At 36.1% G+C, this 144179-nt stretch overlaps 5 protein-coding genes across 7 annotated transcripts; 3 read left to right on the top strand and 2 right to left on the bottom strand.

Annotated features, from left to right (window-relative positions):
- Positions 1–73670: 73670 nt before the first annotated feature.
- LOC116168883 lies at positions 73671–74641 on the top strand. Its single transcript, XM_031484878.1, has 2 exons — positions 73671–74286; positions 74335–74641. Exons 1-2 carry the CDS (start codon positions 73912–73914, stop codon positions 74605–74607), a joined length of 648 nt encoding a protein of 215 aa, XP_031340738.1. The 5' UTR covers positions 73671–73911; the 3' UTR covers positions 74608–74641.
- On the bottom strand, positions 74610–77272 carry LOC116168882 (histone acetyltransferase Tip60). Of its 2 annotated transcripts, XM_031484877.1 has the most exons (9): positions 77078–77272; positions 76961–77018; positions 76836–76910; positions 76633–76786; positions 76182–76461; positions 76022–76133; positions 75725–75976; positions 75515–75677; positions 74610–74877 (listed from the first exon to the last, which is right to left on the bottom strand). In XM_031484877.1, the coding sequence occupies exons 1-9, from the start codon at positions 77126–77128 to the stop codon at positions 74661–74663; spliced, it is 1362 nt and encodes a 453-aa protein (XP_031340737.1). In that variant the 5' UTR covers positions 77129–77272; the 3' UTR covers positions 74610–74660. The 2 variants fall into 2 exon arrangements, with proteins under 2 accessions (XP_031340737.1, XP_031340736.1); XM_031484876.1 differs by having other exon boundaries at positions 75725–76133; positions 77078–77269.
- Positions 77273–78501: 1229 nt separating this feature from the next.
- On the bottom strand, positions 78502–109927 carry LOC116168808 (transmembrane protein 131-like). Of its 2 annotated transcripts, XM_031484796.1 has the most exons (16): positions 109658–109927; positions 109515–109573; positions 109367–109461; positions 109197–109320; positions 109034–109147; positions 108751–108873; positions 108543–108706; positions 99452–99753; positions 98517–98776; positions 98289–98465; positions 98015–98239; positions 97776–97967; positions 92598–92814; positions 90229–92550; positions 78878–79101; positions 78502–78825 (listed from the first exon to the last, which is right to left on the bottom strand). In XM_031484796.1, the coding sequence occupies exons 1-16, from the start codon at positions 109749–109751 to the stop codon at positions 78730–78732; spliced, it is 4788 nt and encodes a 1595-aa protein (XP_031340656.1). In that variant the 5' UTR covers positions 109752–109927; the 3' UTR covers positions 78502–78729. The 2 variants fall into 2 exon arrangements, with proteins under 2 accessions (XP_031340656.1, XP_031340657.1); XM_031484797.1 differs by lacking the exons at positions 108543–108706; positions 108751–108873; positions 109034–109147; ... (2 more) ...; positions 109515–109573; positions 109658–109927 and adding an exon at positions 105407–105905.
- Positions 109928–114619: 4692 nt separating this feature from the next.
- Positions 114620–115920, top strand: LOC116168807 (signal peptidase complex catalytic subunit SEC11A-like). The gene is made up of 4 exons (XM_031484795.1): positions 114620–114794; positions 114850–115109; positions 115576–115753; positions 115801–115920. The coding sequence occupies exons 1-4, from the start codon at positions 114744–114746 to the stop codon at positions 115849–115851; spliced, it is 540 nt and encodes a 179-aa protein (XP_031340655.1). The 5' UTR covers positions 114620–114743; the 3' UTR covers positions 115852–115920.
- A 10989-nt stretch (positions 115921–126909) lies between these two features.
- LOC116168641 (signal peptidase complex catalytic subunit SEC11A-like) lies at positions 126910–128079 on the top strand. The gene is made up of 4 exons (XM_031484572.1): positions 126910–127239; positions 127289–127548; positions 127711–127888; positions 127957–128079. Exons 1-4 carry the CDS (start codon positions 127189–127191, stop codon positions 128005–128007), a joined length of 540 nt encoding a protein of 179 aa, XP_031340432.1. The 5' UTR covers positions 126910–127188; the 3' UTR covers positions 128008–128079.
- Positions 128080–144179: the final 16100 nt, after the last annotated feature.

The following is a 144179-nucleotide window of genomic DNA, read 5'->3' as shown; positions in this document are numbered from 1 at the left end:
AAGGACAGCTTCTGCCGCTTACCCTTATTGCCAAGTCCACACCAACTTGATCTGTTATCCCCGACTGTCAATGTACCTGCTGCCCGATGTGCAACTTGTTGTTAAGCCTTTTATCCTTCCAATCTGCCCCTTTTTCTTTTAAAGTGTCCATCAAGTTTTTCCCACAGAACGACAGAACACAATCAAATGCCTTTACCAGTTCAACGAAACACAAACTCGGATTCCTTTTTTCCATATCTTTCACCTACTGTTCTTACACATCCAATCTTGCCAACTTGTTCTCATCCCTCTTTTAAATCCAAATTGCTTTTCTGCCACATTTTTCTCCATTAGCCTCTAGAGCCTTTTATTTCACACTGAACTCGAACTGAAATACGCCACAATTTGCTTAAACGACAATAAATTGTTCTAGAGCGATTCGGAATGTTCTAGAATAAACACGTCATTTTTCCAGGAGGGATTGCATCACATTCTATAGCGTGAACTTGATGGCGGTATTTGCACGCCCCCCCCCCCCCCCCCCACGGTATCTTCCATTCTTGAAGCATTCCGAAAGCAGATGACCAAGGTATTTGACTTCTTTTTGGAAAAGGTTGCACTTCTTACTATTAAGTTGATGATTGGCACCGCGCAACCTCTTAACACGTCTTCGAGATTCTGGAGGTGCTCTTCCAACGTTCCACCAATCACAAGTACGTCGTCCAAATACACAAGGCACGTTTTCCGGGATAAGCCTCTTAAAACCAATTCCATTAATCTCTCAAATGTCGCGGGGGCGTTACACAAACTAAATTGCCATACACCGGACCCGACGCTAAAGACTTCTCCCCCAAGATCCAGACTAACTTGCCAGTGGCCGCTTTTCATATTCAGGGAATCCATTCAACGCCCGTTAGCGTTTCTCGAGTGTCATCTATTCGGGGTAACGAATAACTGTCTTTCTTTGTTACGTTGTTCAGTTGCCTATACTCTACGCAAAACCTCGTGCAGCCATCTTTCTTCTTCACTAGCACCGCAGGTGAATGCCAAGGACTACCGGATGGTTCAATTCTTCCTTGACTAGCCATGTCGTTGATGATCTCAGCTTCTTCACAAGGCGCGTGGCGCAGTGGTTGCGCTCCCCGATGCTGTTCGGAAGATTGCGGGTTCAAATCCCGCTGCCGACTCTGCTCTGTGTGGGGTTTTGTCAGGAGGCTTTTCTCACGTACTACGTAGCTTCGCATTATGTTGAGATTACAAAGGGGAATGCTGGAGCACTACTCTTCCCCTTAATTCCGTTCCTTCCGTTCCCATCCCTAACTTTACCTATCCTTACATTTCCGTTATCTGGCTGAAGAGCCTCTGACAAGCCTGAGCAGCCCGCCTCCGGCGCCCCTGTAGTCAAAATTGTCGGAGGAATGAAACACGCTTTTTCAGGTTCTTGGCGTTTAAACCATGGTAGTCTTCTTGGGTGGTGCTAAATAGGTTAGGGATCTTAGGATTTACCGTATTTATTTTGTGAGTTACAATATTGCTTCGGCCGACAAGTCCTTTCTCCGAAGCAAACACATCTTGCGCAGCAAATTAACCATTTAACCTGGTCTTTTTGGATTGGTATCAAATTCTTTCCTGAGGCTGTGATCATTGTTTGAACTCCAAAGTGTCATCGCATTTTTCCCGAAAACTTTCATCTATACGAGCTATCACAACTTTCTCGCAACACTCAGGCAGGGTGACATCATCCACAAACGTAACACGCAGCAGTCCGTCTTCTTCTTTGTGAGTAGGGACTTCTTCATGGTCCACTCGAAACACTCCATTCTTCAGGTCGACCATAAACCCGAATTTTCTCATCAAATCGTTTTCGTAGTTCATCGATTTCATCATTTCATTTTCTACTACATCTCATTTTGGACACTCTATATCTCATCTTGAATCTTACCTCTTATTTCTTGCTGGCCTGCTTGCATTTTAACTTCCAAGGCTTGATGACTAACTTAGATTTTAGCTTCCATGGACTGTTGACCAGCTTTCATCTCCTCTGGAGCGGTTTTCATATCTTGCATTAATGGCAGAAGTTGCTCCATCTTTCTGGTCACCTACTGGCATAAACTTTCACTAATTGTTGACTTAAACATAACCCTGCACACTTTACACCAATGTATCGTAAATTTGGTTACGTAACCAGAACGCATCAATGTTGGAACTGAACTGGAATACGCTACAATTTGTTTATATAGTACACGACAATCATTATTCTAGAATGTTCTTAGAACGATTCGGAATACACACGTCATTTTTCCCGGAAAAATTACGTCAGATTCGATTACTAATCTTTCATGGCGCCTCGATGTCTAGGGATTTCTGGAATATTCGCTACATTGCCTTCTTTTTAGTCAAAAGTATCATCAGAGTCTTCAGGCCATTCCCCCGATTCATGTATATCATTACATAGAGATGTAAATTCCTTCATTCCTTCTTCCTGAAGCCACCTTACTATCTCTACTGGAATTCCATCCCCGGAATGGTACCTTATTTATATTTTTCCACTTCGGTAAGCATGATGCTTACAATATAGGAGATATTGTCAGACCAGACTGATTCTTCTGTTTCCAGTTCCGGTTGCTTTGGTTTTCCATCTTCCATTTCCTCATCTTCATGCTCAGTAATTGGCAAGTACACTTCAATCACTAAACATTCACGAAAATGCCGGAAAATCAGTTTGAAATTATCCTAAAATGCATCTCTACGTATATCCACGGTGATATGGTCCCATTTTTCAAACTTTACGTGTTATGCCACTGTCCAAACCGCCATGATTTGATAAACTGCAAGTTACGACCTTCCCCAATGGCAATAGCCAGAACTGGCCCTGTTTTACTATAACCCGTGGGCTGTAAAACCAAGCTGACAAGGAGAGAGATCAAACGGGAAGAGTAAATCATGTTTCACCATTAGTGGAGGGAAAATGAATTGCAAAGAGATCTCTGAGGCTTCCACTTTCTGAACCGCAAACACTTTTCAAAATTTCACAACTGCTGATCTTAGTAGTAATTAGTAATTAAGAACCACAATGAAAAGACAAACCAACTCAACGAACGCAAAATTTAATAAGGATCGCGTTTCATTACGAACTGTCAATAACATTCAATTATCATGAACGCGACTGGCGAACTAAAGTCCCTTTCGTGTATCCCAATTGTTAAATCCTGAAGAAAATCTTTAACCGGAATGCCATCCGCCATCGTTTCTGTTTCTCGACGTTATTTATATATCGTACACACTCGATTGCCTTTTTTTAATCAATTTCCTTCAATCCCGGTTTCGAGAAACGTGTACCAGTCAATTGTGGAGAGATTTATTTTTAAAGACACTGTTCGTAACACCCTAAGTATAGCTAATGGGGTAATAAATTTATTGGACAAGTTTAATTGTATGATAAACAATCAGTTCGCATCTATCGTACTCGGATCGATTGAAATATTCTCCTAATTTAATCAATGACTCCCCGCAAGGATGTCGAACTTTAATGAAGCGTCGAGAACAAAAGAAAAATGATGAAAGTTTTCTGATAAAAATCTTCGCTATTTGAGAAAAATCGGGGGAAAAAGTAAATTGTACCGACGTCTTCGTTCGAGTTAATTATATGGAAATCCGATGTAATTATTCACGGTCAATAGTAATTTAAAGCAGTTGTCAGTGTTTTAAACGATTGAGGTACCTACCCTATAGTCCCAGAACTGACTTCCCCTAATATAGGGAGATAAAATCAACATTACACTTTGGCAAGGCGAATTGCAGTAATTTATAATACAGTGTACATGTTATCAACTTTGTTGTAGAGTGTTGAGGATTGTGTAACGGGCTCAAAAATTACACTAATTAAACAGGCTTATAATTATCTCTTTTTGCAAATGTTGCTGATTGAAATATTAATGCAATTAATGAAGAGGGGGTCTACCTTGCATTAAATCGGGGAGTCAGCAGTCAGCTTTGTCAAAACTTGGTGGTTGTTTCCCCTGGCTAGCCGTAGCCAATTTCTTTTTTCTTCTCGAGGTTCGCTGCATAAATTTGACGCTACAAATGTGGGGCTTCGAATTTCCTGCTCTTGCTGTGGCATTGGAATCTTTGTGATAGTTTGATATAATGGAGTCAAATCATTTAAAAGGTTTTGAGTTAGATTATGAAATTAGGCAAAAACGTAAAATTATCAGATCACTTCTGAATCGAGAATCACATAATCGTAGTTTTTTTTATGGTGTGGGTTCTCCCGAAGTTGTTTATAATTTCTTAGAAAGAGTCGAGGAATTACGAAGAGCAACCTAAGTTGCTTCGTTCCGTTGTAGATCTTTTTACTGGAGATGCATTATCGTGATTTCGTTCAGCCAAAGAACAATCACGGCGATTGAGAGGGCAAGAAGTCAATATGCAAAGTTTAACATCGTTACTGCAAGAAAAGCAACGCCGTTCAACTCAAGTTATGGCAGGAATCAATCGAATATCAATGGAAAGATTTGGAAGAATTTTTTTTTCGAATTTTGGAAGTAGGGAAGACACTTTAAATACTGAAGTTGGTGTAAGCAAGATGTCAATTTCGAGGCCGAGTTGCTGCTCGTTGAAAGCCTAAAAGATGCGCGTCCTGCGTTAAGTTTCGTATTGTTCGTCAAGTAATAGTTATTTATTTAATCAGTGGGATAACGGCCTCATTAACTTACGAATGCGACAATTGCGCATACGAGGGCGTTAGCCCGAGCTATTGTAAGAGCATGAGTATGTTAATGGCCGTTAGCCCAAGTATTAAATACAACTTTTTATCTGCGACTGTTCTTCTACTGCTAAAAACGAAAAATAAATTTGATGCATTTTTTTAAATTCCAATCGAAGTAGCATAGTTAGCAGTTTTCGACGCCATAGAAACAAGAAAATCCTAACGTCAAGAAAATTTGTACGTCAAAAATTTTGCTTCTGATTTCTTTGAGTATGTCATGAGTGAGTCTGGAACTATTCCATCAGACGTTAATGTTTACAATAAATAATCTTGATAGTTGATTTTTGATCATACATTGTTTTGACAAGGGCTTATCCCACTGAGTGTGGTAATTAAGTTCTTATCCCACTTAAAATGACCGGGATAAGTGAGAGTTGTCCTACAGGCGCAGATAAAATTCATTACGTAATCAGGAAAGTAGGCGATTTCGAATGACAGTTTGAGAAAACGAATTTAATTATAAGGAACTTGATCGCGGCCATTATTTGCCGTAAAATTTGGAATTTGAAGTTGAGATTGACATTTTTCATTGTGCCGGTATTCGTATCCGGAGAATTCTAATAAGAGTCTTCTAATTCCAGGACACGATTGAAAACTAGGAATGAATCCTCGAATGAATCTAATGGTGAGGGGGTAACACAAACAGACCTTCAAACTAAAGAAAAATACCAACGCTTCATGATTACTGTTACTTTTAGCTACAAATGTGGAAAACCAAAGGATTCGCACACGAATGATGAATTGGAAGTTTTATGAGTGGATTCGCACTTAAAAGTGCATTTCAACCCCAACTGCACATTGCACTAGCCAATCAACATAAATGTAAACTGCACTAAGTTAATCCTATATACACGAGCAATATCCCATCACTGATGTGAATTGGGTAAACTTCTCCGTCGTGTTTTCCTGTTAAAGCAGCTTTCCACACGTTGCCTTTTTCAATAGGTATTTTTCAACGCGAAATCACTTTTCTTTTACGTCCACCTAGATTTAGCACGTGCAGTTTCGCGATAACAATGTATAAATTACGTTACAAAAGAAAACGGCGGCGGCGTCTGCGTCTTTTCAGATTCCTATCGTAGATTCATTATTATAGTTGCGAACAAAGAAAAATGGAACCAATCGATTGATATGACGTGAAACCACTTCAACTGATGAAACTATTTACATAATATATAAGGCAAGATGTGCATAACAAGATGCATTTCAAGGTTTATAAAGATATCGAGAACAATTATGCAAGTTGCAATTGCATTTTCGAGAAAATGGAGGCCGACAAGGCACGCGCCTTCTTCGCTCCTTGGAGAACCCTCAATTTTAGTGATCTTTTTGCTCAAACTTATGAAGTCAGACTCCCACTTGCTTGTGACTTTTCAGCATTTAAGGCACTCCATCAGAGCATGCACTGTGCCCACCCCAAACAGTTCTTAAAAGTTAAAGCCGTCAATCGGCTTTTCTTTGGAGCGACTGAGGTTAGAAAATATGTCACTTAATAGGTTAATTTGTCGTGCTTCTTGTCCTGTTCACGTCAACCCTTCGGTCTGGCCACTAACCACTTCTCAGCGCAACTATTAATTTGATACCTACTGTGAGGTAAGTTGTTTGCAATGAAATGAAAAATAATTCCCACAAATCAAGTTCAGGCACGCCATTTGAATTCTTTCTCGTATTTCACCTCGACGTTCTATTCCAAAATAATGGGTTCTCAGCACTCACCACATGCAAGCTAACGAAAAGTTTCGGTTTTGAAAGTAGTTCCAAATTTTATAATCTGTACACAGGGTGTTCCTACCTCAAATAATATTAGGTGGTCTCAACATTTTCGTCTCTTTTGTAATGGTTTTTTTGCAACCATAGCATAAATAAAACTGAAATAGCGGCGTTTGAGTGTGCAGTGTATGTTTACATTCTTATTGATTTTTCAGAAGGTTTCCCAACATTTCTAACCCAAGATTTCATAAAAAGAGACGCTACCAAATACATTAGAGTCCTTAACAATCTTCTTCGAGGTTTCGTTATGGTCACGTTTTGACCTTCTTACGATGTTGATACTGCTTTCTTAGAACCCCCTGTTAGATTGTGATTAGAATCATCCTTATATTAGTAGAAATTTATAAAAATCCTGTAACACCACAGAATCCTTTTAGCACATTAAAACCACTCAGAATAATAACCTTGGAATCTCTGCAAAAATTTTGGAAACCTCTATAGAAATTTATGGAACTGACAACCTTCAGATTTTTTAGGATTTCCTAATAATCTCCTTAGGATTTGTACAGAATCTCCTTGAAAGTTTTACGGAACAGTTATTAGAATCTTTGAAAACTTAAGGTGTACAGATCCATTTTTTTAGAATTCCTTTTTTAATTTTGTTAGGATTCATTTTATGTTTACCCTCTTGTTTACTCCCATGATAGGGGTACGCCATCCTGGGATACAAATTTTGTTAAAAAACATACATAAAGAAATCATAAAGAAAATAAAATAAAGAAAAAAATATTTAAAAAATAATAAATAAAAATAAATAAATAAATTAGGGTCATCTTAGGAACAAATAAATTTTACCAAAACATTAGACTTGTGGACCCTGTCTGCCTGTTCTGTCCGAGCACTTAAAGGTTCCAATGTAACAACGTTGATATCGTTTGTACTGTTTACACGTTTCTACAGCAAAATCCTCAACGAACGAACGAACAACTGACTGTTGTTGATAATTCTTTATAAGGCTTCTTTATTTCTTACGTTTGTTGCATATATTTTCACCATATCTCTGTTTAGGAAACAGATATCAAAATGCGGTTTTCACTGATATTTTCACTTTTCATCTTGATAATATCAATTATATCGTTCCATTTGAAGTTTTCAAAAAAACCTGCAAAGTGTACGTTAATGTCACATCGCGTCCTTTAGCACTCATCACAATTACTAAAAAGACTCTATTAATGTAAAATCTGATTCCACGAAGACAGCTCTTTCCAACAAGACCTATTATGTGAAAATCGGTGAACCTAAACCGAATTTACATTCGATTTCTTAAGTAGATGTTCCCCTTCCCCTACCCCTCATATTTTATGTGCTGCATCAAAATTATGCAAAATTGATACAAGATTGCTATGCATGTATTTTTTATGCATGTTTGTTGGGTATATTTTAGAAAAAAAGTCATTTTTCAACTTAACCATGAATTGTACACCCTCTAGCGGCGAAGCTAGAAACTTGAAAATAATTTCCAGCGATTTCTCTTGGCCCCTTTTTGTTAACAAAATTTTTTTCACGAAGCTGTGCAATTAACAGTTCCATAGATATGGCCTGTGTGTGACCATTATTAATGTGACACCCTGTACAGTGTACATGTTTATTTGCAGCATCTAACTAATCTCTTGGATAACGTGTAGTACATGACGGTGAGGGTGTTACACAACGATTAAGATCCATATTTTGATGATCAGGGAAAGTGTGTCTACTGTCAATTCTTCAACTTGTTCTTGGCCGGAGAAACTGTCGACATTTTCATTTAATGGGTTTGGAAAAATTGAAGGAATCGAATTAGCCTTTTACTTCCGCGAAAAACGTTTCTGTTTTTGAGGTTATAAGTTGTGTCACAATTTTTTACAAAACAACTTCAGCGTCCCATTAATTATATAAAAGTAACTAACACAGCATTACATAAAACCAAAAACACTTAAAATTAAGTATTTTTACGTGTTATGATCGTTAACTTTTGACCACTACGCGTTGTGGTCATTTTAGAAGCGACCACAATGCGTTTTGTTCGTTTGAAGAATGACCATAATACATTGAATTATTTATTAAATGACAACATATTTAAAAAATATAATATATTTTGAAAATAACAACGTCATGCACACGTTGTTTCGGTCTAAACACCAAAAATTATGACGGGACATCCTGTATATGAACAAACTGGTTCACACTTATGCAATTTGCGTGAAACCGGCATCCAACACCGCGTGTACCTTCGGTCGACTGATGTGGCGAGTCGATTTTATTGCTCCGCGCGGCTTATTCTCTAATGCAAACCGAGTAGATCTGTTCACACCTAAACTTATTATGATATTGAATCCTTGATACATGCAATTCAAGAATGACCTGGTTTATGGCTTATGAAAAATAACGATTATACAAAATTAATTCTTCCTTTGAGTCACATGAATTCATTTTTGATACTACTCGTAATTAGTGACAACATTGCAATTTTCTTAGCCGAATTGTTTACCGCTACGTGTGTGTTATAACAGGAGGCTGCCGAGTCGTCGGCCGACTCGGCGAAAACCGACCCGTGTGTTTAGGCCTTAATTGTGATGTATTCGTGATTTATTTGAAAGTCCTGGAGAAAGAGGTGTTTTTAATAGTAGAAGTGGCGTTTCCTGAAACACTGGAATCAACAAAAAAACGTGGCTGGCTCGCGACGGTCGAAAAGCGTGTACGTTTCTTTACTCAATTTTTATTTGCCCTATTTGATAAGTGTTTTGTGGGCGGTGTCGTTGACCGTATTCCATTGCACACAGCAATCCTTTAATACGAAAATAAAGTTACCCGGAAGCAAATAATCGTTAAATAAATAATGCAAGATATTTTTAATTAAAACAGATATTGAACCAAATTTTACAACTTATTTGTTCGTACAAGAGCTAGTCAGGAGCTGCATAGTACCAATAGTACTTGCTTAGAGCAATAATGCAATTTCTTAGTATTACTAACTTGAAATCAAACTAATAACTGAATTACTAGCGATCGCATCGATACATTGCCAAAAACTTCAAATATTATAATATTTGTAGCGCAAGAATAGCACCTATCCCAAGTTTGTTAAAATCGGCTCAACCGTTTCGAAGATACAGGGTGTTCTTTACGGAAGCCTTTGAATACCCCCCTTTGTAGTAATCACGAAGTAAATTTTTCCAATTCGTTGTTATAAGCGATTTCAGATCTTCTGGGAACCAAACCAAGCTTTGCTTTTTCCGCTTTTTCACTAATTTCATCATTGGATTATGACACCTGATTTTTTTAGTTTTTTGTGAAAAAGTTGAATTGTTTTGAAAAAACGTCATACCAACTTGCACACTTTGCCATTTTGTGTTTTCGTATATAATGTGCGATTATAAACTAATGTTTGCATATACTTTTTGGGAACTTTACAATGAAGCCAACCCCATCCAATTCGTGTTTTTAACCGAAATATCCTACTTGGATTACGTCATCACGGAGGTCCAGGTCATCGTTCGAAGTGTCTCCTGACGTTTTTTCGACCCCTATAAATAAAAGTAGTGTGCACAATTCCATGCTTGCTACCAGAAGGGAAATATTTCTGTGCTTTTTGTCCCTTGTTACACGTATACTACAAGGAAAAGTACTTACGTGGCTTCGTCATGTGCTAAGTGGGAAGAGCTTCCTGGAGTAGGTGGTCGAAGCTTGTTGTGGAGGATACAGGAAAAAGAGGCAGAAGACGATATGATAGAAGAGAAAGGATACGCTGATATGAAAAGCAAGGCTATGGATAGAGAGGAGTGGGCAAAATATAAGCTGCGTATAGCAGACATTAACTTAAAGTAATTCTGTCCCATTCCCATATTCCGATGTCTATGTCGTTAAGTAACATACCATGTTCCGTGTATCTGTTGTAATTATTTTTCGACTTCATTTATTAAATGTGAAAGACTTCAAGTTAGGTACTTACCATTGGAGTACGCTTATAGACATTGTATAATAAAACTCCAGCCCATGAAGTAGGTAATACTCTCTAATGTATCGTTTTGTGTACTTTGTTGGCGTGTCCGTATCAGATAATGGTTGAGTGCAGGCTAATTTTACAATGTTTCACCTGAAAAATCTGCAATAATAGAACACTGGGGATTTGTGCTTTTATACACCTCATTCATGCGAAAATCCACCTTAATCGCTCTCTTCACCTACTCGGGAAACAGCTGTATGGAGTGAACATAATAAAACAGAAATTCGAAGTCTAAATCTAAGGCCAACGTTAATGTCAAAATAAACGACTTTCCTGCCATATTTCACTCGAAGTAAATGGTAGATGTAGCTACCCATCTAAAGTTATATGGCGACGATAACCTCCAGTAGCTATCGCCTTTAAACGCCATTTAACGTTTTAAAATCAACACAGCGTAAAGTTATGATTGAGACATTGAGGTGAGGATGAACTCAACGTCTGCCGTTTTATGTTTAGGTATTGCAGAATTATTCTGCTCCAAATGCCACAGAACGGCAATAGCCCGTATGCATTTAAATCATTTTCGAGCCATTGTTTTCGTTCTTTTTCGCAATTCGCCGACTTCATCTTGCTGGAGATGTGAATGCGGTCTTTAGTAAAACGAGGACAATGGGCTAATGCGAGAGAGCAGGTAATCTATCTTTTCGCCGTGGCACGGAAGAGCGTTAAGATTTACGATCTTAAGTTTATCGCTTTCGTGTTAGTCTCACTCACTCAGCGTGGGAAACCTATTTGCATTCCAAATTGCAATTTTTAGTGTGCAATTTAATGCAGGCTTCGATGTTATAATAGTAATCCGACTGAATCTTTCATGAAACTACCTTCGACCAACCTTTAGACGCTGTTTGCTTCTAATGATAACCGGAAAGTGTATTAGTGACTATTTTGAAAAGCTACCAACATAATTTTTTGAAGCCATCTGTACATGACAGAAACCGCGGAATAATTGTTTTGCCTTTAGTTCCTTTCATATCTATAATTTATAAATTCGTGTCCGAAACCTCTTTAGAAGATGACAAATTAATATTTTAGAATTTCGGACACATTAAGCCTTTTTGTTTCCTATGTTAATTTGAAATGAGCATTGGAACTACAAGGCTGTACAGGCTTACGCCGTTATTAGGTTGATAAGCGACCTTTATGCCGACTTGAGAAATTCCAAATAACAGTATAATAGGTGTTAATTGGACTGTCGATTTTGTAAATTTCAATCCGGCCGATTAAGTAAGTGAAACTAACCGTAGCTAAATCAATGTGTTGTTGTAAACGTCATTCCACATAGTCTCAGGGGGTTTCAAAAGAGGCACTCTTAATCAATTAGAAGTTTAAGACCAATTACAGATTTTTAGGACGTCAGCAGGTCGCACAATTAATTAAATAAGTTGTAAATTTTGGACGTTCCTAAGCGAAAATGCTGAGTCGGCTGGAAAAAGGGAAGAGAGGATCTTTTGCAAATTTATTTTGCATTCATACCGTTTAATTTTTGCTTTTACATTAAGTTTACCGGACCATATCTATAGCTTTTGCTTTTTCTTGCACAGTAATTTCTACCGCCCTATTTCATTGCAAGGTAAGCTTTTTGTTACTTTCCGTTTCATTAATTATAAGGGCGATATTGTTTCCTTCATTTGATTTCCCGTAGATACCGCTACCGAATCGGATTATTTACTTTTCCCGCTTATAGAGAAATTGCTGTGCCTTTAAATTTGTTTTAGCATTGCCCAGCAGCCGGCCGCCGCTTGCTGGTATTGTTAAATAGTTTATTGTTTACCTGTCGACAAATCGATCTAAACCGAAATAAATTACTGTACTACTGGATTATTCTTAAACCTACCCCGTTCGCCTGCTTTAGTTTTCCGTTCCGTTCAATCTCAGCTTGTCCCTTGCGGCAGATAGAAAATAATTAATTCTTTTAAACTCTTTCTTTGTTGTTGTCGTGCGCCAAATTTTATCAAATTTGTATTTGACGGTTTTTCATACACGTTTAATAAGATCAATAAAAATGGCGTAACATCATTTTGTAGGACAAATAAAGCGAATATAAGGCCGAGATTACATACAAGATGGCTAAGTTTTTCAATGTACATATCATAGCAAGTCTCTGACATATCACTATGCTTCGACGTCAAGCATTTGTCATTCGTATCAAAGCACGTGCTGTGCAGCATAACTGGCATATCTCAGACAGCAATCGTAAGTTATGCTTCGGATTTGTATGCACATTTTATTGATTAACTGTTCAGTTAGATTACGTTAAAAGAGATTAGGGCCATCTGGAAATAATTGCGTTTTGTTTTTTAAAAGTTTATCTCACTTAAATCCGGTCTTGCAATAAGGAGTTCTTTATCGCTCCGTAAAAACTAACTAATTTAAAGATAATAAGACGGGTGTTAGTTTATCGAAAACGCGCAATAATTTTGATCCGAGTGGAGGCACACGATTGGTGAACGTAGACTAGATCATAGAGAAGTGCAGTAGAACGGAATAATAGGGAAGAATGTGTTAAATAGGCGTAGCTGACGTTGGTGAAAGACAGTCAGTCTCGGTAGTTGTAACGTTCTTGCAGAAAAAAGTGTGCTAGTGGCAATTTGCATCAAAAAATTCAAGCGAGCTTTAGCTTAAGTCTACCCTTGACAACGATTATTCCGATAATGATTGCTATGGAATTTTCTTTTAAATTTAATTTGTTTCAATCAATCTCATGTGCTTTGTTTATAGGTTCGGAGTGCATTTCTTTCATATAGCATTATTAACTGATTTTTGTCGAATAAATTATTGCCATAAGAAATACATTGTAAACTTGGAGGTAAAAATGTAAGGTTGATTCACCAATGAAATATTTAGTATCACTGGTTTTGTAATTTTTTCCTCTATCTCTATCGAGTGACGTAAAAATCCAACATGGCATCCATTTAAAATAATAAAGTTGAAGTCAATATCTCGGGAACTGCAATTTTAAAAAATTATTTTCTACGTTTATTGAATTTATCCCCTGATTTATCCCATCCAATCTTGCAACTTTGAAACTTTTTTCGATAGCTCTTTTTGTTACTAAATTATTTGAACTTTCTGAAAATGACGATTTTCACTTTTTGTGAATTATCTACGAAACGATTTTTTTTTTTTTAAATATCGCATCAGAATATCCATTAGCATCAAAAACTACACAACTTTGCCAATTTAACCAAATCTGTAAGTATAATAATAACAAAGATAGCCATCTTATCTTACTCATTTTAAGACACCCTGTATATGAGTTAAGTTTGAAACGTTTGAATTGATGACGTAATATTAGGCAAGTCTATTCTATTTCACGGAAGGTGGAATAGCTAGGTACCGCAATTAAATGAATTTTTCATTCAGTATTATGAAATGAACCTTTCAGTAAAGGTGGGGAGAAGGCATCAGAGCTAACATTAACCTGTTAATACAGTGTTGTTAGTAGTATCAATAGCAGTAAAAGTGCCTTGGAAGAAGACGAGTATCGAATTGACAGAGTAAAAAAGGCATACATACCAAAATACTTACTGCAGAGTAAATACCACTCTAAAGAGAAGTTTGATGTGCATCGAAGTGGGGAAATAACAGCTTTAGTCATTAAAATAAAGAAACCACAATGAAAATAAGTGAAAACTGATGTTATTGATAGTAAAATAAATAGCGATTATATGATTAAGGGAACTCGAAGATAAATGTCTTTGGGAACATAATTTCAACCTCTTATTAAAGTCAGTCTGGTTACTTGCAGCTTGAGATGGTAGATGAAATTGTTTAGCCATCAATTTGAATTTCTATACTCAGCCAAATGGCCAACAATACTTGTGTTAAGCAGTTCGTTGGCAGTCTATTTGAAATTATCCTATAAAGTAAATTAATAGCATTTTTATACCGCACAAGAGATGGTGTCTCTAAACGATCCTCTCCGACAAACAGCATTATTTCATTATCCTTTGTTTGCAAATTCGGAACAGTTCTTTCCCAATTAACGAAATGAAAGTAAAGGTGCCCGTTAAATTAATTACAGTACCTCCTGGTTTATTTTATCCAACTAAGACTATTTTGTGCAAAAGCTATTTTTCCATTCAGACCGCAGTTTCAAAGATCCGTTGCTAAAAATCCTTGAAACGAAGCGGAAACAATAGAAAGCAGGCAATATTAACATCGAACCAAACAAGAAAGTAGGTTCGATTCAGAAAATGAGGGTGTAAAGGACGTCAAATTAGAAGGTTTTACTCGTACACGGCCGTCCGCTAAGTAATGCTATAAAAGGACAAAACGCTGTCCAAAGACACTAGTCTCGCTTCTCTTTCTTCCACCCCAATACTTATTCGCACGATAGCGCTCTAGTGAAAAATCAAATAAATGGAACTCAATTTTCTGTGCTCAGAGACGGCTATTCGTTTTCTACGTGTATCCAACATTTTTAGGCAATGATGGGGTTAATCTGACAAAGAAGGAGATTTACACAGCATCATTTACGTTGCGGTTGTAAAATTATATTAAGGTTTTAGTTACCGGTTAGCCTGGCTACAATGCATATAACCACGTAACATGTTTTGTACACGTAAAAGCTTCGGTGTATTACGTTTCGTTATACTAAGTAATATAACTTTGCGAGGGTAGTACTTCTCCGTAAAACGCGAGAGAGTAATTATAATGTAAATCATCAAAGCGAAATCCCTAACCACCTTTTGTACACTAAACCTGCACTATCGCCTACGTCTCTTTAAAAGCAAAAGAATCAATTGATTGCATTCTTTGTGTTGCAGTCTTTCACTATAAATCAATTGATTATGTAGACAATGTGTAACGTGAGTTTTAATTTTTGGGATTTTTATTCAAATGAGGTGCATTTCGTTCGAGTTGCGTATTTTGTTCTCCATTATAGTCTTAGTGACAACCTGTCGAAAGAAACAGAAGAAAATTCTATCTTAATTAGGTCTACACGTGATCAAAGCTGATGATGTACCTACAAGAAATATGCAGTATGATTTCACATCAAGCTTGTGAAAAGCAAGATTGCGCATTAAAACTTGCGTGGAATAGTTAGTAGCTAGAGATAGCGTCATTCGTGGATGTGAAACGAATCAAAGGAGTTAACGGTTAAAAATGGCCGATTTGGTTAATAAAGCGCCATTTTGAGGCGTTCCTTGTTTACGTGCATACGCAAAACATACAGTCCGAGCTGGGTCGTCCGTTCTAAAAACCCGCTCGAGCTACGAGCGGCGAGCTCTCTAATTTTCTTAAAAATGCTCGCGAGCATCGAGTTGTTTTGCAAATCGAAAGGGCTTGCGAGTTTCGAGCACTCCTAAAAGTGCTCGAGCGGTTTATCGCGAGCGCTCGGGAAAAGTCCTCGTAAGCTGAAAAAGCTCAAGAGCGGAAAGACCACTCGGAAGCGGAAAATCCTAATCCTTCAGCGCTTGAGGGCGGTTAAAAGCGCTCAGGAGCGAAAAAAAACGCTGAGGAGCGGAAAAAGTGCTCGGAAGCGGAAAAAACTGCTCGCGAGCGGAAAAGGCACTCGCGAGCGGAAAAAGAATTCGCGAGTGAAAAAAGAGCAGTACTCAGTTCTTCATACAGTGAACATTTTTTTTTAATTACATGGATTTTGTGTTACCTATATCGCAAAAACTATTAATGGGCATCATAATAAATCATGTAGAACACATACATTCAATCGTGGGCAAATAATTCATATTTCAAATCGAGCTAATTATTATAATATAAACATACTTTAACGTGGTAATTTAAACAATACCTAGTACTCATTAACAAAAGGACTATGTATTTTGATTGGTAGATTTAGTCGCTTGGTGTCAACTTCAACACTCATCCACTAGTGCCGTCATCTACGATGTCGCACATTCCGGATTTTGGCGAAAATCTTCTTAAAATTCCTACAATAAAAAGGCGCGAACAAAATTTTGGTTTCACAGAATTTGGCTGGGAGTTATTTAACATGGAACAACGAAGGTTGGTTTATGGGCAAGCAGTGGATCTAAACTTTGCTGTCTGCGATTCAACTACAGTACGGCGCATCAGTTAAGGGGAAATCTCCCACCAGTACGGTTACACAGACTACTGGACTACACAGAACCTTGGGATTTTTGGAAAATTTGGTCAAACCAGCCACCACAAAGGGAAACAATAATCGAGCTGGCATGCCTACGTTTCCTGCCGGCGGCCAAGATGTTCATCTTAGAACAGACTCAAACAACCTCCTTTCCTGCTGGCAGGCCTAGATGTTCATTTAAAACAGATGTAAAGGTCACTTTTACTCGACTTCGTTCACTTTTATAACAACGTATTAGATAATTCCCTTATTGCACCACAAGTGATTTCTTAGTAAACTTCACAATTAAACAATACTGACTGTCTCTTCAAAAAGCCTCGAGAGCGACAAAACTGGCTCTTTTGCCAACAAATACGCTCAAACACGGCTATGTTTCAACGTCCAAAAAACTCGATTCACGTCTTTTCTTCTTTTCAGCTTCCTCCTCCACTTCCTTAAAATAATGCGTTGTCTTAGAATAATCTACACACACTTCGGCGATAGCACGCCATTATCTTGAAACTAATTACTAATTAGCTTTGCAGCGATAAGAAAACTTCATATATATGACCGGAGAAAACATGAGATAAACAATACCACGCACACAATTCCTAACTAAATAAATCCATATACATATAATATATATGTATAACCGGAGCCCACAGAAAACTGAATATATTTTAACTGAAACGAGATGAATGAAAAACTTAGTATGTACAACTCGCCACTATGTGACCCTTGACGTCGCAAAGCTAAAATTTTAAAGCTTGTTTAAATCAGTAGACATAAAATTTATTATGGAGGTGCAAAAACCACTTCCCGTTCTTTCTCCATATAAACTAATTAGGAGTTTTTGCTTATAGCAACTAGCTAAAATTTTTATAACTTGTGGGTTGCGAACAAATCACATAAACTTTCTTATTTCTTATGGGAGCCATATTGGATTTCTACGACACTCGACAAGGGAAAAAACCAGTGATACTAAACACTTAGTATTTTATTTTGGAATCAACCTTGAACTGTTGTTTACAATGTATTGCTTATGGCAATAATTCCATGGCTGATTGTGATAGAAACCAAATTCATTCGTTTATTGTCTCGCATAGTCACTATCAACACGGCCATGGAATTATTGCCATAAGAAATACATTGTCAACTTCAAGGCAAAAATTCACAGTAGATTCTCAAATGAAACACTAAGTGTTTAGTATCACTGGTTTTGTAATTTTTTTCTTCATCGAGTGACGTAGAAATCAAATATGGCTTCCATAAGAAACGGGAAAGTTGATGTAATTTACTCAAAACACACACGTAATAAAAATTTTATTTTAGAACCACCAGAGTTGAGAAAAAATTACTAAGAGTTTGTTACAACTTTTTTTGATATCTATGAAAATAAACGAACGCCAGCTGGTTTTCGACATTTTTCGGTATTTTGGCCATAACTCCGCTAGTTGTAGAGCCACGAGAAACTTTGAATGGGAAAAATTAGTAGCATTAAATTCTGCAAGTCTTTGTCCATTTAAACGACTTTGAATTTCCTAGGGTCTTCTTACGATATCCCCATAGTAAAAATGAAAAACACCCTGTATAGGAGCATTGAGTGAATCCCTGTAGTTAGATTGTTGGACATTTTCTCACCTACACCTACGGGAAGTGCGAAGAAAATTTCTAATCTCAAAGAAATGCGGTATCTGTAAGGAAATTCGAAACGGGAATTCCAACTGCAAATTTTAGCTGACAGCAAACCTGACTGTTTTTGCTCCTGTTGAGAAGGAATAAAAAGGTTTATTTCAAAGACAGCAGTGTGGAAGTGGAGTTGTCTCTCCAAATGTGTTTCGAGTATTTACATTTCCTGAACATTACGCTAATAAGTTTGATTTAGCTTTTTTTCTAAATTTTCTAAATTGCCATTATAAAATTTGTGGTTGATTCTTTGAACTCAAAAATTAGTATCCATAGACCTAATCCCCACTGCAAGCACACATTTTTCCCCTTCAAAAGTGAAAATTAACAATGAATTTAAGTGAAAGCTCCTAAATTTGCTTGTATTTCATGCAGAAAATTAAAATTGATTGTAGTGAATAAAATTGACGAGGGCCTGGACCCAATTAGCACTGCGCCATCCCACAATACTAGTTCTTAGTTATCCAAACGAACTGGTGACCTAACAATAGATATAGTACTTTCAAATAAAAAGTAATCTGAGTAACTTGGTGTATGTCAAATAATTTGACAAAAAGTCTGCCAATTAATCAAAGGTATTTCGAAGTCATCGGGCGTGGTGTTCAGTTAACGTGTAAGGAATTAAATTAAGTGCATAAATTTGATTTAATTACGATCAAACGCTTTCAGCTTGACGAGCTACTCTATGCTTGACAGAACCACCCAGCTGTAAGTTTTATTGCTGCCGTAGGGAATCAAAGTGGTAAATTGGTTACCCCTTCTTGTTTCTTGTATAGACGTTACGAAAAACAACGCCTATCTCCCTTCTTCCAGTTACGTTACATACTCAGAAGTTTCAGTATCAGCTGATTTACTGCATATTGTCTCCAATCGTATAACGAAACTCAGTTGTATTGTCGAAAAAACCGCGTTTCATTAGATTAGAAGAAATTTGATTGTAGGGTTTCTGGTGAACAAAAGTAATCGATTCAAGCGCAATGAAATGAACTTCGCCTACGTAATTTAGCGAGAATTGTTGCTTTGAAATTATTCCAGAATCCACTATAAGAAAACATCAATGATTTGCACTGTTGGCCAACAAGCGAACGGAAGCACGCCTTATTGAAATATTGCCAAGATTGACCTTATGAATAATTCGCGTAGTTGTTTCCAGAATTTCTCATTCATTGCCTTTCAAAATAGTTTCCATCGCGATTGCAATTCGTTGAAAATAAGTTCTGTGTTGTATACGTTATGTGAATGAGAAATGCTTCCATCACTACAACATAGTTTCCTATAGTTATCTCGGTCCATTTTTCGCCATGAATTCCTTGATGTATAAATTTCATTATCTCGACACATCTAGAATGAAATGTTCCACTTAACACAAAATACAAACGTTTAAATGCCCATTAATTTGATGTTGTTTTCTTCTGATACGACCAAGTGCGAAATTCGAAAACGTAGCTTTTCACGCATGAAGTTATCACAAAGCAATTATTTACCTACTCTGTCATGATTAAAATAGACGCGTACCAATGTTATGAATCGAACAATCCTAGGGGAATTTAATGATTAAATTTTCTACAATTTATTTGCTCTCGATAACCGATACTACGCGATCGATTTGAAAATGGGAGTGCTCCAAAACCATGATGTAGATTAATATGTGGTAATGGAATAATATTTCATATCACACCAATGCACTGCTAGTAGGGTATAAATAAAGGGGATGGTATGTTACTGAGTTTATCATGGATTTTAAACCACGCAAATTATGCGAATCCTGTTGACTATCTCCCGTTCTCCGTGAATTTCAAATTGGTACTTCCTTGTTTCCCAGCCCGTGAAAGCTATTTTTTTAATTACGTTTACTTTGCTACGATTTTGGATCGATTTTTATATATCTCAATAATAGTGACATAATATGACTGTTTAACATTATTTTTATATAGGAATTAAATTTACTTTTGACTTCAGGATGGTCTTGTTCAAGGTTTTCACCAGACGCCAAGGAAATTCCATCCAAAGTCGAATGACAATAACAATGACAATGATTAAAACAAAATTCCTTAAAAAAAGAAAAGGTTACAAAGCTTGTTTAAACAAACGCAGGCGGTCGATGGTGAAAATAAGAAATCTTAAAATCATTTAAAGTTTTTTTTCTCTTTTAATGATCCTAATAATCTGGTCGGGCAAAGGTTCACTGAAAGCTTGTGAACTTCACTTTTCTTTAACACACAAAACTTACACAAAAAAACGTACACGCGCTACAACCGTCGCGAACCAGCCTCATTTTTTCGTTGATTCCCGTATTTTACGAAACACCACTTCCGCTACAAACATTTTTTTGTCCAGGACTTTAAAATAAAGCCGCCAATCACAATAAGACTTGATAACGCCAGCTTCGAAGGGAAGCGCTAAACGTCCCCCTTCACGCTGAAATAACGCAAAATGCTTCGAAACACCTGCGACCTGAACCTTATGACCTTATGCAATAGAAAACTTCCGCCACACAGAAGAGTTTTCTAACTTAATGGTACTGTAGATAAATTTATCCCCATCGATCAAACCTCAATTAAACTCTACAGCGCCTTTCTTGGACATGTTTAGGTCCCTCTCTATGAACCGGTGAGCTAGTACATATTCCATGGAGTTTTCCAACAAATATCTGTGTTCAGCATGCTTAAATGCCTTGGGGAACCTTCAGGACTCCTGAAATCCGTGTTCCGATGTCCACGAATTAAGGTCTTCTATATTGTTGTGTGTGATGTCATGTCATTAAAACGGTTTGTCCGTAAACAAAAACGGTTAGTTAGAACGTGAATAAACGAAGTAATAGCCTGATTATTAAAATTTAAAAGCTTCAAAGCTTCTGCCGTCCGACCAGCCACCGAAAATTTTTCATTTTATAGTAACAAATGTTTAATAGAATTTTTAGCAGATGGAAATATAACTTTGTAAATTAAAAATTTAAAAAAAAAACTATACATAACGTAGCTGGTTGAATGACCACTGGTCCAAGACAAAAAAAAATCGTGAGGCCAGTTCGAGCTGTCAGAGGGTGTATTTGTGCCTTTGATAGGTGCGCCTGGATATCGCAACAATTGTACGAACAGATTATTTGGACTATTAAGAAAAAAACTGTAAGTGATTTTATTGTTTTATTTGTCGCCCGCCTACGTGCAGAGTTATGGGTCCAAACTTGTGAGCTTCTCTTTTTGTCAAGGATTTTATTTCAAATGGTTTTTATGTATTTCAAAATAAATGTTTGTCATTATCAATCAATTAACTATGTGTTTATTCGAATCCATTGTGCGACCCAGATCGTATCGTAGCGTATGTCGTGCTTTGATAAATATAGGGGAAGGCCACGATCTACAGAACCACCAGAGAGTACAATAAAGGAAAAAAGAAAACCACTCGGCATGCTGCAATTGAAACCAGGGGGGATGGTATCGGTCACTGACCAAAGCTGACTGACGTTAAAACTGCTAGATGTTACTCGGTCATCTGCAAAAGAATAATAAAATTGATTTACCAAAAATGCCAAGAACCATGTTGTCCCTGTTGTACAGAATATTTGCACCACAGTAGAGATACAGTTTTTTTTTACTTCTGTTAAGTATATCGTTAAAAATAATATTGTAAACAATAAATAGTAAAAAATTCCTGAAGAATATGCCAGTGAAAACGAGAATCACGATGCAAAGTGAGTACAATTGACGGGAGAGCCTTTATCCATAAAATACTTCGGATTTATACTGTATAGCTCTACAAAGCCAGCAGCAAATAAACTGACAGCAGCGTCAATATAATCGGACGGGTTCTAATAATGCAAATGTAAAATAAAGCTGCAGTAAAAACGAACCACCCTAAATAAGTCAGTTGATATCCTGGTTGATATTGAGATTAAAAAATCGCGAAACTTGTCAACGTTGGTTTCAGGGGAATATATTTCTGCGTAGGTATCTGAAAGGTGTTTAAATTCTGTATTCGACCCTGTAACATTTTTCACCTTACAACGATAAGCAATGCAAGAAAAAATAAAAGACCTGGCATTCCCATTTGTAATTGTTGACATGTGGGCTGTTATGAAGAGGAGGTGGATTACCAGGGGTTGGTTTTTACGTATAAGTGTGCTCCCCTAAGAATTGAAATTGATGTTTAGTTTCAAGTGACTTTTTAACTGGAATGCACAGTATATTTTACTGCAATTTAAAATGTCATTTATGAAATGAGATTCCATTACACCAGTGCATCAGAAACTAAATTTTACGATAGTTTTGACAACCAAATTTGGGAAATTACTAATTTGGAATTGAACCAATGAAATTAGTTTAAACAGTAAAATATTTACTACTGAAATCTGATAGGACTACTTAACATTTCGCTTAAACACAACGTAAACCATTCGAGGGAAGTTTCTACACTCTTCTCGAGATGAACATTAGGATTAAGTGGAAATATAAAAGGGACATAATGCGTAAGTATGGAGACACGCGAGCTTTCTTCGGCCAACTTTTTAGACTGATTAAAGACACTCTTCGAAATGAAAGCAATTTTATAGATTTACAAGAAACTCGCTTAGTAAGAAAATAAAATTTGTGCCCGGAATTTTAATTGAAGCTGGTGAAGTGAATAATACGGAAGAGGCGATAAGTGAACAGATTGGTAGAGCTTTCGATCGGTTAATGAATAATGAATATTCGCCAAAGTATTAAAACTCCCTACTTTGTATGAAAACGACTTTTAATAACGAGCGGAAGATTCGTGAAAATGAAGGCATAAAGCTCAACGAAGGACAAAGAATAGAAATGCGGACCTTTAATTTTGTTTACGCGCTCTCTTTATAACGATTCCTGCAATCTTGTTCGGCCGAGAAGTTACCAAAAATTCACCAGAAGTTGTTGGATTGTTATAAGGCAATAGAATGAAATGCTTCTGAAGTTAATTATTCAACCCGATCCTGTACAAAGAATTCAAATTGCAAAACTTGCATGGGAGCTCAGGAGGTCTGAGCAGAATTCTAATAATTACATGATTTACACTGCTGTTGTTTCTATTCTAAGTTAAACCTTTGAATATAAAATATTCAAATATTAAATAGAGGCATTCAGTTGTATGTTTTTAAAGGACAAATACCAAAATAAGAAGATTTTATTGTTCGACATAACTTAAAAACGTACCTACTGTGGAAAAGGATTACTTATGGATGGCAATGTATAAAGTTTATATAACGACACATTTGGCTGAAGTAGATAAGACAACCCTTTTTTCAGTTTAACAAAATATTTTGAACACCAAAGCCGCCATTACATTTGGTGAGATAAAAGTATGTTTTACGTTAGGTAGGTGGTTTTCACGATCGAAAGAACTAATTTTCCAACCATAATCCATAATTTAATAATAATAGACTTACGTTAGATGTAAGCTTATTATTATTATTCATTATAATCATATTGAATGGTGGATCAAAAAGTGCGATTAAGTAAGGTAAGTGAGTCTTGTATCCATATCCCCGACTTTTTTTCATCATTTATTAACGCTAAATGATGCCGTCCTTGTGTTGAAGAACTGTACCGGAGATAAATCAAGAGCAATGACATTGCTGTTTTAACTATTGATTTGATCGAATGAATAAATGCTAAAAGGCAATTATTTTCAAATGCGTTAAAATTCTTCTGTTTCTCTTCTCGTTCTGACTGTACTCCTCTCTAGCAACAACCCTGCTGGATATTACAAACAAATGTTTATTGGGCACTGTACGATATGCCTGTGCTACTCTCAGCGCCATCTTCCTCTGCAGTTAGTCTAACAATTCCCATAGACTGTGTCTTTCCTAGCGGGATCTGAACTCCCCCCAGCCATATTCGGGCAGGGGGAGCCTCCTCGTTTCGGCCTTCAGCTCAGCGTTTGTTTCCCTTTCCACACCTACCAATTGTAATCCACGCTTCTTCATCCACCTATCTACAGTAATATCTATTAAGAAGTAGACATAGGGATTTGCGTGTATTGTTTTGCCTTTAAATCACAAAATCCTTCTCAAGGGCGCAACCAAAATAACTTCTTAAAACAAATAAAGATCTGCCTGTCATATTAATTAATTTGAATATTGTTGCTTTGGCTTCACAGAAAATAAATCTCTTACAGTTGAATGTATCGCAAACGAACGAAAATTAAAAAACGAAAGCCAAAGCAACAACATTCAAATTAATTAATATGATTGCTAGATATTTTTGTTTTGAGAAGATATTTTGGTTGCATAAAATTAGGCGCCCTTCAGAAGAGATTTTGTCTTAAAAGTAGACACAGGGAAAAACAATACACGTAAATCCCTATGTCTACTTCTTAGTGAATATCACTGTATTCTCCTCGCGGCTTCATTCGCATTTAATATTGCTTTTTCGAGACTTCTGTCGGCAGCGTACCCAATTATGTGCACCCCCCTCAGCACGATCAGCTTCATGATAGCATCATAAGCAATATTCCATAAAAGTGACTTCAACACCGAACCTTGTGGTACCCCTCCGTGGATCCGCAGTGTAATCTGTTCGTGAACCAACCTAATCAGGTATAGTGGTATTTTATGGCCTGGACGATCACCTGAGCAGGGACCGAATTCAAAGCGCTGCGCACGTCCAGGGTATCCACCACCGCCACTTCCCTGGTCCTCCTAATTCCCGGCATTGCCTTCTCCGCTTAGAAGTGGATGCGTCGAAGCGTTTCCCTTGTTCCTCTACATTTGCGGAAACCATATTGCTCTCCGGCCAACTTAACTTCTTCCTCTGGTTTCGACGCAACAATCCTTTCCAATAACTTCCCTAAATGACTAAGGATCGCTGTAGATCTAACTGTCCCCCGCTCCTTTGGATTATATTTGCCTTCTTCCATATTTCAGGGTATTTTCTGACTTAGTATGTTAACGAAAACCCCTCGGAATACGTCCGGGGTCGCCTGCCTCACTAGAGGCGACGCTTTTCGTTTTCATTTTTTTTGCCTCGTGGATAGTTCTGTATTATGTCTGCCCCTGAGACTTGGTCTTCCCTTATCTCTCCTTCGTACTCATGTAGGGGGTAAAGGGATTCAAATTTTTCAATTATCTTTTTATCTTTACCGACCACTCTCTCACTGCTTTCCTTAGTAAAATTGACGCGCATATTTCGCGCACATTATTTTGTTGAGAAAGGTGCCAGTTTCACCCAGGTTTCAAGCAGTATAAAATTACGCCCAAGGAATCTTTATACGTTGTCCTGTAGAAGTTAAAAAACTCGTAATCGGTGTCATAATTCAATTAGATAAAGACACCGTCAGCATTTATAAAAAAGTGCTATTCAGCAAATTCCATAAACAGTTTACCGTGCTCTGAGTAGTGCCATTACACGAAAGAAAAGAATTTTAAATTCTGTGTAAAATGAAATTGCGATAATGAAAACTGCTAGCAAATTCAAATAATATTCAAATTCATTTTGGTGCCACTAAAGCTCAAAGCAGTCAGTGTGAGAAGTAAAGAGATTATGTCATGTCGTCGGGATTAAGAATGCATCCAATTGAAATCACCGTAACTACGTCAGAGTACCGACTCGACCACGTTAGCTGTAGGAATCTCAGAGTTCTAAATTAAAAAAAAATAAGCATAGAAAACAAGGTTAGTTTTAAAATTGTTGTATGATTTTTATAAATTTAGTGAACTAGAAAAAGATACATTTTGATATAACTATTAAATTTGAACTTTAAATGGGAGATCTTAAAGTTGTTGAAAATGATGTAAAATTATGGTTTTGTCTATTTGTAATATCAAAAGAAACCCCTGAATTTGGGACCAGTCGTTTCAGACTTTTGGTGTTGTAGCATCAAATCGAACTACATTTAAATCAAAATCAAAATGTATCACCGTAAAAGAAAGTCAGGCTGTGTTTAAAGTGTAAATTAATAAAAGAGATGGCCACCTCCAATTAGGATTTAATTATTCAAATTCAGCACAGGTAGACGTTTAGTAATTAGATGTTTCCATATTATAAAATCAATGTAATCAAGGAGATGCATCCTTAAACACTTTCTCAATTCTCTTTATCAATATATTTTAAAATTATTATTTCCGTTGTTATCATTGTGCTGAACAGTACAAGATCAAAGACCCCTTTTGTAGTAACCATTTCAGCTACAGGAGATCTCTTAAGCAAACCGAGAAAGTAACAAATTAAAAAGTAATCGTAAAGGATTTACAGAAAGCGCATTTCCACTTGCATTCATTTCCCATTTGTAACATTCAACTTCTGTTAAAATCGTAAAAATCCGGCCGCAAATATGAAAGATAGCGTTGCACATGTGCAATCCATTTTTGACGTGTTACTTTAATTTCTGTTCATAAGAAGAATTTCATTTCAATGCTTTTCTAAATAAGAAAGTTGGAACATGCGCATGCGCAAATCTAAATTTTGAAACTAACGTTAGATTTTCCTTTGTTCCAAGCGCCTATGCATCAAATTTCATTTAAATGCTTCCATAGATTAAAAAAAGTTGGCACTGCGCATGCGCAAAATAAACTTTTGAAACTGGCGTTACATTTTCCTTTATTCCAGGCACCTATGTATCAAATTTCATTTAAATGCTTCCATAAATAAAAAGTTGGCACTGCGCATGCGAAACTGGCGTTAGATTTTTATTTATTCCAAGTGCCTATGTATCAAATTTCATTCAAATACTTTTATAAATAAAAAAGTTTGCAATTCGACTCAACTCTTGGCATTGCGTATTATATGGCTAAAGCTATGCCCATATTGAATTTCATGCAATTCGGTTCATAACTAACGGAGATGTCAAATCGATCGGATATTTCTAAACAAAGTTATCGTTCACACGGACAGATAGAGGGACAGACAGACAAAGGAACAGACGGATAGACCAACAGACAGACGACAGATAGCAATACAAAATTATAAACGATCTCTAGGATCGTTAATAAACGACAAAAGTGTAAAATTATGGAACATGTAAAAAACGGTTTATTGATTTTCTTACAATAACTCTTTTAGCAATAAACGCGGAAAAAATTCCTTCCTTGGTGCAAGCCTCGACACCATAACGAAACAAATAGCGAAAAAAGTAGAACAATAGCTCTTAAGATAAAGAACTAGTAGCGTCTCAACGAACGAGCGGACGGGCGGACAAAGTGGCCACAATAGCGCATTTTTTTAATTTTTGTGGAAATGCGCTAAAAAGGTAAAGTAAATAGAGAACCGACAGAGCAATTGATTGGACACCCTACACATAGGGAACGAAAGCTGTGTGAGAAAAGGAAATACAGTCAGAAAGCTGCTGCCCGTTTACTTATTTGGTATAAAATATTATATCCCCCTCACCCTTAAATAAATTAAATAAATTTATTTTCAAAGTTCACGTTTTGCGAGTATGTCCGTAGCGGCTGAAAATGACATATGTCGTACAATTATGTGTACTTGAAAATTGACAATTTCTCTCACTTATGGCAAAATGTAACGGAAAACAAAACGCACCCGTGTGATTTGCTTTCTCATAAGATCTACCATATATTAGAAAGCAAATCGCATGTTACGTTTTGCTTTCGTAGTAGTCTAAATAGTGTACATGACTCGTTTGAAAGCCACTTTTCACACTCGTGTGATTGCCTCACTCGGTTTCGCCTCGTATGGCAAACTTCACATCTCGTGTGAAAAGTACCGCTTTCAACACTCGTTACGTAATATACTATTTCAATGAAAGTCGTAAGAAAAGAATTTTTTTTATTGATGAACGACTATTGATACGCATTTCCTTTGCCGAGGATTTCCATTTAAGAAATTTAGAAATAGCTTTAAAAGTACGATTTCATGTAACAGTGAGCCACTCGATGTACCATTAGTAATTTACAATCTCATTAAGGAGCATAAAATTCATTTATCCTAATTTATAAGCTGGTTGAAAATAAATCTAGCAGGAGCCCCCGTTTTAACAAAAAAGTCTGTGAGCATAACATTTATGAATCATGTAGGTGGACTGAATAGGTTTTGGAACGCAGAGTTCACAATTAAAAATGTATAGTAATTAGAGTTTGCGTTGAACTTTCATACCTTGCTTTCGCACATTCTACACCTAAAGCATTCTTTAAATCAAAGAAAACGGGCCTAATCCCCGTACATTTCGCGTCAATTCACATTTGGACCGAAATGAGAACCTGATGTTATGACACAATTTAAATCTGGCGTACGTAATTTTATGAGATTTTAAATTAAATTTTGCGTGATGTGGCGGAAAGGATATAAAAGGTTTAGGTACGTTAAATCCGGAAATCGAAGGGTATTAACGATAATGTGCTTTAACGTTTTGCGAACATCGTTTCATTACCACCGACCACATTTTCAGAGTTTTCCTTAAATTGGGGATGGAAATTTACATACGTTAACATCGGGAAATATTTGAATCACCTTAGCATTTGCTTACAATGCGATAATCAAGTTGAGCTTGAGTTAACCTCCTTGCATACATTAAAGTCTCTTTTACATATGAATTCATGCTGGGGTTGCCAATAAATTTCTGTATGTCCTCATAAATTTATATTGTGCGAATCTAAAGCTGACAAAAGTATTTGGTACAGTCAACGCGAGTTATTCTAACAACGAACATTGAGATACGTATTTTCTTGGCCTCTTCTAATTGACTTATTCTATAACCCTCCAGATTAAATTCGATACCTTCGTCTTGAACTATTGTATTCGATTTTGCACTCCAGTTAACTAACCAGCTTCCCAGTTCAAGATCGTATAATTCAGTTTTAGGAACAGTTTGCCGTCGATACGCAACTTCAGGATCTCCAATTTAAGTGTAGTTTACTCGAACTTTTCTTAAGAAAACAAGCACAAAATGAAACGCAGTAATACATACGTCGCTAGGAAAATTTCGGAAAACTAATATAATCGAGATGAAAACTAAACTATATCACTCGGGAAAATTTCGCGCTATGTTTTTTTTATGATTTCAAGTGTGGTCCGTCCCCGAAGCAATGTGTTGGCAGACTTCGTGGTGCCATATAACGGGATCTTTTAAATGGAGTTTATTTATTTGAATTTTAGTGTTGAAAACACTTATAGGGTGTTCGTTTAAAAGTTTATATGTGCCGTTTATATGAAACGCTCGAATGTTAAAAGGCTAGGGTGGGGAAATGAGAAGAGATTCGAAATGAGGCAGCCACAGTTCGTGAAAGTGATCGTGGTTTGAGATTGGCTCGGCAGTGGTAAGATATAAAGCATGTTGCGCATACGTAATCTATAATATGAACAGTATTATAGTAATGCCAGTATTTTTTGACTCTTATTAACCAGCTTATAATTTTGCTGTCTCCGTCCGTCCGTCGCGTCGGTCCGTTAGTACGATATCTTAAAAACGAGTGGTCAACGCTTCAATGAATGAAATTTTCCAGGTAGATTCTGTATCAAAATTGAACCGAATCGCATGAAATACAATATGAGCATAGCTCTAGCTATATAATAAGCAAAGTCGAAAGTTGAGTCTAATCGATTCACAGTGCCCTTTTCGTATCTCGACCATTTATGAACCAAATTGCATGTTGCAAACATAGGCACTCGAAATAAAAGCAAATCTAACGGCAATTTCAGAATTTTGTTGTTTTTCGCATGCGCAGTGCCAACTTTCTTATTTATGAAATTTGATACATAGATACTTGGAATAAAAGTAAATAAATGTAACACCAGGTTCAACATTTAGTTTTGCGTATGCTATAGCAATACTCAGCAGGGATTCGGACCGGACCGAAAAAAAACCGAAAACCGGACCGAAACCGGTATTTTTTTCAGGACCGAAAACCGAACCGAAACCGTTATTTCTTCAGAAATTGAATCTTATTGAGAACCGGAACCGTTATTATTTTTTTCGGTTCTTTTCGGTTTTTTTACGGTTCTGAACAGGTTATTGGAAGTTGAAGGACGCGCCGGCCAACGCGTTCTGAAAAAAGATAAAATATTACTTTAAGCCGTAGCCAGAAAGGGAAAGGAAAAAGGTAGCCGATAATTTAGCCACAACCATTTTAAAAATAGATTTGTTTGGTTGTGCAATCCTCAATTGTGTGAATACTTGTATAGTGAATGCTGTTAATGCGATTTGCGAAGTAGAAAATGGGACGAATATCATCAAACAATGCACATAAACATTTTGTTTATGATATTAATAACAAAATATCTACCTGCAAAATATGTGATGCAAAACTAAAAGTAGGCGACTTAACTTGAAAGGTCATTTACGATATGTTTGCCTTTACTACAAGCATCTGTGGTTAAAATTTCCAATAAATATCTTAACAAATAAGAATGTTGATAATGCGCAGCCTGCGCATCGGACATTAATCGTCTAGATTTTTCTTGGCTCAGGTGCTAGAGCCATAAACTACCAAATGCAAAAACAATGAACTAAATATCTTGAAAACTGTAGAAGTAGTTAAGGCCTCGGACAGAGAAAGTGGCTACAATAGCGCCCCCTTTCCTTGGAAATGCGTTAAAAAGATTGAACACAATTACGTTTAGAACTAGAACCGTTATAAATGTGAACCAGAACCGTTATTCCAATAGGTCCGGACCGTTTGAACCGAAAAAAAAATCGAAACCGGAACCGCAATTATGTTTAGAACCGGAACCCGGACCGGAACCGTTACAAATATTTTCCCGCTAAAAATGTCAGAACCGGAACCGTTATTTGCAATAGGTCCAGATCCCTGATACTCAGGAGCTCGTTTCCTATATTTGTTGACACACACCAACTGACCCAATGAATAAGAGTTATTTGTGTTTTATATAGAATGGCTTTACAGTGTTATCACTTCCAATGTCGTCGATAGTGGCACAAATTGCGAAATCTGTGAATTTTTGCATACTAACTCTTGTTTATTATATTATGTAATAGTGTGTTTGTTTTAAACACCTTTCGATAGTTTTTTTATAGTATTAGGGAGAGTATAGGGTGTTCGCATTAAAGAGTCAGTTTCGAACAAAATTTGAGTAAAAGAAAGGGTCAAGTGCCGAAAATAAGGTGACGATACCTCGTTTGGCACGTCAAATTATAAGACGGCGACGGAATCCTCCGTTAGATTCACGTTCCATTGTCATTAATCAGTTGAGAAGGTACCACCTCTGGATGAAGGGTCCTCGCAAGTTTGTATTGTATGCGTATAAAAAAAATTTAATGGTTGGTTCTATTTTTTATTAATATTAGTAATTTTAAACCAAAGTTAGGTCTTACAGGTACCTTACCAATTTGATTATCTTTTCCATTTAACTTCGGGTATTTCACTCAATGCGAATATCCATGTAAATGGATTCAACTTTGTTAGCCATAAGGTGTATTTTTGCGTTAAAAAAACCGTATTTTTTTTTACTGCCGTTGATTTTGTGTAACGGCTTTGAGGACTTTCGAATTAATTGATTTTTTACTCCTAATTTAAATCAAGTTCGTACTATTCATTGTATATTGTTCCATTTTTATCATAAGATACGCAGAGTATTTTTAGCATGTAGGCATTATGTTCAGACCTGTGAGTGAGCGAAAGAAATTAATCGTTAGCCGCGCAACCGAAGATTGTGATTGTGTCCCCATTTTCGACGAATTTCATATCGTGGGTACTCTATAGATTCAGTGGGAGCTATTATTTTGAACAAAACCAATAAAAAGTTAACGGCGAATTTATGTTCAACTGAAAATACAGTGAAATAAGTTACTTTCTAAGTACATACGTGAATATTTACGGGTCATTGCACGATCGGATTAAACTGCTCGTATTTAAATAAATTGGTACCACGAAAGCGTTAGGGTCAAAGCTGTAAAAATTCCATTGCGCTATATTTGTGTGTTTACTTATAATAAATGTATTTCAATTTTTAATTAATTTTTTGGATTTGCTTTTCTCAAGGGGAGTAGAAAACAATTTATTCGAAGACACGCTAATATGAAAGTTGAGTAGTTTCTCCAAAACATACGGTGTGTTTTAATATCTTGCTAGATTGAATTAGCATTTTTCTAAATTTTGAGAATGAAGTTTTGAGTATTAATTATATTATCAGTGAAAGAAGAATTGAATTCTTCCCCATTTTTACCTTAGCTAACCTGGAAAGTAGCAGTACAAACGTCCGAACGTAAACCGAAGAAAGAAGAAGACAAAGAAAATTGCTAGTATTTATCAACAGAACCACGAACCCTAAGTTATTTCCAACAACTATAACTACCCTTACAATTTGAAATAAGAGTAGTGAGCGAACAACGTAGCCATGAATTAAGGTTATTTTTTCAGAAGTGACGCGAAGCTTGGATCTATTTTTATTTCGTCCTATGTTTTTAGTAGAAATTTTTACTAAAATCATCGTACAATTTATGTCGACTTTCTTTAAGTGACGAATTACGTCTGTTACTATTGGGCAAATGATTCGAGAAGATCATCGTGTGACACACTGAATTATTCCCCGGGATACAATTTGAATACTATTAAAATAATTTTGCACCTTATTAGAGTGAGAAAAGTTCGTAGTCCCTGGGTTCTCCATAACTTGATTGGTGCAAAAAATTGAAGTACGGAAGTGGTAGATCAAAACGGGTCTAAAACATCATTACCGGTGACAAAACCTGGAGTTATGCCTTTGAAACGAAGTCAAAACGTCAACCGGCTCAATGAATCTTTCCAATTCCTCTAATCCTGTGAAACTCTCGTAGTGTATAAGAAATTATTGTTTTACCATACACAAGCTTCATTTGTGTTGCATAAAGCGTTCCAGCATCCAATTCTTCAAATTTCCGCTCCCTTTCAAAAAGAGAAAATGTTGACTCATCGATAAATGTAAGTTCTTTGAATTTTTGCATTGTGTAAAAATAGGGGTCGATTGTTATGGGGATTTTGTATAACAAATTTATGCCCAAAGTCAATTTAACATTCCTGAAGAGGTCGACTCACGGAAGTGTATTCCGTGAACAAATTTGTACATTTATTATGAATAAAAAGCGGATCCAACTAAAAAAGATGTTGATAATTTTTTCTCATTAATTGTGTAAATCTCTTAAATACACCTCTCTTTTCCACCTTCGGCGCCTACTCACTGTAAACAATTGTTATACGGAAAAACCTAGCGGGCACTGGGGATAAATTGAAATCAAAGTAGTCAATATGGTACGAACGTACGCGCAACGAATGGGTGAAGAACGAGTCTCTTAAAAAGTATGAAGTGAACCCCTCTGAAAGAGGGAAGAGAGGAAGACCGCCAAATCCCTGGCAAAAGAAATCCTAAAAGCAATTTGAGAAAAAAATATTACGAAAGAAAGGTGGAATGATCGAAAGTGGAACGACGTCAGACGCTGCAGAAACGGCATAGCTGTTTCGATTTCACGCGTTTTATTGATGTCATTTTCCACTTTTTTCCAACATTCAATTTATGAGGAAATTAATGGACAAACCACCGTACATGATTAAACGGTGTTTGACGCCAGTCTTTATTATTTTTGTTATAGGTAGTAGGTATGTGAAAAGTTGAAGCAAACGTTTATCAGCGTAGAAATTAATGTGGAATTGAAAAGGGAAGTCAACCCTCGTCATTCAGAAATGTGTTGATGTGTTGATATGTATTTTCCCAAAGTACGGTATAGAAAGGTTAGCCAGAAAAATGTGTGTCTTAACAAGAAATATCAAATCAGTGGACAGAAATGGTGGGAGAAAAAGACAAAGAATTTTACAGGCTTGTACAAAAAAAAGTCATGTATGGAGTCTCAAAAAAACAATGCTTCTTAACAGTAATAGCAATGTATAAATTTTGTCTGATTAAAATTCTCAAATTTGTTGGGGTTAAGCCCTTTAAGCTTGAAAATGTAAACAAATCACAACATCTATTTAAACTATCTTGAAATGCGCACTCACTTTGATAAAATCGCAACCCATTTTGGATGAATAGAATTTATCACAGTCGAGTCCTGAATTACAAACGATAAAAGGCGATAACTAAAACTTTCTCATTTGGCCATTTACATCAATTTGTGTACGGTACGTTACGCCAAACCGTTTGTACGATGAATAATACAATTGAAAATATAAGCGACATTGACAAATTAATTACATCTCCAATTATACGAGCTGATTGAAATTTTTATTACCTAACATTAATTTGATTTGCCAATTGTTTAAAACAAAATGAGTTTTTAGTGGTCGCAATACAATTAAAAGATGCAAAATATCACAGAGAGCATTGATATTAGTTACCATAAGCATTTATTCTGGCGGCCAAAATACAAAACTTTAAATCGCGGCTCTAAGAAGCCTCCTATAACAAAAAAAAATAAACCATTGGACTGCTATTTCAAAAAGTTGCAAAATTAGCCTTTGGCCTTTGACTGTTCGGTCAGTCGGTCGGTTAGTCGGGCGGTCGGTCGGTCGGCTGCAAAGGATTTTTAAGTATACCTGTCGAAGGAATCAGCGTAGAATACTCGGGTTTTAAAAGCGCATTCTTAAATCGAATGAAGAAAAACAATAATAATACTCGTAGGATAAATATACAAAAAGAATAATGGAACTAATGCAATGATACTAAACAAGGAATGGAGAGAAATGATAAAAAATCAAAAATGAATGGATATAATGTGGGGATTAAAGGAATGGAAGGAGCTGAAAAATACATAAAGAAGACATTGCCAGCAGGTCTTTGGCCTGAACGTCAAAATACGAAGTAGTAGGAGCGGATAGAGAAGATAAGAATAGAAACAGAGTGCAAGGCGGTAGGTAAAATAGAAAGAGAAACAGAGAGCGAACAGGAATGCTTTACGACAAGGATGAAATCAAAAAAATTGTGGAAACGAAGAAACATGATCATATATTGCTATATGTGCAATTGATTGCTATCAACTACACCACCCACAAAACATCTGTCCAGCTAGCTCAAAACAAATATAAATTGAGACTAATCTCTTCTCGTACACATCCGGTTTTTGCTACAAAGAAAAATCCCAATGTTGACCTAAATTAATGATTTGGAAGAATCAGTAGCTTTGATCAACTTTCAAACGATTAACTACACATATTTTCATTAACAGCTGACACAATCCTTCCTGTCAAACACCTTGGAGAATACCTACGAGTAGAAGAATACGCGCTTTTCTGTAAAATCGAAGCTGGCGTCCCGCAGGGCAGTGCACTAGGGCCTCTCTTATATCTTTTATACAATGCCGACCTACTTTCAAGTGATAGGAGCCTGACAGCAACGATACAGTTATCCTAGCATCACATGAAGGTAAAATCATCTCACAAAAACTGCAGTAGCATATTATGCATAAAATGGAAAATTGGTTAAAAAAGTGGCCAATGCAACTAAATCCGCCCAAGGGAACTGTCCACCCATCACACTCGACAATCGCCCACTTCCCCACGATGAGGAAGCAAAATACCTAAAAATGTTTCTCGATAGGCGGCTGACATGGAAACAACACATATTCTCAAAGCGAAAACAACTGGAACATAAACCTAGGCAGCTTTTCTGGCCAATTGGACCGAAATCCCAAGTGAACGTAAACAACAAAAGGCTAGTATACAAAGCAATATTACAGCCAGTGTGGAGTGTGAAATAGAATCTACATCCACTATAGAGATTTTATGACGTTTTCAGTCCAAGGTATTGCGATTGATGACCAACGCAATACACTAAAAGACTAAAGTCTCATCCTGCATGAGTGAAACGTAGACTCAAGCGGTATATGTCGTGTGACCTAAGTACGAGATTTTAAGTGCTAATTAGTGCCCGAGCTGTTAAATGTAGTAATGTAGTTACAAAGCTTGTTTTGGACAAATTACCCCGCACGCAGGCGTTGACATATAAAATAAGAAAATCTTAAAATTACTAATAATGACAAACTACGTCTGCAACTAATCAAATCGGGCGGATAGTCCGAATAAACAATAGCGTAAAGAAACGTACACGCTTTCCAACCGTCACGAACCAACTTAGTTTTTTCGATGATTCCAGTACTTAACGAAACACCACTTCCGACAGAAAAGAGGAAAAAAAGATAGGGAAGAAAGGAGAAGTGGGGAAGGAATGGGTGAATTTTTTTGTATTACTTATGTATATTGATGTCCCAGTTATTAGAAGAATGAGAGAAAGTTAAATTAACAAAGTTTTGCAGAATTCTGCGCTGATCTCCAATTATCTTTATAAATTTAATTTCGTTTTATTTAAATATGGTCCATTATTAAGTTACTTCCTTAAAACAAATCTTTTGGTGTCGACAAACAACATCGATTGTCACTTGTTTTGATGTTATTAGCGCTAGTTTTTGTAGTTTCCTATCGAAATACGGACACATTGTATGAAGATATTTCTATATTGCGCAATGTTTTGCCGAAAAGCATCAAATAAATGAATAGTATCTTTTTAGCGCATTTTTTTTAAATTACCCGATTTTATTCGTTACGACTGGCTGTCGAACTGTGTGGCTGGCTGGCTGGCTGTCCGGCTGAGATCTCAACAATTATAATAGTTATAGAGACTTCAAATTTTCACTAAAAGCTTTCTGCTATAGTGTAGATGTGCAGGTCTATTTTGAGTTACATTACTTGTGAGATCGATAATTTTAAACTTTTCTAATAAAATACTGATCTGTATTACCAAAAATGCGCCTTAATCATTCATATGCTGATTTACAACTTGTTTGTCTAGGATGCTTGTTTCGCAATTTTCAGGGAAACTTTTCAAAATAAAAAATTCTCCTTGTGTTATGGTTTTGTTCGTCTGTTCCTCGTCTAACTCGTGAACGAAAAAAGACAGCGATATCAAACCTTCACCAATCGATTTTCTACGAGATCAAGTACCAGTGCTAATGTAATGAATATGAGCCGGATTAAAAGTCTGCTTTCCGAATAGGAAATTCCCCTACTGAAATTTGTATGCGATTCTTAGTATCTTGATGAGCATGCAGCTCGCTTATCTAAGCAACATGATTATCTCGCTGAAGTTGAATGGAAGGGCACTTCGCAAATTAAGCGCTTACAAGACCCAGTGGCGGAGTAGCTACCGCTGGTTCTGGTGCCCGAAGCGGCCCACCAAAATTGCGCCCTCTTCTCCCATTCGCCACCAAATTAACGGCTTGGTAGGTACAATGAAAACAGATATATACAGGGTGTTCCAAATTGCTTGTTTTCGATGATTTTCGGTCATACCTTTAATCCCTTACTAAATACATTTTTGGCATTACGTTTATTTTTAATATTTATAGTTATAAAGCAAGAACTGTTTATTGCATTTCTGGACATTTGCACTGTTGGCACATTCGTGCAAGTTATACGTCAAAATTGACATCACAAACCACATCACTATTTTTTTTGGTTCTCAAAATATCCCCGTAGACATGACGACGTACATTTATTTCCCTACTACATCAACAGAATTACTTATACGGGGGTTTCTTTTTTTATGAATATTGCGAGACCCTTTAATTTTCTTTTGCTCATTGTAGAGCGCAAATCAGTTATTTATACTTGAAGCAGGGCAGTAAAAGGTGCTTTCTTCCAGAAAATCCTTCATGCATATGGATGAAGTGCTGTCCCTGACATATCAAACAAAAAAGTGGTTTCCTGCAAGAGTTCAATCCACGCAAAATTAAGAGAAGAAGGTGGCGATTCGTAATGGTACGATTAAAATCTTGCGCTTGCCACTAACCACTATGGAAATTATAAAACGAAAAATCACAGAAAGCTCTTGTTGCCATTGGCGGATTACACGATTACCTTTATCTTTAATCAAAAGTTTTTATCTCAACCGTGTTAATCTGAGCAAATGAAATCATATTATTCCCGTCGAAGGGCCTAACCTACTTTAGTCTGTTAAGCTAACTAAAATAACATCCTATACTGAGAACAGCAAATTAGAGCGGTTCGACGTGTCCAGCTCATGACGAAGGTTAACGGAATAAAGATACCCTAACTATTCGATTAGACCGGCTTATTTGAAACATCAATCGACGTGGTGGTATTCTCATTTTATGTCATGAATCGTGACCGCTATACATAAGGGCCTAACGGACTATACTTAAAACTTTTCTCGATCGAGGGCTACAGCGTAATTAGCGCTTTCTCAGACTATAGAAAGGTGTCTTGTATCTCCCTAAATCGCCTCTATAGGTATATCCACGAACAGTATACTTTCAGGTTCTTTAATGTTATTCTCCTGCAGGAGTGTTTTGTGCAACAGGTGGGGAAGGAGGTGCTTTTGAGTTACGTTGAATTTTAATTATGATCCAAGAGAGCGTTATGACTTTCTTTCATGTGATTATTAATAATAATAATTAAAAAACACAAAACTCCTTCTTCACAGAAACACACCACGTTATCACAACCCACTCGTATTCAACCCAAACGCAAAGCCAAAGAAACACTTACACAATAAACTCCATTTAATAAAATTACAGGAATTATTATAATGATTTTTTTTGTTTTGTCCTGATAGCGTTGGCTATTGTGCCCATCAATAGCTATGTTGGTAAGTATGAATTACATACTATCTCTAGATTTCCAATGTGAGTGTGTGAATTTTTATTTTATTTTATTTATTTTTTTTAGGACCGTACATAACTTCACCAGACACAGACACAGACACTAATCGTTACTTGATTTTAATCCGTGCGATTAGTTAACCAGGCTAGACCTGAATTCTCACAAGATACACCGACCGTAATAATAATAATAATATTATTATTATTATATAAGATTATACACCAAGCAATACCCATCAAATACAACCTTATCACAGAACACACACTATATTACAATTACACACCAATCACCATACTTGAAAACATTAATTACAAACTATACTACGACATCACAATTCACACAGATAAAACTGTAATATGTAATAGACCAGACATAACATTACAGGATAAAGATCAAAATATTACCTACCTGATAGACGTTGCCATACCAATAGATGTAAATATAGTAAAGAAATACGCAGCCAAAATTGAAAAATATACAGAACTAGCAATAGAAGTCGAGAGAATATGGAGGCAAAAGCAAGTACATATAATCAACAACAGGAATCACACACAAAACATTTAAACAACATTTACAACAACTTGATCTAGATACATACACTCATCACATTCAGAAGGTAGTCATACTCAAAACCTGCAGCATCACCAGAACTTTCCTCAGAAATAACTAGCCAGACTTGACAATAGTCCGTTTGACTAGGATTAGAACCGGCAAGACCGAGAAAATCAAACAAATAATAATAATAATAATAATAATAATATTTATTATCCAAACAAGTAAATATATACTCAATAACAGGACAATATTCCAAAAAATTGCAAAATCAAAAGTACATGCGAGTAGTTTAGTAATTAATTTAAAAAACACTTCAAGATATTCCCTTTCGGCCCTGGTTTTTTTAAATCAAAGTAAAATTTTTTTAGGCTAATTTGGTGTTACTTTAGACTCAAATATACCAAAAGTTTAACTAAAACTTTTTGGTTGTCCTCCATAGTCAAACCAGGAAGTGGTGGCATTTGCCACCACTAGGTTATTACGCTATGAAAAAATCAAATTCCCAGTTCTTTATTAGTTATTTATTTTACATGGTATTTCATGAAGCAATTGTTTTTTTTATTTAGGCACAAAAATATTTTACATTTTTCACACATAGTGCGAGATCTTCCATGGCATTCCTCTAAGCTGCCTGCGTCTTTTTGAACTGTTTGCAGTATTGTCTTGTTTGTTTTTTCTGCTAACTCAGAAAAAATATTGATGGGAAAATATCGCATGAAATATTCAAACGGTGTATTTGAGCTGCTCTCCGAACTGTCAATCGGTTTATCCAAAAACTCTGTGTTTGGTGGTACAAAATGTTGTTCTTTCCACAAGGGACATTTTTCTTCTTTACTGTTTTTCTGTTTTATATTTTTACCTTTAGAGCTTTTGCTGACCTCTTCTTCCCCGTTTCCACCTTCTTCCTCTTCTGTATCCATCTCGTCTTCTGCTTCTTGGTTTGGAACCCAATCGCAGTCATTTTCTAAATCTTCCACTTCGGAATCGCCGCTGTTTAGTTGAGCGATGGCGACGTCTGCAGCTTCCAGCGGAATTTGTGGGGCTGTGTTTTTGTAAAAACCAAAAGTTGGAATTGCAGAATTTGAAAATGAAAATATATGTGTTGTCATTTATATATAAAACCGTAAAGGAATAGAAATTCGCATTACTGCTCATCTTGAAAAATGCTATTCTCAGAGCTTCCGTTAGCACCTAGTTGTGGCATTTGCGTACGTCATCTTGTAGGGGTTATAAAAAATTACAAAAGTCCTCGTATGTGCATCGATGAGACTTCAGCGCATTTTTGGCGTGACGGATCAGTATTGCATTAGCAATCAGTATTTTATCAGAAAATTTTAATTATACAATAAGGTTTATGCAAACATATATTTCTTTATTAATTTTCACGAACTCTAATAATAATTGGACGATGGTATGAACAGTACGACTCGTAAACCGAACAATCAACAGTGTAGTTGACCATTTTGCCAAAAACTCCGTCAATTATTGTTCCGCCATTCGTTGTCACTGTTCGGGGAGAGATGATCACTATATTGAATTTCTCTTGAAGAAATTTCTCTACCCGATTTCCGACAGTTAATGGGAAATTAAAGTCTCCCATAATCAAGACGTCTTCAGTTGCCTCAATGAAATCCCCGATCTCCGATAACGCTGCAATCAACAAGTTGTTGCCTTTACTAGGAGCATCAGTGGTTCAAATTTCAAAGAAATATCTCCATAAATAAGAAAGTCAGTCACTGCGCATGCCTACACATAATTTTTACTATTTGCGAAATGTTTGCCTTTACTAGAAGCATCTGTGGTTCCAATTTCAAAGAAATATCTCCATAAATAGGAAAGTTGGCATTGCGCAGGGACTGCGCATGCACACACATAATTTTTAGTATGTGCGCAATGTTTGCCTTTACTAGAAGCATGTGTGGTTAAAATTTCAAAGAAAAATCTCAGTAAATAGGAAAGTTCGCATTGCGCAGTCACTGCGCATGTCTACATAATTTTTACTATGTGTGAAATGTTTGCCTTTACTAGAAGCATCTGTGGTTAAATTTCAAAGAAATATCTCCATAAATAAGAAAGTTGACATTGCGCATTCACTGCGCATGCCTACACATAATTTTTACTATGCGAAATGTTTGCCTTTACTAGAAGCATCTGTGGTTCCAATTTCAAAGAAATATCTCCATAAATAGCAAAGTTGGCATTGCGCAGGGACTGCGCATGCGCACACATAATTTTTAGTATGTGCGCAATGTTTGCCCTTACTAGAAGCATCTGTGGTTAAAATTCCAAAGAAAAATCTCAATAAATAGGAAAGTTCGCATTGCGCAGTCACTGCGCATGTCTACATAATTTTTACTATGTGTGAAATGTTTGCCTTTACTAGAAGCATCTGTGGTTAAAAATTCAAAGAAATATCTCCATAAATAAGAAAGTTGGCATTGCGCAGTCACTGCGCATGCCTACACATAATTTTTACTATTTGCGAAATGTTTGCCTTTACTAGAAGCATCTGTGGTTCCAATTTCAAAGAAATATGTCCATAAATAGGAAAGTTGGCATTGCGCAGTCCCATTCCGCAGGGACTGGGCATGCGCACACATAATTTTTAGTATGTGCGCAATGTTTGCCTTTACTAGAAGCATCTGTGGTTAAAATTTCAAAGAAAAATCTCAGTAAATAGGAAAGTTCGCATTGCGCAGTCACTGCGCATGTCTACATAATTTTTACTATGTGTGAAATGTTTGCCTTTACTAGAAGCATCTGTGGTTAAAATTTCAAAGAAATATCTCCATAAATAAGAAAGTTGGCAATGCGCAGTCTGCGCAAAATAGAGAGTGCAATAAAACTGTCTGAAATGGGCAAATATAGACCATAGCAGCTATCAATTAGCGAAAACCCGAAGTCTCTAGGTGTCCCAGGGGCCGAGATCTCGATGGAACGGACGGACGGACGGACGGACGGACGGACGGACGGACGGACGGACAGACGGAAACACGAGCACATAAGCGTTACCTCAACTTCGTTGTGTTACGCTAAAAACCGCTCAGACCTGGATACGATATTTTTAACCAAAATTATACCACAAACTGTAAAACTCATCACCGTGTTATGATTTTGATTAGTTTTCACCTTGAAGTAGTTATCCTAGATAAGTCATATTAGTGACCGTAGTTAGGCAATGCCAAAAGTATATTTTATAAAAAAGCCATTCCTCTACGTCAATCGGATCGGCTTAAAATCGATATACGCACGGACAAGTTTTCAAGCGGCGTTAGTTATTTCGCAAATTCTAATTAAACGCAACCACTACGGGCTTAATGAATGTCCATTGCGCCAATAACTCGACAAGACGGAGATAATGCAAAAAACCGGACCTCTCTACGATGTCTAGATCAAAAGTTTTTCAATCCGCCCAGCCAGCCAGCCAGCCAGCCGGACAAAGTGAAATGATAAGCTCCTTTTTGTTACCAAAAATGCGCTAAAAATACACCACATGAGTAAACACATTGCAAATGAATGCAACAATTTCCCTAATGTTTGTACAGCAGACCATGATTATATAAACGTATTGCAAAATATATTTACATATGTAAATAAACAATATCATACATACCGTCCTCCGTTTTCACAGAACACCTGTCGACATTTAAAGATCACTTCTTTCCACTTACAGATAACTTAAATTATGTTGTTGTTTTCACATTACAGAGACATATAAACACAAATAATGACATCTGTTGAGAAGTAACACCAATACAACTACATATCAACAAAATTAGAGACCTAGAAAGCAAGGTACGCAATTGCCACCGGCAGGGCCGAAAGGGTTAATAAAGAATAGTTATTTATATAACAAGAGCGCGAAGTTCAATTTCGCGCATTGAGACTGAAGGTATTTTGACGAGGCGAAGCCGAGTTAAAATATCAGTCAAATGCGCGAAATAACTTCGCGCTAGCGTTATATACAATATTTTTTCTACAACTGAACCGATTATTAATTAAATTGCTGTTTAAGTTCAACTTTGTCCCGTGCGCGAAATACTTTTTTTCACTGTTGACGATTTCGCGCACGTTGTCAAGAGCAACCTTACTTATTAATTAACCGATTAAAAATCTAGTACTTCGCGTTTCGAAATCCGTCAGAAAATGACAGGTTTTTTTGACAGTTGTAGAAAAAATAAATTATAACTCTAGTGATTGCAACAACCGACCCAAACCATCATGAAAAACGTCTGCTGGCGCGGATAAGTCATTAAATAATGAGCAGATTAAATGCACTGGAGATCTCTGAAGCACATTGGTCTTACATCTTGGTAGGTAAAATGGTGCTGGGCATCTTGAGGACAAACGTGGGACGCAGAATCCAATTTTCCCGAGCACAGACGGGCAATCGATTTTATTATTTAAGATATTATAGAGAAATGATAGGCAGAGACGTTTTCTTCTAGTTTTAAGGGGCAGCAGCTCAAACCGTTCACACATTATCTGCTGAGAAACCCCCTTGGATGGATAGACTCCATCTTTCCTGTAGCATAAGTATTTAACAAGACGCCTCTGGATGTATTCAATTGCTTCATCGTATTTTACATACAGGGGGTACCAAATCAACGCCCCATACTCTAATTTGCTCCTAACCAAGGATGTGTAGGGAGCCCTCATGGTATACGTATCGGTAAAAGCGGAACTTGAACGAATAATAAATCGCAATGTCTGAATTGAGCGTTTTACCATGTCGTTTATGTGGTAGGAAAATGTTAGGGCACCGTCGAAGTATACTCCTAAGTCCTTGATTATTTTCACTCTTTCCAATACAGTGCCAGCTAGAGTGTAGTCGTAGTGCAGTTGATTACGTTTACGAGAGAAAGTCATAGTCTTGCACTTCGAAACATTCAAATTTAGTTTGTTAGATCGGCACCAATCCTGTAGGGAGTCCAAATCATGTTGAACTTTAATGCAATCGGCTGTGCAGGTGATCTGAGAAAAAATTTTAAGATCGTCGGCGAACAACAGCTTATGCGACGATATACGACGGGGCAAGTCATTAATAAATATTAAAAATAGTAGAGGACCCAAATTGGATCCTTGGGGCCACCTGAGGTTGCAGTAAATGGTACAGATCCATAGCCATTATACCAGACATATTGGGTTCGGTTTAACAAGTATGATCTTAAGAAGTCTGCTAGACCAACACAAAATCCATAATCAGATAATTTCTTTAAAATTATAGCATGGTCAATTTGATCAAAAGCCTTCTGAAAATCTGTGTAAATGACATCCATTTGACCTTGTTCGTCAATAATTTCTTAGCAAATTTGGGAGAATGCTGCAAAATTCGATATGGTTGACCTTTTCCTAACAAATCCATGTTGGTGTTGCGACAGCTGCTGTTGAATTTGATGGAACAACTTGTAAAGTACTATCTCAAATAATTTTGAGAAATTGCAGAGGATGGAAATCGGTCGATAGTTTTCAATTTTCGAATTTGTTCCGGATTTTAATATTGGACACACCTTGGCAGTTTTCCATATGTCGGGAAAAATACACTGCTTCAAAGCCAAATTATAAATGTGTACATAAACTCAGAGCCGTCTAGTGCTCTTTAGATGAATTTAGCCGAAATTGTCCTGAAACCTTCATTTTCATGCCTACTTTCTGTCAGGAAATTTTAGTTTCCATGACAGAGGCAGAGCAGACTACGTTTCCTGCCGCTTGTCACTTCACTGGGCGCCCCTGTCACTTTACTGGCCGCACCGTCACTTTACCGGCCGCATTTTTGACATTTCCAAATGTCTATAATGAGTCCTGTCATCACTGACAGATTGAAATTAATCAAAAGTTCTATATAAAAATTGAAATTTTGTATTAAGAGACGATTTCGGGAAAAATTTATACAAAACTCGTCAGTAAACATTACCTGACTCGGAAATTAAATATAAATAACATACAGTAGTAATCTCTTTGGGCATTTAAAATGTATCGGTATTGTTTTACACATCGTACTTTTCCTGATATATCGAACCCGAACTTGTTCCAAGGATATTTCTAGTGGGGTAGAATCCATTTCAAAATCGCTTAGTACAAGTATCTAACTGAAATTTAATGATTTTGCTAGCTTGTGGATTTTCCAAGCAAAGTTTAAATCCGTTTCCATCTGTCTCTACCTTTGAATATAAAATCTATATTGAATTGAAAGGTACGATCTCCATACTAATCATAGGAAAACAACAAAACTAATTTGGAAAATGTGACAGCTACAGTACACGGAGAATTGGAAAGGGTGAGTAACGTAAACATGATTCCGGTAACAGAAGACCCACTTTTGAAAATGCTAAACCGGAAACTAAAGTGAAACATGCAAAATCAAGCGTAAAGACTGAGATAATAACTTAATGAAACCGAAAAATGAAAATGAAATTGAGAAAAACGGTATCAGCCCCACATTAATGAAGGTACTCACCTTCATCAGCAATCGGAAACAGTAAATCGCTTTCATCACAGAAACAGTTTTGGATGAGTGTCTTGCCGCTTTCAATAATGGAAACGTAAATTGGCATTAGAGGCGACTTTTACATAAAGGAATTTACGTTTCTCATCGGATTTAACTGCGCTTATTAAACATGGTTGTGATTTTTTCACGTAAACAGCATGTTTACCCATAATCATTATTATAATTTATGAGCATTGAAACCGTAACAACAATACTTTTTACACAAAAACTAGTTTACATTCAAATGCGGAAGGGACTGCTACGCATACTACTAATATTGCGTATCTCGACTACGAATCAGTTGATTTTCGTGCAATTCTTTCGTGCGAATTCATATAGTCGCTGTGAAATGTAACTAGTTTTCTTTTGAGTGGAAATACAGAAACCAGCTAGTTGTTGCTAGTGTAAGTACTCGTAAAATCAGATTGGTGACAAAGTGCGAGTTACCTACAAGCTTAATTTTGCGTTGGGACGGTAGTTTTAGCCTAATTTGTAACAAAACCGTTCATTTACGTGTGATAAAATTTACGCGAAGGAACATTTTCGCGTAGGAGCGCTTTTAAAGTCAAACCACGAGTAAATAAATTGATATTAAAACTCATCGTAATAAACAAAGAAGTTTTATTTTCATTAATGTATTTAATCAACTAAAGCCATATGCGTATTTATTACAGTTTGAATTTCAGGATTTAGGGGCCGATAAGAGGCCAAACTTCCGCATGGTAAGGGGTATAATAACATTTTTTATTACCGGGCTAACTTAAAAATTTTTTGCCAGTGCTGTAGAGGTTTAATTTCATTTTATGCAAGGGAGGTCTTCGATCCTTGTAAATGTAACTAAGCCGTTACAAATTGTGAACTGAATTCCTAAATGTACGGAGAGATCAAAATTTATTGAAACATTAGATCAAATCCTTTACTTACACCAAACCTTACATACAATCTTGTATAATTTCAAGCGATATTCCGACATAAGAAAAATTAAAATTATGAAAGGCAAAGTGGGAGATCTTCTTCCGAAAGCTTTTTTTATTGTGGTTACATCCCCTCTGATATACTTTTCGATTACGTTTTGGTTGTTACACTTCATAAAAAAGCTTTTTGTATGCGTCAATTTCTCTCACAACGTCAAGACGGAAACAAATGCTAGAATTGTAGGAGGGGAAAATAAAATCTCCGAAGAAAACACAATTTTAATTTCTACCGAGAGAAAACCCCGCATTTTCTTTTTCGTGAGCCTGCTGTTTATGTTTGACTTACCTATAATTCGTCGGGATCCTCACAATTATTAGATTAAGGGTTGGATTCGCTCTCGGCTGCACCATTTCATTGTCGGTCTGTAACTCTCGCACCTCATTAAATTGGTATCATGGAAAAAGGCGATTAATTTAGCGTTATTTCGCCGTTATGTTATAAATTTGATGGTGTTTCTATAATGAATTATTACAAACAGATTGTTCACATATTTAAGTCTAATTATATCATAATTGTAGTAATTGCAATTAATATTCAATGCAACGTACCTACGTACAATTAACAGTATTAACACCAAGAACAGTGTAAAGCGTTTATCGTGTTAATTATTCATCAAACAGCCGAGGACTGTACATAATAAATGAGTATTACAAAGTTTAATTGTAAAAAAATGGATCTTGTACATTTTTAGTCAACTTGTCGATCCTTTTCTGATCCCTACGGTTCAATGTTTTCCATTCCCCACATAGTCACGATATAGAGCGTTATGTAGTACATGGGAATATGCCACATGAATATGTAATTATTTGCAATGCATAAAATCTCTGGATATAGGACTCCCTCGGCAAGCCTGGATTAAATTCCATTCTCCACAAATGGAAAACAAAACGCAACATGCAACGTTGTATAGCATCACAATGAAATGAACTACGACGCGTAAGAAAAACTGGTTCTTTTTCCGTTAAATTTCCAAAAATTATATTTACGCTACTGCACTCTATGTGAAAATGTTTTTTTTTCTTTTCAAGTTTTTCTTATTGACGTAACCGTAAGCTTTTGAGGATTCTTTCGTTTTTCTGATACGTAGTCTGACCATCAAATTTAAAAAAATCGCAAAAGGTTTTTCGCAAAGGCGCATTTTTCATGCATTAATTCCAAAAAGTTATAGCTATCGTCAAAAAATGTCTCTATAAACAAGATAATTGGCATTGCGCAAGTCTACGCATAAGCACACCTAATTTTTACAATAATCGACATGCTTGCCATTATTAGAAGCATCTGTGGTTAAAATTTCAAAAAAATATTGCTAAGTAAACGATGTCAATGTGGACGTTGAGGTTTGGTCCAGACGCCTGAATTCATTACGGGTCATTAATTGTTAGTCAAGTTTTCTTTTCAAATTATTTAATTAGTCGGTAGGGTTCTTTATGTAAACTGTAAACACAGAGCGAGTATTGCGTTTCTAGTTGTATCCAAGTGGCTTGGTTTTCCTTGTAAAAGATTATTTCCTAGAATTGTTAAATGTAGGGCAATTTATTGTTTATGTCGTTATCAATTTTGCTTTGTTAAATGATTTAAGTGACAATTCTGTTTTAATGTATGATGATATTATTGGCATAGTACTTGATCCGGCTCGAAGGACCAAACTTACCTTATGCTGTCGTATCTTGATTACAGTGACCCACATAATTCCTTTTAGAGATGCCCCTGCAGACAGTCTTAAATTGCACTATACTACTCCGGTATTCACCTTACGAATTAGGAAAACTACAGGAAAACCTAATTCGGAGTAGCCTGTAGAATGCTCGAAACTGATGTGAATGAGGGTGTTCTAATTATTATCAGAGGTATCAGAGGCACTATCCTGCAATGGTTTCAATCGTACTTGAAGGATAGATCACAGTTGGTTGAATTGCCTAACGGGCAACGCGGTGTAGCTACGCCCATTCTATCAGGGGTTCCGCAGGGATCAATACTGGGACCGACCTTATTTATACTTTATAGTAACGACCCCATACCACATTTAAAAGGATGTGATGCCGATATTTTAGTTACATCCTATGCCGATGATACGAATATATTAATTAAGGCAAATAGTGTAGTACATTTAAAACAAAAAATAAATATAACGCTAGACCGAATACATCAATGGTGCAAGATTAATAATTTAATAATTAATCCGAGCAAAACCACTGTGCTTCCTTTCGGTAGAACAAAAATTGAATTTGAGAGTATCAAGTGTTCGGACAGTACCAGGATGCTCGGTTTAACAATAAGCCAGGACTTCAGTTGGTTTTGGCACATCGACAATATTTGCAAACTGTTACGAGGCTGTTGTTATACATTGAATGTATTAAAACAATTATGCAGTAAATCTGCTTTGCTTGCTGTGTATTACTCGAACTTTCACTCACACATCCGATACAACATCTCCAGTTGGGGTGGCAGTGCTCATGTGCAACGTATATTACTACTGCAAAAAAGAGTCATAACAATAATTTACTCTTTACCACCTAAAACTTCTTGTAGACCGCTATTTAAAGAATTAGGCATACTAACAGTAGTAGATACGTATATTTTGGAGATTTGTTGCTATGCGTATAAAAAGAGAGAATGTTTTGAAAAACTCAAGATAGGTACAATACCCGTCATAGGACGTTATTGAACCCTGGTCAACATAGGACAGCGCTGTTTCAAAAAAATTTGTTATTTCGTACCTGCCAAATTTTTAACGCTTTAGCTTGTAATATTAAAGAACTCAAGTCCTATCAAAGATTTAAGTAAACACTTAAACTGTTTTTGCTTAAACAGACTAATTACCACTTAGATGAATTTTTAAGAAAAAAATAAGTCTTTTAAGTGTTTTTTATTACTTCTATATATTGTTCCCCATTTGTTTATGTCTAAAAATTTTATATTTGCATGTCCATGTTTAGATTTTAATGTGTTTTTACTTTTTATTATTTGTAACCATGTGACACATTTTTGCGTACGTGTTGTTAATGTGTATATACATATTTAGTGAACGTACTGGCAACAAATTAAAAAAATAAATAAATAAAAATAAATAAATAAATAATCAAATGCTCATTACAGCTCACGTTAATCCATTTCCTTGAGGTTATTTACGAATAAACACAAAACGATTTTGCGTATCTGCTTTGTTTATTTATTTCATTGCAAAATAAATTCTTAGATTTAATGTTAAGAACATTTTTATTCCAATTTCTTTGATCAATTTTGTTTTGTTAATGCATTTGTGACAGCTCCGACTTGATTTATTGGGTTTTTCGTTTATTTTGTAAAAGATTAATGTAATTGTCTAGAGATAAGGTCGCATTTGGTTCAGAAAAAAAACTGTGTGTTTTCGTAGAAATGTTATAGTTTAGATAAGATAATAAATAAATAAGTAAATAAATTGATTGCCCAACAGCAAAAACCAATTATAGGACAACTTAACAATATATATATAATAATAACAATGTTTCGAGTAAAGAATCAGATGCCTGACAAAAACACACGTCATGTCGCAAGTTGTTGATTAGTTTACCGAGTTACCAAGGGTCGTTTATTGGATAAGAAATTTTCCAGTGTTTGGAAGAGAGAAGTTGGAGTCGCTTTTTGCCATGTCCGAGACCGGGGTTCCGTCCGTTTGAAGTCCCTTGTTTTCAAGTTCGAGGCCGAGTTGCGGTTCTTTGAAGAAGGCTTTTATCAATTGCGAGGCCGAGTTGCTGTTTTGAAAGTTGACAAGACACGCGTGCTACGTTTAAGTTGGTGGCAGAGTTAGTTGCTTTGTTTCGTTGTTGAACAAATTTTCAAAGATGTCAGTGCGTGCTGGGAATAACAGCTTCATTGAAGGTATCGTCCACCGTTCGAGTTATTTGTGCCGTATTTTTGCGTTCAGTCAGATACCACAATCAGCGTCTCTACAATCTGTTTTGAGAACTTCATTAAGAAGACCAAGTTTTAATACGTCACGTGTTGATTAAGTTTTTTGTCTTGTTGTTTGTTTAATTTGTAACCGGCTACCCCGAATTAGGTTTTCCTGCAGTTTTCCTAATTCGTAAGGTAAATACCGGAGTAGTATAGAACAACTTAAGACCCTCTGCAGAGGCCCCTCTAAAAAGCATTATGCGGGTCACTCTGTAATTGGGCGCAAGCCTGTTGAGGGCCCAGAACAAGAGAGGGATAATAAATAAATATGCGGGGTTTGTTTATTCGGACGCTGTAGTCCAATTTTGTTAACTAGGAGTTTATGTGTTCTTTGATTTGTGATCGGAGAATAAATTTTGTTTATGTAAAATCATGCAAGTCGTGTGTTTATTCGATACCTTTAACGATTCAGAGATCAGTCTCATGCTGAATTACGATTAATTGAATTGAATTATTTTTCTTGTGCCGGGGTACGGATGTATACTGAGAGATATTTCATTAAAGAGCTAATTAGGTTTGAGGTGTGTTGCATGTGGCCCGAAATTTAAGGGTCAGATCAGTATATTTGGTAGAACTATTTAGGTGACCGTACATTATTACATTTTTCATTTTATTAGAGCAAACTCGGCGGCGACAAGCAAGAATATTTTATATGTGCAAAATTTACCATTGTTACCATTGCGCAGCCTGTGCATGCATTTACCCGAAGTTTACAATATGCGATATGTTTGCCTTTACTAGAAGCATATTTGGTTAAAATTTCGAAGAAATATCTTATAATAACTAAAAAAAACTGGCATTGCGCAGTCTCCGCACTCGTACATTAATCGTCAAGATTTTTCTTGGCTCAGGGGCCAGATTAAAAAGGAACGAACTAATTATATTGAAAACTGTGTGAGTAGTTACGAAGAAAGTGGTCATAATAGCGCGTTGGAAAATGCGCTAAACACAATAAAATGATCCAATTTCGCTGTAAAAAAAGTGATTTCAGTACTGTCCCTGGTAAATAAGTCGCCTTGTAAAGTAAGTAAACAATATTCAATAAAATAAATTTTTACCCAAATTGAGCCAAAGAAATTCACATCACCAAAGTTTGGGTACCTAATCGTATTTATTTTAAAACTTTTCGCCCAAAGCGACGACACAGAAACACGCAAAAGAGTTGCCATAATCCTTGTTAACTATTTTCTAAATGCAAGCACTTCAGAGCAGAAACTCTCATTTACGTCCCTTGAGTAATCCATCCATCTCGGTAACATCCTTTGACTAACAAAATTGTCGAATCGCGAAAGTTTCAAGCACCACCTCGTCGACTTTTATTCAACTGTAGCGGAGAAGCAAATTATGTAGCAGATTAATCTCTGGTTTATCCTTTTAAATTATTAAAACTCCACATTTTTCTTTTGAATTATTCAACCTCGTGCCTTCAGAACTTTTATATCCCTTCCGTAAAGGCGGAAGCTTAATTCAAAAGGGTTAGACGTAATCAACTCGCTCTTTTTTTGCGCGCAAACATTGCTACCGCGTTTCACACGTGGAAGATTCCGGCATTAAGTTTACGAAAGGGAGGGTTGGACGTGCGTGTTTTCGGAGTAAACAGCGTGTCCGTTTTGGAAAATATACCTACAGTTTCCTCGTTTTATTAGGATAATGACGGGAGAGCAAAATCAGGCCCGTGTAGCGAAACATGAACATGCTGGATAAAGTTTATTAATTAGTGAGGGGTATTTGCATGGGGGTTATTCAATTTTTTGGTGTAGCTTCTAAAATAACTAAGATGAATAGATGGCCGTACGGGGAGGAAAAGGTTTTGGGGCGGTTCTTTGTACGTTTTCGCACCCTGACGGGCAGTTACTTAATTACATTGTTCCTTCAACGTCTTGCATGAGACTGCCATTGTTTATGTCATCATGCAGCTTAGAAAGGTTTCGTATTGTCTTCTGAGTATTTTTCACACAAAAATAGTACCTATATTAAGAGACAGGATCAGGTCTTTAAAGCACCGCACGTGCAACGAGTTAAACATTGCAAGTGCTTTAAGGACCATTTATACACGTGTATCTTATAGTATTTTTTATTATACCTGCAGTATAATTTAAAAATAAGGGAAATACAATGAAATCATATTGGCATTATACTGTCTAATTAAGTGGGCTGTGTATTCGTAATTCCATAATTGCCATGGAAATGTCACATGACATTTGCTTATAAAAATCACCGTCTTTGTCAATAAAACGATTTCGCTTGAAAAATATAATACAGCGTCCATTAAATGGCTTGTTGTAAAATCTAAAGAACAGTTGATAGGTGTAAAATCCAATTCCAGTAAAGCCTGTTATATAGAATATATGAAAAGTTGTTGTCGTGGATGTATAGGAAGCATCTTACCAACAAGGTCTTAAATGCATCGACAATGCTCGCATATATGAAGGAAATATCAAAGGTATTTAAATCTTCTATGCTTTGGTGCATTCATTCAAAACTTCAAACAATGCTGCGATTAAAAAGTGGAATAGATTTGGCAGCATACCCTAAACTAAATTACGCGCGTTTGCGAATGCAGATAGGCACGCACAAGATGAAAAATGGGATCAGTTTTGAAAGGTGGAGACGCGAAGGGTGGAGAAGCGAACGAAAAGGTGTAAAAGAAAGAGGAGTGAAGGAAGAATTGAATTTGCATGCAGGATCGCAAGGAGATAGGTAAATTGAGGTGTGAAGAAAAAGGGCGATGAAGAAGCCTGAAGCAAGTGTGAAAGAAAAAAGCTTTAGAGAAGGAACGTGACAAAAGAAGCGTGAAAAAAATAAGCAAGGAGAAGGCCTGAAGAAAAAAGTGGTGTAAGAGAGTGGTCAACTCAAGGAAACAAGAAAGGCATTAAAACTGCCTGAATAATGTGTGAATGTAGGAGTAAAAAGTAAAGAGAGATACAATGTACATGTGAAGGAAAAAATGTGGAGGCGTACAGAACAAAGATGTGTAAAGCACGCAAAGAAGACGTGAAAGAGAAGCGGGCGCGAAAATCTCAGGGGACGTGTAGGAGTAGGGAATAGACATCGAGAACGAATTTAGAAAGGGTACGGACATGAAGAAAATCGTCGCGAAGAAAAAAGGACACTTAAAAGACTTGGGATAAGCGAAAAAAGAGGATTGTATGAACTACGCGTGGATAGAAGAGAGGTGAAATCAGAACATTTGTGAAGGAACGAGACGCGAAGATATAAGGGGCAAAGGGAGAGGGGCGTGGCGAAACCGAGAGGTAAGCCTGAAACATTCTCAAAATAGGCATGACATCAGAAGAATGAAAGGGAGAAAATAGAAGCATCAATATGTAAAGAAAGCAAAGGAAACACCCGCGAATGAGGCGTAAGGAAGCGGTTATAAAACGATCGTGAAGTAGATCTGAAGTAAAAGCGAATGGTATACAGAGAAGCAGGGGTTGTAAAGATTGAAAGGAGACGTTAAAAGGCTGAAAAGAAGGTGTAGGGAGTAAGGATATAACCGAATTTGAGAACGATTTTTGTTTCTCAAATACAATTCCCATATTTTTTAAAACTTTGAAAAAAGTAATCAATTGGCTGAACGACAAATATACAATATGAAGCAATTCCTGGTTCATTAATTGGCAAACCTTAAATCTGTGTCTGTGTCTGTTGTGTTACAGAGAAAATATCTAAATAAACTAATTCTGTTTTATTTTGCGCAATACGGTCACTCCGTATAACATAACAGGCACCGCACATCCTGATAGCACACGGCATGCTCGATGTCATAAGTTTTCTAAATATTGAAGCACGTATTTTTCCATTTTTTTGTATACCTATCAACCGCAAGCATATTTTATGTTGTCGTACAGCAAATAGATTGCTCTTTTCAAAGATCTTTAAAAAACATAGGTATTGCAAATGAAAACAAAAGTTGCCTCTCATTCCAATTCAACTGTAAGTGATATCCTCAATATGCGATTGGATAGATCGTAATGTCACACACAAATTAAATTTGACAAATTTTCCGTATCTCGTTAAATAACAAAAATATGGAGGTGACCTTATTATCTCGAACATACTGTATATTAGGCATATTAGTGTTTATGTTTAAGAATACTTTGTTTAGTCACGATAAAATCGGACGTAGCTACAGTACCAGGTGACCCAATAAGACTGTTATTCGGCCATATCTCGGGAACCTTTCGTCGTATGACAGAGGTAAAAAAATTATTGGGTAAATCGGTTATGAAGAATCGTTGGAAAATATTTTCAAGTTCTAAAAATGACCACCAGAGGGCGTAACTGCTATCTTAAATTTTAAAATTGCATTTTCTTAAAATTTTGCATAATAAACTAAACATTTTTAAAGAGAACCAGTTTATCTATCATTTTCCTAAAAACAAAAACTCAGTTATTTCAAAAACAAAGATGGTGTGGGGCGTCTAATTGTTTTTGCAATAACCTGCTTTAACTTCTTAACCGTTTGACCGATTGTAACAAATTTGGTATCGTTGAACAGAGCATTCCTTGGGCAACAAGAATCAACCAAAATATAGTTAATTTAGTTGAATCCTTCTCCGCCAAGGGGCTAGTTTTGACACTATGATCCAAAATCCTAAAAAAATCAAATGGAATGATATGACTTTTTCTTTATGAAAAGGTAACCAAATACCACCCAAAGAGGTCAGTGAAAACCGTTTTTCAAAATCTCGTTCCTAACCTCAAATATTGGGAAAAATATTGAAAAACGGAAATCATTCCATTTGATTTTTATTGATTTTTTTTAGGATTTAGGGTCATAGTGTCAAAACTAGCTCCCTGGCGGAGGAGGATTCAACTAAATTTACTATATTTTGGTTGATTTTCATTGCCCAAAGAATGCTCTTTTCAACCATAACAAATTTGTTAAAATCGGTCAAACGGTTAAGAAGTTGAAGCAGATTATTGCAAAAACAATTGAACGCCCCACACCATCTTTGTTTGTGAAATTGAGTTTTTGGTTTTACGAAAATGATAGATAAACTGGTTCTCTCTAAAAATGTGAAAAAAAATTTTTAGTTTATTATGCGAATGCACTTTTAAAATTTAGGATGGCAGTTACGACCTCTGTTGGTCACTTTAGAACTTGAAATTATTTTCCAGCGATTCTTCATGACCGATTTACCCAATAATTTTTTTACCCCTAAGTCATATGACTAACGGTTCTCGAGATATGGCCGAGGAACAGTCTTATTGGGTCACCCGGTACAATGAAGGTGGTGGCTTCATACAATGTACCCACTACCCATGCATAGATGAACGGAAACGGGAAACAACTGCTATTATTTGTGCATGAAATTTTATTCCAACAAATGTACAACATTAAAGTAGTCATAATGAATTCAAAAGAGCGGCAAAAAACATATTAATTCGAATTGAACCCTACACTGTAGCAGAATTCATGGGGTACTAGTTTGGTGTGGTATATTTTAAAACTTATTTTATTTCTGTACTGATTGGACACTACTTTAACTTATATTTATTAACAATACTTGCGTCAAATGTGTTTGAATGTAATGTAACATTGTAAACATTTTTCTGCAAAAATAATATATTACCATTATTTTTTCGGTCTTGATCATATTTTTTTATGTTTGTTTGAATAATAATAATAATAATAAATGTCTTTAATAAGTACCCATAGGTTAAATTACATAGAAATGTGTACAAAGGGCGAGATTCAGTAATGGAATGCAACATACAGGGTGATTCCTATAGTACCTGCCACCGTTTGGGAGCGTATAGGGGGTGCCTAGGGGAGTATTTTGATATAGGACACTTGGGGTCGGAAATCTAAAATAAGGGCGCCAGAACCAAATTTATCTTCTGGAATTTCACGCCTGTATGTAGGCAACCCAACCGACCGACGTTTCGCGCGGAGCGATGCAGAGCGAGTTAGCGCGAGGAAGCGACATGGGAGGGAAGGAGGCAAAACGACAGTCAAAAGCAATAACGTTTACAAGTGTTCAACGTGGCCACCGTTGTTCTCAATGCACTTCCTACATCTAGCCAACTATTATTATACTATTGCCATAGTGTTTATTCACTTGATACGCGTCGTTGCACGGGATTTCGTGGGTTTGATCAAGTGTCAGCCACACATCGCCGCCTGAGATCGCTCCGTGTGCACCGCCGGCCGGTTGGGTTGCCTACCTACAGGCGCGAAATTCCAGAAAGTAAATTTGGCTCTGGCACCCTTATTTTAGATTTCCGACCCCAAGTGTCCTATATCAAAATACTCCCCTACGCACCACCTACACGCTCCCAAACGGTGGCAGGTACTATAGGAATCACCCTGTACATACCATTTCTGCTCTTCCTGCTGAATAAGTACTCCTGAAAATTGACACTTACAAAATTTACAAGCCGTGGATAATAAATCCCCATATTCGGCTTGTATTCAAGTTTTGATTTATGCTCCTAAGATTTTTTGCAATGTATGGTTGCATACCTATTCCCAAAACAGGTGTCGTTTTATTGCTCCACCCGGTATATATCGTGACGAAAATTCTGGAAAATACCTGGTGACGTCTCTGAAACAAGAAATCTTCAAAGAAACTTTCTAACCTCTTGGAAGATTCGGATCGCGTCCACTAGATGCTGCACGTGTGTCATAGGCATATTAACTAATTAATTCGAATTTTTAATGTCACTTGACGAAATTTGTGAATTGTGGTGTATGGTCTTTGATATCAATCAATCAATCAATATCTTTATTATGTCCGAGTAATTTGAAGATTACATACATTCGTCATACACATAATAGAAAAATCAACAATTGATATAACTCCGGTAGCACTAAGAATAATGGAAACTATAACAGTAGATTTCATTCTCCATTGCGCCTTAAATTCGAGAGCTATATCAGTGTATTTGCGGTGTTTTTCTGCATGTGTTTTAGTCAAGTTGTTAGTGTTGGGAATGGCAAAATATCTATTATACAAATGGATTTTTGTGTTTTATCTATAAGTGTAATACCTGGTATATTATTGTGGATAGTTTAGTACTGTCCCTATCCCAATATAATTTATGTGTGCTGTTTTCAAGTATTATCTGTGGAGTGTATTTGCAGTATGGTGTGTTATCTGTTATCAGATTAAGTTTTAAGAGCTAATTTTTAATGTATGATTTTAGCTACCTGATCGTGTCGATGTTTGTATTCAGTTTGTGCAAGTCGTGTGCATGCCGATATTATATGTTGGATTGTTTCTGATGTTTGTGAACAGAGTTTACAAGAATCATGTGTCAAACTTTCGTCTTTAAGTATGCGTTTTTTATAGTTGCGTGTGATGACCTGGTCTGATTGCTGATTTGTTATAAAAATATTGTCGTAGGTATTTATGTTTGGTGCAATTTAGTTTTGTGTCTGTAAGTCCTCTAAGAGTGTGGGTGATGTATATGGTGTTTGGTTAATAGTGTACGGGTGTTTCTCTGTATTTCTCCTAAATCTGTGTTGGTCCAATGTATAATCCTAAAAGCTGTCTAAGTGCTGATGTGGCATAAGTGGTAATAACTTTAATTGTATTCCTACCGTGTTATTTCGTATTTCGTGTTTTCTGTAGGTATTGTGTGATAAGTGTTTGTTCTATACTTGTATGTTTAATGTGTGTGTTTTGCTGAAAACCAAGACACTGATATAAATTACCTTGTTCGAGCTCAAAATTGAAAAGTTGTCTTTTACCAGCTGTGATGTGTTGTGTTTTACATTTGTCGATTTGTCCATTTATACGTAACGTGAAAATGTTTGGGTGATGTGTTGAAGGTGATTAAGTTTTATGCTTATGAAAGAGTCTAATGTAAAACAAGTGTGTAATATTGTAATGTATTTCGTGGTTATTTTTAATGCTGTTACCAGAGCCTTGAAAAATTCCTCTCCCATTCCGTTCCTCTAAGAAGTTATCCGTGCGACAGCTTTCTCAAAACTACAGACAGACAGCGTAGAAGCTTTTGCTGCTTAGTATTTAACTTATTGTACCATAACTACAAATTGCGTAAACCAAAAACGAGAAGTTAGTTCATCATCATATGCGCAAAGCAAAGCCTAAAATGATGTATGGATCCAACTCAAACAATCAGAGAACACCCCTAAATATGTCCCAAAGCTGAGAACAAAGCAAAACAGAAATTAATGGATTTTGTTGTGATTTCAATCTTCCTAGTCCTAATACTAAAATACCCGCAAAAATTCTGCCAAGTCCGAATCCTTTGCATTCAATCTGGAACATACATACTACTAGATTTTAGTACAGTAGGAATAAGTTTGAAAAGTAAATGCCTGAGATTTATGTGGTTTAACATTGCCATACAGATAAATTGGTAATTGATTGAAAGTAAGTTGGCTAAATGCCCGACTGTGTGGCTTTTTTATTGCAGTACCCAACATTCGATTTAGCTGAGAGCTAAAAGGAAATGAATTACGTCACTTTTTAATGGCGCTAACTTCATTTTGAAAAATCTTTCAGTACACCGAGTTTAAGCCGCGATCTTGTTATCTAAAGTAACAGGCTGTACACCAACAGCTTGGCTTCTTTATAAATATTATAGGACGGCAAATTGCTTTCAGAAATATAAATAACTAGCGCGTAAAGGAAAACGCTTTGCAACCGGAAAATTGTTTAACGTTTCAAAGTTTATCTTTCAAGACGCTCTAATTTAAAAAAAAGCGCGCAACGCTCCAGCTGAATTTTAAATTTCACCTATACGTTTTACAAGGGTCGTAAATCAAGGTCTTTATTAAAATTACTCTACCTTTGCGTTGGTAAATCTCATTGTGTGATTTATTGTACAGTACATTTATATGTATTAACTCAGAAAATAAATCATAGACGTCTGTTATCTGAAAACTAACATTTAAATGGTAATGGCAAACGACCTTTTGGGACACATGTGTGATCTGCATCAAACTTCCTCGAGAGGTAACGACACTTTGGAATTATTCAATTCCTTTGATATTCATCAGGCACGAGTACAGCAGGGAGATATTCATTCCACATCTCCAAGATACATCCTAGGAGCATTGATCATGAATGTTGAAAATTGTTTTTAGTTTCGTATATCGACAGCTGTATACTTTTTCAACAATTTTAAATTAAATGGTTTATAGAAAACGGTAATACCGGGACCTTTCATTAGATTACCACAAAAGATTTTTACCATCTCCTCCATTCCACAAATGCTATCCAGCGCGTTAGTGTTAATTTGAAGGATCAAAGATCTGTCATGCAATTCTTTAATCTAACAAAAAGATTTTAGAACAACATAGGAAAATTTACAAATATACCGCTTCATAGCGAACGTGAACGAAAGTACGTCTTGAATAAAAGCGATAGGAAGGTGTACGTTTCGAGATAAATATCTAGTGAGACCGTGGTGCGAAAAATTAAGACGAGGTTATGTACGCTAATTATTATTATTCTTAATTTATTTCACGTAAATTCACTGCAGAAGCGACCACGCGTTTATGTGCAGGTTTGTAGTCTAAATTCGAGAACCAAAACATGCAGTGGAATCTATCTGAATGGTAATAGAGAATTAGCAGTTTAACTTTGGGTAAAAAACATGTTAGTAACGAGAAATATAAATAAAGGCCTAAAATTATCATTTGTCGCAACTAATTAGTGGAAAGCTGGATTTTTTATATGTGATACTACCTTAAGAGACCATGCGGAGATGCAAATGCAGAAAATCCGGAGTTAACTGTTCTGCAATGTGCGAGAATTGCAACGGACTGTCGTGTCTTAACTCTCCAAACATCGATGATGATGCAGAGGACTTAGTTACCTTGTAAAAAGTAAAGGTGTCCTTGGTGAGCAATCAAATATTTGTAAATACTGTAAATAGAAGAATATGTAACTAGTAACTATAATGTCTCTGTAAATAAAACCGTACAAATGTTCATTTGAGTGTGGTGGGTGGGTGGTCCTGGTCCGTGATACCACTCAGACAAATAAATAAAAAAAACATTCAAAATGAGAAGGTTGCTTTAAGATGTAATATAATGTAGGACCTTAAATGGTGCTCTGTTGTACGCCAATACAATCATAAGACTGATGTACTATATATTTTTAAAGCTTAAAAAGTGTGCTACATGTGTTATATATTACATTTTTACTTAATCTTACAATTATTAAGGTGCAGAGCAATAACAAAAGTGTTTTTTTACAAATTTCATTTTTTTTTCACTTTTTGCTGGTGTATCTGAAAAACCAAAGGTTAAATAAAAATGTTTTTATAACAAATACTGTAGAGAGCATCTATTTAGGAACAATTTAAAAAAATTATCACTCTGGTATAAATAATAAGCATTCTACAATCAATATATGAAAACTCTGGTTTTTCAACCTTTGAGGAGGGCTGGGGAGGAAAGCTCAAAGGGGAGAGGCGGGGACTTTTGGGGAAATACAAGTCTCATAAGGTTGTATCACATATAAAAAATCCAGCTTTCCACTAATTAGTTGCGACAAAAAAGTTTTATTGACTGGGCTATAAATTTTGAGAACACACGTGTACAGAGAAACATTTAAACAGTCGGATTTGAGCAAAGTACCTGCAATTTTATGTGTGCGAATAGACGAATTGCACCAAATTCCGGAACGAATAGAAACTTTTTACCGGCCGAGTATTAAAATATACGCGAAGTAACATTTTCGAGTCGAACAACCGCTTTTCAAATAAAAACCGTATTAAATAAACGGATATTAAAACTCATTGTGATTTTTTTCGGATCGCTAACAGTAATGGCTGGATAAAGAAAGTTCCTCAAAGTTTTTATAACGCATAAGTATTTTTGTATGAAGTACTTTTAATATTCCTAAAGAAATCAACCCATAAAAATTATTCGCATGAAACAGATTTTTTCTATTTCGGTGTCACAATGATGATTTTGTACAACTGTTTTGGGCCGAAAACAGTTGTACAAAGACAGTGATTATAGTCGTTTTTTTTTGGTAACTCATCTCTTAAGTTGGCAGTTACTAGTTAGTACAAGTAGGTACTTCGTTGGGTACTTCCATGTTTGAACTTCAAAATGTCAGTCTTACTACGCTGCCAACCTAAAACTTAACGGCATAAAAAGTGTTCCCAACATAAAACATGTTAGTTCTAATGTTCCCTATAGTTTCTGATAATGATTTTTTTAATTAAATTAAAGCACCGAAATAGAAAAAATAGTATGAAAAACGCGTGTTACAATGCTTTATTGTAATACTCCTATCTTGCGGACACTCGTGGCTACGCTTCGCGTCGCCACTCGTGCCACAAGATAGTCGTATTACAATAGGTCGCATTGTAACACTTGTCTTTCAATATACTATTTTGTATTGTATTTATTGATAAGAGTCAAACATAAACATTTGGTTATTTTGTTTCATTGATGCATTTAATTTCAGTGATACCATTCCTTTGGTTGGATTAAAATTTGTTCAGGGGCGTATTTTGAACAGCGGAATGTGCCAGTAATTTATAATATGGTAAAGATGAATTTAGATAAGGATCAAATTTAGAATTGAGACGTGATCACGAAACACGAGTTGTACTTTTTACTTCGCAAGAAAAATGGAACTTGACCGTCGTTGTTTTTATTAGTATGTATATTTAATCAACCAAGTTCACATGCGTATTTGTTTGAGTTCAATCAAGCAGAGCATTAGATCTTCAATTTCAGGTTTTAAGAGGAAATAAGAGGTCAAACTTCCTCAAGGTAAAGGATATGACAACATTTTCTTTACTGAGCTACTCGTGGGTCGAATGTTTGTAACATATTAAAAATTTTTGCCAGTGCCGTAGAGGTTCAATTTTATTTTATGCAAATAAGGTCAGCGGCCGTTGTAAGTGTAACTGAGTCGTTACACTCACAAATCAAAAGTCAAAAACTTTTGTCCAACTTTTTCCAACAAAATCAGTGATACAATAACAATTATGACATTTTTGGGTACAAACGCACGTAGCCATTGACAATCCATAAGAGTAAAAAAGCGGCAGAGCATCTCGGTGTGACCCTACCTACGGGGTCATTGTAATTGGCCCATTTTCAATGGACTCGTTACATGTGGCATATAGGTCAATTGTGCAAAGTTTGAACCGAATCGGTCCAGGGTCCGTTAACTTGGCCTCCCCCCACTGAGAGATTTGATAGTCGTATTATGTTAAAATGAATGCTCGTTATGCGCTAATATGCGCCACCGATAATAACTCTTGCGCCATTATTGTTTTTTAGAAATTCGAAAAAACATTTGGGGGGGCCAAGTGATCGTAGCCCCCCCCCCCCCAGTACATATTTTGTCGCGTGTAACTAGCTCACCTGATACATTTGGTTATGCGCTCAAGTAGTGATATAAGGCCGATTCTAACTCAAAAGTCACTAGATGTGAAAAAAAGTCACTAGAAAAGTAACTAGGTTTGAAACTCCGCTCAAAATCACTAGAAGGTCACGAGAGGTTTGAAACTCTGCGTCACTAGAGAGGTTTGAAACTCTGCTAGTGATATAGGGGTCGATTCTAAATCAAAAAGTCACTAGAAAAGTAACTAGGTTTGTAACTCTGCTGGCGAGGTTTGCGCCTGTGCTAACGTCAAGGGGGTCGAGGTTTGTGCTCGAGATAAAGTATCGCCGCCACTTGAATTAAAGCTAAAATTTTTAAAAAGCGGGAGGGGGGCTAACTTAACGTTTTCAAAAGTTACGTTTTTTAACATGTTTTTTCTACTACATCGTACCTTTCATCATGCGCTAAAATGAGCCGGTATAAGAACTATTTGAGTGCTTATTGTCCGAGAGCGACTGTTCGGGTGCGAAATGTCTCGGACGGTAAAAATGTAATACCTAAGCCTTATTCTTTATAGCGTCTTTAAGGTCTTGCGAAATGCTGACTATTATCTCCCAAGGTGCGCTTTGTCTAACGCTAGAAATTCCAGGTATTTAGGATGCCTTGAAGAAGTTGACGCTAATAATCTTTGACAAATAAATTAATTGAGACTTTTGAGAATGCGATTACCACGCTTAACAAATATTTGCTTGGAATTGGTAGAAAATATTTGCTATTGAGTATTATTGCCAAACACGATTTGGAGACTATTTACTAAGTATGATATGGCCTTTGCGAGGTGCGATATTTGCTAGAGCATTTACTACCATGTAAGTGTAAATAGTCAATATTGGCGTCTGTGTTAAGAGTTGTTGCGAGTACACAGAATTGGGAGTAGGGTTCTAACGCAATCGTTAATGTGCACGTATAGATCTTAGGAATAGAAACGTATGCACCAATTTTATCAGCAAATGGAATAGCAAAAAAATGTTACACATTTTGATTGTGTAAAATTATGTCCCTTTTGTCGCCCACTCTCCAAAGGTTGTGAGACCACTTCGTCCAATAGACTTTGACACAGTTCCCTTCGTTTTCTAGCGATATGGGCCCAATAACTTAGCTCCCAAGAATACCTGCCCAAATATTGATTTTCTGGGGAAATTCTGGAAACAAATGCGGATTTTCGTTATTCCAGTATTTAAAATTGAGCTTGTTCACAAATCCGTTCGTCGCAAAACCAGATTTTTTGGAAATGTTAGGATGTTGATCAATTCATTGCGACATTATTAATTCACAGAAGTCAATTCTCCCATAGTAAATAATCATCTTCCCCAAATTCTCTTTTTTCACTTCGAAAAACTTGTTCTTTATCATTTTGGTGTGCCTTGAATTTAGTGGAATTGACAGTGCTACTGGAATTACTAGAAATAATACTGGAATTAATGGTTTTGATATAGGAATTAGTGCATACAAATAAGTGTGTAAAATGAAGTTGGACACTTGGACATGAATTGCCCCTCTGTCTATCTTGATATCAGAATTTTAGAAGATCATGGGAAACAAAATCGGAATGATCATTCCCCAAAAAACTATTAAAAACCGCATTCCATCTCTTTACTTGTGATAACATAGAAAAAATTAAGGAAGAAACGAAAATATTGGTACTTTTCGAGACGTAAACGTAAAAAAACTAATTTGGAACCTTCAGCGAGTCCTTGGTTTATTGGGAAAAAAAAGTTTGTGTAGATTTCACTCTTCTTCCTTCCTCAACTCCTTTACCATAAAAGATCCCCAAAAAAGTCTTAGATCAAAATTATACACAATTACCGCCGGCATATTTCTAAAATATTTTTGATCACCAGAGGCGTGCTGTATTCCAGTGGCGTATCAAACTTGCATTTTTTTTAATGGAACACCCCATATTTTATTACTGATTTGGAGAGTACTTGGAAAGTACTCATTTTTTTATGTAACATGTTATACCCTTAACTTTAACGATTTTGCTGTTATAACCTTTTTTCGGCAAAATTTGACAGTTTTTCGAATTTTTTTTTTAGAAACTAAATCGCGCAGGCGGCTAATTTTTGGTATGAGGCACAGATTAAAACCTTTTCCATAATCACACAATTTTTTTAGGTACTTTATCAAAATAATAAAATTTTTGATTGACCTTCACTAAATGTCATATTTTTTTAAAATTTCAAATGGCACCCCCCTAAACAAATTATACCTCTGGGTAGCCAAAACTACAAATTTTCCACTGATATAAACAAAACCACACATTTTTTCCATCCCCATGATAGACACCCTTATCTTGGACACAGTGTTTCAATTTACTTAAGCGGAATGAATTAATTCGCGACATCAATGATTTAATTTAATTACATTTACCCAATGAAAATATGTTACTTATGTAAACGTGTAATGACATTTACACCTTTTTATATAGTACCTTCTATGAGTAAGGTTATTTAATAAGTAATACTGATTCAATGGTTTCACATTGTAAATATTAAGTAATAAGAAAAATTAGATATAGTCCCATGATCACCTCCTACTAATGTATTGATGCGGAACTATTCATAAAAAAGGAGTAGGTACGTTTCTCTAAAACTTAAATAGTTATTTGTTTGTAATTTAAACTATAGATATTATACTTTGTTTCAATAACAGTGTATAAATCTCATAATTAATATAAAAAATGTTTTTACTACTAAATATCTATCTGAGTAAATTAGGAGAAAGAAAGTCGTATTAACACTTTTATGTAAATAGTAATAGGGGCCCATACGCGCAAAATATGTAAATCCGGCCCTGGGTATGTCACCTACCACTAATTTTTCGGTTAAACTAAATCATAAAGATCGCACTGCATTAGGATCTTAAGACTATCTATTTCCACATAACAATAGCTAAATTGCATTTATAACAGTAGAACAATCTTTTTACCATTTGTTCAGAAATGTTCCTTATTCTGGTCGTTATTTACCGGCTTTATCTCGACAAAACAAAGGAAATACAATGCAATTCCATTTATTTCTTGGCGACCAATCATTATTTATTACGAAAGTTTTCAACTCTTTTATTTCTTTTCCAATATATATTGAAATCAGAATGTCAACTACTTTTATAATTAATGATTCGCATCTTACCTTTACTTTACGTCCACGTTTTGCGGCAATAGCCCGCGACTTTCTCCTGATTCTATCCAGGGCTTAAGAAACTTTTACACAGTAAAAATTGTCACGAATTTCCCTAAGGAAGAAAGTTGCACTTAAGTTTGGTGTTCTATCTACTAATGCATGGAAAAGTGCGTTTAGTGAAACGTAATTTTAATAATGTTGCTTTTAAATAAAATTAAAAACCGCTGTTCATAAATTATGGAGCCACCAAAAAATAATCAGTTCATAAATGTAATTAGCGAGCTGTAATTTTTGTGTTATCGCGAAACGTGTAACCCGGAAGTGCACGTGCATGCACGATCGAGAGACGGCGTTGACTGGCGCTCGGCGTCGTTGATAAAACTGGGAACGGCGCTGAATCGGTGCAAAATGCTCCAGACGCCCTTATCCTTACATGTACCACACAACCTATCGAACTTTCTAAAAAGCATAACACAAATTATGCAAAAGCCTTTCTTTCCCTTCACATATCGGAAGATTTCAAAACTCAAACAAATAATTTAAAGTGTTTCGAAAGTTTGCGAGACATCAAAATCAATCACTTTCAGAGCGTTTACATTACAAACATTAATTAAATATAAAAGTTCAAAGCTGGCGGGTTGAATAAACTTGCTTCGATTTTTTTAAGTGCTGCCATCTGTCCGAGTGATTATATTAAATCACATTCGATTTATGTTTTTCGTGCGGGATATATGAGTGAATGGTTAATGATAATTTCATTATAAATGGAATGTTCCATTAAGCTACTTCTTATTTACATTTTCATTTAGCGCGTGCCGATTGATACGAACAGGAAATTTCTTCCGGGCAAAATTTAAAGTGTTTCCCGCTATCGACACTTTGCAGACCGTTTAAATGAAAAACGAAATTCCAGATCATCAGGCGGCTGATGTGCGTGTCAAATTCAATTTTCCGGTCGTTTTATTTTGGCGAGCGGCCGTTATACGTAATACCTTAACTGGATGTATGTAGGTACTTGTGTTTTGACACTAAATAAATGTTTCTTACATCATAAATTACATATGAAGATGGGCTCTACAATTTTATCGTACTTGGTGTATGTACTTTTCAAATATGATGAGTTTCTTCTCTTTTGCTTGGGCAGCCCTCTCCAACCAATCGTAGGAAGACGAACGTGTTCTCAAAATCCAGTCGTTGCCTGCCACATGGAAGACTGGCCACTTTAGACCCTTGTAACGGGAGCCCATTTACGTACTTTTTTAATTTGAATATTTTATTGAATTATGGATGCGTATTTTACATATGTTCCTCTTTCCGCGAATGGTGATCTCACATAGTTTCAAATTTATATCTGAATGTGTAAGAAACGCTTAATGAGTGCTAGTGCCAACCAATAGCAGTACTTATTGGTACGAAAACTGCCAAACTGATAGGTTGGATGGAATTAAACGAGGCCGTTTCAGTTTCGTTGGTTCCCCTTGTTTTTTTCAGGCGGCGTCTTGCGGGAGTTGGGGATTGAGAAAAATCGGAAATCTGGAGGAATGTGCAGTAGCTCCTAGAGAAAGGAACTCAAATAATTCGGCAGGTTTTCATGCTAATTATGCAAGTTTGCTATTATATGCGTTTTGGTCCCGCAGGAAAAAGGAACTGAAAAAAATTAGTACTGGTTTATAAGTGCTAATTGGGCAAGTTTTTTATTGTATGTTTTTTTTAACCCAAGGAGCTTAGTAAATAATACCTACCTACCTTCTTGGTAGAGGGCGGGGAGCTCCTTACACATACATGTAATAAGGGCCACCTGGAACACATTCACAATACACTTAAGTTTTCATATAGCCAGTAGATATGTCTCGTTGAGACATTCCAACAGGCATTTAAGAGTACCTTCCTCCCATACCCCGTTTTGACATTACCAGTAGATATGTCTCGTCCAGACGTTCCACATACCCTTTATCAGTACCCTCTTCCGCCACTTGGTTCTGAAGATATTCGTTTTGACTTCAGCAATAGATATGCCTTATCCAGACAATTCATTTTGCCTTTGTGCGTACTCTCCTCCGACTCTCCGCTTTGGAGATGAGGAATTACTACCGATCACGATAAGGAGTCGAGGAAGACGACTGTAGTTGGTAGAAAACGGTTCCTTTCGCGAAAAAAAGCTATATGTTGCATAAACCAGTTCCTTTCGACGATACCTTTCATTAGAATACCATCAAAGGTAGACCGTAACCACCCCCCAATTTTTAAAAATATAATCACTAGAGACATGCGTATGTAATATCTGAGGCAAATTAGTTGTCGCATATAAAATAAATGCAAGTTTTACTTTCAGAAACAGCATTTTGGGAAGTAGTTGAAAATCGCAGAAGTGAAACCGGAGGGACGGACAGACGGGCGGACCGACAAAACGCAAACAATAGCACATTTTTTTAATTCATAAAAATGCGCTAAAACTAGCAATAACATTTTTTAAATAATTTGGCTATGGGAACCGTGTTCGCTGCAAAAATCAAACAACATTCAAGTTTTGTTACTTGAACCGTTGGAAATACAAAAAAAAAGTTCTTCATATTGTAGTCACGCGGGCTTGAAGTGTTACAAAGCATTAGACTGTTAACATATAACAAACAAATTACCGATGTCGCCGAATCATATTCAGTCGATTTGGCTTTCTTACCCAATAGAAGTCGCCATCATATTACCTCCTTTGCGCTAGTCGGTTATGTTGACTTGACATATGATAAAACAGAAGAGACGATGTCACGTTTATTTTATTACGCTACTGCCAATGGTGACGCGTTTCCCCCCGCTCTTATAACCTCTTCTTTATCTATTTCCGTCGCGTGCTTCTTTAATGCAAAGTTCTCTCTTATTTTTTACCCTTAATAAAACGCAGTGTTTTGTGCGTGATAATACAGTGAAGAATCAGAACGGTATGAGGTACTTCAACCACGGAATAGATGATTAGTTAAAACATACAGAGCAATATTACAGAGCTAATCTACTTCCACGTGAACACATAAATAAATACTTAATAAAACAATGTGTAATCCTAAATCCCTTAGTCGTGAAAGGGTGGGTTCTCAAGGATGGAAACAATAAGAACGCCAGGAATAATCTAATTCTGTCTGGCGCTGAAGATCGAAAACTCGCTATTCCCGCTTCAAGAATAGCTACTACGAAGCGGATTACCTACCAAGTTCGTAGCTTTGGACCTAAAAAGACTCACGAAATTCAAATTACTAAAATAAGCCAATATACAGAAAAGAAACCAAAACTTTGTTTAAATTATTTTTATAATAATAAATAATATTTATTCAGAAGGAAACCCCAAAAAAGAACAGCATAGATATAACAATAATAAATTACTTATAACAATAACATGTTTAAGGTGTGCATTACACATAAAGAACATGTTATACAATATTAAATTAAATAAATATAATAACTCACAATAATACATTACCGTTTATACCTATAACATACTCTTAATAAACAAATTGTAGGTATTTGTAAATAATATTCGCTGCACTCTGTCCTTCGCCAAAGGCGAATCAAAAATAGGTGGCTGACTCAAAATAAATCTTTAAGTAATACACACTTGAAATTAATAAACATGGACATACAATTGAACCTGCAATGATAAAGGGGGTGATAACAAGTTTGACTAACTCGCAACCTGTTAGTTCGTGTCTTTAATTCGGACTCAAAGGTATTACTGCGTCGTATAATTACGGAAGCGCTGGAGGACCTACAAACTTTTTTTTTATCTCGACTGGTCGACTTTGTATCTCGACCGATCGACTATTTATCTCGACCGGTCGACTTTTTATCTCGACCGGTCAACTTTTTATCTCGACTGGTCGAGTTTTTATCTCGCCCAGTCGACTTTTTTCTCGATCGATCGACTTTTTATCTCGACCGGTCGACTTTTTTTCTCGACCGGTTCACTTTTTATTGTTTTCGTGTATTTTGATCTTTTAAGGTGTTGTTTTTTAGCAAAGAAAAACGCTTTAGCAGTCTAAAGTCGACCGGTCGAGATAGAAACTCGAAACGTTAGATTTTCGTTTGTTCCAAGTGGCTATGTATCAAATTTCATTTAAATGCTTCCATAATTTAAAAAGTTGGCACTGCGCATACGCAAAACCAAATTTTGGAACTGGCGTTTGATTTTCCTTTATGCCTATGTATCAAATTTCACCTAATTACTTTTATAAATAGGTACAAAAGTTTACAATTCGTTTATAAATGGTCGAGATGCGAAAATGGCACTGTGAATTTTGAATCGATTCGACTCAACTTTTGGCATTGCGTATTATATGGCTAAAGCTATGCCCATATTGAATTTCATGCAATTCAGTTCATAACTAACGGAAATGTCAAAGCGATCGGACATTTCTAAACAAAGTTATAGTAGAGACGGACAGATACATAGACAGAGAGACAAAGGAACAAACGGACAGACCAACAGACAGACGACAGACAGTAATACAAAATTATAAACGATGCCTAGGAATGTTAATAAACGGCAAAAGTGTAAAATTATGGAACATGTAAAAAACGGTTTTTTGTTTTTTTTTACAATAACTTTTTTAGCAATAAACGCATAAAAAATTCCTTCCTTGGTGCAAGCCTCGACACCATAACGAACCAAATAGCGAAAAAAGTAGAACAATAGCTCTTAAGATAAAGAACTAGCACCGTCTCAAAGAACGAGCGGACGGACGGACGGACGGACGGACGGACGGACGGACAAAGTGGCCACAATAGTGCATTTTTTTTATTTTTGTGGAAATAAAAATAAGGATCTCAAACGTGAGAGCTACGACATTTTAGTGAGAAAGTGTAGAGAATATGTACACGATGTCGATCGGGAATTTGTAAAGAACAAAATCAACTCATTACGTACCAGCACAGATTTAAATCTGTGGTACCAGTTTTAGAAAAGAGTATAAAAAGTATTTAAAATCGAAGGAAGATTGTAATACCGAGACATATGTCCCCAAGCTATGGTATTACACTCTCGATTTCACTTATGTTTATGTTCTAAGACTTGATGCCATTTATATTTTTAATCTTAGATGCCCAAATTATCTTGTTAAAATAATTGCACAGCTGCGTCTTTGTACAAAAAACTACATCAAACTTTCAGATAAACGTAACATACATAAAATCAGTCAGGAGGAAATCTGCTCAATATGTAACCTTAACCAACGTGAAACTATAGAACACTTATTTTTTCAATGCCCATTCTACAGTCATATTCGTTCAAGCTACCTAGAAGAGATAAACTCCCTGGTTGAGCTGGCCAATGCTCTGGAGTCGGACTCATATAACATACTCTTTTCGATGGGTGGTTTTGTCACCTCTATGTTGAGAGCGCGATCATTCCTATTAAATGAGTAATTTTTTTTTTATATAATTTGTAAAACCACAATGATTCAACTTTTTTTTTTCTCTCATGTCTCATAATTATCTTAATATCTTTATTTTTTTTTGTTAAATTGTTTTCGTTAAAGTATTACGCACTGTTTTAGCACGTTTGTACCCTTGTAATAGGAAATTATAATCCTTTAGATACAATAAAAGAAATAATAAATAAATAAAATAATAATAATATTTTTAACAGTACCTATAAATAAAAAAACAGGAAATTTTGTATTATTTTCTAAACACTCATTGGAATATATTAATATTTAAATTATGCATTAAATTATATTTAGCAAAAACGATTTGGACTTATATGATCGCTTATATCAAATTTATTCCAAATTTTGCATGGACTTAAAAAATAGGGCATCCCATTTAAAATTCAGTGTAAATCAACTGCTGATATAACAGAAAGTAGAATAAAATTATAAATTTAGTAATATTTAGTTCAAAATTTGTACGTAGTATATGCTGTGCTCAACCTGTTTACGCCGATTCTCGTCGTCTTCTAATAAATGTAACTTTCGGGGATGCTTTGAAATCTTATGAGATCGTCGGAGATTCAGGAAATCCGTCATATCCAGGGAGATCCTTAAAACCTCCTAACTTGTACGGCGAAAACTCTACACCGTTTGTCCCTCGAGCTTGTCTGAATGTAGGTACCTTAACAGTGCCGGTTTACCGGTTAGGCACGGTAGGCACGTGCCTAGGGGCGCCTACCATTTAGGGGCGCCAGCCGCCAGTGGGCAGTGTACCACCAGGTATCGTACGCCATGAGCAGTACGCACACTGAATGGAAATTCCCATAACGATGTGCTTACGACTTTTTAAATTTAATTCCTTAGTGTTGTATCATTTTTTACGACAAAGATTATAATCTTTGTCGTAAAAATGATACAACACTAAGGAATTAAATTTAACAGTAATTACACATTCATTTTGAAATGTGTACATTTACCTACTATATAACAGGATATGAAAACTGAGAAGCTGCAATTTTTGTATCAAATTGATATGGTAATCTCAGAGCTCTACTATGAACTTTTGAAATTCTCTCGGCAGAGTCAGACTTAATGAATTGGCACTTCTACACATGAATAGTGATACTGATATATTAGACCGCATAAATGTTGACGAAATTTTGGATAAATTTGCTTCACAAAAGGCTAGAAAAAAAACTATGACTTTTGTCATAGTGTCGGGTGGGCGCTTAAAGGGCTGTGCCTAGGGGACAAAATGTTCCTATACTGGCACTGGGTACCTTATTGAGGAATTTGATTTGATTTATACCAATTTTAACCAATCGTTTCGCTACAACTAAATTCCGTGCATTGTACGGTGGCGCCACCAGGGGGTGGGCCGGACGGGCCCTGACTCACCAGTAGGGTAGCTCGACCCTCCCTTTAAAAAATGATCAGCGCTCTCATGAGGAGTTTGCGAATTGCGCCGTGAATGCGGTCCGCAGATTGTTTCAATTTTTTCCCATTTCTTAAAATATTCCATTAAATTCATTTTGTTTTGGTACCTCATATATATTCATAGTCAATGGATGTGTTGGTATAGAATAAGATGGGCTAAAGTACGCATGATTTCTGCATCACTTATTATACCTACGAGTACTTTGCTATCTACTGTATTACATTCAATAACACGCTATTGATGCTTGGTTATAATAATACATAGATATGCGTATTTACTTAGTTGTACCTACTATATAAAGTACCTCATTTTTTCATCAATTAATTGCTCCATTTTTCCATGTTATTTTTTGAAATAAAGACGACAAGGAATTTCAAAATGCATTAAAGACTTTCATACATTTACATTCAGAAAATAGCTATACATAGTGTTCTGACAAATATGGGCGTGGCTAGCTTACAAATTTGGGGGTGTTAAAAAGTTCCAAGAAAATTTGGATACATAATCCATGTCTAGCGAATTATGGTCCAACCTTTGAATAAATTCATATTGGTCCCAGGCCGGCCTACCCATTGAAATATTTGTAGCGACGCCACTGGCATTGATGACACTTCATAATTTGCGTTCTGTCAGACTCGTTCCTCTGCTTTCCAACTCGTTGGAATAACTCTAGAATAAACGTACAAGCAAGATGGCCAAACAATTGGTCAATGGTCGATTAGAGGTTAATCATTAATAGATTTTATTAATTACGTGTTTCAACTGCGCAAATTACAATAGATTACATAAGATAATACAAACTGGGATAAAAGAGGTTTCCTTTTAAACGTGGCGTGTGTCGACGAAGACCCTTAAGACATTCAGTTAAGCTTGCACACATAAATTTGTACAAAATTGTCCAACAATATGGATGTTTTAACACTACACGAGAAATTTATCCGCGAATTAATAAGTTTGTATCGCGAACTACCAGCAGTGTGGAAAGTGAAGAGCATCGAATATAAAAATAAGGACCTCAAACGTGAGAGCTACGACATTTTAGTGAGAAAGTGTAGAGAATATGTACACGATGCCGATAGGGAATTTGTAAAGAACAAAATCAACTCATTACGTACCAGTTTTAGAAAAGAGTATAAAAAGTATTTAAAATCGAAGGAAGATTGTAATACCGAGACATATGTCCCCAGGCTATGGTATTACAATCTATTATTATTTACAGTCCAAGACTCTGATGATCAAGAAGACGATTCCTTGACTATGAATGAAGAACCAGGATTTTTTGTAAGTTTTAATCTTCCATTTTTATTTGGCAGCTTTGTTCCCTTGTAGGACCTCAAAAGTGAACCAGGTTCTCCACATATACCACTAACAGAAGATAATGATCCACTTTCAACACATGTGGCAAAGAAATCATTCCATGTGGATATAACTCCAGTTGAAGATGTATACGACGCGATTGGGAAAAACGTTGCTCACAAATTAAGAGGAATGTCACAGCAGCAACGTATAATTGCGGAGAAAATAATCGGCGATGTTATGTATTACGGACAAATGGAGAGTTTAACTCCAGATTCACATCTAACATTTCAAAGTGAAAAATAAAAACAGTTTTCATAACGTGGTTTATTTAATTACTGTATACATTTAAAACTATATCACCATTTAGCTCTTTTGCCCCAGTCTTTTGGAGTCCAATGTAGACACTTTGAATCTATTCGTATTAACCGTTTTTCCATAGCTGCCATGTGGTTTCCTAATATTTCCTTATTCAATGTAATTATGTACTGGCCTTTGTAGTAGTTTATTAAATTTAAGTTCTGCAATGTCGATATAACATCTTCTTTTTTAATACTGGTCAATTCGCACATTTCACTTAAAATTGTTGATTAATTATGGAAGGAATGTATACCTATTTCTCACAACTTTTTTTCATAACATTGGTCTTGGAAGATTTCCATTTGTGTTTGTGTTCTAAGAACTTGATGCCATTTATATTTTTAACAGTATAGATTAAAAAAATGGGAAATCATGTATTATTTTCTAAACACTCGTGGAATATAATAATATTTAAATTATGCACTAATTAAAAAAAACGATTTGGACTTACATGATCGCTTATATCAATTTTTACATGACATTAAAAAATAGGGCATCCCATTTAAAATAAAGTGTAAATCAACTTCTGATATAACAGAAAGTAGTATAAGATTAAAAATATTAGGGGCTCATTAAATTAACCCATAGGTACAAATTTTCAGAAATATGTTAGAATTAGTTTCTCATATGGTGTGTATCGGGCAAATGTAATAAATTAGATAATACATAAATGGGGGCGTGTTTATAAAATGCTTGGACATCTATTGGTATTTTCTTCAATTAAAACTTTAACCTAGAGACCATCACAATGGCATAAAACGTATAACACGGATAGATTCCTTTAATGAAACATTCGATAAGGCTAACCCATATGAAAAAATGTTGTGAAGGGAATGTCGAGTTTGAAACTTACTTAATAGTTATTTGTGGTTTTTCATTTTCACCTACAGGAGTTAAGGAAGTTAGAATCTCCAATATAGTATGAGACCAATAGCTTCTGTATGACAACAGACCTAAATCCGAAAGCGGTTTTTCTGGTGATCCGGTCTTACCTTCAAATTTTGAAAGTTCATAGCCTTAAATTGATTATTCAAGTTTAATATAAACACATGATACAACTTACTAAATTCGATAAGTAACTTGCCGTAACCTTTCCGTTGATACGGGGGCATTGTCAATATACAAGCTACATTGTAATCTTCCGTAGATTCTTTTTCCTTTGAAAAATAGCCCACAATGTGAAATCCTCGATTATCGAATACGGTCATTACGTAAAATAAAAACGGATCGGTATCATAATATAAAGTTTTATGATCTAAAAATAATTTTGCTAATAAACATAAATTCTGTGCGTAGCTCTTATTCTTTCGTCCATCTATTTCAAAGAATGTAATGTTTCCTTTACGATAAATCTCATTACCCGGTGGATGCCTTAAATTACATTTAGCCAAGTGCCTCTCCAAACACTTCCGACTTTTTCTATACTTCAAGCAAAATTCGCAGATATAAATACACTGTAAACCGATCATTTCCTACAAGAAACCATGTTTATTATAATGCAACCAAGTGGCGAATAATACTTGAGGATAAGGCGCGAAATACCACGGCTTTATTCTATGTCTGCCTAGTTCGATCATTTCAACATTCTTCATTCGTGTGACGACATCATCATGATGTGCAACCATACTGCCTGACTGACGTGGACCAGGCGAAGGTTGTTGGGACAATGGGGCATCCTGAGAATCTTCGCTTTCTAAGGATGGACCTTTTCTCTTCCGGTTCATGCGTTTCTGCAAAGCAGCCGCAAGTACCGCACTGCCGTTGATAAGCTCTGTGGGTTGTTGGACAGGGCTCGATGGCCTATAATGAAATTTACATGTTGTTAGAATTCCTCCTCCCAACTAGGTACTCAAAATCAGTTCAAGAATTGTATTACATAATTCACCTAGGCTGTACTTTAAATCTTATTGATTCTTCACTTGGTAATTAAGACAAAAGTACTAGACCCAACGTCATTAAACAATCTACTACCTTGATATTGGTCCACCTGCACCTATGTGAATTTTCTTTGGCGTTGACACGCCACTAGCAGCAGCAGTGTTACTGCCTCCATCACGTCGAGGAAAATGTACTTTGCGAGTATCTAAAGACTCTTCTCCGACCCATTCATCTAATCGCTTATTAACTGCAACAAACCACTATCACTTTAAACTAAAACACATAGTCGGACTCACAATCAACATAATGTACATAGTAAACCCTGTGTCCGCCTATTCCAACGTCTTTAATACTGACAAGTTCTGCCAAAGCTGCAATTACCATTCGATTAATACAGTTAGCAGAAGGTGATCGTACTTACGCCAGTCGTCTGTCCCCGACATGTGAACGGGTAATCTGCATCCTTCCACAAGAGAAGACTGTTTAAAATTTTGAGGTTAATGTCAACAATCGTTCACATTTAATTATTTCTACATACCACAGAATCACATATTGTATAGTCATCGATGTCTTCCATTTCTATTTTCATCGATACTGAAGAGACTTAACTATTCAATGATCTCAAAAAGTGATAAAGGCAGTTCACCTTTTTACTGGGATGATTGATGGGGAAAGTAAACAAAAGACTTGTATCATAGAAGTGTCTCTGGTACAGCCTTGCTGTAGCCGAACTCCAGTGTCTCTGGTAGTCTACATTGCAAGGCTAGTGTACACAAGTGGTCTGTGTATACAGTTGCAGCGAACTCACAAAAAACAACACCGCCTATCAGTGTTTCTGCATATTTAATATAATTTGATTGGAAATATTTGTGTGATAAGATCTTTATCAACAACTTGAAATGGAAGGTGCATAAGGTGTGGCATTAATTGTCGGTGTCCTAATCTACCTTTTTTACACGTTATTTTTTTGTGTACGAGATGAAGAATATATCTAAGATTTAGGTCTGTAAGACAGTTAAGAAAAAAGCGAATTAACATCGCTGAAGGGAAACTTAATAACCGAGCCAGCGACCTTACAAGCCAGAATGAAAAAGAAATTCGTCTGGCTCAGATAACCGTCCTCTAATAACTAATAAAGGTTGGTTCATAGCTGTCCGTTCATCCGTTGCGTTGATCCGTCAAACGGATAGAAAATGTTGTTAAGGTTCATAGCAATCCGTCCACATTGTACATTTGCAAGTATAATCATAACCTAAACTTTATTTTGTACTGTACCGTCAATGATTTTCAGTATGTAAAAATGGTACGAAAGTAAGAACACATTGCTATCTGGCATATTACCGTGAAGAACGAGTAGGCGAACGCTGTTAACGTACCTACCAAACATAACCTCACTCTTGTTAAAAACGGACCAACGGAAACGTAAATGTTCAACTTCAACCAACTTTTCCGTCGTAAACGGACGACGTACGATTTAAAAATTTGCTGTCTTCTGATTGGCTAACGGACAAACGGAAACGTATGAACGGAGAGCTATGAACTTACCTTAAGTCTAATTTGGTCGGGTATTAAGTAAAAAGGTTTCAGGAAGTTTTTTTCTTTGTTGTACGGATAAAATTAATTTTGGTACCCAGACATGTTATTTTTCAGGGAAAAGAAGCCTGCATTATTGAAGGTAGTGGTGATAGGAACTTGTGGGATGTTCAGGCGTAGAAGTTTGCAAAGACGTATTGAGGAAAAGTTTGTAGACTGTTTTTTGCTATTAAAATTTAATTAGGATGTTGATTATAGGATTAATTATAGGGGTAGTTAGTGAAGACCACTAATATAAGTTTGAATCTGGTAATAATACTCTCACTTTGGACACAGAAAGGTCGATTAACATTGGTTCAATGTCGAATAATGGAAGAATAATGTTGTCCAAAGCTGTGGTGAGCACATGCAAAAAGGAAAACTAGCATGTCAATAAATAGTGCTGCAATGTTGCATTTATTCTGAAAACTCACAATATCACGTGATCTTTGAATGATTTTTAAACGTAATTTAACATTCAGACCAGCTAAACACTTGAATTGTTAGGTACTCTATTTGTAAGTAAAGATTCCGTCAAGCCAATCGCCTAACGAAATGAGTATTATAAGTGTAGGAACACAGTCTTAACATAAAACAACAACGAAACGGATTTGCAATTTATTGGCTTTGCGGATAATTCCACGGATTCGGATATTGTTGTGCCCATATGTTGGTCATACCGAACAAATCGTACGCCTGATTATGCTGCATTCGCTGAAATTTGTACCAAATGAAAATAAACGACTAAAGCTAGAACGATTATTACTTCGTCAAGCTCACGGTTGCTGCTAAAACCTGGAGGTGCTCGTGTCGGCGTCCTCTCTGCAGGCGCCCAAGGTTGCCATACAGATGATGAACCCCATAAATAACTACACCCGGGATTCGTCAATGGCGTTGGGACCGTCTCGTTAAGTGAGCCATGGGAAGGAGTACCATCCCAGTATCCATTCGTGTCGGCACTTTGAATACTTTGGCTCCATGAATCTGGCACTTTATAATTAAATAGTTAATTTTATTAGTCAGTTATCATATTAGCCAGGTTGCGGACAGCATTTTCCGTTATGTTAGACGGCCATTTTTTCTTATAACATAAGAAATATAAATTTTTGTAGAAATAATTTACGGTATGAGGCTTTTTGTACGATATATTTATAAATAGCGGAACCAATGAAAATGAAGTTCTTATAATGTGTCACTGCGCAGTACGTAATCACTCATAAATAACATTTTCCTGCTAACCTACAATTGTGCAGTTTATGTTGGCGGTAGTTCTTTTCTTTTTGACTAAGAGCCTAGTAGTGAACTTTGGACATTTTAACACAATGTAAAATAAAAGTGAGGTTAAGACTCCTTCAAACTTATAAGCAAAATTGAACACGCCCAGCACACACCGCAACTTAACTTTGCTATAAAAATGTTTTATACTTATAAACTTATATTATAAGGAAAAATGGCCGTCTAACATAACGGAAAATACTGTCCGCAACCTGGCTATTGTGTTGCATAGATCACAGAAGTGGAAAAATGTAGGGCCAGGACTGTCATATTCGATTAGTAGTTATTTAAGTTCTCCATAATTAATAAGCATTGTACTCGAGAAACTAACTAGTGCTTAGCCTAATCCATTGATGAAAGTTAGCCAAGAAAGTAGTAGCAGTAGTAGAGTCAACCATTGAATTTATAACTATCAGAAGCGCGGGTTAAATGGCAGGATATGTGACTGTTTTCAATAGTTTAAATTACAAGATGTAGATGTCTCTACCATCGAGAAAGATGAATAATGATGTCAGTTTTTTACCTTTTTTTACCACGATCTCGAATTGTAATTGTTGCATACAGAATTCTAGATACTCAAGAAACGTATTTATAAGGCATTTATGTGGCACACAGGATGTTGAATGACGCAAGATAAACATTCTTCCTTTCATGAATCTGGCCTACTTAACATTCCTTAAGGCAGATTGAATTACATTTGAACAGGAGAGCAAAAAATACGTAGGCATCCTTGATCACTGTAACAGAAATTAAATGTACCTACCTATCTTTTCTTAATTTTTGTGTGTGTCGGTTAAACTACCTAGGACAGGGGTCGGCAACCTATTGAAAGGAAAAAGCCAAAAATTACAATTTACAAAATTTCTTAGTTTTTAAAGAGCCACAAAAAATTTTTGATTCAATATTATAGTTTTTGGCTATATACAGGGTCCTGTAACAGTGCGTCGGTTTTTCCTGCATAGCTGATATCTGGTAACAAATATTGGTGGTTGCGGATCTACAGAAATTATTTTTGACTGTAGGTACAGGGTGTTCCATTTTTACGATGTCAATTAATAACTGATCTTTTTAAATTGAACATCCTACATATTTTTACTTGTTTCAATGCCATTTGTTCAAAGTGCTATAACTATTCTTTTTCAAATGGAACTACCACTATTTTATTTCGCTATTCGATTGTCTTTTGTGTTATCTTCAATGTTGATAAGGGGTGCCCTGTGTTTAAACCCTGCAGTTTTTATGTTACTCTATATTTTTCACAAAAGTATACCTACTCATTAATTAATTACGTGTTTATACATCGGAGTAGGCTGGCTAACGTACACTACTAACCGGCGATTTCCTAACCGGCAATGACCAAAACGGCAACGACTAGCCGGCGCTACACCAAACTGGCGCTCGTTCAACCGGCGTTATGCCTTGCCGGCGCTAGTTCCGCCGGATGCTTTCCTATTTATGTGGGTTGGTTTAATCACAGATCTACACATACACAGATTGCTAACCTTATGCATTTTTTGGGAAACAAATTTAGGTATACTTAAAAGCGCCCTCTATTGCGGAGCAGTATAAACATGTATCGTTTAAAACTGTAATATGACGCTTATGGATTTATGGGTTAGATGTCGCTGAAACAACATTAAAGTTTGCACAATTCGAATTCCTTTAATATTCGTATTATTACAGTGGTATGATATGATAGGAGGTACGTTGAGCCATAATTGTTTAATTTAACACTGGAGCTACTCATTCGTCGTAAGGGAGTTATTAAAAGCCTGTGGTCACAGATACACACGAACATAGGGCAGGTTCTTAAAGAATCGTGAAGGTTTTTTGAAGTTGGCGGAAACTATTTGCGGCTTTAAAGGTCTTGACAGATTACTAACCGCAAAGGCATACTTGAAAACTATGTATATCTCTGCCATCATTAACGTTACACTCTTTACCACGTCGATAAGATATAAGATAGGGAGGTTATTTTCGAAAAGTTGATAGTTTTCCAGTTGTAAGCACAAAACTGCTAAAAAAATATCCTTTTCAACTTTTTTTGTATTTTTTTCAATGTTGCGTCATGAAATTTTGTTAGCAAAGCTCGGATTCGGATTGGGCACCCCAAAAAAACATATAGAATCAAAGAAATCAAAACTACCCCACAACTTTCCTGGTAAAAATACAATTAAACTGGATTATATGCACATTTTACCGCTTTAAATTTTTTGCAGCGACATCTAACGCATAAATCCATAAGCGTCATATTACAGTTTTAAACGGTACATGTTTATACTGCTCCGCAATAGAGGGCGCTTTTAAGTATACCTAAATATGTTTCCCAAAAAATGCATAAGGTTAGCAATCTGTGTATGTGTAGATCTGTGGTTTAATACAACGCAGAGTATCAACCTATTAAAATATTAAAAGTTACAATCAATGTCAATGCCGACTGAAAAGTTATATGTAAAGGGTGATCAAATAAGAGCTTCCCAAAGTTTTTTTGAAATAAAACGCATTAAATTCAATTTAATAATAAAAAATTGTATTTGATACGTAAGTTCGGTTCATGACATTTCATGTTTAAAGTAATTTGTTTTAAATGTTGACCGTGACTGACTCGTAGATGGTCCATTCTATGGGTCCAGTTTTCAAGCGCTCTTTCGAGCATTCATTAATTACACGTGTTATGTTCGCTTCTAATGCAGGAATAGTTTGTGGTTTATCGGCATAAGCAAGTGATATCCCATAAAAAGTAATCTAACGGCGTTTGATCACATGATCTTGGTGGACAATTCACTGGTCATTTCTGGATATGATGTTCTTATCAAAAGTTTCTTTCAATAAATCGATGATTTCGTGTATGGCACTTTGCACCTGCTTGTTGAAACCATAAGTCGGCTACATCAATATCTTGAATTTTTGGCAACAATTTTTTCATTGTGCGTTCAGTCGGACGATTATGAGCACCATAAAATGGTTGAAGAGCACGAAAAACATTTCTCACTGAACACTGATTTTGGAAATATATTTCCACGATTTGTAATCGGTGTTCTGATGTAAGTCTATTCATGGTGAAATGTCAACTAATAATGAACAAAAAACACATATGCACATGACAACTATCATGATTAAAGTGTTTTAAAATCCATATTGGAAAAAGTACTTCGTATTTGATCACCCGTTACTTAGTTCATCTGATTCCTCTTGTTTGACCCTTTTAAAATTATAGTTAAAGTTAATTTGAGAATTACATCAACATGTCCATATTATAGCCATCCATGTTATTCCAAATGTGTATGAAACATAATTTGCAGATCGCATCGATGAAGTGCCCATATGCCGGCTTTACACGCGCCGGTATGACCGAGCGCCAGCTTTACAAGCGCCGGTGTGACCGAGTGCCGACTAGACAAGCGCCGGCATGCCCGAGCGCAGGCTTTGCATGTCGCCGGCTTGGTGCGGCGCACAGTGGTCCGGTTTTTAAAAAAGGTGGACTTAGGAACGAAAGTGACAATTTCGCTCGGAAAAAAATTTTTTCCTATGGAAAATTCAATTCTGATTAACATTTGTTCAGTACAATTTTTCATATAAATGCGTCGTTCACACATAAAAAAATATTGAAGATAAATATGGATGGGGGGAAAACAATTATATTAATTTTCTCCGTCCGGTATCAAAGTATAGCAGTCAAACCTTATGTTCTTGTAAGAACATATAGTCCTTAACACCACGACATAAAAACTTCTTGCGTATCCTTGCGGCCTTGGTGCCTACATGACTTGAAATATTTAAAATTTTACTTGTGGTTTTTTGTATACTTTTCACGAGCGTTTACTGTAGAATATTATATTTTAGTATCTCGAAACACACAAGAAAAACTTAAGTCACACATCATTTTGCGCACACATTATTTTTATTTATTTTAAAATCATTTTTACCACACGTTAGTAAGGGATTGCATTGGGGTAAAAATGACCCCTCATTTTTTTAGAAAAATACAAATTTTGAAGCACCAGTAATTCGAATCAAACAAAATTTCGATGATGTCGGTCTGTGATCGGTGTCGGTTGGTTCGCCCCCTCCCCCCCATTAAAAAAATTTTACTTGGCACCACTAACGACATGCGTATGCAAAATCTGAGACCAATTGGTTGCCGTATGTAAAAGTTATGCACGTTTTACTGTCAAAAACAGCATGTCAGAAAATAATTCGTGCCCCCCCCCCCTATGACCCTATGACAGCGAAATGTGATGGCCGTCGGGCACACCTTCAAGGCTACCTATTGCAAAAAAATCCAGGACTGTAGAACCATTTCCCCTGAAGTAGTTCAAAACGGCAAAAGTGGGTCCTGATGGACGGACGGACGGACAGCTGGACGGACGAACAAAACGCAAACAATAGCACATTTTTCTAATTCTTAAAAAAAATGTTTTGGATGTTAATCAGATGTAGGTATCCACGCATACTACTTCATTGAAAAACCATAACTTCCCTTATCGATTGGCTACTAATAGCGGTACTATTATTCAGTTAAAATTAATTCAAGTGTAACCGCATGGAAACTGCTTGTCACCGCGTTTTTCGACCATCAAAAAGCGACTATGTGATCCCGCGTTGCCGTTGTTTTGGTAGCGTCTACGTTAAAAGTCAATACATCATAGAAAAACAATAGCCATTCATCTGTCAAAATTAGTACTTAATTACTTGTTTATCGGTAACCATTGTATCAGAGTTTTATAAATTTCTATCATGAGTGCCTTTGTTACAAACTTAGACATTTTTAAGTTCCTGCGTGTCGAAGGAGAGTTGAAGAATTGGGTACGATTATATGAAGCTATTGTATTACAGCTACGTTCCGCAGTAGCTGAAGTTGGTTCGAAAGATTTAGAAACACTTAAGATATTTTCAAAAACGTACTTCAGTAATTTGAATCGCAGGTGGACAAGTAGTGCTTCCCGAAATCAGAAAACGTTCTTGAATCGTCATAGTGAATGGTTGGAATCAAATATCAAATGGCCACATTGTAGTTCTGTAAATTTAGACGAGATTTTTGAAGATAATGATGTTCCACATGATATTGCAGAGGCATTTACTGCGACTCCGTCGACATCAATATCGCGTACAACTGTTGGCACGTCTACTGCGACTAAAATTAGAAAACCTTTCAGTGATCTGGGTAATAGGCAGAAGAAAAGGCGTACGGAGACTCTTTTGGATTATTCCATAGAAGAACTTACCTTTGCATTAGTGACGAGGTTAAAGATGGAGCAGAAAAATGATTTTACATGTGTTGTAGAACACCTAACAAAAAATCCTGAAAAGGTTAAAGTGGTTCGGAACGTTTTGTTTAACAAGAGTCAAAAAAAGACTTTTGATGAAGATCGTGCACTGGCATTGTATACTTCATTGAGTTTGTCCAAATGGAAATACTTGTGCTTAAGGCAGGCTCTGTCAGATTATGAAATTCCAGTTTTGCCTTCGTATCACGATCTTCTTGAAGCTAAAAAGAGATGTTATCCACAAGATTTGGAGATCATTGAAAGGGGAGCAAGAGTGAAATTACAAGCACTGTTGAATTTGACTGTCCAAAGGATTCTTCAAGTTGTTGATAGTAAAGTGGAATCATCATCATCTGAAGGCTTGAAATTAATAAGTAAATGGGGATTCGACGGAGCATCTTCACAAAGCACGTACAAGCAACGAAGCGAAAATGGGGATTTATGTGATTCAAGTATTTTTATGGCTAGCTTAGTGCCACTGAAGTTGGTTTCCAAATCCTCCATCATATGGGAGAATCCAAAGCCTTCCTCAACTCATTATTGCAGGCCCATTAAGTTTAAATTTTGTAAGGAGACTGCAGAATACATTAAGCAAGAAGAAGCTGCTTTGAATCAAGAAATAGAGAATTTGATACCTACAAAATGGAATGCGATTGAGATAAGTCACGAGCTTCACATGACAATGATCGATGGGAAAGTGGCCACTATTATTACAGACACATCTGCTGCATCTATTTGTAATATTTGTCTTGCTAAACCCACTGAAATGAACAAGCTCTCAGAAGTGTTTTCAAGACCTGCTCAGGAAAATGTTTACAAATATGGACTTTCTTCTTTCCATATGTGGATTCGTTGCATGGAGTGTATTCTACACATTTCATATAACATGGATTTCAAGTTGTGGAGTGCACGAGGTTTGAACAAAGAACTGAAAGCGGCGAAGAAACAATTGATACAACAGAAATTCAAACAGCAGATGGGGCTACTTGTGGATGTGGTCAAGCAAGGGTTTGGAACCACAAACGACGGTAACACGGCTAGAAGATTTTTTAGAGAGTACGAAAAGTCTGCAGAGATTACCAATCTTGACCAAAATCTATTGAAGCGGTTTGCAGTTATTCTTCAAGTAATTTCATCTGGGTGTGCCATCAAAATTGAAAAATTTCGAATTTACTGCAGACAGACAGCTGAGTTTATGGTTCATCTCTATCCTTGGTTCTATATGCCAGCTAGTGTGCATGAACTACTTGTACATGGTGCAGACATTTGTAATTATTTTGGCTTGTTACCAATTGGCATTCTTTCGGAAGAAGCGGGAGAAGCCAGAAATAAAGACTTCAGACGGGTTCGTGAATTTCAAACAAGAAAATTCAACAGGGTGAAGACAAATTAAGACTTGCTCCATAATTTTTTAATAAGCTCTGATCCATACCTGTCTCACATTCGACCAAAATACAGCTATGCGAAGAAATTAAATCTTATCCCAGAAGCTATAGAACTTCTGTTGTTGCCTGAGGAAGCTACAGAAGCAATAGAAACAGATTTACAATAATAAAATACTATACTAATCTGGCAGCATACTCCTAGATCTATAGCTTCCAAAATACCCCTTCAGCGACCTTTAGACACCGAAGCATCGCGCGCGGTACGGTTAAGGATCCTCAGATACTTTATAGTTTTGTATTGTCGTTCGTCAGTCCGTCCGTGTGCGCTATAACTCTTTTTAAAAGTGGCCGATTGTGTTGAAATTAAATGTGCGGGTACTTTGGACATCAAGAACGGACGCTATTGATTTTCAGGAAGCTGGTTGAACAGGAACAAAAGTTATAGGACTTCGAGTGAATCAGGAACAGGAAAAACTGCGAACTCATAATAATAGAAATTAACATATTTCATTCCCTATGACTCTTAGAGGTGTAACAATTCAATATATCTCTTCTTTGTGGTCTATCAAAAGTTTGAGAGCAAAATATACCCAAAATTATTCATTACACATAAATTTCAAGTTGTCCAAGCTTTCAAACGCATTATCTTGATGCTAAAAGAGTACATCACATGTACATTTGATAACCGCATGTGTGTGATTCAACGATGTTAAATTCTTTTTCTGAGGCCACATGGATTTTAATCCAAACATGTCAAATTTGTTATTCTTGCAATGGGGTCGTTGGGAAAAAGACTAAGTTAATTGAGAACAAGATTAAGAGAATTATCTCAATGCCCAACATATGAATTTGTAGCATTTTTGTTAAAATGTAGTTTGTAAGACTAAAATTAATGGTAATTGAAAAAGTGATTGTAATACTGAGGATCCTTCGATATTTCGTTGTATAGGTTTATTTATCACCGGAATTAATTTTTTTTGTTAAAATAATGTTACTTTTGTGTTTCAAATAATAACATATTTAAAAAGAATTTTCACGAACGAAGCAATCATTTATTGGCGTATTAAAAACAAACATACCTATACGGTCACACGTTGTAAGAATGTAATACCGAACAAAATTCGTTGGTTGGCTATAACATTGTAAGGCTATTTTGCATGGAAACACTTGTGAAAAGTATACAAAAAACCACAAGTAAAATTTTAAATACCTATTTCAAGTCATGTAGGCACCAAGGCCGCAAGAATACGCAAGAAGTTTTTATGTCGTGGTGTTAAGGACTATATGTTCTTACAAGAACATAAGGTTTGACTGCTATACTTTGATACTGGACGGAGAAAATTAATATAATTGTTATCCCCCCATCCATATTTATCTTCAATATTTTTTTATGTGTGAACGACGCATTTATATGAAAAATTGTACTGAACAAATGTTAATCAGAATTGAATTTTCCATAGGAAAAAATTTTTTTCCGAGCGAAATTGTCACTTTCGTTCCTAAGTCCACCTTTTTTAAAAACCGGACCACTGTGCGGCGCCGGTTTGGAATGTTCTGGGCAATTTTGACACCAAATAAAAAATCCGTTAACTCCGTTTCTTTTAAATTCTGACGTTTGAAATTTGTTCTCAATGGTTAATCGATTAATCGATAACTTATCGATAATTATCGATTAGTAGATAGTCAGTCAATAAATTTTAAAAAAATGGTCGACTAATGGATAATTTATCGAAAATTTTAAAAAATTGGTTGATAAATCTATAATTACAGATAATCTATCGATTAATCTCACAACTAAACTAAGAAGATAGATAATTATCGAGAGAATTTTTAATGACATAAAATTTTCAATGTTTAGGTATACCAGTTTACTTCAAACAAAAGCGATCAAGTAAGAGCATTGTGGAGTTGCCATGATCACAATTCACAACCTAATTCTGTACTAATTTTTTCAGAAAACTTCAGCATCAAAAGATCCTGTTTTATTTAAATTATCTCTCGCAATACCAATACCAAAAAAGCAAAAATGTTAGCGAATGTACGCATGGATGATGTAATTATCGATTGAAAATATATATCGATAAGATTTATGAAAAAGTATCGATAGTTTTCTCTTGATAATTTCCGCTACTAATCTATTAATCGATAAATATCAGATATAGACCATTTTCGACAAGTGGCAATAATCGGTTCATTATTGATTATTTTCAAAAGTTATCGATAATTATAAAAAGTTATCGATAATTATAAAGTTATCGATAATTATCAAACGTTATCGACGATTATCGATAATTATCGAAAATTATCGTTACGTGATTATTATCGATAATTGTCGATTATTATCGAAAGATATCGATAATTGTTTAAAGTTATCGATTAACGATTAATCGATAATTATCGGACTGAACAGACTTATCGATAAATCGATAACAATTTCATTTATTGCCCAGCTCATAGTAGGTATACGAATTCACGTAAACTGGGACCGATTTATTTATTGTATTTATTTGTGCACAATGCTGCAAGGTTATAAAAAAAGGTGATTCGCGAAATTTAGTTACCAAATGTGAATGTGGAAATGATGTAGGTACCTAAGAGTTGTATAATTCCACTACGGGACTGTTCTGAGGTTCATTTAAATTTGCATTACCGAAAACTCCATTTCCACATTAACATTGGGTAAATTTCGTCAACTTTTTTATACCCTGGCAGCATTGTTCATACTACAAATAAAATTAACTCATCGGTTCCAGTTCACGTGAATTCGTATATTCTGCCAACGCGGCGGCAAATGTGTTGGTACGTTTTTTCTCTTCGCGCTGACCGTTGGTTTTCAAATGCTTACAGCGGACAATATTTTGCCCTCAAATTTTTTTTTATCGTTTTTGAATAACAAAATCTCCCGCTTTCAGTAAAAATAAAAAAATGTCGAACCTGCCTATTGTACTGCCTGTGAATAGAATGTATGACATTGCATTCCTTCAAGGACAAGGACTGCAAGCTTCGTTCGTCTAAATGTATTATTATTTACATTACAAATTTACGCAACGCTTCTTAAGGGATCTATTTTTAGAACATTCCAATCCTATTTATAAAACCATTCTGTTTGTCCAATGATAACACAAAAAAAACATCCCGAGTTCCTGACATCTAACGATTAAAAAGGAAAATATTCGAATGGTCAAAATAAATGGTAAAGTCACTAAATATAGAAAGTACCGCAATCCATTGGGCTCGTGTGTTAGAGAGAGAACGCATGATTTTTGCCCAAAAATGGCGGAAGTTACCAGATTCTAGTAACTTTAATGTTAGGGATTTTTCCACCTGTTTGGAGATATCTGTATATATTTTTATAAAACGTGACAGTACTATGAAGTTAGGTTATAAAAAATGACAGCTATTCAGATTTTATTTGTCAATTTTTTTAAGTTGGCAGCAAATTTGCCCAAAAATGGCGGATGATTGCGGTACTTTCTATATCTAGTGACTTTACCTTAGACCATATAGTACATGGACTGCTAATTGTAACTAAAATATGGTCAAGGACATCGCCTGGGTATGTGAGTTTCAGGGTAAACGAGTCTGTCCGAAGTTGTCCGATTAGACACGATTTGAGACTGTCAACCTATAAATTAACAAACGTCAATTAATTAATCGCCTAGATATCCCAAAAAAAGCAGACTTATTCTTATTTGAGGACGTATAGTAAATAATGAAGAGTATTTAAAGCTTCCCGTACTACGCGGTTACTATAAAGCTGCTCTTTAAGCGATCCTAGTGGTGTTTACACGACTTTAGTTTACCCTGAGATTCACATACCCACGACTACAGTGCCCTCTATTCGTCACCATCCATTTTGTATTGAAAGCATAGGGCGAATAGCAGTCCATGTACTATATGGTCTAAGTTTGTAATGCTGCCATCTAATGTCAATGTAACGCTCCACTTTCGTTCACCCACGGACTTTCAAGCGATCGAACTGCCCTTAGCGGCGGAAAGTTCGCATATGGTCACAAACTGTTATATGGGATCCGCGCTTCTGATAGTTATAAATTCAATGATTCAACATTGTGTTAGTCTTAAATAGAATTTCGTTTTTGGACTATACATCGACATTTATTAAAGGATATACAAGGAAACCAAAGAGACAATAATGCTTTTAAACATCAAGGTTGGTATGTGGTACTTACTTGTCCCAACAGCCGATGAACACCCACCATTAGATTGCATCAACGATAAAAGTTGAGATGACGAATTACGTTGCTCCCAATTCTCCCCAAAATTTAAGAAGGGATTTGAAGTTTCCAAATTCAAATTATGAGCGTCACTGAAAAAGCTATTCGATAACTCATTGAACTGATCTTGCGAGCTTCGCGCGTGATTCTCCTGGTTGAAATCGCTCTTCTTAGATCCGATAGGGCCCAAATCGACCGACGATTGCTTGTACGGTTCCACGTACATTGTCGGTTTATTAATCTGATTCTGCGTCGGCGTAAGCGGTTGGCGCAAGGCGACGTTGTCGCTTCGCGCGACGACATCGCTAAACGTTGCGCGATTCTCGCCCCAAACGCTGCTAAATTGAAAAGTCGGACTTAATCGAACCGATCCGTTGGTGTTCTCGAGTTTTTTCTCTATTGACAATTTCTTGACAAGTGGCTGTTTGTCTTTGCGATCTTTCGCAAAAGTTTTCACCCCTCTCAATTTATTATCGGCGGTTACTTTTACCTCTTTCTGTTCTTGTTCTTTGTCTTTGGATTTGGGAACAACTTTCCGCGTGGTACGTTTGAAATCAAATTTGCCTACTTCGCTAGGCGACGGCGTTTTCAGTGTAGCCGGCGCTTTTGAGACGGGCGATTTTTTCCCTGTAGTCTTCGCCTCTTTCTCGCCCTCTTCATTGTTGCTGCTTTCTGTGGTGGTGGATGATGATTCCTCTTCGGAAATTTTCTTTAAATGTGTTAATTTCTTGTGCTCCTTGAGATCGTGCTTCTTTTGACTGTCGTGTTCGATGGACAGCTTTTCAGTGCATTTAGCTTTGCAACATTTTTTCTGTACGTCGCTCGCGCTTGGTTCATTTGTTATTTTTTTTGGTAACTTCTTCTTTGATTTGCCTGTTGTAGGAACTAGTGCGGTATATTTATCAGTCTCCTTGTTAGTCTTATTTGTATCATCCATTTGGTGCAGAATATCTGTTTCACTCTTTGTGTCAGATTGGATCTTCTCCTTTGGCGGCACCTCCTCCACCTTCTGTGCCCGAATTTCATTTCTAGTCTGTGCTGCCACCAACCGCAGATCTAAGGTTGGTTGAGTTGTAGAACTAGTTCTACTTACGAAAACAACTGCCTCTTTCAGTGTGTGCTCTGCTTCAATTATAATCATCGCGATAACAAACAAAAGTAACACACACATCGACGAAAGCATTAGGTAATATAAATATGGCTCCCATGCTGGACGAGTCAAAGCCATTGAACACGGTAATAAATACGCCGGCGGTACTGTCGTTAGTAAAGTATAATTGACCGGAACATGCAAACTAGTTTCCAAGCTTAATGTTCGAATCACCTTGGCCAACGTAAAGTCGGGCGTAAATGCAATATCAATCTTCTTTGTTGCGTTAGGCTGCAAACTGAATGGTTCACAATTTAAAACTTTAAATCCATATCCTTCGCATGGATTCGTGTTGATAAAAAATCCGGTTACAAAAATTGTGACCTCGCCCATATTCCGAGCAGTGAACGTACGCTTAACCGTCAGATTTGGCAGAGGATGCTTCTTATGTTCACAATCTTTCAGATGTTTGTCGGTAAGTTCAAAGGATAATGGTTGAATTGAACCCGGTCTACGGTTCCCAAATTTAAAGTGGGGAATCGACCCTTGTCCCACTAACTGTATCACCTCCATGACGGTTAGGTTGTTTCTGATATACAGAAACGCAGAGCTAATAACGGGACTAACTGCTTTAAATCCCAGTGTGAAGGTGAAATTTTCACCCGGATCTAAGATAAGTGGTAAACTGTTTTCGTGCGCATTTAAATCGGTTTGCGATTTAAATTTTAGGTGCACATTATTGTTAGCAACAAAGAAAAATGCACCCGCTTGACTGAGAAATTCGTAATTGGTGTAGCCCGGAATAAAACTTGGTGGCAATCCATCGTTTAAAATATCAATACCGGGATATGCTGGATTTAATACTAACTGAACAATTATTTTATGACTTGAAGGGTTGCGTATACTTATATTGTAGTAAGAAAAATTTCCTACTTGTGTTAGAGGAAATTTAAACACACTTCCATTGCTGCGTGTGTCTTCCACCACTAAAGATGGCCAACTCATTTTAACGCGCGTTTTAAAAATGTGCCATTTTACTTCGGATGTATCTAAACGAATGGTTAAATTTTGCCATCTTCTCAAACCGTTTCCGGTTTGGTTTAGATACCGATTATATAAGACATTAACCAGACCCACGTCCAAGTCAGGTGTAGTCGTTGGTAATGTCAGACTTTCCAACCACCGTTCTGTGAAAGAAGCATAATTATCGAGTCTTACAGTTAGATCTAATTACCTGAATCCTCAGAATTGAGACCGCAATAACAGTCATTTGAGCAACCCAATGAGGGGTCTAAGTATAAATGGCCAATAACTTTCGTGGAACGGGCCATTATGTGTCCCAAATGTTTGGTGCTTAATCTTGGATCTGGTGGAATGCTTAAAATATTTTCTATAACCATCGGGTCATTAAATGTGGAATGAACCCTCAAGGGATGTGAGCAAATTTTCCCCTAAAAAAGTTTGCATAGATATTTTTTTGAGATTTATCAAAGTAAAAAAGGCTCAGGTATGTAGTTTACAAGTAAATTATTCCAGGGACCATCCCAAAGCATCAGATCTGTGTGTTAAAAATATACTAATTTACAGTTTCCTACTGCTAATAAACAGATACCAGTTTTCTGATTTTTTTCACGATTGAGAAAACCTAGGATAACTGTCTAATAGGTGATGAACCAACCAATTAACTGGGAATGAGTTTGACATCCTACCCTCTACTACTCTATTCAAGCCTTTTCGGACGTGCGTAATTATCAAACGGTAAATAAACACAGCCCATTACACTGTAAATGCCCTACTTTAGCTTTGACCACCTAGCCATACCTTGGAACAGTGCCGAATCCAAAATATAGACAAAACAGAACTTGAATAGCGCAACTATTTATTTACTAATAAAACAAGTGATACACGCTACCAAGTCTGTCAATATAGCCCCCAGCATTGTGTACAATCGGTTTCAAATGATGTGGAAGTCCTAAACCACCTTTAGCAGCGCCTGCTCTGTTGATAATTTGATTGAAGCGTTCTACTCCTGCAAGAATCTCTGGAACTGCTCTGAAGCGAATGCCGCGAAGAGCTTCCTTCATCTTAGGAATTAAGCCAGTCACAAGGGCTTAAGTCTAGAGAGTGTGGTGGATAGCACAGTAGTTCCACATGTTGAGTTGCATGTCTGTTCTGTAAGGCAATTCAAATTCCCCGCAACCCTCTTGAATACTTTGATGCCACTGTCATACTGTATGGCCTCTGGCACATTCAATCTTCATCCAAGTCTGTTGTTCTTGTTTTGAAAACATCGACACTTGCTTTAGATCACAAGCTAATACAAGGTTCACTTCTTCGCGCCACTCCGCATGTGTGTGACGTAGAAAGGGCGAGTCTATTTGCTCAGAGGCAAGGTAGGTATGTAACTAATGTGTGGTGTAGGTATGTAACTAATGTGTGGTATACGTGGAATTCTTTGGTTTTGTTGCGTGGCGTCTTTACGGTAGTGTGGCCACTATTAAACTACCAACCCTACATGCTTACATTTTTTTGAACTAGCAATACAAACCAAACATTTTGTATGTATAAACTCGGAAAAGGATCAATTCAAAAGAAGCTAAAATACACACTAAATCTTTCGGGTTATCTTTCCCTGTTTTTTCTACTTCTTTGCATGGCATTATCTGGTGATCAATATCTTCTTTCTCTCAGCATACCCTACATTTCCTTCCTTTCGCTTCTCCCCACTTCTTCCTTTGTCTCTACTTGTTTCCACCTGAACCTTGTAATTATTTTTATCTTTTTCTTTCACTCCATTAGATACTTCGGCACCACCTCCGTTATCAGCTCCCTATATTTTTCGTTTCCTCTTGAATTCTCGATCCTCATTCACCCTTTTCAACCCTCCCCCTTCCCAAATCTTCAATTTTTTTCCGACATTTATTTCCATTCCTTTTCTTTTCCAGTTCCTCTCTATTCTTCTCATCATTTCCTTCATCTATTGCGTCTCCGCCGCCAATGCTACTGTGTCAACCGTGTAAGCCAGGGACCATAATTATCTGCCTTCTTCCCATCATGATTCCTCCACTATGACTCGTCCCTCCTGTTCTTTAAATGTTTGTCTATTTTCCCATCCTCCAACATTTTCCATTACTTTCTCCCTTTCTACTCTGTCAAGCGCAGTGCTTAGAACCATGAAAAACGCTAACCTCTCCGCCCGTTTTTTCCAATTCCTTTTCCACCATTTTGTGTAATACATAAAGTCGATCGTTCCCCTCCATTTTCTACAGCCCATTTGCGTTTCCTCCAACTTCCTCTCCTCTTCCATTTTTCTTTCCAATCTTGCATTCAGCACCATTGCGTAAATTCTATACCTCGACATCATTATTGAGATTCGCTATAATTTACCATACAGTCCTTGTCCCCTCTGGGTTGGGGGTTGGATAGTTGTATACTAGGTTGGGTTGGTAGAGCAGCCTTCCAATTCCTTCCATTCTTCCGGAAATCCTCCTCGTTTCCATGTTTATTCCATGTTTCCTCAACTTCTTAATAGTATCTGTTTTTATTTCCCTGATTCCTTGATAATATTCTTTCCGTTTCTTCATCTTTTTTTCCTTACATAATCGTTCTATTCTCCCACCTCCTTCTCCTCTTCTTTCCCTTTCTTTCTCTCTCTGTCATTGTTCTGTATCTTTTTCTCTCTTCTGTACGCTCTCACCACTCCCTTTTATCTCTCCCTTCCTCTTTCTTTACCTGTTTCCATGTTACTGCCTTTTTATACTCTCCTTCATATTTTTCCACTCCTCCTGTCCTTCTATTTCATACACTTGCTACTCTAGTCTCCTTCTATAATCCTCCACATTGTCTCTTGTCCTTAATTGTATCTCCCTTCGTCTTTGAATCGGCAATTTTCGATTTTTCTGGTTTCTCTTTAATTGCGCAACTTTTCCATAATTTGACAATCTTCATATTTTCTATGGTTTCTGAGAGACCCATGATAACACTTCCTTATCTTGGACACAGTGTACGTAATCCATCTCATCCTCTTCCCCTCCACTTCCACTTGTCTTTCCTGTATGCCTGCTTCTTGAAGCCCCCATTCTCTTGTATCTTTTTTCCCCTGTTAAAATGCCTCCTTTTGCACTTGCATTTATATTTTCCCTCTTTGCCAATTGGTTTTTCCATCTGTATTCATTCAGTAAGTTATTCTTCCTCCCAGTTATTTTCTTCTATCCATGATTCCCTCAACCCTACCACATCTTATCCTCTTACAAACACCCAGAATTGTACGGCTTTACTTGCTATCCCTGCCACAATCCACTCTGCTCGTTTCTTCTGCTGTTCATGTGTAGCTCCTTCTCTTCCCTCCTCCTTCGCCTATCTTCTCTTTTACTGTTAAAATGTTACCCCAAACCCCACCTTTCCCTCTTATGTTCTCTTCCTCTCTGCTTCCATTTATCCTCCACTTCCTGCTTTCTTGCCCTACGCTCTAATTTCCCTCTGTACCATTCTTTCTTCATAAGTCAGTTCGTCATCTATGTATATCCTGCTTTCCTTTTACTTTCCCTTACCTCTCGTAACTTCCCTGTTCTTTTCCCATGTTAGTTCCCACTACTTCAATTGTTCTCACCTCTTTTACGTTCGCCTCTACTTGTGATTTTTCTTTTATCCATTCTCTGTTTCCCTTTTTCCATCTCCCTTAATCGTTATGTTTTTTCCCTTTCTTTTCTCTCATTTTCTTTTTCGAGTTTGTTTATCTGTTCTATAAGTTCTTCTTTTTCCTTAACCCATTGCTCTTCCCTTCTTTCCCCCCTTAATCCTCCCATTCCCTCCGTCATCTTCTCTTTCATTTTTTCAATTTGCCCATGTGTCTCCTTAGCTACCCCTCTTATTTTCTCCTTAACATCCCCAATTCATTTTTCCTCTGCTCTCCTCAGCTCTCTCTTGAATAATCTCCCTTTTTTACGTCTTTCCTCTTCTTACTTCCTCATTTATTCATCGCATTACCAACTACACATATTCATCAGTATCAAATGTTAATTATTAAATCATGAGTAAAACCTTTGAGTCAACAGGTCAATAAAAAAACATACAGGGTGGTCACGGAGTAGGGGGAGCGAACATATTGCGGCACACGTAAAGGTACGGCCACAACGGAGCGCCGACCATCGCAACATAGTACCCTCGACCCTCGCTCCGACACACGCGCACGGGTGGTCACATTGAGGCTGGGAGAGTTCCAATTTTGTATCAGTTTCTCGGCATCCTCTTGCTTAGATTATTAATTCAAGTGCTAAAAAGTGGTACCTGTATAATGAGTGTCAAAAAATGAAGATACATACAAGGTACATCCATTAAACAAAAATCGTATGTTGTGTGGAAAATTTCTTCATCTACATAAAGCTTTAAAAAAACACCCTATCCATGCTTTTTTTTATTATATGAGGATGAAAATAGAAACACTTCACTATATTTTAACTATTAATTTGATTAATTTTTCATTATCTACCATTGCGCGAGCGATGGTCGACGGTCGAAAAAATACTAACCTCAATTCCATGGTACCAGGGTCTGGCCCAGACCTATGAGCGAAGCGGGAACCGAGGCGCCAATATGACCGGTTACAATTAAAAGCACTGAATGTGTTTTTTGTGATCGATGCTATGGTGCTATGCTATGGTTGGAGCGATGGTCGGCGCTCCGTTATGTCCGCCCACTAAACAATTTAAGGATGTGTATCAGGTGTCCCATTCTCAACATTTATAGGCTATCTCTGTAACTGTCAGTACCATCAAAAGGCGTCATAGTGTGTTCTTTTAGGGCAAACTTAAAATGGTAAACAAAAAATTTGAAAATCTTCGCTCGCTTAAGAAATATGGGGGAAGCTCAAAAAATTGTCAATTTCAGAATGACCCTATATGTTTAGTTAAAAGAAATACGGAAAAATGTCTCTTTATAACAATTGTTGAATAATCTGCAGTTTTCAAAATAAGTACGTCTCGGAGTCCGTAGTCAGGTAAAAAAGTTGTCAAACCAAACTCCATTTTTTTTAATGGGACACCCTGTATACTAGAGATACGTAGAAAAAACGAATTGAGCTATTTTATTCATTTATAATTGGGTGGTTATCACATTGCTATGTAAGATAGATCAAAACAGCCAAGTGGGACCCAATCATAATAAACCGTGAACATCTCCAACTTGATATAAGCTAATTATAGACATGAATAATGAGTATGCTAATGTACATCCTAGTTAAATGATAAAATATCAAAGCGGAAGAATGAAAAACTATTTAGGGGAGTAGAGGCAGTATTTTACACATCTTTCAATATATCTTTTCATGTGCGAATTTTTGGAAACTTATTGATGTAATTCATCTGTATGCATTTGAAAGTACACATTTACTTGTAAACCTACCACCAATACTTACCGGAAAGCACTGATCGAACACCAATCGATCAGGTCCAATTTCTAATTTTCCTTGTGCCACCTTATAATGTATAGGTATTGAAAGTTTCTCATACTGCGTCTCAACGACTATGTCACCCCAAACCTGTCCTTCGGCGTGTGGGGAATGAATCATTAGTTGCACAATCGCATATTCGTTTGAGCCCAAATTTGTCTACAGAGAAAATCAGTTAAGACAGTCACACTTTACCTACGACTTACGCATCGTGTGGCATTTTTAGACAGGTTCAACAAAAGCGCGTCCGAATGATTTCCCTTGCCGCAAGCAATTACTTCGATAGCGCTAGCGGGTAATGACGAAGCAATTTTATTGAAAGTAACAGGTACAGGGTTGGTATTCAGTAACAGAAATCTAGTAAACTTCTCCGTGTCCAAGCTCACTAGCCCTAAATCCAGAGAATTATCGTTACTGATGTAAGGGAAAGTCTATAAATGTCTAAGTAAGCTTACGATGCATTGCTTGACGCTTACTTACCAACTGTAGCTTCCCATTGTAGCTCAATAGGGGAAGTTCGACTGTGGAGATATTTGTCGTCAATACAATACAAGAGTTAAGTTTTAAGTTTGACAAGGACGTGTCAATTTTTAAATTAAGAGTAAATATAGTCAGCTCCTCTTGAGGTTGCAAAATCACTGGTTTAAAATTAAGTATCTAAAATCAACACTCAAATTATAATGCTTCACGTTTATGTAAAATACATACATTAAAGTATTTACGGGCGTCCGATAGCAAAGAAACATTTGTTAGCGCAAGTGGTATTAAGAAATCGTTTTTTACTGTAACATCTCTTGATATCATTTGCTTAGGTGATTCGTTTATAAAATATGTTGTAATGGACGAGTTAAATAACAGACCGCCTTCTAAGACAGTTATGTAGTATGGAATTTCTGTTTTACTTTTTCCATTTTTGTATCTAATTACTATTTTCCCTGAGAAATCTTTGTTCTCGTGTGCGGTTTTCCCTGCGCAAATATCATCACATTCAGAAATTGTTAAAACTAATGCAAAAAGTGAGTTGCAAATCATATAAAAATTCCGAATGGTTTTGAGTTCCAATTGAATTTTTCTCACATTTTCTGAATACAGCCTCTGCTATGGTGTGCAAGGACTTCAGACCTGAATAAGTATTAATACAAAGAAATATAATTAATAACATACAACTGCTTAGAAAAAGTAATGCTATGGTTGCAACTTTTATTTTCAGGGAAAGACTTATAGGCCTCACGATCCTCCTGCTACACACCACAGCTTTGGCACTACACGTCCTCATGAGCCGCTACTGATACACAGGTTTACAAAAAAAAACATGTTGAAATCATTATACAAAATAAAAGAAGAAATTTCAAAATTCTACTGCCTTCTATTACCTCAGAAAAGCCTAGCTATCAATTTAACTGTGAAACCCAACTGAAACTCAAAAACAGTCTCGAGGGATTAATGTCAATCAGTAACTTGAACTGAGAGATAAAGAACTTTCACAATTTGCAAGTGTTTTTCCCTGGTTGCACTACACTACGCGTCGGTAAAAAAAACAAAGAGTGATGGATCGTTCACTCCAAATTCGATTATTTGCTCTACTCCAATTTCGTGCAACCAGCGTGAAAAGCAAGAAGTTAAAATTAAAAGTAAATACGTACAATCGAGTGTAAGTGTTGCAATTTTAGTTGAAGTTGGAGTTCCCTTTGAACTGCGTAAATCTGACGGAACTTTCACATTCTCATAGTCAATTTTTATGGCCTTCGATGTTGATGATATGCTGTGAATTCTAACCGCCTTCTTCAACGGGTTGTGCACGTATAAATTTAACAGCTTTGGTAGATCGAGGGATCCACCGACACCGAAATCGACGGACCCTTGCGGTACGTACAAACCTGCACTTGAGGTAACTTCCACTTCTAATGGAACCACTAAAATATCTTCGGTGTTGTTTAATTTAATCCTAAACAGAAATTTTACAATTAGTTTGTGTGAAATCAAAAATTGCAATAAATGACTGTTTAGAATATAGCCCTATTCTAGTTTTAACGTTAGGGTTTCCTCCTCCTAAACTAAAACATGTACCGTGTCTCCCATTTTGGTTGAGAATTTGAGATTACAGCGTCTCTCACTTGGCGTTTTCGCAACCTGGGGTCACTTTTTTCTTTTAATACCACAAACAGATCCAATCTAGCTATGTTTTGTTTCTGAGATACGGGGTGAATATGAAAAGTTTGACATTTTAAGATGCTACCATATCTTACTACCCATAGTCCATTGAAATGTTACATTTTTTTGGGCTTAGCGTGCGTTTGTCAGAGGACGCAATTTTATTTTTTAGATATCAAGGAGGGGTTAGTCTATAGTTAAATCCAAGTTTGTGGGGTTGTAGCCCTTGTCCCGCGGTCGCCATCTTGAAAAATGGGGTGCAAATGGTTTTTATGGTTTATCTGACAAACTATTGGTCTCCCAAAAAATTTGTTCAGACATTTCTGAATAAGAATAAAATTCTCTACAACGTTGGTCCAGTAACTTTTAGTCGTATAACCAAAAGTAACAAAGTTATAAACGAAAATTGATGAACATTTTCTAAAAAATTTTCAATTGGTCTTTATAACTTTTTTTCTCGTCATTTTACAAAAAAATGACATCAGGCCATTTTTATAGAGGAGTTTTCAAGGAATGATTTTCATTACAAACTTTTTCGGTTTTATTCATTCATTAAGATTTTATAGCGCTCCAGTGTTAAATTATACATAAATATTAATGATTTTAACGTACCTTTCTAATGTTCTAAATGACATAATTATTGTTTCCTTAGTCTTTTTGATGGACCAGGCTGCGTTGGAATTGAAAACAATATAAATGTACCTACTCTTTGTCACTGATTTGGCGAATCGTTTGTATCTAATGCTGTTAAAAGAATCATCATCTTCATTGCCACCATATAAAAAGATGAAACAATGTTCACCAATGACAGTGAGCAAAGCAGGACCGAGGAACAACGCTACTCCACTAGCTAACTCTGGATGTTTCTCCAGTGTTATGAGAAATTTTAGTTTGCCAGTGTTGTGAGCTGATGTTGTGTTACATCCTGAAAAAGCATGGAGAAACAGCAAATTATCGTTTTCGTGCATAAAACCTGACTGAGAATACAATTGCTCAACTGTACGTCCTTTTCACGGTTTAAAAAAATAGATTTCTTTGCTCCAAAAGTCGTGAGCAACACAAGTATGTCGATATCTTCAACTACAATAGTAACTGAGTCAAACGATTGGGATGCAGCAAAAGCAGAATGAACGATGAGGGGGTCTGCATCTGATTGTGCTTGGTCGACAGTGAAACCCACCTCTGAGAATGAATTTTTGAGAAGTACAATGAAATTAGCCTTGTTCTTCTCATTGCCAAGAAATTTCTCTTGTGTCGGTACGGCGTTCTTATCGAATTGTACCTACTTCTGTCGACTGATGTTTCTTCGTACGATGCAAACGGTGCCAAGACTTAGTTCCTGCGACATCGGGGTCTTCTGAGCAGCCGTCTCGTAAAGGCAACACTAATACGTAGATGTTCTTTTATCCCCAAACGGTTATTATCTTTTATCCCTGCACAGTATTCTCGAAAATGAACACTCTGATTTTATGAATCTAGAGAATTAGTATTCGTTTCGTAGCACTGTAAAATCTTAATTAATGCATAAAATTGAAAAACTTTGTAATAAAAAATATTCCTTGAAATCAAGATTACTATTCACTCGGTAAACGCATGGACGAAGGTTGACCCTATGTGGGATCAATAGGTTTTGTGTGTTTAGGCAACACACACATCAGTTGTTACTTGTTACAGAAAATTGCAGGGAGTTTAATGATCACAATATAGGTGTCACTTTTTGCAGTTCTGTAGATCAGTATGTGCAATAAGAAAATATTTATTGGAGTTTTATGTTCTACAGAACCATAAAAATAATAAAAGAAATCAATTGAGAACGTTGACATGGGCGGTAATCCCACAACTATTGGTATGTACGCACACTGTCACTAAATCACTCACAAAACTACTATTAAATGCAACACCTTATATATTTTAACGTCAATTTTTGGCATTCGTTTTCCTGATTACGTTGATGTATCACAACCTATATTTGTTTTAATACACATAAATTATGTATCGTATTTTTAACAATTTTGAAATGACACGGCATGTCATCCATTTTTATTGATTGATATGAGCTGCCATGGATATTATAAACAAAACAAAATCTCTATAAACCCATGGCCTACCTATTTAAAAACCGTAAAAAAATAAGGTTTTTATTTTTGCTTCAAGGTTAAAATTAAAGAAAAATAGATTGTGTGTGTGCGGCGGGCAAGAAATTTTTTTTACTACGCCACTGGATTGTACGTAAACATATCTAAAATAAACAGTTTTTACCTTTTTTCTACCTTACATGGTAGTCCATTGAAAAGTTACATTTGGGGTTGCGTTTGTCAGAGGACACAATTTTATTTTTTAGATATAAGGGGGGGTTAGTTTAAAGTTAAATCCAAGTTTGTGGGGTTGCAGCCCTTGTCCCGCGGCCGCCATCTTGAAAAAAGGGGTGCAAATGGTTTTTATGGTTTATCTGACAAACTATTGGTCTCACAAAAAATGTATTCAGACATATTTGAATAAGAATAAAATTCTCTACAAGTTTGGTCCGTAACTTTTAGTCGTATATCCAAAAGTAACAAAGTTATAAATGAAAATTGATGAACATTTTGTAAAAAAATTTCAATTGGTCGTTATAACTTTTTTTATGGTCATTTTACAAAAAAATAACCTCAGATCATTTTTATAGAGGGGTTTTCAAGGAATATTTTTTATTACAAAGTTTTTCAATTTTATTCATTAATTAAGATTTTACAGCGCTACGAAACGAATACTAATTCTCTAGATTCATAAAATCAGAGTGTTCATTTTCGAGAATACTGTGCAGGGATAAAAGATAATAACCGTTTGGGGATAAAAGAACATCTACGTATTAGTGTTGCCTTTACGAGACGGCTGCTCAGAAGACCCCGATGTCGCAGGAACTAAGTCTTGGCACCGTTTGCGTCGCACGAAGAAACATCAGTCGACAGAAGTAGGTACAATTCGATAAGAACGCCGTACCGACACAAGAGAAATTTCTTGGCAATGAGAAGAACAAGGCTAATTTCATTGTACTTCTCAAAAATTCATTCTCAGAGGTGGGTTTCACTGTCGACCAAGCACAATCAGATGCAGACCCCCTCATCGTTCATTCTGCTTTTGCTGCATCCCAATCGTTTGACTCAGTTACTATTGTAGTTGAAGATATCGACATACTTGTGTTGCTCACGACTTTTGGAGCAAAGAAATCTATTTTTTTAAACCGTGAAAAGGACGTACAGTTGAGCAATTGTATTCTCAGTCAGGTTTTATGCACGAAAACGATAATTTGCTGTTTCTCCATGCTTTTTCAGGATGTAACACAACATCAGCTCACAACACTGGCAAACTAAAATTTCTCATAACACTGGAGAAACATCCAGAGTTAGCTAGTGGAGTAGCGTTGTTCCTCGGTCCTGCTTTGCTCACTGTCATTGGTGAACATTGTTTCATCTTTTTATATGGTGGCAATGAAGATGATGATTCTTTTAACAGCATTAGATACAAACGATTCGCCAAATCAGTGACAAAGAGTAGGTACATTTATATTGTTTTCAATTCCAACGCAGCCTGGTCCATCAAAAAGACTAAGGAAACAATAATTATGTCATTTAGAACATTAGAAAGGTACGTTAAAATCATTAATATTTATGTATAATTTAACACTGGAGCGCTATAAAATCTTAATGAATGAATAAAACCGAAAAAGTTTGTAATGAAAATCATTCCTTGAAAACTCCTCTATAAAAATGGCCTGATGTCATTTTTTTGTAAAATGACGAGAAAAAAAGTTATAAAGACCAATTGAAAATTTTTTAGAAAATGTTCATCAATTTTCGTTTATAACTTTGTTACTTTTGGTTATACGACTAAAAGTTACTGGACCAACGTTGTAGAGAATTTTATTCTTATTCAGAAATGTCTGAACAAATTTTTTGGGAGACCAATAGTTTGTCAGATAAACCATAAAAACCATTTGCACCCCATTTTTCAAGATGGCGACCGCGGGACAAGGGCTACAACCCCACAAACTTGGATTTAACTTTAAACTAACCCCCCCTTTATATCTAAAAAATAAAATTGTGTCCTCTGACAAACGCAACCCCAAATGTAACTTTTCAATGGACTAAAAAAAACTGTTTATTTTAGATATGTTTACGTACAATCCAGTGGCGTAGTAAAAAAAATTTCTTGCCCGCCGCACAATCTATTTTTCTTTAATTTTAGCCTTGAAGCAAAAATAAAAACCTTATTTTTTTACGGTTTTTAAATAGGTAGGCCATGGGTTTATAGAGATTTTGTTTTGTTTATAATATCCATGGCAGCTCATATCAATCAATAATGACATGCTGTGTCATTTCAAAATTGTTAAAAACACGATATATAATTTATGTGTATTAAAAAAAATATAGGTTGTGATACATCAACGTAATCAGGAAAACGAATGCCAAAAATTGACGTTAAAATATATAAGGTGTTGCATTTAATAGTAGTTTTGTGAGTGATTTAGTGACAGTGTGCGTACATACCAATAGTTGTGGGATTACCGCCCATGTCAACGTTCTCAATTGATTTCTTTTATTATTTTTATGGTTCTGTAGAACATAAAACTCCAATGAATAGCAATCTTGATATGTAAACAAACGCATTGCAAATGGGTTGCTTAAAAAATTAAGTCAAGGCATTCAGATGAATATAATTAAAATTTCAGAAATTAGTCCGTCCTTTGGTATGTAAACACACCAAACAATGCTAATTCAGTGTCATTAAGGGTGCGACCATTAAAGAAAACAATAGTGATTTTGTGTGGGATATCCCAAACTTTGAAATTGCGTGGTTTTTTTTCACTTAAACACATCAAGTTCCTATCTATGGATCTATCAATAAATCAAAATTCTCATACTCGGTATTTAACAGGAAAATTCAGCAATCCTTATACAGGGTGTTATGAAAACTACGGGTTGACTATATGCGGCCGTCTTCTACGACTAAAAATCAGAAAAAAAGTTCAAATAAAGACATATCTCCTAAAATGATATTGCGGATCTTTGACCTAGTCATAACGCGTGTCAGCAAATTTGGAATTTTTGAGCGCGTGAGGTAGTCCTTGATCCTATGGAGTCATTTTGAACATTTATTATAATTTCAGTTTAACAGTTGCATTTATTGTTATCGTTTTGAATCAAAAATTAAAAACTCAGCGTTTTGATGTGGATACCGATTGATCCCCTTTTTGCTAAAAATTGATTTAAATTTAATAGTGCCTTTTTGTAATTTTTTGAGGTGATTCATTTAACCACCCTCGATTGGGACAGCAATTATTGTTTATGTTCTATCCCTGTCAATTATTTTATTTCCTTAGCTTATCAAGACCAAAACAAGGATCTCTGAGTCTGCGCATGCGTTTAAATACTGAATATACGTCTCAAATTTTAAACACAGATGCTTACATTTTTGGCGATCTTTTTTTTCATTTAAGTTGTGGTCGTATTTTTCGAAATCTGAAGCCACAATTGCTTTTAATATAGGTAGTGTCCATGCCGGAAGTTAGATATTGGCATGCGCAGTACATATTGCGTGTTAACATTACTCTCCTTAATCTAGAATGTCTTGAGACCAATAAAAAGCTGCAGACTCGAACTCGACTTAAAATGTTGAAATTAAGAAAAATAAGTTGAGATGGATGTATTGCATTTCAAGTCTTTGAACTACATCCAATACAATACCTACACACAGTTAAGATCACCATGTCGGGATATATAAAAAAATGAATGATGTAAAAGGGTTTTAATGCCACTAATGCCTGGCTGATGACATTCCTTCAAGTAGTTTAAGTCATCAAATGGTGTACACCATAGTAAAAAAAATTCTACATGTGTAGTAAACATCTATAATTTTGATAATGATAAATTTTTTCTAGTATGTTTGTATAATGTTATACAACCACGTATGTATGTGGTTGAATGATTTTAGAAAGTATACTAAGATAAGGATAAATTTTGATAAACTGATTAAATAAATTGGTGCATTAATGAAATATATATTATTCATTTATTTATTCCATATAATGCGCTGGTGTAGATAGGAACAGGGTTTGTAATTAAGATAATTATTTATGATACATCATTTCACACATACTCATTTTGTGTAACTAAAATTATGTGATAAGAAAATCAATCTTATCTTCGTGGGGATGTGTTGTGATATAATATTTACAATGATATGATAATGAAGGTTAATCGGAAATATTATCTACACCTATTCAATGCCTATCTAAATTTAGCTTGTCCTATTTTTTTCATATACAGTAAGAATTCCAGAAATCCCTTCCCACTGTCATTATTTATATAAATTGAATCATCCGATCATTGTAATCTCAAACAAGTAGGGTTTTTTTTCTTGGATGCTTGAATACTTTGTGAGCTTGTCAATTGTCATCACCATGTACAATTTTTACAAAATTTGTTGGATGACTAGTGGGCCATTTTTATGTTTGTAGGTGAAATTGGATAGATCCATTGAATTCTTCTGTTTAGGATGTGTCAAGTTTGAACAAGAAGGCTCTAAAACCATTTAGGGATTCTTCCAGACCAGAACATTTGATGCAAATTGATCTTTTTTGCCCTTGTATATTTACTAGAGTAAGAAAAACCATTTGTAAAAGGGATCGCTATCGACCTGATGTCTAAATTGCTCTAACGTAGGCGTCACACATACATTTAGCGGATTATCGTTGCTAAGGGTATCTAGTCACAGTTGGTCTTTTTGGAATTTAGAACTGTTGGTTCTTTGCAAAGATTTATCTAATTGTGTAAATAAATAGTTACATTACCCTAAAGCCGCTTTTTAATTAAATGTATCAAATTATTTGATTTCGGGCCAATGTTTTGTATCAGAATAAATGATGTTTGATGATTTTGTGTAAATAATTGTTTTGTTTATTTTGTTATGATAATTGTAAATTTAAATTACATGTTAAAAGACTAGATTTATCCAGTTTGGAAATTACGTGCGTAGTATTTCTAAAAGTTTATCTCATGTTTTTCTCCGGTCGTAGATATGACGTTTTCTTATCTAATTAGTTTCAAGATAACCACGTGATTTCGCCGAAGTTTAACACATTTCTAAGATTCTAAGATGGCGCATTATTTTGTAACGGAAGAGGGAATTAAATGGAAAGGGAAAGATAGCCGTATTTGAAAGTTATCATTTATACATTTTGGCGCAGTGGGCGCTCGGTACGCTGGCGTTGGACAGTCCGACACATCCAGTATAATCTGACATTTAGCGACTCAGATGACCCACTAAATAATCTGGCACTACCCAGTTGAGCTCGTTTGCAAAATTTGCTTTTGCGCTCGGTCCTGCCCTGATCTTGACAAGAAAACCATGCGTCTTTTCGCTTTCGTTGGCGCCTGCCTGCGTAGATTGCTTAGTAGTTGCCAGCACGCGTCGATCGCTTAGACAAGATGGCGGACTTTTTGCACCTACTTTAGTAGGTACTCTTTTAATGGAGGAATCTATGATCGAATGTAGTACATGTAGGATATAAAAAAAGCTACGTATCCCACACAAATCCACTAATCCAGCAATTCCAGTAATCCGGCAATTAGATTCTATAAACAAAATTATGTACGGAAACAAAAATATTTGACGTACCACAAAAATTACAACCCTCACAATCAACGAATCGTTATGTAAAAGTGAGTTTCAATTGTTGAAACGTGCAGGGTGTGCACATAAAGGGTGGCTTATGGACCCTGTAAACAAAATCAAACAAGGAAACAAAAATATTTGAAGTACAGTAAAGTCGCGGTAATCCAAACCTCGGTAATACAAGGTTCCTTGCAATCCGACATCCAAAAGAAAAAGACAACTCAAAGCCTTATTTTATTTTCATGTAGTAGCTATGCTATTCGGCACCACTCAGCCCACCAATCCAGCGAGTGACGGATTGAAGGTCAAGAGTACACTCTCACAAGCAATTTTTGAAATGGAAAATGTGGTCTGTGGGTACGAAAATAAAACAGAACGATAAATAATTATTTGCAGATCAATAATTTGAAAAATAGAATAATTTGGATAATAATCTAGTTGGTGTCTTTGTTTTTTTGCCCCCCCCCCTCTCCTGCAACCCTTAAAAATGGCTTCATCCTGGTTGTGAACTTGTCTAAACTAACTTTGATTTCAACGATTTCGTGTCAAAAAATGCCAAATTTCATGTGGATCAAAGGGGTGTGTGTAAACATTTTTGAGAGTAGCTCCCAGTTAAAGTGTTTATATGGAAAATAAAGTTAAAAAATTTACATTCAGATTCACTGTAAAAATTAACATAAATCCAAATTAGCACGTTTTAATTAAGATTTAATTGCTATTTTAATTATCTCCATTTAACTCATGACTATAGATTTTATTATAAGTGAGTAGCATATTATTTTTATTAGACCTTGGCATTACAGTGTCACCTTTATAAAAGCCATAATCTAATTTGTGATAATGTAACCAAAAATATAAAATAAACACACCGCAATTACTGTTGTTTGTATCCAACCACATCTCAAGTATATCAAATAAGGATACACTAACCTTACGTATGCCGTATGATTTTGTTCGGTTCGAGCATGGAACCGCACCCTTATTACAGCTTTGGACTGAAGAGGCGGTATTTCCCACATGTTTTTCGGCCCTTCCAATTCACCACTTGGAAGCTCCAAATGAAAATCACCGCCGCTACTGTATATTTCTACAATCTAAAAGAGCATTATATCAGCAGAGATTTACGGTCTTTCGTTACCTGTATCGGCTCTGTATACGGATTATACATATGGATAAGAGGTGAAAATGTAGTGTTTAATGGTAATTTTATACCAACAATCGGTCTAAGCCTGTACGGGCTCGAGACACTTGCTCCTTTCACCTGAAATTTTAATTTTATAGCTCATTTCAGCGATAAAATTAAAAAAATCATTTTCAATTGTAAAGCCTGAGAGTAACCTTCAAGCGCAAACATAAATATTCCATCCTTGACAATGTTGATAAAACAAATTATCAAAAGACAAGGTTATACACCTGCTCACCTGATATTTAAAATGCCCATCAGTAGTGTGAATAAATAAACTACTTTCAATGGCACCCTCCTCGCGCCCCAAGAACACGACGTTAAAGGACGTGTTTCCCAACGGAGGAATTCTCTACAAGCATAAAAATAATGCGGGGAAAAAAACAAAGAAGGCCGCTTACCTTGTCCTCGAAAAACGAGCTGTGAAAATGAACAGTGCTTCCAGAGATCGAAGTCATATCGATACTTCTGTTACTATCGATGTTGAAAAGTGTAACTTTGGCCAGATGAGGTATTCCCAGTGGCCTAAAAGTGTCCAAAGTTTGAAAAGCAAATTATTACAGATGCTTACCTTTGTTCGAAATCTAAAAATTCCGGATCAAACTTTAGCAAAAGTTTCATGCCGAGATCATTGAGTGAGGGGCTCCTTACGGAGGATGATACTTCCTAAAATGTCAGGATAGTTAGTTAACGCTACATAGTATAATCTGTTTGCTCACCTGATGAAATGCTGAAATGTCATCAACGAAAAACCTTTCGTGGTTGTGTGAAACGAATCCTGCAATAAGAATTATTTAATCGCCCGGGTTGATAAGTGTTTGCTTTTATCAATATTAATAATAATATTTGAAAATATACAAACCATGACTGTTGTCATGAAGAGTTAAGTGTGTTTTAACAAACACCTCTTGCAGCGTCAATAAAATAATAAAATACGATAGCGAATGTGTAACCATATTATCGCTGGCATTAAAAATAAATTATGCCGAAGTTATAAAAACAGTGCACATCTGCAATCGGACTACACATATCCTTGGCTTTTTGATAAGGATTATAAACGTCAATTATTGCACTAAAAAACACAACCCTAAAATCCCTACAAATGATTCAAGTACGTGTGTTGTTGTCAGTGGCGTTGCTATGGGTAAAATACTAACCACAGACCGTGTCACATTCGTTTGTTTATTACTGTGTCAAGGATAGAACTGATAGAAGGCTAGTCCGCACATGGCATTAAACTCTACCAATTTATAGATATTGATTAATTACCCAATAAACAAATCACACAAAGTACGAAATTCGAGAAAAATGGGAGGCTATGACGAATATTTGGGAATCAGTCTAAATATATACCTCCAGCAGTTCACAAATTTGCAAACTAATAAACAAAATCTACACCAACGAACAAAAAATATATACCTGTGAAATTTTATTCGCTTAAGAACGCGAGGTTAATAGGTAGGCGAAGAGCAACATATTTTATCATGCACAAACAGACAGACAGATACACTATGAAAAGCGAAGACGTACGCGTCACCGTAGTGAATTCCGTAAAGTATGTCGAATTTAAAAACACTAATTCTCAAAAATTTAAAGTACAGTATATACCTACTGGATAAACTTGTAATGTCTGTTAGTATGATCGTTGGTCCTCATGCACTATCTTGGGAATTTGTTGTTCGTTAGGCAACCAACATGTCACCTTACCGACGTTGCCCGAAAGTGAATGCAAGGGCAACCGAAGGCGAGCTCAACATAGCCTACTTCACAACTGCATATTTTGTCTATTTGAAGGAAAATATATGTATTTAACAGTCGTCGATGAGTCTTTGAAATTGACATTTAAAGGGTATTTAATAGCTTCGGAGCAAAGATCATACTACACTTGTTCGGAGTAAATAAATATTTAACAGGCCGGTGCGCAGCGCAGCTGCAAGGCCGCCGCCTTTCGATTATGATGACACGGGTTCGGATCCCCCGAGCGCACGCTTTTTTTATATAATAGATCTTAACAAAAAGAAAGGAGCGAAAGAGTGAGAGAAAAGGAAGTAGTCAGTGCTGTCGGCACTTACCAAAGGTTTCCCGTTATACCGTTATAGGTAACTCATTTGTCGTAAGTACCTTCATATTTGATCGCATTATAAGGAATAGTCCTTCAAAAGTTAAGACCAAGGTTGTTTTATTAGAGAGTTAAGACAGCGTTATTTACACTATCTTAATTTTTATCTTTATTTGCGCCATTGAGTTGCTGTCAAGTCACCTTTGGAATTTTTGTTTACATGGGAAATTGTACTTAACTTGAACTTCCAAAGGCGACTCTACAGAAAATCACTTTTGATCGCCCGTTATACATTTTTTAATATTCTTGGTATAATTATATTACAGAAATATTCGCCGTTATCAGGGATATTGTATTCCTTCCGAAATTTACGATTTAAAGAAAATTATTTTATAACAATACTAGCTGCCCGACCCGGCTTCGCACGGGTGTTTGTAATTTTCGCATTCTTGGTTACAGGTTGGGAAAATAATACTGCAAAATTTGGATTGAAATCCCTTTCCAGAATTATATTTGCACCAAAAAATGATGTAATTTGGAATACACATCAGTTATAATGTTGAATATTCTGCAAGAAATGCTTCGATAGAGGGCTTTGCTCGGAAAGAAGTGATGAATTCAGTGGTTCAGGTGGCGTTGTAAGTTGCGGTAATTTGACGTATCTACTGGCATAATATAATCCTGCTGGTTCTAGTCGAAACCTCAAAGCGAAAGGAATTCTGTGGAGTATTGGACTCGAATATCAACTTTTTGGACGATAATTTGAAGACACTCGGGTTTACATTAGAACCTAGAACTGCCGTTTCCATGTCCCCAAAAAATACTTTCTCATTGCCCCTTTTTGAGCACTGTTGGAAGATTCTTAATACAACGTTTTGTTTCGGAGAAATTATCACAAACTATACTTTTTATATGGCCCGTGTAAAAAGTACACACTGTATTTAGTACCTAGCACTTTTTATTACGAATCCAACTATGTACGTCACACAAATAAAAACAAAAGTTGGAAATTGTGGGTTTCAACAGGTTGGCGCACCCGGACACAACGTCTTAATCGTGCAAGCATACGAATCTAACATTTTCTAGGAATTTATCCGATAGGTATGCTCGCAAGTTGTGCGCGGGTACTGTCTCGTAGAGTTCAAAAAGTGGCAATGAAAAAGTGTTTTTTGTCTTTCTCGTTGTATCTGTTCAAATAACACCAGCAATTAGCAAAAAATAAACACAAAATCGGCAAGTTTTGGTTTTTCTGTCATATCTTCGGAAGTAATCGGAATTTTTTTGTTTTCTCTAAAGCACGATAATAATGGTTTAATTGCGCATCTTTTCTCTAATTTGACCATCGTCGTATCTTCTATGGTTTCGATCTCCATGATAGACATCCTTATCTTGGACACAGTTTATAGATTTTTTCCAATTAATTGGTGAATTATTTCCGAAGAGTTGGCCAAATAATGAAAAATCCTGGCCCCCCCCCCCCGGGACGTCCCTGCGTTTATCCGACCCCGACTTTTACCCCAAGCGAGAGAAAGCCCGCACCATACTGTAGTTTATATAGTAAATCTTAAATTACTTAATTCTTAAAAATTTGGAAAATGTAATCCCTTTATGGCTTAATTGTATGTTGGATCGTCCTTGCCCTTTTTATAAATAGAATTTGCGGAAATGTTTTTAAAGTAGCCGCAGATGTAGGGTAGGTAGGTACGAATTTATATTGAATATGTCGAAGACTATTATTTTCATAAATGATATAGTAACATTTGCATCCTTTGCGTGCATTTGTTTGCTTTCATTTTTAAGAAAAGAGAGCATTACCTACATGTTTCGATAACGCAAGCACAACAAAAAAAGGACTATCTAATTTGATGCAGTCGTTGATGCGCGTAATAATATATGTATAGATAGATAGACAATAGACATGGAAGATTGCGATTTGTACGACGAAAGAAAAAAAAATAGTTCGTGTAAATAATGCAGCAGTGGGCAGTGAACGTATAAACGGTTGACGCCATCTATTAGTTATATTGCGATTTAAACGGCGAAAGAGAAAAGTCTTGTTTTTACGTCTTTCCGTACAATTTTTACAAACCTTGTCCTGATAATGAGAAACACAACAAAAATAGTTATTTGTTTCATTAGTACAAAAAATGTCAGTTTTCGGGACGAGGAAGATAGTTGCTGGACGACGCGTTATATTTTGTATTGAAATAAAAAACTTACCACAGTTTTTTTAATTAAAATTAATTGCAATAAACTTTTTCAAATTTTGAATTCAAAATGACAGATAATAGTGCAAGGGGTCTGAAGTAGATGGCGTTACGCGCGACGGCGGGTTGTATACGTATTAAAATTACGTTCATCGAATATGTAAATTACGTTACACATGATTTAAATAAAAATAGCGAGCGTAAATCATTTTCAATACATGTACAAACGTATAGGTGACATCATTATTTGCATTTATATGCAAAAAGATTTGATTTGTATGTATAGAAATATCTTATAACCTGCAATGTAAAACGATGTCAATGTGACATATCTCCGTGATTGTAATTTTTTAATTGGCCAACTTTCAAGGTCAATTTCTTTTTGGTACTAGGACCAAAAGTATCTACTTTTTGTACAGTTGCCATGGTGAAAGCGATTAATCCGCAAAACGTCAATTTTACGTACCGAACACTGTCACAAAATAGCGTCTTATTCAGGTGGTTGGAGAAAAAAGAATTATCTAATTTGGTGCAGTCGTTCTGAAGTGATGTGCGTACATAAATTTTGGCGATTCATTTTTATATATATATAGATAAATTCAATGGTGTTTTTTTGGTAGCAATGGTAGCAAGCGAAACTCGACCGAAAGGAACTTTAAATATGCTAAAGATAATAAGGCACGAAGTCGCTTGCGCGCCATGTTAACTGCAACGGTAGCAAGCAAAACTCGACCGTAAGGAACTTTTCAATTTTTTTACCTCTTCCCGTACGATTTTTTTTATTTTCTCACCTTTTAAACCTTCCCTGAACTTCCACAAATAATTCAAAACCAAAATGAGCCAAATCGGTCCAGCCGTTCTGTAGTTATAGCGTCAGGAAGGAAAACCCGACTTATTTTTATATTATAGATTTTATAAATAGTCGAGATTCGAAAAGGGCACTGTGAATTTTGAATCGATTCGACTCAACTGTTGGCATTGCGTGTTATATGGTTAAAGCTATGCTCATATTGAATTTCATGCAATTCAGTTCATAACTAACGGAGCTGTAAAACGGACATTTCTAAACAAAGTTATCGTTCACACGGACAGACAGAGGGCCGGACAGACAAAGGAACAGACAGACGACAGACAGCAATACAAAATTATAAACGATCTCTAGGATCGTTAATAAACGGCAAAAGTGTAAAATTATGGAACATGTAAAAAACGGTTTTTTGGTTTTTTTACAATATTTTTTTAGCAATAAACGCAGAAAAAATTCCTTCGTTGGTGCAAGCCTCGACACCATAACGAACCAAATAGCGAAAAAAGTAGAATAATCGCTCTTAAGATAAAGAACTAGTAGCGTCTCAACGAACGAACGGACGGATGGACGGAAAAAGTGGCCACAATAGCGCATTTTTTTTTAATTTTTGTGGAAATGCGGTAATAATCGATGCTGTTTGTGTGCTTAGATCATGTGCTTCTGTATAAATAATAAGCGCGTGTATGAAAAAAAATTTTGTAACCGATCCGATCTGGCAACATTGACAACTCACTTTAGTGTGAATTTGGCAGTTTTATAACCTCAACTCAACGATTAACTTTCGTTCGTAGCTAAAGTTGACGTGGTATAGAGGTGTATCAGATTAGATTGCCGCATGAGAAGTAGATAACTAAAGTTAAATAAATTGGAAAAAATGGATATCGCTTCATTATTCGATGATGTTCGTCGTATGAACAAAAGACAGGTAATTGATAAGAAATTCATTGATTGGAAAAAGATGTTAACTCCCCAAATTGCAGTTTTTGTACCAAGTTTTGAGCTTTGGTATGATAGTCTCTTCTGCATTGATGATATGGAAGGGTTTAATGGTTGTAACAGGGAGTGAAAGTCCTATTGTTGTCGTACTTAGTGGTAGTATGGAACCTGCTTTTCATAGAGGCGATTTATTGTTCTTAACAAATTATCCCGAAGAGCCAGTGAGAGTGGGCGAAATTGTTGTTTTCAAAGTGGAAGGGAGAGACATACCCATTGTACATAGGGTACTAAAGCTCCATGAGAAGTATGCAAATTAGTTTATCTGTCTTTCTTTTTCCATATTTTAAAGGAATACCTACCTTCTATTTATGCACAATGGTGCGAACCTTAGGTGGGATTTTTCTTCTTGCTTTTACATTTCTTATACAAGACAAAGTTTATTAAATGCATCTTTTTATTATATGTTTTCAAGAGACATCTTGCGTAAAGACTATTGCAAAAAGCCTATGGTTTAAAAAAATGTTATGTAATGAGTAATATTGTAAAACTTTGCATTTTATGTTCTCTACGTTCACTATATACCTTCCTTTGCATGAAATACTCACGAATGTAAAATGTATTTTGTCAAACAAACTAGCTTTTATCTTGATTACTTTTAGCTATCTAAGAAGTCTTTCGAATACTACTGATAAAGCTGTAATACTTTCTCTTTATTCTTGGTGTAACTGAATTATGGCACCCGCATTGATATTAGGTACTGTTTTTTACAGAAACAATGGCACGGTTAAATTTCTTACGAAAGGCGATAACAATAGTGTTGATGACAGAGGTTTATATGCGCCTGGTCAATTATGGTTAACTAAAAATGATGTAGTCGGTCGAGCACGTGGTTTTTTGCCATATGTTGGAATGGTTACGATATTAATGAATGAGTATCCAAAATTTAAGGTAAATGTAGTTTCCTTAAATATCGTTTATTGACACTTTTTTTGCAGTATGCGGTTTTGGCATGTCTCGGATTTTACGTTCTCGTTCATAGAGAATGAGTTTAATTTAAAGATTTTGTTACTATGTACAATAGCTACAAAGATTAATAATAATTTTTTTGGTTTTTTTATAGTGTTTTCCATTAATCCAAATAAATATAAAACAATTACGTTACTAAGTGTAAGTTCCCGTGGATGATAAAATAGCAACAAACAGGATTATCTATGTTACATGGTGTATCATAAGATGAAAGAAATGTAAAATTAAAGATTAAATGTTAATTGGGAACCTAACACTATTCCAGGATAGCGGGAAGATGTGAATTTTATTTTTTGTGGAATTTTTTACTCTAATACATTCATTTACTTTTTCTTGTTTACTGAAAATCTAATCAATACTTCTGTCAGGCATTGCAAAATGCAAATCCTAGAACATATGCTGAGGTCGAGGGTCTCTCACTGCCCACAATATGTGTACACATTTTGTTGCACTGTCCAGTGTCTAGCAATGTCCTGCAGTGCGTTGCAGGTCACATCAGTGCACCACTGTGTGGTACTGCGCACATAGTGCATAGCAGTGTCCTGTGTCCCATATTTCCGTCCACAGTGCCACAGTGTGACGCCATAAATGTATTTGTGGGTGTGCGCAATGTCCTGATTTTTGCCTAATCCACCATTATCGATGTGTAAATCTTAATTTATTATCAATGTTTCTAAATATTACTAAATAATAATAACTTTTAAAAATAAGGCTGGGAAAATATGTTTAAGGGGCAAAAGTGTCGCATTATTAGTGATCTTCAAGATCGTTTTTAATTGTGTATTGCTGTCTATCCGTGCGCACAATAACTTTATTTAGAAACGTCTGATCACTTTGAAAATTGGTACACATGTTCTTAAGGTTCTCATGATGGTTGGAATGCATCTGTATAATATGAAGTAAGGGAATAAAGTCAATTATTATTAAGAAAGGTCGTTAGTGCTGTACAGCTACGTAGACTCTAAGGCCCAAAAGTTACAGCGCCAAAATGCGTAACCTCCAAAAAAATGTTTGCTTTTATAATTCTTGTGACAAATGAATAACCGGTTTTCTGTGTTAGTATTGAATATAATAAATCTATTCAATAGTGTTATAATAGATATATTTAAAAAATGTACATCCAAATCCCAAACATTTATTAGGTCCACCATGAAAATATTAGCCATATTAGGGGTTTTTCAAAATTTCGTCTAATTCGGGAACAACACAAAATAAATGAGAACTAACGCTTTTTATGCAAACTATATCCCTTTCCGAAAGATGCTACATGGCAATAATCTCAAATTTTTATCACACTAAAATTTTAGGGGTGTTACCTACAAAAAACGTTAGAAAACTTTCAATTCACCTAAAAATAAATCACATTTTTCGTGTGAATATTATGGAATTATAATGAATCCGGTTTCTATTTCTAAATTAGTCCCGATAAACGCAACAATGGCCCGTATGAATAAAAGTAAGCAAATGCTTATACTTGCAAAATTCAAAGTAAATACTCGTAAGTGCTCCTTCGCACTGGGCGACTTTGCAGCGCATCTAAGCAGAAGAACAGCACCCAGTTTTACCTATAAAAGTTCACTTTTTATTGGCAGTGCTCTAAAAAATTGTTTTTTTCCTAAATATTAACATTTTGTTCGGTAGCATACTTTTTAAATGTATAATTTACACGAAAAAAATTAGCCCCGTTTTTCATCTCATGTTTTACAGAGTTGAGACGAAACCTACCTTTGATCTCCCTTTTCAAATCCTTTTCGCTCGTTTGCATTTCTATCATAATATTCTTTGCTACGCTACGACCTTGATTAACTACCAATTTGTTTTGTAATTGAGTATAATTTTGTATTTTTGGTTGTAAAGAACTGCTTTACAATAGGTAGCTTTGTACGCAACTTAAACTTACGACTAAACAAAATTTCTGCCGATGACGTTCCTAAATTAGCAACACATGAATTTCTTATTCCAAAAGTACGTAGTCAATCCGTCATATTGGAAAAATAGCTAAACTTTCTTATGAAATGCTGCTTTTGTAGTTGAAGTATAACAAATTCTCGATAGTGGATATTCTTTGCAATGATGAAAAGAATGGCGGTACTTAAAAAATTGAAATATCGGTCTTAGTTTTTTAGGAAGATCGATGAATAGAAAAATCGTTTTTTGTAGATAACAGCCGTTGTAATGAGGGTAGAAAAACGTACAGCACCAATTTGGAAATCCGACAGTATTTCTTACATTCCATCTATTATGATTGATAAGGCATATGTTTAAAAAATAGTATATTATATTATGAGGAGCTAAAGTGATACTTTTTATGGCGAGTCGGTGTTTGATGGCCGAGCGAAGCCTCGATTTCAAATAAAAATGAAATTGCACAAAAAATACTTCGATAACTTTTCAAAAACCAGGTTTATCAGATGGAATGACTTCAACTACTCCTCCATTTGAAGCAGAAACCAATCCAGTTTTTGAAAATACTTCATTCATTCATTAGAAATAAGACGACCTAAACAAAACTTGACTCTTCAAAACTTGGATGCTGCAGAAACGAGCTCAGGGTTTAATTTCTATAATGGTAATATGACTAACTGCACTTTCAACATTAACTATTATTTAAATAAATAAATAGCTTCTTTGATCGACTATATTTTTATTTCTGTTAAAATCAGAAGTAAAGATCAACGCACTTGCTAGGTGAACCAAGAACCTAATGTAAATAACATCAAATTGTCAAAGCAAAACAATGTGACACTGGCACTGAAGCGTTTTAATGCCTAGGCACTAAAATACTTCACTGCCGCTTGTTCGATTGTTCTAAAAAGTCATTCTTTAATTCAAACTGCTGGGCTACGTAATGCCTTAATTGAATATAAAATTAGGGTAATGCCAATATTATATGACGTTTGAAGAAAAAATATGTTTCGCGATCAAAGCGCTAACATAAGGCCGAGCGCATACATACAACTGTTGCGTCGACTAAACTGTTTTGTCGAGTTTTGTACTTTTCGTGATTTCTACTCAACTAAACAGTTTGTTGATGGAGGTGCGCATACAATCGATTTTTTTATGTCCTCAAATTGACCAGATACTGTGTATGTACAGTCTCTTGTAAAAGTAATGTCCCTCGGATACCTACCACTGTAGCATAGGCAACCAACATCCCAGCCGCCTAGTCCAAGTTGGATTTGCGGGTGTGCGAGGTAGGTATCTAATGCGGTTCATTTTCAGCAGATATTCCCATTTAGCCAAACTAAATACTAGTTAGTAGAATAAAAGTGAATGCCATCGATTTATTAGCTCAAAAGATCTGCGCTGCATATCCTTGGCTTGGTGCAGTAAACATTTTTACATTTCTTACAATTGGTTTGGTGCGTTTTAAATTTGCAAATAGTTTAGCTAGAGACTATTAAGACAAAATAATGGCTTTTCACTTTAATTTTCTGAGTAGGTTTTCTTCTAACGAAATAAAGGTTTCTTGTTCTTTAATGACATTGAAATTCCAGTGTCATTAATAATTACTTGCGAGTAGGTCTCCTCATGGAATGCGATTAATTGCCCTACAAGTGCACTGTGCAACAATACCTTTCTTTTGTAACTAGCATCAGAAATTAAATGATATGCATTTGTGATACTTGGTCGTGGTTGATTTAATATCGAATTTAGTTTAGGAGAGCTTTTCCGTTGCATATTTTTGAGTAGGTAGGCGTATTATAAGGATATTTAGTCCAGGTTATAGGTATAATATTTTTTGACAAAAAATTAGTTTTCAGTTAAACCGGCTTTTTCATGCAGGTGAAATGATTAGAAATTAGGGAAAAATAAAACAGCTGAATTTTTCCGCGGATGCCATCCCGGGGTTTGAAAGGAGTGGGAGGTGGTAGTTACAAAAGGAACGGCATTGTTGCGCTTCCAGTGCAGATAATCGCATTCCATTAGGAGGCCCGAGTAATTAATAATGAGACTTCAATTTCAATGTCGGTATAAAACGACAAAATCATCACATTTATTTTGTTAGAAGAAAATCTACTCGAAAAAATTAAAAGTAAAAGGTCATTATTTTAGCTAAACTATTTCCAAATTTAAAACGCACCAAACCAATTGAAAGAAATGTAAAAATTTCTATTGTATTAAACCAAGGATAGGTTAAAGCAGCGCAGATCTTTTGAGCTAATAAATCGATGCCATTCATTTTCATTCTACTAGTCGGCTGGGATGTTGGTTGCCTATGCTACAGTGGTAGGAATCCGAGGGACATTACTTTTACAAGAGACTGTACATTGGAAATAATTTTTTATTTCTAAAATCTTTTGCATCCCGTCAGGATGCTTCAAGAAATAAAAAAAATCCCTATAATGAGGCTGTAATAATATTTCCCTTTGACGGGGCGGGGGGATACGTACAATACTAGGTAGGGTACTGCACATATTATATCATAAGTAGTGCTGAATATGAAATCTGTTTTATAAGAATGCTTTCAAATTACCAGAAGCGTAGCACTTTGTTTAGTTAGATCAAATCAAATATGACCAAATTACACGTTTGGGTATATTTCCCATCTAAAATTATCAGTTTCCTCAGATAATCCAGTACGCGGAGCAGTCAGAAGGGCCGATTCCTGCAAAATGTGGTGTAAACGATTTTAACGTTTTAAATGGTCCATTTGGGTCCAAATAACATGTATTTGAAGAGTGCAAACCAATTTTCTGCCGGCACAACTTTTGGCAGCCAAAAAACCTCAAAACGTTCGAACTTTTTTTCAATTTTTCGCTTAAAACTCGAAAACGGTCCATATTTTATGAATAACACTTCTTTAGTAAATTAAAGAAAACAAAATTCTGCGTCGATAAAAAAACAAACAAAATCGGTCCAATAGAAAAATTTTTACAAGCGATCAAAAAACGCCCATTTTTTCCAACTTTTCTAAAGAACTGAGTTAACCTTTTTTTAATGCGTTGTGGCTCCTAAAGGAACGATAAAATCCACTACCCCCCCTCCCTAAAGATTGTAGAACATCAATCAGAGAGTTCAAAAAGTACCAACAATTTAAAATTGGACCAATTTTTGAAATTCGTTGGAAAAAATGGGCGTTTTTTGATCGCTTGTAAACATTTTTCTATTGGACCGATTTTGTTTGTTTTTTTTGATCGACGCATAATTTTGAATTTCTTTAATTTTCTAAAGAAGTGTTATTCATAAAATATGGACCGTTTTCGAGTTTTAAGCGAAAAACTAAAAAAATGCCAAAAATTTTGAGGTTTTTTGACTGCCAAAAGTTGTGCCGGGAAAAAATTTGTGCGTACTCTTCAAATACATGTTATTTGGACCCGAATGGAGCATTTAAAACAATAAAATCTTTTACACCACCTTTTGCAGGTCAAAATTATCTGCATACTGGACTAAGAGTAAGTCTTCGTGAAAATTATCTATTTCGAGAAATGCGACCAAAAGCAAAAGATGCACATGCTCTTTGCTTTCCATAAAGTTGCGCCCAATAGACACATAGGCATTTTTTCACTTATTAGCCGAACATAAACATAGGAAACGTCGTGGTATGTTATATAAAAGAAACGCTACCGATATAAATACAATTCCCTTTTTTAGTTAAATTCCTAAGCGGAATACGATAACTAATGGCCGACACTGACAATTTTATTTAAAACAAAGTGTCACTGTTTTGCTCATGTAAAGTCAAGTTAGTGAAAGTGGTGGATATAAAAAAATTCTTGCACTTTTAAAAAAAATCGACTATTTATCTTTCCGTTTGAGAATACCTTTTGATGGAGTCCCACAAACTTCACATCAACTTGGCGTATTTTTTTCAAATTTCCAATACTATGTAGCGACAGAAACCGGTAAATTTTTTACTACTGCCTACTTCTTTTTTCAATATGGACTGATATCAACTTTATCAACAGGAATATTTGTCCCTCAAAAAATAGGAGGATCAAGTAAATTTTATTTTTACCATTGAATTCAGGGCAAAAAAGATGAAGTCATCTTACCGCACAAAAGATGTTCGGAAAAATTTTCCATGGGTCGTGCGTAGATATAAATAAGTAATACGCTAGATGTACAATTGTTATTAATTTTTGAAAAGATAAGGATTTGTTGTAACAGAATTTTAAATGTTAGCTACCATTTTTATGAAAAACATACAATTTTTGTTGTTGTTCACCCTTGTAGGTATATAAGTAAAGAAAGATTTATTTTAGGTGTTCGAAGTGCCGGTTTTTTTAGGATCTACCATACCTATAATAAGTGAATTCATTCATGCACATGTACCTAATAACTATAAAAATCTATAAATCAGAAATCAGTAAAAATGATTAGAACAACTCACAAGAAATAAAGGGGTAATTAAAAAATGTTATAACAAACAATGCTAATCTAGTCCACTAATTACCTGAAAACCAGGTAATTTACAGAAGGTGTCATTATAGAAAAATGCAGTAAATGCATTGAATTAGTTATTTACATATGAGTATGGTAAATCAAGGTTTACGTTAACGGGTGAGATGTTTACTGCCGAAGCGTAGCTGAGGCAGGAATTTCGAAACGAGTAACGTAAATTGATTTGACATACAAATAATGTAAAACATTTTATTTCATACTGCTCTATTTCTATTAAAATACCATTTTGATTAGAATGTTGTAGGTGCACATTAAAATAAAAGCAAAAGCCGATCACTTGATTTGTTTGATGACAGTAGTTTGACAAATATCAATGCATACGTTTAGATGGATGTCAGTTGCGGTTGCTAGGCAAAATTTTCAGTCTGGTAAAAATTTTCAGTCTGGTAAAATACGATTTACCAGACTCAAATCAGTCTGGGAAAGCGGCGATTACTAGATAGTATGAAATAATAGTTATTTACATATGAGTATGGTAAATCAAGGTTTACGTTAACGAGTGAGATGTTTACTGCCGAAGCGTAGCTGAGGCAGGAATTTCGAAACGAGTAACGTTAACTGATTTAACATACAAATAAAGTAAAACATTTTATTTCATACTGCTCTTTTTCTTTTAAAAGGCCATACAATTTTTGATTAGAATGTTGTACGCATTCAAATAAAAGCAAAAGTCGATCACTTGATTTGTTTGATCTGACTGTAGTTTGACACATTAATATACAGGTTTATATGGACGTCAGTTGATGTTGCTAGGCAACATTTCCAGTCTGGTAAAAATGTTCAGTCTGGTAAAATACGATTTACCAGACTCAAATGGGTCTGGGAAAGCGGCGATTACTAGATAGTATGAAATAAAAGTAATTTATTCAACGGTAACTTGGGTATTTTATCTGTGGTAACAGAAATGGGTATTTGTGTACCTCCAGTCAAATATTGTACAGCTTTTCGATAAACTTGTTTACATAATTAGTCCTCGATCATTATACATGGTCTATTGTGTTTAACAATAAATGAAGAGAATATGCAAAACTGATAAGGATAGATACATCGTTGGTTTCACTCAAGGAGAACATGTAGCAGTGTGTATTGTTGGCGATCTAACCAATTGCAATAACACTGAAATACAAATTGACTAGTGCTTTGAATATAAAATAATTATATTCAAAGATTAATTTCAGTGTTACAGTTACTCTCTTTAGCTTTCTTTAACAGTGTTTTGGCAATGTCCACAGCTCTTTCCGCAGGACCATTACTACATGCCAGAAAAAACCAAAGTGGCAATGATGACCGGCAGGAGGCAAGGTATGGACGCCACGATAGAGGTGCTCGGTCAGGCGATCACCGCGGAGCCTACCATCAAGGTGCTAGGTATCGTGCTCGACAAAAATCTGAGTTACATCAAGCATGTCAAATACGCGTGCGACAAAGCCTTGAGGGCCTATACGGCACTTATTCGGATAATGCCCAACACGGGCGGCGCTAGGGCCTCTAAGCGGAGAGTGGTAGCATCGGCCGCACTAACCATAGTTCTGTATGTATGGGGCGAAAATATGGAGCGAGGCCACAAGGTGGGGTGTGGTGATAGCGAGAACGGACCAGATCACGAGGCTGCTGGTTCTTAGAGTATGTTGCGCATACCGTACGGTACACCGGGATTACGCCATGGTGATAGCCGGGTTGCCGCCAGTTGGTATCACTGCGAAAGCGAGAGGGGAGAACTGGGATGTCGACGGCCTGGTGAACGCATGGCAGGAGCGATGGGAAAAGCTGGACACGGACGTTGATAAGGGACGTCAGGGAATGGACCAACAGGGTGCACGGCGAAGTCGATTACTATCTGACCCAGTTTCTGTCTGGCCACGGCGAAAACGCAAGCTACCTCCACCGATTCGGAAAACGGCCAAACCCATCCTGCGTCGACTGTGCAAACTTGGACCACCCAGGACATGCAGTGCTGGAGTGCGCGAGATGGCACGCGCGCAGACTAGCAGCAGAAGTAGAGGTTGGCGAACATCTGACAACGAAACGGTGGTTCCAATTATGCTGAACACACCGGAAGGCTGGAACGCCGTGCAAAAGCTGGTGACGGAAGTGGTCTGCAGAAGGGAGAGCGAGGGCCGGGAGAGACAGAGACGCGACGCCCATTAAGGCGAATTAACAGATACACTAAGGCTACCAACCGAAGATGACCACCTGTCTTCGAGCGAAAATAAAAATAAAATAAAACAAAAATATAATAAAATGACAAATTTAATAAAAATAAAATGAAAATAAAATAAATATGAAATAAAAATTAAATAAAAATAAAATAAAAATAAAATAAAAATAAAATAAAAATAAAATAAAAATAAAATAAAAATAAAATAAAAATAAAATAAAAATAAAATAAAAATAAAAAAAAAATAAAATAAAAATAAAATAAAAATAAAATAAAAATAAAATAAAAATAAAATAAAAATAAAATAAAAATAAAATAAAAATAAAATAAAAATAAAATAAAAATAAAATAAAAATAAAATAAACATAAAATAAACATAAAATAAAAATAAAAGCGGAAGCGGAACTTCGAGAAACATGAAAACTACGTTTTATTGCCAACGCAATGCCAACTTTCTTATTTATGAGAGCAGTTAAACGAAATATCATATGTAGGCGCCTTCAATGAAACTAAAACTAAACTAATATCGGTTTCAAAATTACTGTTAACGCAGGCTGTAAGTATGTTTTGTTTATGAAGGTATTCAATGAAATTTCTAATGTAGACAATGCGCAATGCTATTTACGACAGCATTTATAAAAAGTTCCATACACGGTGTCCATTTTTCGAGTGCCACTATGGGGATCTCGCTTATCTTAAGAGATAGAAACTTGGTTAAATTAGGGCAAAGTTGCGAATTTTCGTGCTGAATAATAATCTAAAAATAAATTTATAATATCTTCAATAGTTTTGAAAATATGGCAAAAAATCGAAAATTTCTGATTTTCATTTTTAACTTTTTCATGGTAAACTAATTGTACTAGACATTTCTAATTAACACATTATTCAGACACTTTTTAATGGAGATTTTGAATATGGCATCCCGTTTTTAATAACTTTCAAGATAACGGAGAAACACGTGGCAACATTAGTTTTTTTTATGGGCGCCGTTTTGGGTTTTGACATTTTGAGATTAGGTTTTTTTTTCTCTTTACAACGATATATCACACATGGTGGTTCAGTATCACATTTTTTCTAAAAATACAATTTCATTTTCTGCGAAGAGTGCTACGCAAAAACAAAACGTTGTTTTGTTGTGAACAAAATGTTGACCTATTTCAAACAGTGTCATTTACGTTTGTGCTAGTTTTATTGCTAAAATATTATTTAATCTTATATATTTTGTTCTAATTTGAATTATAATTTTCTTTTAAAACGAAGGTTCAATTCTGTTCATATGAAAATCGAATTTTCTCAACACATCTAGTTCCCTGATGCCAATGCTGCAACCGGACATATGCATCAAACTGCCAAACTTTTGTTCACAATAAAAGAACGTTTTGTTTTTCCAAAGCACTCTTCCCAAAAAATTAAAAATTGTATTTTAGGAAAAATGTGATAGGTAGGTACTGAACCACCATGTGTGATATATCGTCGTAAAGAGAAAAAAAGACGTAATCTTAAAATCTCAAAATTAAAAATGGCGCCCATAAGAAAAACTTAAGTTGACACGTGTTTCTCTGTCATCTTAAAAGTTATTTAAAACGAGATGTCACATTCGAAATCTCCATTGAAAAGTGTTCGAATAATGTGTTAATTAGAAATGTCTAGTACGACTAGTTTATCACAAAAAATAAAAACGAAAATCAGAAAGTTTCGTTTTTTTGCGATATTTTCAGAAGTATTGATGATATTTTAAATTTCTTTTCAGATGGTTATTCAGCAGGGAAATTCTCAACTTCGCCCCCATTTAACCAACTTTCTATCTCTTAAGGTAAGGGAGATCCCCATAGTGGCACTCGAAAAATGGACACCGTGTATATAGACACTCCGAATAAAAGTAAAACTAATGCCCATTTCAAAATTTGTATGTATTTGTATAGGCTCTACTACTTTCCATTAAACTGTATAGACTTCGACGATAGGCGGCTCATTTGAAAGAGAATGGGGTAAGGATCTCGCGCCTACCGGTATTTTTTCCTGGTCCTAGCATTAATGTTATTATGAGGACGCTCTCGTCATTTATGTTTGCATAATGACTTTTTAAAGTTGTTTTTTACTGTGTGCTGTTGTTTGTTCATTGTCATAGAAACTGCAACCGCGCCACAATATACAAAAAAATGCAATAGCAGTTGGTGTAAGATTGTTTCATTGTTAATGTATTCGTATTTTGTTAAAATGTGAACCATTTAGTGTTTGTGTAAGTTAAAGTATCTAACTGTGTAATTTTCTTTAGGTATTCGTTGTTTTTGTGTTGGATCAGTGTTTGAGAATTGTAAAAGTGCTGCTGAAGCGATTGAGTCTTGGATTTGTGTGTAATTGTTTGTACTTATCGATTGCTGATATGTGGAATGAATATGGGGTGGGGTGGGGGGGGGGGGGGGGGGGGGGGGTGTGAACGTATGTAGTATCTCTATCTTTATGGTATGTACCTAAAAGTGTTGTTGTTCCGATGACTGACATAAATAGGAAATCAATTGGATGATTTTTAAAATGTTAACCCATCAAACTAGCTCCTTCTTTCAGACAATTAACTAAACATATAGATTTCTAGTGAGCGGTGCTTGAGTTGCATCGCGCGATATCGAGCAAAACATTCCGTAATCTCTAAACTACAATCAGGTGACACAGATTATCAAAAACCTGTTCATAGGTCAAAATCGAATGTAGCCACCATTATCTAATAATTGACGTGGTATTCACTGTGCCTCTACCGCGATTACCACGTGAAAAAGACCAAATTCATTTAACAGAAATGGATGTTGTTGGATTATGCGATGAAGTTCGCCGGATGAATAAAAGACAGGTGATAAGGATTAGTACGTGCATACATTTTTTATGTGTCTAAATTGTAGTTTTTGTACCAATTGTTGTCCTTTGGAATGATAGTATCTTCTGCACTGATGATATGGAAAGGTTTGATGATAGCAACTAGTTGCGAAAGTCCTATTGTGGTCGTTCTTAGTGGTAGCATGGAACCGGCATATCAAAGGGGTGATTTACTACTTTTAACAAATTATGCCAAAGAACCAATTAGAGTGGGAGATGTTATCGTGTTCAAAGTGAAAACCCATGGTATACCTGTTGTACATAGAGTACTAAAACTTCATGAAAAGTATGAAACATTTCTACTGCTTTCTTACGTGCTTAATTGACATTAACTTTGTGTAGAGGCAATCGGTCATTTTTATGCTGACAAGTTTGCAAAGACACCACTTTATTACTCTTCGTTTAAATCTTACCAGATATTGTAGTTTCACATGAATATTTTTTATAGACGAAATGGCACGTCTAAGTTTTTAACAAAAGGAGACAATAATCAAGTTGACGATAGAGGTTTATATGGACCTGGTAAAATATGGTTAAACAAAGATGACCTAGTTGGTAAAACAAAAGCATTTCTGCCATATATTGGAATGGTGACTGTAGTAATGTCTGATTACCCATTATTAAAGGTAAACAACGGCTCTCCGATATATTAATATGTGTAATAAATTACCTAATAATTCATCTTCCATTGTAGTTTGCTCTGTTGGGATGCCTTGGATTGTACGTCATTCTTCATCGTGAATGAGTTAAATTAAAGTACCTATTATACTGCTACCTACCCTGTACAGATGCTACAATAAAAATATTTTGTGTGTTAGGCTTTTGCAAGATGTATGTATATGCTACAATTTTTTTTAGCGCATTTTTGATTCTGACAAAGGAACTTATTTTTCCACTAAGGCTCGATGCACACTTGCGTGTTTTTAAGCCGCGTGTTTCTGTCATTACACATTGGAGCGGTTTTGAACCGCCGAACGCTGCGACGCGACGCTGCTATAAAAAGACGCATTTCCTAAGATTTTCCCAAGAGGTGAATTTTTCGTCTGTGGCAGAGATGGGAATTACCTTAGATCAGTTTCGAGCATTCTGCCGGCTATTCCGAATTAGGGTTTCTTGCAGTTTTCCTAATTCGTAAGGTAAATACCGGAGTAGTATAGAACAACTTAAGACCTTCTGCCTCTAAAAAGCATTATGCGGGTCACTCTGTAATTGGGCGCAAGCCTGTTGAGGGCCCAGAACAAGAAAGGTATAATAAATAAATAAATAAAAATGGATAAATATCAAAGCGTTACTTTTGCTTTCTCAGTGTGTGAATATTTATGACAATAAAGAACAATATGGGTTCACCACATGGTTAGTGCTAGTTCGTTTCCCTGTTTCAAGATCTTCGCACAGAGACGAAACGAAATTCTTATCTTTATTCTATCATGGAACAGTCCTGATCTTGTGTTCTATATTGTCGGTTGGTTCTTAATAGCATCAGGTAATAACTCTGTGTCGACTTCCATCGTGCGATCAGTGTGTACTCGTTGATTGCCTAGTACAGCCACAGATTGCTCGGCGTGTTGTGAAAACGGCGAGTATGCGGCGGCCGGCGGGGCGGAGCAGAAACTGGCGTCCTCAAAAAAAAAGTCCGGTGCACGCTATTTTGCAAGCAGCTTGTCCGCCGCGGTTCTGCTCGAGTGTGTACAGCGCAACTAGAGCCCATGGACTGCTAAACCACTACCGTTCGCCCGTAACTTGCATGCGGCTTGAAAACACGCAAATGTGCATCGACCCTTACGCTATGTCTTACGTGAACACGGGCGCTGCGGTACGGGCGATGCGATGCGTGCATTGCGACTTGCGAGGAACGTTTGCGATAAAAACAACTAAAATCAAATCAATCGTCCAGCGTAAACACGTAGCCCAGTAAATTCGCCCGCGGTTGGTTCGACGCATCGCACGCATTGTTTTTAATTTAACTAGGTTTAATGCTACGTTTCCACACGCGGCAAGCATCTCGGTAAGCTGCTCGGCGAATCACCGCGTACCAGAGACTTGTTATAACAAGTCTCTGCCGCGTACAAAGCAAGCTGTTTACACGCATCTAAGCACAACTCAGAACAAGCTCACAACCAAACATGGCGGACGTAGATGTTTATTTGTTACTCATTTGTAAACAATAGTAAACGTAAAGTTCTTAAATTGATCTTGAAGAAATGTCTAAAATATCATGTTATCCATGTAACAGAGACTTCGCATTAATTCTGGCCAATGAAATTACTAGATTACTAACTTGTAAAATTTTTACAGGTCTGCTGTCAGTTTTACCAAAGAGTATATAGCGGAGTATACTCTTTGGTTTTACAAGTCAGTAGCGTTTAAACATGACGTTTATCCGTTTGTGTTTTGTCTTGTTAATCAACGTTATCAACTGAGTAACAAATAAAATACTATATTTAGTACTCTCTAAAAGAAAAGAGATGCTACATGTCATGTTAAAAGAGTTATTTGTTACTCAGTTGTAAACGTTGATTAACAAGACAAAACGCAAACGGGTAAACGTCATGTTTAAACGCTACTGACTTGTAAAACTGACAGCTGACCTGTAAAAATTTTACAAGTTAGGAATCTAGTAATTTCATTGGACAGAATTAATGCGAAGTCTCTGTTACATGGATTACATAATATTTTAGACATTTCGTCGAGAATTTAAGAACTAATTATTTACGTTTACTCAAAGAGTATACAACGAATACTCCTTGGTTTACTATTGTTTACAAATGAGTAACAAATAAAATATTGTACATTATACTCCAGGTAATAGTTTTTACTGGCTCTACGAGATGACAGGCTCGCCCCATGGCTCGCCAGTCAACTTCTCCTATCGCCAGTAAAAACGCACTTACCTGGCTAATAATGTAAAATATTATTATAGCAGTTACTTGCAGTAATCTTGATTAATATATGTTGTTCTCATTGTCAATGGAAGTGTGACATAAATTATAAAATAATAATTTCAAGTTTAATTTACTCTATCAGTAGGTAATACTTCACAGTTCACATCCACGAATCTTCAACACTACATTTGTACAGTTCATAAGTTTACCAAAGTAATTATTATGTTCTCAATTTAAATATTAGAATTAAGTCTAAAAATCTCGCGCTGTTGCTGGGAAAAAAAAGATTGTCAATTATTATTTTTTAGTTAGTTACGCATCGCTTTTCAATTAGGATATTAATATAAATAGTTCTCTGTACTTCTGTGGTATGGATAAATTATAAACTAAAGACATGTGAATTTAACTAATAGTGTGCCACCTCAAAATACACAACAGTAATGGTTTTTACAATCCACAAAAACAGCGATTTGGTACGCCACTGGTATAAAAACTACCAACAAAACCCAAAAGAAAATCCCTAATTATAAAACTAAATAGGCGTTTTTTCGAGTTGACCAGTTCAAATCTTATACCATACAGTACATGCAGTACATGGACTGCTATTAGCCCTATGCTTTCAATACAAAATGGGTGGTCACGGATAGAGGGCACTGTAGTCGTGGGTATGTGAATCTCGGGGTAAACTAAAGTCGTATGAACATCACTCGGATTGCATAAAGAGTAGCTTTCATGGTAACCACTAACCGCGTAGTACGGGAAGCTTTAAATACTCTTGATTATATACGTCTACAAATAAGCACAGCTTTGCTTTTTTGCCATATCTAGGCAGGCGATTAATTAATTGACATTTGTTAATTTATAGGTTGACAGTCTCAAATCGTGTCTAATCGGGCAACTTCGGAGAGACTCGTTTACCCTGAAAGTCACATACCCAGGCGATGTCCTTGACCATATTTTAGTTACAATTAGCAGTCCATGTACTATATGGTCTTAAGGGAAAAAAATGATCAAAGTCCTCGTGTGAGATCGAAGGGACTTCAGCGCATTTTTGTGTGGCAGATCAGTATTCTATTAGCCACTTTTGACTCAACCATGGATAAAAGATCTTGTCGGAGGCCACATTTCCTTTTTCGGTGCATACTTATACCACATTTTGGTGGATCTCGCTAAAAACCTTCCACAAAATAGTACTTAATTTTTGGGAGGCACTTCTCATTGCTCGAGCTTCTATTGACGACACGAGAAAGAGAAACAGCCATTCGAGATTTACGAAACGTTAAAACGCGTGACAGAATTCGCAACGGAAGGTAAAAGGTGCCCGAAGTTGACTACCTCTCGAAGACGCGCGCGCGCGCTTGCAAAAGGTCGTTAATTTCGCCCCTAGGCCAAAAAACAAAATTCCGCCACGCAGGAGTTGTGCGCGTTTACATCTTTCCGACGACACCAATTTGAAAAGAATCGGACCAAAACTGTAGTAGAAGATAGGAAAAAACTGAAAACCTTCACGTTAGTATACTACGCTCGAGGACGACGCCCAGATGTCGCCAACCCCACATCATGTAGTGATGTAGCCATGTCCCCAAGGTTTACAAATTACACGGCCTTGTAGATACACATACACCCTTCTACGCGCCCACATTTACTGCCAGCCAGCAGACCAGCCAGCCAGCCAGCCAAAGTGAGATTAAAAGCTACTTTTTACAAATAAATTTGCAAAAATGCGCTAAAAACGCCTAATATTAACTTAAAATATTCTTAAAAGGTGGCGAAACTAGAGAGCACAGTGACAGATGTAAACATATGTTACTGGAAATCTGTATAATTCAGGTATTCTATACCTATAGGCAACGTGAGGATAGGAAAATGTTATACAGCCCCACCCGAAGACAGAAGTAGCTAGGTATTGTCTAAAAACGCCTAATATTAACTTAAAATATTCTTAAAAGGTGGCGAAACTAGAGAGCACAGTGACAGATGTAAACATATGTTACTGGAAATCTGTATAATTCAGGTATTCTAAACTGAAAACCTAGCTAGGTATTGTCTTTGTCGATTATGGTATTGTATAGAAAACTGAAAACCTAAATTATGCAAATTGTTGGCAGTAAACCCTATGCAAAGTAACTGTAGATTAGAGTTCACTGATTGCCAGAACATGTCTACTATTTCTACTAACATTTATCATTGTTTAAATATAGTATTTAAACAATGCATTTATTACATCTGAGTTCTAATATTCGAGTTTGTTGATTGTATGTGTGATGTGTTGTCTATCTTCCAGGGTGGATTGGCTCACTATTTTAGGTAAAAGCCCATTGTAAAGATACAGGAACATTTTTAGACGGAACTGCAAGAAAAGGTTGATCTTGAGGTACCGATGCAAAATTGTTTTAACATACTTTTTGTTGAAATTGCGATAACAACGTACAGTTCAGTTGCGAATATTTAAAAGTGGGAGGGAAATATTATAGTTCCATCTGTTCCAACGTTTCTTTTAGATTTTAGTGTACGTGTGGTGCACAGGGCACAGCTCACATCGCGGGATGAGCGATGAGATGCTTTGCAATGCGATGAATTCAAACCTCTATCTAAACTTGAATGCATGTGTTTATTTAGAAGACAACTGTTTTATGTGTTACTTCGGGCGATGGTTTGAAATTCAAGCAAGTTTGATCTAATCGCCAGCCATGCACAAATCGCAAGTGAAATATGACGCTGATTTTATTTTATTCTCAATGTCATCCGAAAATAGACAGGGCATTTGTCAGGTTCCGCCATCAATTTTGCAAAACAAGTGATGAAATTCATCAAACACCGTTCGCTTCATATGATGGCATTTGTTAATTTATATTTTTGTTTTTGTCTAGTTAATTGTGATCATGGCCTATGATTGTGATACTACTATCGCGCGATGCAGAGCCTTCCTGGGAGGAGCGAGTGGAGCGGCCGCTCCAGGCCTCGCGCTACAAGGCCTGTCGACACACATCGGGAGCGCGCGCCATGGATTCAATCCGGGAGCGAAGATAAGAACTGCACGTGAAGGGGGCCTCTCTCGCTAAAGAATAAGTAAAAGTTTTTGGTTGAATGAAAATAATATAATAATGTACAGATATATGTGCCTAAAATATCTATCTGATTACCCGCACAATATATGCAAACAGGGACGCATCTACAGACACCATGGGGATTTCGGGAACTGTAAGAGATAGGTAGGTAGTTTAAATTTGGAAAAGTTGCGTATTTAAAATGCAGTTTTTAAAATGAAAAAATTCCGACTATTTTCGGAGATATCCGGAAAAAGCCGAAACTTTGCAAAATCGTTTTATTTTTTACTGAACTAAAGATAAAAAAAAGAATATATTCGTGCTGGCATATAACTGAGCGTGTACTGCCGGCATAAAAGTTAGAAATCCGCATTGTATCGTAATTTTGCGAACGTCATCTTACAGAACTATAAATTTGCATTGCGAAACTCTCTTTTATATTTCTTTGTTTCTCTTGAAGTAACCCACAGAAGTAAGCTAAAAAAGTGTTCCAAATTTTGGCAGAACACTAGCTCAAACCAACAATCGCGCTTTAGAAGGAGTGCCTTCCAAAAATGGTAAGTATAGGGAAAAGGCGTTTTCTACGAAAGTTAATTATATTCCGATGTAGAATAAGAATATTCTATAAAAAGTATAGTATATCTGAAAAAAAATTAAATTGTCCTGCAGTTGACCGTTAGGGACAGTTATGTGAAAATGTGCATTAGTGAATAGCATCCTCCATATGGAGAATATTTTATATACATCACTCTTTGATATCCTCGCTAGTTTCCGCAATAATCGACTGTCTCAAAATACATGGACACTCTGTATATAAATGAATTAAATGACATTAAAATATAAGATTACGAAAAGGGTAGTCGCAAAGTTTACCGCAACTCACTAAAGAATTACCGCTACACCCCAATTTTCTCGCTTACGCAGATATAAATCATCCCCTGAAACTGCTATCTTTTTTAGGCAAAAATGCTTGCTGCAAAACTATCGTTCTGCTATTTATTTATTTATTATTGTTTTGTTCCGAATTCCATATCTTTGGTATACTCGGACAAAAACAAAATGTACCCTTTATTAAATTAATAATTCTAAGTAGTCGCTCATATTTTTACCTTCTGCTCATCTAATATCTGGGGCCCCACGCCGCTATAAACTCATGTATTAACAGTAGTTTTTGACAGTTTTATATTTTATTTTTTTAAACTTCGACATGAGTTTCTTCCCAGTTTTTTGTAATAAAACCTGGCACAATTTTTTGAGTTTGTACACACAAAAATAAAGTCAAATAATTTAATAAAAAAAAGTTCGATGCCATTGTGACGCTCCAAATTTTTTTTCGAAGTCGTAATGGTGAACCTGAATCTGTTAAGTATCAGAATTTCCATAGCACGCTAAATGTTGAAGCTACGGGCTACTACCTCCTTAGTTCTTATGGGCGCCACATTAGATGTTTACAGAATGAGATATAAAGGACAAAAAAATTCATTTGAATGCATTGCCATGATAGCCAAGTTGGGACAACAAGATCTAGTTACCCCTGGATGTTTTGTCGAGAAATTAATGTAAGACTTCTGATTTTGACATTTTGTTTTAAAACTAGGTCGAAGTAGGTATAGAGTGTGACACATCAGTATCTCTCTGGCTGGACAAAGCGGTAGCTTAATCGTATGCGACAGAGCCAATTTCTCGCACGAACATTTAGTTAAAAAAGATCGTAGCGCGAATTTCCACTTGCATTCATTTCCCATTTGAAAGATAGCGTTGCATATGCAATACATTTTTGACGTGCTACTTCAATTTCTGTTTATAAGAAGAATTTCATTTCAATGCTTTCTTAAATAAGAAAGTTGGCACTGCGCATGCGCAAACCTAAATTTAGAAACTAACGTTAGATTTTCCTTTATTCCAAGTATCAAATTTCATTTAAATACTTTTATACATAAAAAAGTAATTCGGTTTATAAATGGTCGAGATGCGGAAAGGGCACTGTGAATTTGGAATCGATTCGACTTTTGGCATTGCGTATATTATATGGCTAAAGTTATGCCCATATTGAATTTCATGCAATTCAGTTCATAACTAACGGAGATCTAGAAGCGATTGGACATTTCAAAACGAAATTATCGTTCACACGGACAGATAGAGGGACAGACAGGCAAAGGAATAGACGGACAGACCAAAAGACAGACGACAGACAGCAATAGAAAATTATAAACGATCTCAGGATCGTTAATAAACGGCAAAAGTGTAAAATTACAAATATGTCAAATTTGGCGCCGTATGACATTAGGCACAGCGTAAAGCCCAATGTCTAAAGTGGCGGACCTTTCATGTAGATATCTTTGATATAGAAGTCATACAATCATCACGCATACAGTCATATTAGCTTTTATCAAGTGGCGTAGAAAAAAATTGAGAACTTACTGTATCAACACGTCACAATGCGAAAATGCGTCTACTGTCATACAATGCGATGCGATCAAAAATGAGTTGCTGTCGAGTCACCTTAGGAATTTTTGTTTACGTGGGAAATCATACTTAACTTGATCTTCCAAGGGCAACTCGACAGCAACTCATTTTAGATCGCCCGTTACCAATGACGCGACTTCGTTTAGGCTCACTAAGATCGCAACTTTGATATTTAAAGTTTTATATTGTAGCTAAGTAACCAGAAACTTCATAGTAAAAACGTATCTGTGTGCCCTTTACATTTTTAGCAATAGAAAGAAGCAACTACTCAGTATCTTAACGGATTCGACGCGTACTCAACAAACAAACCCTAATCAGATTTCATCAAAGGCTATTAATAATAAAATAATTTGATGAATTATACCAAATAACATTACTTCCATGATTGGTAGGTGAATAAATGTGGTTAACTAGAAATATAAATTTCAAAGTAAATTTATACCGCGGCGGTATATAGAATCGTACGAGTAAAAATTCCTCCCGAATATTCAATGCGGTAGGTATACAACAGGGGCACGTCAATTTAGAACGTAAGTAGTCGAATTTACACGAACAGTGTTTGGAGGCGTTTATCTCGTGTCAGTTGCGCGTGCCGCAGTATGTGTGGTCCGTTTAGTACCTACGCGCAGGTGTAATTCACGAAGTTAACGAAGGTTACCGAAGGTAAGTAGGAGAATTAATTGTGAATGGCTACTACAGGCGCGTGCCGCCGCATGTGTGGTCTCTTTTAGAAGAAATGAATTCACTGAAATACGTTTTCACACAGTATTTAATGATTTATATTGTACTCTTTATTTGTTTTATTAATAAAGCGTTTTGTTTTTATAATGTTGGTGGTTTTCTTTCATCCTCATCCGCTTTACTTACACCGGATCGAGTATTCAGTACGTACGTAATTTACATACAAAACGGCGAATAATTATAATTTAATTGGTCTGTTATTTTCGATCAGGCAATTTACATTGAAATATGTGGAAATAATTTAATGAAATTCTTGAATGGTTTCATTGACGCTGAAATGAAAAAGTACCTTGCTCAATTATGCATGATTGTGAACAGGAATGTGACTTGAACTTGATTATGGTATCACATGCACCTTTCACGAGACAAATATCGCAATGTATAACCTACGAAACAAAGATGGGTACATTCGAAAATAAACTGTTACCACTTGCAAATCGGTCACTAATTACAATACGGGTATTAACTCCACCTTTTGAGATCAAATTAATTTTAATCTCCGTCTTTAATCTTGTTTCATACAAATAAAAGTAATGTGTTACAGATACTTTTAATTATTATAAGACTGGACTTTCCTGCTATTACATTACGACTACTGGCTAGTTTATTCCTTTTAAAAAACTGTTACTACAAAAGTTCGTTTTGGTTATTACACCATATTTATAAATTTCAATGAAGTGCTGCATTTCCTCTAGCGGCGCGTACCATGTTCGACAAATGTGTAATTAAATTAAAAACGCAGAGAAAATGAGCACTTGAAATGGCCATAAATTTCAAATTCGTCACGATGATGTGAGGAAACAGGATTTTTACAGTTGTATTGGCCTGGCCAAATGATTCCAATTTTTTTAAGCAGAGGAAAAGCAAGTATTGTTGTATTCTAAATGAGTTTCACGATAATTAATTTTAAAAATGGAATCAAACCTTTATTCTTAGTGCTATATAAATGAAATATTGCCTAATTATCGATGAAATTATTCATATCTATTTTTGAGACGTTTCACACAAGCATGTATCCCTTTTTATGGTAAAAACCTCTCTTATAAAACTCCGTTTCCGTTTTAAATAAAAAATCACTGAAAAACAATACTTTTACTATAATAGAAATGTCAACACTTTACATCTAGGACAAATACTGATTAGACTGTGTTTACAATAACTATGAAACTAAACTCATTTTTAAAAGGTATCGGACGCGATTTATACGTGATTTATTTAATTGTTTAAATTAATTATGAACGTTCACAGAGGTAACACTATTAACGATAAACTAAATTTAAAAGGTCCTTAATTAAACTGGTTTATAACAGTAACAATTAATATTTAGAACTTCCTTGCAGTCACATTTACCAGACTTAATTTAATTGTGAGTGTGGATTTCGATATTTATCACTTCAACATTTATGTTAAGACTGAAACTAAACATAATTCAATGTAGTTATATAGCAAACAAAGAACTTCTAGAAAATTCGTCAGCATGCCAGCAGTCGCTTTTATGCCCTATCTACATTTGTCACTTAAGCCCTAGTTTGTAGGTTTTCCCAATGCCTTTCACACCGGAATGCTCTGGTCGGCACGACTTCAAGGGAGTTGCTGGATGCTCTAGTAAATGATGACATTCAAGCACCAACCGAGTGGTGATTTTGCAGTAGTTGAGTGTCTGAAAGACTCTACTGTTGTCGGATTTGCTTATTGTGTTGTTCTCAATATTTTCACTGAGAACTTTACTAACCACGAACTTATAAATTAAGATGGACTGCTGATCAAACAGTTGCATAGAGCAGCGGTTCCCAAGGGTTCCGCGAAAGATTCACGGGAGTTCCATGGCTAACAGTAGCAACAACTACAATTTTTCGCGTTTAAAGGCACATTTTATTATTTGGAATTACATATACTAGCTAGACTAGTTTATTTCCCTTCAAAGGCTGCCCTTTATAGTGTGATACTTGTTCGATATAACGAAAAATGTAGCACTGCGCATGGTTTCACGCGCAACTGGATCTTAAAATGCAAATTGCATTATGTTCAGTCCAGTTGAACATTTAGTATCAGGTCTTAAAAATTACATATAAGGACGATATTTAGGGTTTTTGTTCACACGTTAATTTGGAAAAAAAGTCTATAAAATTTGAGAGTGCTAAAAATGTGTATTAATGAGTAATGACCTTATGATGTTATTATGGATTGCTTTGGTGCCAAATCCCAACACAAACAATAACTGTTTTGTAACAATTTGTAACGCTTAAACGGTGTCTTCGAGCTCCAATTTATCAAAAACCCGGGGGGTACTAAGTACTAAGTATAGGCACCTTGAATGAAATTAAAGCTAATACTAATTTCAAAATTACTGTTAACGCATGCTGTAATTTTTATTTATGAAGGTATTGAATGAAATTTCTAATGTAGACAATGTGCAATGTAATTTACAAAAGCAAATACAAAGTTCCATATGTAGACACTTTGAATAAAAGTAAAACTAGTGCCCAATTCAAAATTTGTATGTATTTGTATACGCTCCACTATTTTTCATTAAACTGTATAGACTTAGACATAGTGGCTTTTTTACTTGTTTGAATTGCAAGGAAGATTGTGTGTTTTGTTTTTTTTTGTGTTAGTGATGGAGACGTTATGATCTCGAAGGGAGTTATAAAAATGAAGATTGTAAGTAATTTAGTTTTTTTTTTAATTTATCGTAAATTGTGTAGGTATTCACTCACAGGTGTTGTGTCCTTATTGATAGGATTATTTTGTGTCATTTCGTGTTATGAGTTTTGTAACATTGAAATAACAAAAAAATTGCGTAATTTTTTTTATATCTGATTAAACCAATAGTTGAAATTCAGGTTGTTTATTTGAGCCAAAAAGGTAATTGTCGGCTAGTTTTATCCTTCATGGTAGTCTAATGAAAGGACTCAACGAAAGGAATTAATTTCTACCAACGATAGCCCTCCTCCTCGGCCTCTTATCGTGATCGGGCATATTCCCTTATACCTCAAGAACGGATTGTCGGAAGAGGGTACTCACAAAGGGCGATTGAGACGTCTGCAAGAAATATATCCATTGGTGATGTCAAAACAAGCTATTTTGGTTAAAAAAATGCGCTTTATCTGCACAAGAGTTGTGCACAATTTATACTTACTTTGAAATTTTAACCACAGATGCTTCTAGTAAAATCAAGCGTATTCCATATTGTCACATGTGCGCATACTTTAAACATCAGGTGTGTGCATGCGCAGTTGCGCAATGCTAAGTTTCTTATTTATAACAATATGTATGCCTTAACTCACTTTCCTTGGTACATATAAATAGTCCGTTATATGATCCTTCAGGAAGCACTGCTTAATTTACGGAAAATGCGGTACAGTTACTCGCCTTAAGCCAAAAACCTTTTTTTTTATTTTCGTAGCCAGCTCTTAGACTATTATAGGTAGAAGTTTGAGGAATTGAGCGAGTTTTCCACAGTTGCTGGAACAAATTCAGACATCCTTTCAAAAAATAAGTAAAATAAACGTTAAGTTCATGTTTTGTATATTTTTCTTTTTTTTAAATTTCGTCAAATACTACCTTTGAGTAGTAAAACGTGTCAGTTAAGTTTTATCAAAAAGTTCCAACGTTGTAATTATAGTTTCAGCTAAAAACGTCGTCTAGTGTCTTTTTACACGTTAATCACGCAAGTAGCCGCACACTGCAAAACTGGTCGCCTGTAAGGTGTACACAAATTATGCTCATGCGAAGAAACGACATAAGTTTTGCAGTGGGCGGCTACCTGCGTGATTGACGTGACCGTTTTTATACTAGACGACATCTAGTAAATCAAATGTGAAGCTATGCGAGACTGCTAGTTTAAAAGGTGTTACAATTACTTCCGCTCCATCCTACCTCTGGTTAATCTTCATACATCTGAATTAAATTAGAGATGGCTTTTGTTATGTAATTATATAAATAAATGTGGTCCGACTAGACATATATCCAGAATTAAACTGCGTATCATTTATTTTAAAACTCTTCCCTGGTTGTTGCAGTTTTGGACTTCGACATCAAATTGTTTATTTATTTATTTCCTTTACCTGTGTGATGTATCAATGTTTATTACTATTTCTTTACAGGTGTTTACGGGTAGTTATAGTTACATTACAAGGGTTGAAGACCTTCGTTTGTACAACATAAAATCGATTCTGTACTGCAGTCACACTTAATTTAACCCGCGGCTAAGCTCTCTAAACAAATTCTAATGCTGCTTACCTTGCGAAAGTTTGACCTTTTATTTCCTTCTTGAATCTGAAAATCAAAACTTGGCGCTATGGTTTAACTGCAGGCAAATAAATACAAGTTCTGAATATATTGACAAAACAAATTCTATCTAATTCGATTTTCTTTTCCATTCTGGTTGTTTTAAAAAAAAATTGTTTGTTTCCTATAAATATAGATAATGCTAAACCTATACCGTTGCCACGTTTCGTTCTAATTTCCCTTATTTAAAACCCTTTTATGGACAATAAATTTAAGCTAATTTGTTACACAAAATATTTATACAGTGCGTTTATCTTAAACTAGAACATACGATTTTGGATGCAATGTTATTTCATTGAAAGTCGTACGCGTCTCGTATACTGTCTGACTTGTTTATCGCACAATTTTGTACACGAGTTTAACTATGGCTGTACTTCAATTCAGACCCGCAGACGCTTTACCGAATTACCAAATTTGCACGGAAAATTTTGTACCCTCGAGTACTGGTAGCTGCGGCGGCGATTTGTTCCCGTTTTCTCCCGTCGGTGTTGTTCGTATTTCGGAGTTCGGAGCAGAAAATACTATACGGACCTAACTCAACAGTCGCGATCAATCCCGCTTTTACCCAATATGAGAGCGCAAATGTACTCCCCCACAGCCAAGACGGGGAGGCAGTGGAATACACTAGTGTACACGATGCCAACGCTACACCCACACGAGGAACTATTGCAAGTTACCCACAAGGTGCGTCAAATGCCTAGGGGAGCACCTTTATTCTGAGTGCACCAAAAATCGAGACGAAAAACCGCGCTGCGTTAATTGCGAAGGAGTACATACTGCCAATTTCAAAGGGTGCTCACATTACCAACAACTAATCAGCAACAAAAACCCAAACCAGCCTAATAACCGAAACATCGCCAAACACCATCCAAACACGGAACACCGCCAGGTATACTTCCCCAAACACGAGTTATACTCAATTGCTTCGAATGCCAACACGAATGATAATAGCAAATCCACCTCCTACACATAATCCACAATAGTCGAATCCATACTCCAATAAGCTATAATTCGGATAATTTTATTATGTCCTTAATTCCCACACTATTCCAACCCTGACGAGCACGTAAGACTCCATCAGTTTAGAATGTTGTTTCCATAAAGATATAATTTTTTGGAAATTTGTCATGTTCATTTTTCACAAAGTTAACGTCGTAATGCATCAGGATGGCAAAGATCTGAGAGTAGGTAGTTAGTAAGAACCGAATGCAATTTAGTGAAAGCATCGAGATGAAATGGTGAATGACGATTCAAAAGTATTTTGATAAAATATGCGAACCTAAAACCAAAGTTTGGTATACGTATCTTTTCCTGGTTTCACCTATACCAAGAGTCCAAGACAGCATCTTTGCAACATAGGTCTAACATCTGCAAGTAAAGGAAGCTTGCAAAATGAGGTGTATATCATTGGTTGTATTGATTCAGAGAAAATGAGAATGAAACGATGTTCCCTCGGGAGAAACATCTTGCAAACAAGTTTTCGTTGTCATCGCCTTTTCACTTCTCTTCTCATCTGAGATTCCGAAGTTTTAAAAAAGCGTTATTTTCTCACCCCTTGAGTACGCAATGGTGAACAAATCTAAGAAAGAGATACCTAATGTCTATACTGTAAATATCCCATTTTGTTGTTATTGTTATCGTACATGATGACGACATTGTCCCTAAATTGTGAAAAAAACCAACACAAATCCTAGATAAGTACGGACTAAGCGTGCGATAAGAGAATAAGAATCGGTAGGTACCTACTGAATTTTCATGTACAAAAAATCGGGATTAGCTCTCTAATACCACAAAGAGGCGCAACCATTAAAGATTTATATGTTTAGCTGATTGTAAATTAATTTTCTTAATTAAATGCAAGCGCTATTGTTAATATTATAATTACGAGGAGGCGACAAAGTTGGCGTGGGACCTGTTTAAAACCTGATTTTTCATTTCATAAACTCCTCGGAGCATATAATGTTTGCTAAGTTTTTAACAGTTTTACGACTCATGTATCGTTTATACCTGAGCAGGTAAATATTATAGCAGGCAAGTTTCACTTCATTCATCGTTTTTTAATTTGCTATAAACCTGACACATTAGAATATTAGGCATTATACTTCGTTCACAGTTATTTGTCCTTAATTTATTCCACTTTGCTCGTTCGTTAACAAGAATTGATATTCGATGCGGCATATTCGAATTTCATAACTTATCGCTATTTGTGGTCTCTCTGACATCTAACACTTAACCGCAGACACGAATGGAATGTATCTCACCGAAGTTACCACAACCATCGACCGTTGCTTAGCGTTCTTGTGTTTAAAGGGTCAAACCAGTAAACTGGGCTACTTCCAATCTTGTAGAGTCGATAGTTGCTTGGTACTTTTTTGTGATGCCTACATACATAACTGTTGCATAGGTATTCGAACAAAGCTCTTTTTATTGTCACTAAGACAATAACGGCCGTAATATACACACACACTTTCGAATTTTTAAGATAGGTATCATCTTTCAGACTTACGCATAAGTAAATGTATAGTTTGTACGGCCGAAATTTAATTACATTTAAAAAAATATCCAATAAAACTTCAAAGGATAAAACGTAAGAGCAGTCGTGGGAATTTATTGCCAACAAGGCTGGTCACTACCATTTCAAATGACCTCTATATCGACAATGAAAAGGAATTTTATTGCTTGCCTTTTATTTATCTCTTTAAATACAAGTATGGTATACCGAGAATAATTTCAATTACAATTGCCCGCTTCAAGATATTTCATTCAATTCACTATCGCTTTCGTATCTGGTAATGATTAAGATAAGATCCTTTGTATTAGTACGACAAAAAATCACATCTGCTCCCTATAAATAATGTAAAAAGCTGAAAAAAGTAAGTACGCTCCCCGTCTAGCTTCTATAGCAATAATGACAACTAGCCATGGTAGTTAGTGTCCGTATATGCATAATGAAGGTATGCTAGGAACACAATGCGTGCGGCGAACGGCATGAAAAGTTCGGAAAAATTCTCCTGAATGACGACTTCCGACTACGCTCTCAACGAGTTTAGCCCATGGCGCCGTACATTGTCTATCGGAAAGTAGGAATATATCACGCTTTACCTATTATTGTGATTGCCAATTGCTCTACAAGCGACAGCTCTTCACGGCCATAATGGTGTTCTAAATCAATCTGAACGAAATTACTTATGGAAAGTGCCGAATGGTTCTGCTACTCTTGTGGATGAAACGAAAACTTGGGCAGTTTCGCAACAGTGCTCACTTCTATCCGCTCCTGCCAAATGCCATCTTCGAATTTTTGTAAAAACAGAGAAACCGGAATTTTTGTATTAACTCTGTTAGGAAAAGCAAGTTTTCGTTTCGTTTGAATGGAAATTTTAATTAATGAGTATTTTTCTAACTGAGTTGGGAGATAAATGCATTTGTGAAAAAGGGGTCATAATCACCCTCATGCGTTTTTATACGAAAAGGAGGATGATAATCTAGTCTTA

Source organism: Photinus pyralis, unplaced genomic scaffold (genome assembly GCF_008802855.1).
Source record: "Photinus pyralis isolate 1611_PpyrPB1 unplaced genomic scaffold, Ppyr1.3 Ppyr1.4_LG4, whole genome shotgun sequence".
NCBI classification, from domain to species: domain Eukaryota; kingdom Metazoa; phylum Arthropoda; class Insecta; order Coleoptera; family Lampyridae; genus Photinus; species Photinus pyralis.
This window is presented reverse-complemented; position numbering and strand designations above follow the sequence as displayed.

What these genes read in the sequence shown, in the direction of transcription:
- LOC116168883 (XM_031484878.1), top strand. Translation starts at nt 73,912, where the DNA reads ATGGATGTTTTAACACTACACGAGAAATTTATCCGCGAATTAATAAGT. An exon ending in ATGAAGAACCAGGATTTTTT is followed by an intron (nt 74,287 to 74,334) that starts GTAAGTTTTAAT and finishes GTTCCCTTGTAG; the next exon opens with GACCTCAAAAGTGAACCAGG.
- LOC116168882 (XM_031484876.1), bottom strand. Translation starts at nt 77,128, where the DNA reads ATGAAAATAGAAATGGAAGACATCGATGACTATACAATATGTGATTCT. An exon ending in GTCGGGGACAGACGACTGGC is followed by an intron (nt 76,911 to 76,960) that starts GTAAGTACGATC and finishes TGGTAATTGCAG; the next exon opens with CTTTGGCAGAACTTGTCAGT. An exon ending in ATTTCGCGCCTTATCCTCAA is followed by an intron (nt 76,134 to 76,181) that starts GTATTATTCGCC and finishes GGTTTCTTGTAG; the next exon opens with GAAATGATCGGTTTACAGTG.
- LOC116168808 (XM_031484796.1), bottom strand. Translation starts at nt 109,751, where the DNA reads ATGGTTACACATTCGCTATCGTATTTTATTATTTTATTGACGCTGCAA. An exon ending in TGCAACACTTACACTCGATT is followed by an intron (nt 98,777 to 99,451) that starts GTACGTATTTAC and finishes ATATTTGCGCAG; the next exon opens with GGAAAACCGCACACGAGAAC. An exon ending in TCTCAATTCTGAGGATTCAG is followed by an intron (nt 92,551 to 92,597) that starts GTAATTAGATCT and finishes CTTCTTTCACAG; the next exon opens with AACGGTGGTTGGAAAGTCTG.
- LOC116168807 (XM_031484795.1), top strand. Translation starts at nt 114,744, where the DNA reads ATGGATATCGCTTCATTATTCGATGATGTTCGTCGTATGAACAAAAGA. An exon ending in GTACTAAAGCTCCATGAGAA is followed by an intron (nt 115,110 to 115,575) that starts GTATGCAAATTA and finishes TGTTTTTTACAG; the next exon opens with AAACAATGGCACGGTTAAAT. An exon ending in ATGAGTATCCAAAATTTAAG is followed by an intron (nt 115,754 to 115,800) that starts GTAAATGTAGTT and finishes CTTTTTTTGCAG; the next exon opens with TATGCGGTTTTGGCATGTCT.
- LOC116168641 (XM_031484572.1), top strand. Translation starts at nt 127,189, where the DNA reads ATGGATGTTGTTGGATTATGCGATGAAGTTCGCCGGATGAATAAAAGA. An exon ending in GCCGGATGAATAAAAGACAG is followed by an intron (nt 127,240 to 127,288) that starts GTGATAAGGATT and finishes TCTAAATTGTAG; the next exon opens with TTTTTGTACCAATTGTTGTC. An exon ending in CTGATTACCCATTATTAAAG is followed by an intron (nt 127,889 to 127,956) that starts GTAAACAACGGC and finishes CTTCCATTGTAG; the next exon opens with TTTGCTCTGTTGGGATGCCT.